Below are 140,753 nucleotides of genomic sequence, written 5' to 3'. Positions count from 1 at the left end.
AAGAGAAAACTGGGAACGTGCACATCTGCATTGGTCATGCTGAGCACACATACACTGAGTCCTTCTTAATAAAGCACAGACATTAGTTTCAAGATGACATCACATTGGCATACAGCATCAGTACCTGAGCATCCACGTGTCATAGTCGATGTCTGTCATGGTGTTTGGAAACTCCAGCTCCTCTGGTCTGATGGCTGTCACTCCTAAACACGGGAAGACGAGGAGAGGAACACTTTTGTTTTTTTGCTGCTCTAGTGTGAAGTGACCTGCTGCTGGACACATGGCAAACATCTCACCGGCTTCTATCGAACCCGACCAGCGGTCCACCATCTTCTGGATCACGATTTCAAACAGTTCTCCGTCCCGAAGGCACCTGCAGCAGTTTAAGACATCACAGAGGAATGTTAGCGGCTCCACAGAGAAATGCTTTACACCTTCACCTAATGAGCAAATCAAACATGGTGACGCCACACATCTCCTGTGAATAAGAGGTGGATAGTCTTTAAGCATAGACTGTATAAGAAGATGGACAGCACCATCACTGGTTTCATCTTGGTGTTTTGAAACCAGATGTGACAAGTGGTGGACAAACCTAGAGACACTGCACACTCATACGGGAGCAACACAGTCAATCATACAGGAGACCCACTCTAAACCAACATGGCTCTACTGTCTGTTTAACTCTTGCTGGGTTGATAATTTACAAAATGTGCACGTTTTGTTGAACAAAACAGAAAACTAGTGATTGAGAGTGTGAAATGTTTTGTTCTGAGGTCACAGATCAAGAGAGGAGCAAAGCGATTTCCTTATAAACTTCTATATAATCAAACGGGTGCTGCCCCCTGCTGGCTGTTAGGAAGATTGCAGGATTAAGATTTATTTTTTTTATATAAAGCACAATCTTCCATGGATGGATTAACCTTTTAAAGCTGGTCGGAGCGGGCACGCTCTGTTTTGTGTAACTATTTTTAAATCCCGGTAGCACTGCAACCACGTAAGCTAGCGCAATAATTTTTTTTGCATATGAAACCGGAGGAGTTGTACTTACATCTTGTGCCATCAGCTTGTCCTCAGTCACAGTTTCCTTCCACATATAGCTTTGCAAAAACTGCATAAAAACCACTTGCAGCAACAAAAACATAATATTCCAGAAACACGCTTTGCTGATCCGATCAGCTGTTCATAACACTTCCTACGTCCATCAGCGCGAACTATCGCATGTCCACCATGACCTGCCCGAAACCGGAAGTGACGTCATTTCGCGGAAATGTAGTTTTTTACCATCAGGACCTTATGGTATAAGGTGTAATATACTGGTGTTTTTAAAAGTTATGTTTGACTTTATGACTTTCTGTGTCGTTTCTGGGATGCTTAGGACTCATATTGCACTGCTGAAAATAGTTTCTTTTGATGCACATGCTGTTTATTTGCAAATAATAAATATAATATTTATTTTCGTTTTTCCTGCAGTATATAAAAATTGGTGTATTTCAAAAATAAAACGATGAAGACACTTAAAATAAATTTCCTGTGGTGGGAAACTATTTTGTGCAACTTTTTTGTATTTACAGTTTTGAGGGATAAGCCTCTTAAATTTCTCTAACTAGAAATATATGTTAAAAAAACTAAAACGATTTTCAATTTTTTTGTAGTTTATTGCACTTTTTTGCAATGTATGTAATTACTATGCACTTAAGGCAGACATATTATTAAAAATTGGGCTATAATGGATGTATTGATTTATATCAACTTGAAATGCTCCCAAAAATGGCTCCACAGGATGTAAAAATATAATATAAGCTCTGGCGGACTTGGTTCTATGGTAGGTCTTAAAGGGTTAAGAGTCACTACAGGTCACTTTGACGTCACGTGTTTCACCTGTTGGAGATGACAATAGCATCGTTGAACTCGCTGCGGCAGTTCTGACGCAGGGCGGTGCGCCCCCCATTGGTGATGACAGCATTGGTGCCATGTAGGTGGTGGAAACGCAAGTCGGAGGTTGTGGTGGCCCCGCCTACTGAGCAAGGACTCCCAGGGGACATGGCTGTGGGTCCCTCGGAGCTGTCCTCTGGAAGAGGAGGGAGGTCTACTGAGAGAGAAAGAAGCAGAGAATAACTCTGATGATAATATTTTCTTTTTAAAGACAGTTCTTAGTTCTCGTGCTCTCCGGTCTTACCCATGTCGTCCATGATGGTGGCCTGTGCAGCCTGGCCGTAGAGATCCACCACGGCATAGACGCTGGGGGGGACATTCCAAGCTGCCGGGCCCTGAGCCACGCCGTTCACAAAGAAATGAAGGCTGCCATCTTCTTTACGCACCACACCGACTGTGTCACCGGCCTAGAACGAGAAAAATGCATTAAAAACAAAACAAACAGTCATGTTTAAAATATTAATTAAAAAAAACATTATTACCACTAACCTTGAGTCGGTCCAGGTTGTGTCCATACTCATCCAGTATAGTCGTTCCGTTGTGCATAACACCGTTCCCCGTCATCATCCACGTCCCTGGAAAACATCCCCAGTGGGATCAGTAACCCCGGCACAGCAAGTTATCCAAACTACAAAAGCTGCTCCATCTCGTCTCACCTGAGCGCAGGTTTGTCATGGTGGAGGGCAGCTGCAGGTAGGCAGGGTTGTGCGTTGTGACGCCTATTTCAATGGAACCCGCCCACTTGTCCACCATTTTGTCTATGCGAACCTGGAACACCTCATTGGAGCGCAGCGGCCGGCTGCTCAGGACCACGCCGTGATTGAAGTCGTCAGTGGCGCTGTAAAAGCGGCACTGTTTACACTCCATCACTGTTCTGTGATTGAAATACTGAAGTACTATATCGATTTTCTTCACAAGTACTTATGAAAAATACAGCAGAGGACAAGCAGGTAATCTGCGTGTTGTTCAGAGGTTTTAGGAGCTTTTGCAGCAAAGATTAGTGTGAAGATGAGTAAACACTAAAAATATTGAGCCGCAAGAACATATTTACACCACGTTCCAAATTATTATGCAAATTGTGTTTAAGTGATTAAATAAGTTGTTTGTCAATTAAACTCATGTATGGAATTGTGTCTCAGGGCTCTTTGGATCACTGAAATCAATCTCGGACACATTGGTTTGAGCACAATTAAAGGAAAAACCACAAAAGAAGGATGTTCCACATTATTAAGCTTACAAGCATTTTCAAGCAATATGGGAAAGAAAAAGGATCTCTCTGCTGCTGAAAAGCGTGAAATAGTTGAATGCCTCGGACACGTAATGAAAACTTTAGATATTTCACGAAAACTTAAGCGTGATCAACATAATGTTAAGAGATTTGTGCCTAAGTCAGAGCACACATGGGTTCGTGTGGATAAAGGGACAATGTGGAAGGTTTCTGCCAGACAAATACATCAGACAGCAGCTGCTAAAAGACCATTACAAAGCAGCAAACAGATATTTGAAGCTGCTGGTGCCTCTGGAGCCCCGTGAACGTCAAGGTGTAGGATCCTCCAGAGACTTGCTGTTGTGCAGAAACCTTCTATTCGGCCACCCCTAACCAATGCTCACAGCAGAAACGGCTGCAGTGGGCCCAGAACTACATGAAGACTAGTTCTTATAGTGTTCACTGATGAGTGCCATTCAACCCTGGATGGTCCAGATGGCTGGAGTGGTGGACGGTTGGTGGACGGCCACCATGTCCCAACAAGGCTGTGACATCAGCAAGGAGGTGGTGGAGTCAAATTTTGAGTCGGAATCACGGGGAGAGAGCTGGTCGGCCCTTTAGGGTCCCTGAAGGTGTGGAAATGGCCACTGCAAAGGATGTGGATTTTCTGACTGACCACTTTCTTCCACGGTAGAAAAAGAAGAACCGTGCTTTCCACAACAAAATCATCTTCATGCAAGACAATGCACCATCTCATGCTGCAAGGAATACCTCTGCATCATTGGCTGCTATCGGCATAAAAGGAGAAAAAGTCATGGTGTGGCCCCCATCCTCCCCTAACCTCAATCCTATTGAGAACCTTTGGAGCATCCTCAAGCAAAAACTATGAGGGTGGGAGGCAGTTCACATCCAAACAGCAGCTCTGGGAGGCTATTCTGACATTCAAGCAGAAACTCTCCAAAAACTCACAAGTTCCATGGATGCAAGAACTGTGAACTGCTATCAAATAAGGGGTCCTATGTTAATATGTAACTTGACCTGTTAAGGTGTTTTTGATAATAATTTGGAACAGTGCATTTTAAGTTTTTTATTTTTGAAAAACATACTGTTTACATTGGTAGGTTTGTTAAATAACATTTGAATTATACTCTAATGCTTGATGACTTGAAAATGATGCTGTCATTTGAATCGACTATTTAGGAAAATCAGAGAAGCATCATTTGCATAATAATTTGGAACGCGGTGTAGTTGTGTGCATTACCCGTAACAAGTATTTAAATGTTTCAGATCACGAGGTTAACGTAAAGTAGCAGAAAGGACAACTCACTGAGGTCGCAGCGCCGTCCTGCCATCGCTGATGATGGCGGCCTTCTGGCCACAGTTAGGGTGAAAGAGCAGACGGTCGGGCAGCTCTGCGTCCGGGGTGACGGAGAGAGTTGTCCGGGGTCGGCCCACGTCGGGGGACAGCGCTCTCATGATGGCGTTGTTGCGTCTGAGCCGGTCGCTGTGATTGTGGTTGTGGACTATCGTGACTTTGACAGCCATGCCGTAGAGGTCGACCACGCCGTAAACCACGTTGGGGGTCTGAGCTGCTGCGACGCCTGGGAGAAACAAAGCAAGAACAGGAGTACTTTAAAAAAAAGTCTTTACACTCATTACTTCATCCAAGTGTGGATTCTACGAGTACATCTTCAGACACATCTTAATACATGTGCAGATACAGAGATGAACAGCTGAGAATAACACAGGAGCTAAAACATATTTACATCGATCAGGCATAACATTATGGCTACTGACAGGTGAAGTAAATAACACTGATTATCTCTTCATCATGGCACCTGTTAGTAGGTGGGATATATGATTGAGCAAGTGGACGTTTTGTCATCAAAGTTGATGTGTTAGAAACAGGAGAAATGTACAAGTGTGAGGAATTGAGGGAGTTTGGCTAAACTTGGTCAGCGCATCTCCAACACCGCAGCTCTTGTGGGCTGTTCCTGGTCTGCAGCGATGCAAGGAAGGAACTGTGGTGAACCAGCGACAGGGTATCGATTGGCTGAGGCTCACTGATGCATGTAGGGAGTCAAGGCCGGCCGGTGTGGTCTGATCAAACAGACGAGCTGCTGTAGTTCAGATTTCCTAAAAAATGGCATTTTGGTTCTGACAGAGAGCTGTCCCTGCCCACCACCGAAAGCACCGACAAAGAGCACGTGAGCATCAGAACGGGACCACGGAGCAATAAAAGAAGGTGGCCTGGACCTTGATGCTTCAGGGCTGTTTTGGCACCAAAGCACGGGCTAACACAATATGAGGCAGGTGGTCAAAATGTTATCCTTGATCGGTGTAAATATCTAAAAGAGATCTCCACCACCAGATGAACTGCTTTGTGGTTACTGGCTACATCTCTCACTCATTCATAACCACCATATTGCGGCTGCAGCTTCAAAGTCCTGGACCGGACTTCTTTCTCCACATCAAAGGCTGTGATCCGTCTCACCTTGATCGATGCCATTGATGTAAAAATGAAGCGCTCCACTGGCTTTGCGCATCAACCCTATGTGATCTCCCTCCTAAAAGTCGATAACGGAGAAAGTAAAGTCAGATTTACTAGAAAAAGACTAAATGAGATGTTTACGCATGTGTTCACGTGCTTCACCTGAAGTTCATCGAGGCTGAATTCGCAGTATTCCCTGCGGGTTCCTTTTCCGTTGGTTAATATCCCACAGCCGCTCATCATGATTGTACCTTAAAGAAGCAGAAACAATCAGCACCTTGTAATTTGCCACAGACAAACAGACTTCCCCGTGTCATTACTCGTGCCTTACCTGAGCGCAGATTGGTCATAGTTGCAGGATAGTCCAGGTTGTTGGGGTTGTGTGTGGTCACACCTATCTCTATTGAGCCTGACCACTTGTCCACCAGCTTATCGATACGAATCTGATAGCAGAGAAGAAACATAAAAGATCAATGCTGGTATTCACAAGTATTTGTCTCAGCTCTAATTATAGTTTAACTAGTCTCCGTGCAGCTATAAAGAGCACGTATTCTGCCCATTTCCAGCTGTCTTTCTTTCTCCTGCAATTACAGATTATAGCAGAGACAAGAATTATGCCCCCCCTTTCTTACCTCTCCTTCCCCTCACCTAAAAGAAAATTCTTCCTCCTCTCTAATATTATAGGAACTAGAACTGAGCCTTTAAGAGTATTATGATTATCTGTCACAATTATTCATTGATTTTAATGTCAAAGAAAGATTTTATTGCACCTTCATAAACCCTTAATGCTGCTCTCACATCCTTGTGCTGCTTCCGGTTAATGTGCAAATCTTTGTATCAAATGATTCGCCTAAACTCAGTGCAGCTCTTAAAGAAAAGGAAACAAGAATTGCACCAAAGCTTAACACAAAATTACAACAACCCTGCGCTGCTTTCACGTTTACACTGTGCTGCATTCCTGTTGGTTAGACCATCTTTGCAGACCATGAGGCGTGCATGAAGTGCACGTCCTACAAGCAAAATATCACGTCTTCCAGTCCCGTCATTCTTTCTGCATCAATAAAACTCAAAGCAAACTACTCGACAGCTGTGCGACCTCCATGTTTTTTCACTGAGATGTTTTGCGTACAGGAAAACATGAGGGTGGCTTCTGGCTCTGCAGCTACCCTTAGAAAAGCCCAAAAACGATTCTAACGGTTGCCAAAGCCAAAGTTGTTATTGATATACTGAACTGTCACAACTCATCATTAAGAGTACAGCAGAGATCATTAAATGTTTTCTTTATGGGGGAAAGACTGAAAGCCTCCTCTCACTTAAGGCCGAACCTTTATTCTGATTGCCTGCCCCTCGGCTGGCTTCCTCAAACAGATCCCAGTAAGCCTGGCCTCTTGCAAGGCACACATGAGGCTCTGGCTCGGTCTAAAACGACCATATAACATACTGCAATAACTTTTCATGTGCAGGTCAACATTCATTTAAACAGTTAGCCTGAACACGTGCACGCACCTCAAACATCTCATTGTGTCGGAGCGGCCGGTTGGTCATCACCACGCCGTTGTTGAACTCGTCCAGCGGTCTCCTCCGCTCCGCCGTCTTGTTGTTGTTGCTCAGTTTGATCAGCGTGCCGCACTTCTCGTGGAACAGCAGCGCGTCGTTGGTGGTCATCGCGCCTGTCAAAGCTCCCGGCGCCACGCCTCCATTACCAGCAGGGCTGCTGTTAGAATTTCCACTGTCCCCGGCACTTCCCGCTCCTCCTCCTGACGTCCCCGTCCCGCTGTCGCTGGTCATTCCTCCGCTGCTGCTCCCTCTGTCATTTCTGGAAGAGGAGTCGCTTCCTGTATTTCCTCCTCCTGCTGCTCCTCCCCCTCCACCACCGCCGCCTCCTCCGCCATCCTCCCCTCCGCCCTCATCTTCGGAGCGGTAAAAGGACACTATTGCGTTGTTGAACACGTCGAAGAGCTGGTGCTCCGTCAGAACTGAAAGACACGGGAAGAGAACAGCTGTGAGCGCCAGTCCAGCTGGAAAGTGTCCGCTGATGGTTCTGGGGGGCATGTTCTTACCAGCATCGGGCTCCAGGTTGTTGAGGAACTTGTCTGGTCTATTGTGACTGCATCTAAGCTCAGGCACTGGCAGAGATAGGAGACAGCAGATCAGTGCAGTCCAACAGACAGAGAAGGAAAAAGAACCATAGCGATAAAGAGCAAAAGCTTCTTACCTTCATCTCCATTCATCATTCCATTCATTGCTGTCACATTCATCAGTGCCGCGATCCCCGCGTCCTCCCGACCCCCACACACTAGCACCTCTTCCTCCTCCTCATCCTCCTCCTCCCGCTCTAATGTCTCGCTCTCTCTTTCCGCGGAGGGCGGTGGCGGCTCGCAGCTCACAACTGTCACTTGCGTGCACTTCCCGTACAGGTCCACCACCGCCCACAGCTTGGGTGGCAGGCCGCTTGCGGCCGCGCCGCAGTCCTGCCCGTTAACCCAGAGGTGGAGCTCTCCGCGGGAGCTGCGCTGGATGCCCACGCGGTCGCCCTCAGCTAGCTGGTCCAGGTCGCGGCCATACTCCTCCAGGACGGAGCGGCCGTCGCGTAGCACCGAGCAGCCCGACACGATCCAGGAGCCGCCCTTAAGGCCTGTGGCGCTGCTGGGGAAGTCCAGAGCGGCGGGGTCCAGGGCCGTCACGCCGATTTCGATGGAACCGCTCCACGAGTTCACCTGAAAGGAGACACAGTGTGACCTTTAACCTTTCTCCTAATTAAAGATCCATTTTTAAAAAAGCAAAAGACAACAAAGTATGGATTTTACACCTTACCATAGACCGAGTCTTTGTCCCACATTTAGCAAAACATTTAAAGACGCTCAAAAATAACGTCAGAGCCATGTAGCTTTGTGAAGTCGACAGCAAATATTGAGAAAAAGCACAAAAGTAGTAAAAAATTATTATTATTTTTTTTTCTCTGACTCCGAGTGGAGCTGTGTTGTGCCGTGGGAGTTACTCTTAAAAAAGTGAAGCTCTGTGCTAAAAACTGCAAGTAGATATCTATGGAAAACAAAGGGCGTGTCGTGTATGATCCGCCGCTGTTATTTTTAGTCGTTCTGCCGGTGACGAGCACAGCTCAGGGAGCGCTCCTTTGAGAATAAAGCGGGACAGTGCGAGCGTAGAAGAATATGAAAATTTGTCAGAGATTAGTTGACAGTAACTCTGTCGCTGCACTGTCATGTTTAACAGCACGAACATGAACTTGGAAGAAAACTCACTGAACCACCAGTGCTGCATTAGATTACTGTTATAATACTGGTGTCTTACTGCCAAGATGGGAAGTTAAATACATTTTGATACTGAAGGGTGAGTTTCACACATCCTGCTCTATATTTAGATCAAACAGAAGAGGAAAAAAAATTAAATAACAACTTTCAACTGACCACGACATCAGAAGGACGTAATCAGCTTTGTCCCTACATATTGTCCAATTTGTCATCTGTCTGATCTCCCATTAGCTTGATGACAAAAAGCACAGTTGAAATGATGCATGTTGCAGTGTGTGTGCAGATTAGGGCTGCTATGATACAGCAGCACTGACAACAATCGGAATATTATTTAGGTAATGAAATATTGCTAGTATGTAAATAATTCAATTCAATTCTATATTCAGTAACAACAACAACAGCAGTCGCCCCAAGGTGCTTTATGGACCCTACAATTAGGGCTGTTCGATATAACGATATATATCGGATGACGATATAAAAACGTCTGTTTCATTTTACGCTATCGTTTGTTTCGTGGTGTCGTAAAATAAACTGTTTACGGTAATATTTTTTCATCGTTTTGATGGTCACTGTAGTGGCTATATTAATTTCTTAAAGTTCTCTCTTTCTCTTATATTTAATATAACCACACTACTGACGGACAAGCGCCTGTTTTTATGCGTTGTCTAGCAACAACGACGGTAACACCATCGCGTGTCCGCTTGTTTATGTTCCACATAAACCTTTCACAATAAAGCTCAAGATCCTGTTGAGACTTTTCAAAATAAACTGAATCACGTGAAAGAGCAGATTATTTACGGATGAGAATTAAAAAAGAGCCGCCAGGTGCTAAAAAATGAACCTTAGACTCAAACGTTAGAACAGGCTTTTCCCCGCAGCACGCCGTGTAATAAATACTCACAAAGAAAACGGCGGCCATTACAACTTATGTCTAAAAATGTATCGTTTCATGCATCTGTTAAAACACTGGACTCCAGCTACATGACGCGCAGCTGGAAATAGTTCCCGCAAGTCGAGCTGCCCGAGAGTCACAGAATTTACAGAAAATGTTACATCTGTGTATATCGTTTATATCGTTATCGGGAAGATAGAATATCGGGATATGAGATTTTGGTCATATCGCACAGCCCTACCTACAATAATCTAGAGAAATGTCAACAATCAGATGACCCTGTATGATCAGACACTTGGCGACTGTAGGAAGGAAAAATTCCCTTTTGACAGGAAGAAACCTCTGGCAGAACCAGGATCAGGGAGGGGCAGCTATCTGCTGTGTTAGGGGTGAGGGGTTTTGTTTATATGTTTTTGTCTTTTTATTACCCATTAAGTGTATACTTGTACACCAACTTGCTGGCAGTTTTTTGGCATTTATAATATAAATATGGCACAGGGGCAGGAAATTTTTTTACAAGCTTTTGAAGGCAGATTATGCAAACTCCACAAGTAAAGGAGCAGAGTTGGATCAGGTACAAGCTCAGGATCTTCTCACTATGAGGTCATAGCTAATGCTTTCCTCCGTTTTATGACTGAAATAATAAAAAGAAGCAGAGCCGCAGAGAGCACAGACAGCTCTGTGGTCCAGGTGTAATGATTAAACCCGTTCGAAGAAAACAAACACCTGAGCTTCAGCTCAGCGATCTCACCTTCCCCTAAACTCATGCCGCAGTTGGTCCCCGTTTCACAGCAAAAATTCCTCGTGCCTTTGCACGACATTGGCCTCATATCGCCTAACGGGCAGCCCGAGGCATCTGTTTCTTCCCGGTAACACGAAGCTCACCATAAGCTGACGACAACGAGATACTTTATTGATCTGCCGAGATGAATTCTATTATTCGTTTTTGTTTAACCTCCACAACGTGGACGAGAGACTGCAGCAGAAAAAGGAAAATGTAAACAGCAGCTGGCGTTGATGTTTAAGTCTTGATTAAAAACACTTGAGTGCAGGAGATGCTTGCCGACACAGAGCCACAAACCCCCGTCGTCTTCAAGAGTCGACGACTCCTGGCTGGCTGCACTCCACCTGCTGCTCAAGGAGAAAGATATCTGACAAAAACCTTAGCGGTGAATAAAAGCCTCAGTTTTATGCTCAGTCATAACCCACCCCCACCCCCATTAGGACTCCAGTGTAAGACATAACCGTGACCATATCACTGAAACCCTTCCAGCTCCTGGGATGTTTTTCTGCAGCTGACTTCTGTGCCAAAGACACTTTCCCCAGGATCGATACCATTTTTTTTTGTTCTTTTTACACTACAGTAAGCCTCCTCCTGCCCACCTCTTCCTCAGCTCCGTGGCAGGTGCTATCTAAGGCAGTGTGCTACTGCAGCCAGGGTATCTGGGTTAACAAATCTGGGAGTAGCTCAGGCTGACCGGGTCTGTGTGTGTGGAGGAGACAGACATCTCCTTCCCTCGCGCTCTCTCTTACGTAACAGCAGCCTGTGGGCGTCTGCCTCCCGGTCATTCACTCGACTCGACTCGAAAAGACTAATAATTCTAGGCTACAAATATACACACTAAGAGGGACAACAGAGCATCTTTTATAGGGAAACAGAGAAGTTCATAGCCTGTCTATTTCAAAAGCACCACCTATGAGGAGCACCGCTAGAGAGAGGAAACGCAGATCTGCTCATCCCATTCAGCACAATTCAAAACTTGATATTGTCACCCGAGATAAAACACAGCTAATCATTTTAGCTTTAAGTAAGTCCCAGTATACAAAATGCATGACATAGTATTCCATATCACAAGTTGGATCTTCCACTGAATCCTATCATATCAGTTCTTTCTTCCTTAAATGCTAAAACACCTGCCGAGTCCTGTTCCAATAAATCACTTCATTCCCCCTCATGTGTTTACGTCCCCCCACCCTGGACGTCAGCACTCAAGAGTCATACCAGCGGGTGCTCCGTGATGACAAACTATTGATTTTCAGACTGGCAATGCATGCAAAGACAGGGCGGGAGCCTTTTTATGAGAGCCTTTATCAGGCTGAGAGCTCCACCAGGGATGCATAATTATCTAGCATGCAGCAGGTGCTATTAAGCCAGATGCTTTACGTGCACACACGCTATGCTTTTAGACAGCTGGACACACTGTCATTTCGTGTGTGGGGGGGGGGCAGTTGGCTTTGGCACTGACTCCAATGCTGCCATGTTTTTGGCAAGCGTCGCTGGGAGGCCAACTGCAGAGACAGAAGCCATTACAACGGAGAAGGTTTTCCACAACTGAAATGTAAACACTGTGCACAGGCACTCTTAATGCAATTCAAATGCTAATTCAAGGAAAGAGAACATTGGGCCACCTATACCTGCAAAAAGTCACAATTAAAAACTGGTTTAAACTTCATCAGTGGATGTGAACTGTAGCTGTAAGCTGTCTTTGCACTTGTGATTGAGGAGAGGCAGGAAAGGAAAGAGATCACCTGTACTTAACTTGATGATTAAAACTGTTAACAGCAACAGGTCTAGTAAAGTTAGACACATGATATCCGTGATTTTGTGTTTAAATGGTTATGAAGTCAGCCGAAACAGTGCATGTAATTAATGAGTAACAGCATGAAGTAGTCAGCTACGTGCTCCACTTTTGGAGCAGCAGTTCTAGCGGTCTGCAGACGCTTTGCATACGCACAGAGGTGAGCGGAGGCTGCAGAGCTGAGGCTTTCAGCACACAGGCTCTGGTTAATATTAATGACAGTGGTGACAGCCTCGGTGTAGTCACTGTGTACTGTTCACACATGGCCTCTGAGTCACTATGATATCCCCGTGTGGCGTGAACACTGCAGTGTTATTAGCCATCGGACAGACAGCCTGACAGGCGACCGATCCTTCAAAACAAGCCCTAAAAGAACCGCACTTACCGGCTTAGGTGGGATCCTTTCACGCGATAAAACGATATCGGGTCCCTGTCAGCGCCAGACAAAGCCCTCGTAGCACCTTCCAGAAAGGCTAGCCCCGGCCAGCCTGCTAGCGGCTCATTAGCACGGCTATCTGACGGCACCAAGGCAACACGGGCGGGCTATCGTTAGCTAAGAGACTCGTTTATCACATCCAGCCCACAGCGGGCTGTTTATCAGCTCCCTGCGGTCCTTCCCAGTCTCTGTCGGTGTATCTAATTAAAGCTTGAGGAGCCGTAAACACTGCGGCTACTGTCAAGCCCTGTGTGTGCCGCCTTAGCAGCAGCAATAGCTTTAGACCGCGGACAGCCACAGACCCCCGGCTCGTCCCTCCAGCTCCACTCCAGTCCCGCTGCCCTCACACACGCTCAGATGAGCTAGAAGCGGGCCTGCAGTTTGTTTACCTTCTTGTCAATGCGGACGGTGAAGACATCCCGGTCCCTCAGTGGCTCCTTGCTAAGCACCAGGCCGTGATTGAACTCCTGGACTGGCTGGTTGCGACGGGCGGTTCGGTTCGAGTTGGACAGGCCGATCAGCTTTCCGCTCCGCGGATGCAGCTCCGCCGCCATCTTCAGTGGGCGGCCAGTATTCACGACAGCGAGGCTTTGCGACAGTAACATTATGGCAGCCGGCAGATGTGCGGAATCGTTAGCAACCGCACCTCAGGCTTTAATGACTGAAAGCGTGGCGTCATTTTAAAGTCTATATAAACGCTTTGGTTCAGAAGCTAACGTTTTTACATTCAACGTAGCCTCGTCGTACACTTGTTTTTAATTATTTCTCACTTTATTGGCTCGAGGGTTAAAAACTTTCTACTTTAACTATAGTTAGAGTCACGTTCGTTATCAGTTTTCATTTTATCGCTTTATGTATGTGTTTTTATTATTATATGATTTTCTAGTTAAATATTAATAGGTGTTATTATATTTTTATTGTATTTATTGCTAGTTTAATGCTGTCCTGGGAAACAAATGTATATAATGTTCTGAATAAAAATAAATCTATTTATCTGTCTGTGTTTCCCGACCTCTCACATCTTCCAGTTCATTTCAAAGCTGCACATAACATTTTGATGACTTCTTGCAGCGATAAGTGGATACAGAAACGAGCGAGCAGACATCATTTTATCTGAAACTGATCTTGAGCGTTTTATTCATATTTGCTCTAATCTTTCTTCTTTTCTGCTTTCATAATTTAAAGTCGATAAGTAATATTTGGACTTTTTCCGTATATCTAATTTTATGGGATAGATGACGTCATACACAAGTCTCTGATGAATTTAACATTATGTTTAATTAACCACTAGAGGGAGCAATTTTCATGTCTAAGATCAGTCACTCGGCGAGAGCGAGTGGGTTCTTGTGATGCATGCGTGAAAAGACTGGCTGAACGTAAGTTGAAAGAATTGAAGAAAATTCAAATTTGGCTTTAAAGGAAATCGACTACACTCAGTGATGGTAGCCTCGTGGCAAAAGATCTAAGAGGTCTAACCGGGTTATAAATGACTGTATTTGAGCTGATAGATAATCAGCCGAGAGTAGAGGATTGGATAAATGATCAATGTGGGTGACCATCATGTTAACATAGAACAGGACAAAAGGTAGCCTTGAATGTCCTTCAGAAAGCCTGGACAACTATTCCTGGAGACTACTTAAATGGTAAATGGCCTGTATTTGTACGGTTTACTAGTCCCTAAGGACCCCAAAGCGCTTTACACATTCAGTCATCCACACATTCACACACTGGTGATGGCAAGCTACCTTGTAGCCACAGCCACCCTGGGGCGCACTGACAGGGACACTGGCACCACCGGGCCCTCTGACCACCACCAGTAGGCAACGGGTGAAGTGTCTTGCCCAAGGACGCAACGACCGGGACTGTCCGAGCCGGGGCTCGAACCGGCAACCTTCCGATTAACAAGACGAACTCCCAACTCTTGAGCCACGATCGCCCCTTTAAAGAAATTACCCCCGCCCCCCGAAAATAAAACTGCCTAAGAGAGTTCCGGCTGTGCTGAAGAATAAAGGTGTTCATAACAAAATAACATTACAGTTTTATTTGTTACACATCTTACTCCTCTATTTTGCCTTAAAATATACCAGAAAAATGAATGTGTATCAGAAACCATTTTAGGGAAAGTCATATTTTATTCAAAAGCTTGCTGTTGCACGTACCAGGGTCACAAAACTGCTCACATTTATCAGATTTATCTGTATGTTGTGTTAAAAGTGGGAAAGTGGAAGAGACATCTCGTAAAATATTAATATTTAGCACTAAATTATTTAGACTTTGGAGATTCACTGGTACAAGTATAAAATTCTGACTTAAAACACTTTAGTGCTCATCACTGCAAACACCATGTCTACTCAGCATACCATAAAGTGTAAGCATGCTTTCGTGGTTTAAGCGGGGCAGCTGTGAGAGGAAACGGACACGTGTTTGACGCGTGCCAAATCCAGATCCAAATCCTTCCCTTGGACCTGGATCTTCTCCAGACAGCCTGTCAAGAACTGGGAGCCGACATCGTCATCATTCTCACCTGAAAAGACAAAATAGATGAAGAAAACAATCGTCTTCACGAGTTACACAGAGCAGATCCTTTTTTTGTGTTGCTGCACAGGATTAGACTGAAATACTTTAAAGCTGCAGTCTCACCCAAAAGGCCTCCAATGGCAAGATGACCATCTCTCCAAGCTGATAAATAACCGGTGCTGTTCCCTGCACTGACTGAAAAATCAGCCGATGATTCTTCCTCATGTTTAACCACCCTCAGCGAATCCTTCAGAAACTTAATTTGGAGCCTCTTGAAAGTGTTTTTCATGGTGAACACCTCTTCTCTAGAGGTGAATGTGAAGTTCTGAATACCAAATGGAAACAGAATCTGTGTGTGTTATTTGCATGAAACAAACATCATTGCTAAGTTAATAATCCCGCTTTGAGGGCACATACATCTGACTTATGGGGATACCTTAGTGTTATTATCAGCTACCACAGAGAACATGAGCTCCTCCCCATCAGCTTTGATGCTCAAAAGGGTCCCGTTCATCTGGCTGAAATCCCCCCACAGTTCAATATGGACCTCGTTATCTCCATCAATTTGGAAATCTGGGAAAAAAAGAAGAAAAAAAGTCATTTGCTGATGTGTTGAGTTAAAACCACTTCCAATAAATACAAATTAACGTGCTGAATCTGATCAGAAGGAGTACCTACTTAGAAGTAGGAGAAATATTGCTACCCGAGATGCGATATCATGCATAAATGCAATATCCGGGCCAGCTGGAAAGCTTGTTATTGAATAAAGGAGTGTAAACACTTGCTCGTATCTGGGATAATTTAGCAGAGTGTTCCCACCTGAGGTGTTGAAAATGGCAAATCCTGTGCCAGGGAAGTAGCTGCCAGGTTGGATGTTTTCATAGCAAGGCTGTAGCTCGTCTGGCTCTGCCACCCATGGGATGGTGAGGTTCAGCCAGTTGCCTTTCCGCACACAGCCATCCATTTTGGGATTGAACTAAAGGAAGAGGAGGGACGGTTCAAACATGTTCAAGAAGCTATTTTCCAGAGGTCTTGTGCAAGGAAAGGAAAACAGCATCTGGTCTATTTGCATCTGAAGTGCAGTTTAAAACAAATGGTGCAAAATACACACAGTACCTGAACAATCATCTTTTCCTTGCTAATCAGCAACCCGCCAAGGGACAGTCGAAGTTTACTGTAAATGACCTCCTCCATCTGCTTGGAATGTATGCCCACCACCAGCCCGCCAGTGCCATCCACCTCCAGATTTACGAATTCGCCCTGGTTGCTCATTTCCATCTTGGTGGCATCAACAGAACAACAAACGGTACAGTTAGCCAGTTTTAAGATGAGCTGTTATGCTCATTTCCAGCTTGTTTTTATTCTCGCGCTCTCAAGGAGCTCTTCATAATTTCTCATACGGAGCCTTGGAGCAGCTCCTGAGTTCTCTTCAGGCCCAAAACCAGCAGTTTTAGCCACTCCCCCTTCAAGTCCACTCCAGCTTTCTTCTGATTGGCTGTCTCTTGCAAACAAACCACGAGGAGCAGATGGGTGGAATTTGTGTGCTCACAGCTGTTTTCCTTATATGACGATGACCATAATAATTTGCATATAAACTGACCTCAATATTTAATATGAACATCCACTACTGTGAGGATATATGTATATGTATATGTATGACAGAAAATAAGGAGAAGCATAAGGGGGCGAGTTTTAAAAAAGCAACATAAAGCAGTTCTTTAACCAGTTGGAGTTCAACAAACTGATTTCCAAGTGATCACTGGAGGCTTACTGTGTGCCATTTCCCGTCATTGAGCCTCGGGGTACCCGCTACGCTGACGAGCACACCTTCTTTGCTGATCTGCATCAGAGGGACGCCGTCTTTCAGCGACAAAATAAACCAGTCATCCCCGTTTTTTGTGTCTCCGTAGAAAACCAGACCTTCTGGGTCAAATGTCCGGAACTGAAAGGAGGATTTGATGCTGCGTGGCAGAATAAAGATACAGTAAATTGGAGTGACGGCTGCTCATTGGTGCATTAATAAGACAACCTGCTTATTTATCTTTGACTGATCTTAGAGAGCTCATGTACGCCTGTTCAGTAAAAACTGAACTTCAAGGTCACGTTTTAATTTGAAATCCCAGAAGAATCGTGTGCACCTTCTTGCCCACAGATGAGCTGCTGTGCAGGCTTGACGGTGCACTGATTTGCCCCGTCGCACACGTACCTGCGGATCTCACTAAGGTTGACCGCTGTGTGGATCAGCGGCCTCCAGTCGTGCGTGTTCTGGCCCAGATTGACGGTAGAACTGCCCGGCACCTCTTTCTGGAAGACACAAGCTTCATCTCGCACTGAACTGACACTTAGGTCGTTACTCACAGCTTTTTATTACACGCAGCTCTAATTTATTGAACTCAGCCTCAGTATTTTACACTCAGAGATCTTCATTGGCTGCTCGTTAAAACCACATTAAACTGAGAGATTAAATTTATTCAGTTATTGATTTGACTTAAAAAAAAAAAAGCTGAACAGAGCAGTGTGCAGAAATTATTAAATGGTGATGAAGTGCCACATCACTGCATTTCATTGACAAGAGCAACCACACGGCACTCACTTGTGGATATGAACCATGTGTATGTAGAACATTTAACAGGAAAAGCAAGTCTTGCTTTTCTTTTTGTGTTAGTAATTTCCCAAAACTGGGACAAAAGTAAATATTTCTTCTCTTATCTTAATTGTGCTGATGCATCCACAAACTGAGCAAACTGAGCAAAGTCTAAGCAAATGTTGGGATCCCCCCCCCCCCCCCCCCCCGACTTTTATTCTTTAAAACACAACCTATGAGCCAACAAAGTAGATTTTTCTAGAAGAAAAAGATGTATCTAAATGATACAGGCAGATATTTCCAATCATCAGGAGCTGTAGCATGTAAGTGTGCAGAAACAATATATACCACTACAGTCATCCATGCTTCTGCAGAGAATCAGGGACTTCATTAAAAGCTGAAAAGGTGCATATAGATGATACTTCCTACGCACACACACCGAGTGCACATTTTAATTCTAGGCATTGTGCATTGCACTAACATACCTTATCACATCCGTTTCCCTGGCCCTCAGCTCCCCACTCCAGCAAAATAAGGCTCAGAGTGAGCAGTAGTGCACCTGCCATTGCTTTCCAAGTCATCCTGCAGCACATTCACTGACCCAGGCCTCGCAGCGTTCAGTCCCCACAGCCCACGGTTGGTTCAGCTACACCGCGGTGCAGATGGAGGTCGAGTTAGGATGAGGAGCAGAGAGATTGTGGAAAAGTGTGCAGTTTGCTGGCATCTGCTGTCACAATTCCTGGGATCCAGAGGGCATATATGCCACGGTCAGGACAATCTATCGATCCCTGAGGCTGGAAGGCCGTGCTAGTTGAGACCAGTGTTTGCAGGAATGCAGATGGCTGTGGGTGGTGAATGTGAAGTACAGCAGGCAAACAGAAGAAAGAAACTGTGGGGGTTGTGGAGATCAGGGAAATATTTTACTGCTACTATTCATAACCATCATCATTACCATTACATTAATTATCATTTCATCAAAGCATTTATTCAATAGATTACACATGTTCTTAGTTATGATTATTACACCTATCACAGAGAGCTTCTGTCTGGTAAAAGGCCAGAAGCGCCAACGGTCGGGGTGAGGCTGAGTGCGTTGGAGGTCGAGACCCACACAAACAGTAGTTAGACTCATGTTTAGGTAAGAGTTCAAATAATAGTTTGCAAAAGCTTGTGACTGCAAAATTGTGTCTGCCTAAGGGTCAGTTTGTTCCAGGAGATAAGCGAGAGTTAGAAGATTAATAGAAAGCACCTGGCCTCGAGACGGAGAAGATGTCCTTTTAAATGTGAAAAGTCAAAAGTCGTCAACAGAACGTTTGTTGTTTTTGAAACTTATGCATGAATTGTATTTGTTTGACGCATGAGGGGGCGTCATAAACAAAACCCTGATGGTATAAAACAACTGCTTGTGTATCATTGGGCGGAGATCGATGCTGTCTTTGTGCAGTGTTCATCTCCCCACGCGTGTGTTCATTAAAATCATTGTTTGACCGAAGCTCTTCTGGACCATTGTTGTTTTTGTGCTCACCCTCAATATCTGAACCCGTAACAGGGTTTTAAAGGGTCTGTTGCAATATTAGAAATTAAAAAGTGTGTTTTTATCAGTCCGTCAATCTTCCGCCCTTGTTTTATTCATGTGAGGACACGACTGCGGTCCAGGTGAGTGACCTTAGCCAACCCACACATGTGTTTACACATTACACAGGAACCTTGATTGACCGCTGCCAGCCATGGCTCGGTGTGTGTGTAAAATGTTGCAGTGAAGGGGGAGAGAGAACTCAAAGCTCTTTGTTCTTCTGCTGCACACAATCAGGCCGTGAAAGGTGGGAAATACAAGATGAACAGCAAACAGGCCACAACTCTTCCCTGTCACACACTCTCATACATACGAGCTGATCACAGAAGGTGTCAGCACTCATCTAAATGAAGGGATTACTGATGGCTGCCGTCCATGCTGCTGCTTTTAGGGTTATGGCATTTTGTGTTCTGACATAATGGGACACTGTGATAGAGCCATTATTATTATTACTATGGTACCATCTATGTCTCCCTGCCTTCAAAAGCTACAACATGTGCTGTAGAAAAAAAAGATCTGTTCTTAGTCAGATTCAGCAGTTTGTTGGGCTTTAACCGAAACAACTATTTGCAGGAGACCACAACCATTTCCCAGACAATGACTGACTCATCCTTTTCATGAAGAGATTAAAGAGACAGTTTGAATCTCACTGAAATATTTCTCCCCCGAGGTTTAGTATTGTTTATCCATCAAGATTTTTCTCATTTGAGTGGCCAGTTTTGGAAATGTCTGCTTTCACTTTAATAAACAAGTAAGTGGCCTTCGTCTTGTGGTGTTTAAAAGACTGAAAATTACATAGCAATCCAAGTGTTTATGAACACTTGGATAGCTTTACACATTTGTAAATCCAAGAAAAAAACAAAGTGGCATTTGAGATTAAAGTCACAAATTTGTGATGAGAAAACACTTGTAAATTTTGAAGAAAAAGGTTTTAGAGACACAAGAATTGGCAAATTTGATTGAAAAGAAATTCATAAATGTAGAAGAAAAAATAGGAAAACTCATGAAAAAGACATGTGAAAAAAATGGTTAACTCAAATTTATAAAGTAAAAAGGGCAAAGCTGCATTGCTTTACTTTTCAAGGTTAAGTTGAAATTTTTCATTTGTCAAAAAAAATGGGTTTAAATTAAAAATATTAAACTAAAAAAACAAGAACAACAAATCTTTAGAAGAACTGGAGGTTATCTAATTTACCAGAAAGAAATGTTCGAGTTAACTGAGAAAAGAAAATGTAAAAGAAAATTCTGAGAGAAAAATACAAATGCAAATTTATCAATTTAATTGACAATTATAATAATAATAATAATAATAATGGATTGGATTCATATAGTGCTTTTCAAGGCACCCAAAGCGCTTTACAATTCCACTATTCATTCACTCTCACATTCACACACTGGTGGCAGAGGTGGCTGCCCCAGGGCAGCTGGGGCAGAAGCGAGGCTGCGAAGCGAGGCTGCGAGGCTGCCATATTGCGCCATCGGCCCCTCTGGCCAACACCAGTAGGCGGTAGGGTAAAGTGTCTTGCCCAAGGACACAACGGCCAGGACAACGACCAGCCACAGCCACAGCCAAATATGCCCTGGGGCAGCTGGGGCAGACGTGAGGCTGCGAGGCTGCCATATTGCGCCATCGGCCCCTCTGGCCAACACCAGTAGGCGGTAGGGTAAAGTGTCTTGCCCAAGGACACAACGACCAGGACAGAGAACCCGGGAATCAAACCAGCGACCTTCCGGTTACAGATACGCTTCCCAACCCCCTGAGCCACGGTCGCCCACGATAATAGCAAAGAATTTGCAAATTTGGGAGAAAAAAGGGAAAAATTCTGAGAAAAAAATGGTAAATGTACAAATTTACGAGGAAAAAAGAAAAAAGGAAAAAAAACTTCATGTTTTTTACGTTTTGTTTTTGACCATTTGATTAAAAAAAAAAAAAATGCAATGCTTGACCAAATACCACTCCGACTAACAGAACTGTTTTTTTATTTTATTTTACAACAACTCAGATTTCTTTGGAACCTCTTTGTGTGCTGCTTCTAGACAGAAATTAGGAATGAATTATTTTCTGCTCTCCTTCTGCATCGTCTTATTATGATGACCAGAGAATAGTTAAAGGCATCTTCTGTAACTTTGCCCCTACTAGTTTGACCAGATCCCAACAAACTAAATGTAGGGCAAACGTTGTGTGTAACTGGGGTGAAGTGGGACATGTCAACATAGTTGAGAGGTCACCTGAAATGTTTGTACAGTACACTAAAATGTACATTTTCCCAGATGTATTTAGCATATAGAGGTCAAATCTAACACACTTCCAACTCTCTTGCTAGGTAAACACAATGAGGATAAAAGGAAGCTAAAGCTTGTTCTTATGGTCTCACGCAACAGTATTTATATGTTCCAATAAAGTATTTTATTTCACTGTTATTTCATTACTCCATTTTCAGCACATACTGCTGCTTCATTTTTCTGCAGTTCTTTCCATCATACTGAACATAATCTGCTAGCGTGTGACATTTTAGTGACGTGTAACTTTCCCTGATGAGTATGGCATTAGACAATCTTTTGCTGAGTATTATAAAAAAAAGTTTTCCTTCATATACACTGGGTAAAAGACAGATTTTGATACAGAGCATGTTCTGCAGAGCCAATCAAAATGTGGGTTATTGTCTCCAGGTGTGGCATAGGGGGACAAGTGCAGTCCCACATAAATAGGGACATGTTGTCACCCAAAACCCTGCACTATGATGATCCTGTGGTTCTGCTCCACTGGATACCTGAGATCATCCATCGAAAGCAACAGACAGTGTGCACGTGAAAGAGAGCACAGGCAGGGCGGAGTGGGTGGAGACAAGTGTCAGCGTGATTTGTGACAGGAGGATAACAACAAGAGTGACAGGGAGGATTACAAGATGGTAGAGAGATCTGCTGTGATGTATAATTTGGAGATGGTGGGACTGATAGAAAGACTGAAAATGTGTACATCAGACGGACAGCTCAGGCTGAGATGGTTTGGACATGTGCAGAGGTGGGACGGTGGATATACTGGACAAAGAATGTTGAAGATGGAGCTGCCAGGCAGAAGGAAAAGAGGAAGTCCACAGAGGAGATTCATGGATGTAGTGTAGGTGGATATGTAGAGGGTTGGTATGACAGAGTAGGATGATGGAGGCAGATGACTTGCATCGGTGACCCCTGGGAAACAAGAAGGAGGCTGATAGAGAGGACAGAAAACTGCTAAGTTACAGATTTATAGCCTTTTTGAGCAACATGTCAAAATAAATACAGCGTTCATTGCAGTCAATACTTTTACGAGATTTTACGAGGAAACACTAAACTAGCGCCAACATACCGCGTCCACAGAGAAAACCAGGAAACATCGCTTAAAGCTCTAAAGATACCATTTTAAACTGTAAATTAACTTAAAACCTAAAATTGCAGAAACTGTGCAGTGTTACCAGCTGCTTCTCCTTTAAATTTCCCGCTACGTTGTTGTCGTTTTGGAGACGTTATTTCCGCCTCGCGGGATGATTGGTCGTCTGCGTTAGATTCTGGACCAATCAGAAGGCAGGACTGTGACTATCACGTGACTGTGGACCAATGAGTCATTGCTGTAGGCAGGCAGCAGGACGTCAGCGAGCAGCTTTCTCGCCTGCTCGCCTCTGCCCTCCACATGATCATGAGACCCTGAACTGTGCAGGTCGGAGGAGACTCGTCCACACACCGTGGTGTTCCAGTTTAACTCGGTTTTAGGTTAACTGGTGATATTTATTTGCGCATTCCCCAGCAGTGTTGCCAATACTAGTACCGATACTTTTAACCTATGAAATCAGCTTATTCAGGGGAAAGCATGATTTATGTACGGAAGCGTAGAGCTGCCACCCAGGCAAAAGAAAAATACAAGTGTATCACGTTATAACGTGAAAGGTTTATTGTTCTAACAAGATACTTTTCACGTTTGAACAACATAATATCACGTTATTACAATATACATAATTATCACGTTTGTACAATATAATATTTATATCGTTCGAACGTGATAATTATATCGTTCGAACGTCATAATTATATCGTACGAACGTGATAATTATATCGTTCGAACGTGATAATTATATCGTACGAACGTGATAATTATATTGTACGAACGTGATAATTATGTATATTGTAATAACGTGATAGTATATTGTACAAACAGGAAAAGTATCTTGTTAGAACAATAAACCTTTCACGTCATAACGTGATACACTTGTATTTTTCTTTTGCCTGGGTGGCAGCTCTACGCTTCGTATTTATGAGATTAATCATCATCAATTTTAATGACCATTGTGATGCTTACTTTCCACAATTATTAGTTAACACAACAAAATACAACTTCCAGATTTTTATGTATTTTGAAACTATTTGTTTTGTCAGCTTCTGTTCTTTAAATGTGGTATAGGTTATAAATAAAACAGTCAACACAAAAAAAGGTTAAGATATTATTCAATATATTATTGTTGTTTTGTAAAAAAATAAGCATATGTGTCCAATTTTGCACCAACTCAAGACAGGTGGAAGCTTGTGTTTACCCTCAGAGTAACTCATTTAATTTAAAACTGATTTAAAAGGAGAAACGTATGAGCACTGGGGAGCGTATCAGTCAGGATGGAAACAGGTCCAAAATTCATAAAGGGACCAGGTCTGTGTGATTTTCTTACAGTGATAAGAAAAAGTGCTGTTTATTTCAGCACGAAACACACATGTCCCAATCAACAGTTAAATGCATCTCAGTGTTAATATCACTTACAGGCAACATTACAAAATAAACGGAGTGAATGAAGTCAGACTCGTACCTGCAGGTCTGTTTTTCCAACAGTCATGAGCTACTGTAATTGCACGTGTGTTAAAATCTAGGGATCACAGCTGATGTACAAAAGTAGAAAACTTTCAGAGTGAAACAACAAAGAGTATTTCAATTCTTTATAATCCAAACAACTTTAAAATCTAGAAATACTTTATTAATGAATTCAAAGCATTTTTATTTCCCACCTTCTGAAGCCGCGCAGTGGGCCAGGGGGACCCTTTGACGGGCCGGGATTTGGCCCCTGGGCTGCATGTTTGATACCCCTGATCTACAAGGATAATTGGAGCTACAGATCAGTGGTCAAAACATGTCATTTTGATGTTGGAGTGATCTGTCCCTTTAATATGTTCAAAGGCAATTCATCTGTCACCTCACGTTTTAGGACTGGCTGTCCCTGGATAATCCACTGAGTGTCACTAGTGCTCATTCGGTGATGGTAATCTGTGATCAGGCTCAGGTTTCTTTCTCAGCAGCCAACTAAGCTGACACGAATGATTAAGCAGAGACGCTACAGGTGAACGGTAAATTCTTACTTTATGATGAATTCTTTGTTTCACCTTTTCCACAAAGGCAGATTTCAGCATTTGCTTTTGTTTTGTCGGGACGTTAGGATCAAACGTTTCTAGAGAGGGGGTTTGGGAGTCGAGGAAAACACCGTCAGCAGGTGTGTTTTTAGGAGTAGAATGTTCTGTTATACAGGCCCCGGATGATATATGAAGCCCTGATTAAAAACAATCAGAATATAGAAAATAAACTGGTTTCTCTCCCTGAGTACCCCCCCCCCCCCAAAAAAAAAAAAAAACCCCAACCTTTTAGAGAAGTGTAATAAAACAAAAGGCTCATTGCTTTGGCTTGCGTTACAGTCCACATGTGTCTTTTTAAAACCGCTGCATTTAATATAAAGTGAGAAATAAAGCTTAAAGCACTTGGTCTGTTCTTAAATCTGATCAGATGCCCATGTTGATCATATTAATCAATCTTTGCCTCTGACCCTCTGAAACCACTATTCACAAGTAAACAATGGTAACTGACACATATTAGAAACACTCCCCAATTGATTACTGAAACTAAGACAAAAATTTCTATATCAAAGATGTTTTAGAAATAGCATATTTGAATACAAAATAAGAATATTTATTCCTTTAGATGAGGGGCAGGTCAAGTTTTTTTCACACTAAGCAAAGGAAAACTTGTTGAATTGTTGCATCTACATAAATACGGCCTCATTTACCATTAGAGTAAAACTGTTATAGATCATTACAAAAAAGTGGAGTGCTTTAAGTTGAAATTGAGCAGTGCAGACTTATAACAGTCCTTCGCCTCAATATCTGTTATCACAGTGCTGCTTTTTATTGGTATTTTTATGGTTGTGTGCTTAGTTTTCCTCTTAGGACGTCAGGGGCCAGCTCTAGATGGTCCACGGGCCCGTTCTGGACCTCGGGCCATATTTTATCCACATGTGACCTAGTTTGCTTTGCTGCGAGTTGTTCAGCTGTTTCAGATATTTTCTTTCTAAGTGAACCACGTCGGCCAGCCGTATCCAGAGATCGTGCTAGTGACAGCGTGACAGGATGCAAATATTACAATGGATCAGCTGAGCTGTCATGTTAGCTGGCTCATCCAGTCAAAGCTCCTGATGAAACTGCTCATAACAAGATTTTTGAGTATTCACTTCATGATTCGTGCCCACATATTTCTCCTCCTATTCAGAAATAGCTGAATGAATTTCTACTTTTCCTTCTTCGCTTTTCCAATGCATCTTTTTCTTTGTTTTTTTTGTTTTTTTTTTGGCACTCTCAGCACGGTAAAGCGAGAGCCATCTGGTTCCATTATATTGAATAGAAGAAGGCAGACGTCTCAGCTTACAGCTGATATCTCCCAAACTGGGCAACTCGCACCAAAACAATCTTGGAGGATAAAAATCTGCACAGGCCAGAAGAAAAATCCATACATTCTGAGATTTTGTAGGGGAGAGGTGACATGTGTCTTTAAAACAAAGCTCCCCCTCCCCGATCTGCTAAATATTAAACGCACATTTCACAAACAATGCAAAAGCAGACATCTGCTGACTTTAAGCACATGGTTCGTATTAAGGACGCTTGATCAACTTGTACAGATTGGACACATCATCAACATGAACAAGAACAACCACAAAACAACACACGCAGCACCAAGCTAGAGCTGATTTCGCTGGGTCATCAGGTTAATACTTTATTTTGTTTGATTGCAGCAAAGAGAAAGAAAGGGAGACGGAAACGGGGTGGGGTTGGGGTGGAGGGGAGGAGGAGAAGTAGAATGTCGGAGAGAGGAAACTACAGACTTTGGGAGAGCTGTGGCTACAAGCCTTTGTATCAAATCTAAAGACAAAGTCATCAGGCAACATTAAAACATCTTTTAAAAATAACAATAACATATTCTGTGGGCTCTATATGGCACAGTATTACCCTAGACATGTACACGATACCAAAACAGTTTAGCCACACTCCTACATCTATGAACAGCTTCGTAGCAAACAAAGCCAAGAACTCTATCTCCAAATCATCATTTCTCAAGGAAAAAAAATGCTAATTCAAATTTCTTATGCCATAACAAGGCACCTTTAACAGTTGAAATCTGGCAGATCCACATCTTACTATAATTATTTAAATATCAAAGCAGAGGCACATTCATTGAAACTAAAACATACAGTAAATAGTTGTTTTGTTTAGTTTGATTTTTTAAACCTCCAGATTCCAGTCCAGTCACTACAATACGTCGATTTGCATGCTTTTGGTCTGTATGATAACCATGAGAGCAAACTATGGCATAAGAAACTATGGTCCAAAAACACCCCCGCGAAACACAAACATGTTCGTCTACAGGAATGGCTTGAGATAGTGTATTGGAGACAGAAAGGCTTTTTTTTTTTACACTGAAACTAACCCACAGAAAAGAAAAGCAAAACAAAACAGGTGGCCCATATACTGCCAAGGGATATGCTGCTTAGGCAGATTTATTTTGGTTTTCTTATTCACGTCACGCAGCCGCTCGCTCTCGTACACAACACGTACCCCAAACATACAAAAAAACAAATTAAAAAAAAAAACATTTAAAAATAAAAAGGCTTGTAACCACACCCAAGGGGGACGCCTGTGCACCCCTGCAGTCGGTCACACAGTGTTTTCAACACTCCCACCTGGACCAAAAAGGTGCCCGAGTACCATCACACACGGAAACGTCGTCACTCAGAACAACAACACCAGTAACAAAAACAAAAGAAGGTGCAGCGAGCGAGTGTATGCTCGAGGGGGAGAGGGGCGAGGGGCGGGGAGGGGGCGGGATTAAAATAGCGCCTACAAAGTGACCGTGAGAAGTAAAAAAAAAGAAAAGTGGCGGCAAATTTTTTGTGGAATTTTTCCAAATAATACATCAAAAAACATAACAGATATGGATGATTTAGAGACCAGAAAAAATATATATAAAAGGAAACAAAACAGAAGCTGTGCGCACAATGCCAGATTTGCCGAGGATATAAACGGTTAGGAAGCGAGTGTTGCTCATGCTTTGTGGATACAGAACCAAAGTTTACTGACATGTTCCTAGGACTACTGTATATATGCATACCAGACGTTATACGGTTCTTTTAACAGGTTATTTGTGTCAAAACAGAAAACAAAACAGGAACTTGGAAAAAACAAAGAAAAAAAAAAACCCAAACAAAAAAACAACTCTACCATTAATGTAGCTGTACTTCATTAACCTCATGACTAAATTTACATTCATATTTTGAAGTTTTTACCCTCCCCTCTTTTCCGCCGAAGCCACTTTCCCCACCTGGTAGGGCTAAACAACATAAACAACAACATCTTTTCAACAGAACAAACATATAGAGAGATAACATTACACTTAACAAAAAGGCCCCACCGCGAGGGCGTCTGGAGAGTGTCGGCCACCGCTTTTTGGCCTTTCCCTACCTCTCGCTAATAACACAAGGCAGGAAGGGAATAGTTCAGACTTTTTTTTTCTTTTTCCAATCTCCTCACAGTTATGGAGCAGGACAACATTTTTCGTCCGCAGCGTCATTTCTACGGAGCACTTCTGTTCAGAGTCCAGCAGTTTTGTGCCCATATATTTCTCTTTCCCCTTCAGAAATAACTCAATACCCTGAATTCATTTCTCTTTCTCCCCCCTCATTCTTTGCTCTCTTCTTCCTGGCTTAGAAAATGGAGCCTTTTCCTCTTCCAGTCAAAGAGGGGAAAAAGCTACGCAACATGAAGGCTGACCTTTTTTTTTTTTTAGTAGTATTTTCAGTTTTTTTTTTCTTTTTAAGTTTTTAAGTGAAGGAAATGAGATGAAAAAACGGAAGTGCAATGGTCTACCAGCCTTTAATTCTTACCCAGTGGCCAGCTACATTTCCAAAGCAGCTACAAGTGTCCCTTTTAAGTGACCACTACTTTTCTAGTTTGTGCACATAAGGTATAAACTATGGTGAATGCTATACAGATCCTACAGTGTCATCTGGCCCCCGGAGTCGCCAGGTTCGCTGACAGACCTCAGAAGCTCAGGTGATCTGTCATTGTCATAGACTCGCGTCCAGCCACAGCTTCCACTTCTTAATGATTTGGATATGAAGAATCGCTTCTAAATGCACTTCTACACATTGACCTACGGTAGCTTTTCCGACTAGAGTAGGAATGCTGTGTGCGTCTCAAACGGAATGATCTTATTCCCACGCACCCAAACTCACACACTTTCGCACATATGCAGTTAATACCTGCTCAACCCCTGCATGCACACATCCCTACCTGCTGTACATGTTCATGTAAAAGCTCACATATATACCTCTCGTGGACACTTTTACACCAGCAGGACACGCCTGCTGTTCTCACTCGCTCACTCGTACAAACGCACGCAAAAGGTTTGAGTCGTTTAATGCTTCACCACCTCCAGCCGTGTTGAATAAGGACTCCTCTGCCTCATCCTTGCCCACACAAGCCTTCCCTGAAGAGCCTTTATCCTCGTTATGCGGTGACTATAAAGGGAAGTAGACTGAACTAATTTTTTTCTTTTTTTTCACAAAACACACACCCTGTTAGCAGTTCTTAATTCTTATATTATAGATAATATAATGAGTCAAAGAGGAAGATTAATCGAGCTCTAGATCTATAACACGCTACAGCTGGGCGGGAGAGATGCGGAGAGAGGCGAGCAGGAGTAAAGGCAGGAGAGTTTCTTTGCTTCTTCTCCTCCCTTCACACTTTTGCTTCCTAACTCCGATCTCTGCTGGATTAAAGAGAGGCAGGGGTGCCGTGCCAGTGTATGCACTCCTCCCGCTCCCAGCCTGAACACATGAGGCTGTCCCCTTTGAATTATATTCCTTTTAATGCGTAGCTGTCCTAGGGTTTGCTGCTGCTGCTGTCCCGTTGCTTTTTGCTGCTGCCGCTGCTGCCGCTGTAGAGGCTTGGGTTTGCCACGAGGGGATGGGGGGCCGCCCCCATGTAAGGCCCGGCAGTTGCTGCGTAGTTGAAGATGGCAGGGAGGAAGGGCAGAGGCTCCACTTTGTCTCCCCCCGGTGCCATCATATTCAGAGCCACGGGCAGCGCTGCCAAGTTGTAGGGATAGGCCAGGAACTGGGGCCCATACAGCAGCTGGTAGGGGTCCGGATAGAATGGCAGCTTGGCCAGGTCCCCGCCATTAGGGACCATCACTTTTCCCAAGGGGCCAAAGGGAAGCGTTCCAGGCGGGTAGGAGGACATGAGCAGGTTTTCCTCCTGCTTCTTACCAGAGCGGTAGCTGTCCGGCACAATGAGGGGTAGTGGATAATCCTGGGAGGGGTAACCCACTGGGGTGGTGTTACCTTGCTGGGAATCTCTAGAAGAAACGGTGTCCTGGTGCTCCGGTTCAGGTGGCTGCGGGGCTCGGGGGAGAAGCAGAGCGTGGGCAGAGGGGCGGTCGCCGGCACCAGCTGCTCCAGTGGGCAGCGTAAGCCTGTCAAGTCCTTGTGAACTGGAGTGAACCTGGTGGTTGGTTTGAGCTATCAGTCCAATGGTTGAAGGTGACCGGCAGGGGGATTTGGGAGTGTGCCTGTGTGATGAGGGTCCATTCATAGTGGTTTGAGTGGGGATATGTTGGGGAGATGGGACGGGGCTCAAGGGCTCCTCTTTGGGGACCAAAAGTGTGATCTGATCCTCTGGGATGTGAGCAGCTCTACTGACTTGCTGGACCCTCTCTAGTTCTTTTTCTCTCTCCCTCACAATTTCTTTCTCCCTCTCCCGCTCTCTCTGTCTCTCCAGCTCCCTCTCTTTCTCCCTTTGCCTCTCTATCTCCCTCTCGCGAGCTAGTATTGAGGACATGGTCAGGTCTTGTGCTTCATTGGGAGAGGGACTGCGGGACAGGGACTGGACTCTGAGATCTTGCACCAGAGGCGGCTCCTCGTAGCCAGCGTGTAGAAATAAACTGCTCCCACCCTGTCTCTCTCTGTCCATAATGACCCCATCCCGTTTCATGAATCCCCCCTCGGAGCTGGAAGATGTTGTCATGGAAACAGGAGGAGCAGCAGTGGTTATTCTGGTCTGTGATGTCATGGGCACATTTGGGGAGGTGTTGGCGGATGCCACAGCGTGCACGGGGCTGGGTATTCTGTGGATCTGAATGTCTAGGTGCTTTTTGCTGGGAGTGCGGTAGTCAAGACATTCAGATCCGTTCATGACGAGCACGGTCTGGAGGGTGGAGGGCGTGGCAGATGTTAACTTGTGGTTGGTGGGTGTAAGGTTTACTGGGGCGTCTAACGGAGGGTCTGCAGCTTTTTGTGGCTCTCTCTCTGGAGCTGGAAGTGTGAGCTCTGTTAGTTCAGGGTTGTCACTGGTTTCTGACACCTGATGATCTCCTGTGAGCTCACAGAGGTGCTCCTCAGGTTGCTGCGACACCAAGCACTCGCCCGTGCTGGGCGGCTCTGGCGTCGAATAGCTGATGACTGAAACAGAAAGAGCACTGGGAAGCTCTGCTTTATCATTCTCTAGGCCTCTGCTAAGAATGTCGGCAACTGTCTCTGCTGTTTTTGGCTCTGTGTCTTTATCTTCTCTCTCTCTCTCTGGAGAGCTGCTGAGCTCGTGGCGTCGGATGTGTCGATTCAGTGCTGAGGATGTCTTGCACACCTTGTGACACTGCGGGCACGTGTGTCGTGATAAGGCCCTTCTGCTTAGACGAGTTGGACTAGAGTGACTCCCTCCCAGGCCACCCTGTCCCCCCTTATCTTCATCATATTTTGAAATCTCTGGCACAGGTTTGACCCCTTCTACTTGTTCGTGAGCAGCTTTGAGAGGTGCACAGGGGGCTTCAGTAGGTTTGGGATGCTGGGCTCTCTGGTGGTCTTCCAGCTTATCCCTTGAGGGGAAAGTGGCTCGACAGAAGAGGCAAACAAACTCCAGCAGGTGGCTCAGCTCATGTTTGTCTCGTTTTCTGGGGCTCGAGAACCAGCGGCCGCACGTACCACACTCAGCTGCGTTCCCGTTAGTCCACGGCCGCCTTTTTATTCCTGTAGGAGCCACTGAGGTAGACTGAGGAGGTTTTGGAGAGTGCACAGGAGAGGTGGAAACCTCATGGCGGGTCTCCTTAACCTCTTCTTCAGCCTCTTTATTTTTATCTTTCTTTTCCCCCTCCCCCTTGTCTCTGTTAGCTTTTGGCAGTTTTTCAGCCTCCTCAGTTGTTGCATCCTCTTCTTCATCTTGTGATTTCTCTGTTTCTTTATTTGAAAGGTTCTTAAGCCTCTCTGCCCTCCTCTTCAGCCGGATGGAGCGCTTGTACTTTAGCTTCCTCTGCCAGCTCTTTACCCTCTGTAGATGTGCATGGGCCTTTCTCTTGGGCTTATAGGAGTAGTAAGGTCGCCATAAATTGTCCTCTGTGTCATGGTCGCTCTCGTGCTCGCGAACCTCCTGACGAAAGTAGTACTCCCTCACTTCACTTGGGGATTTGGGGCTCTTTTTCCTGACCACTTCTTCTTCTTCTTCCTCCTCCTCCTCCTCCTCCTCCTCAGAGTCTCCACCTTCCTTATTGCCTTCTGCTTCCATGCTGGCTCTGCTTTGGAGGCGGTGTCTGTGGTGGTGGTGGTGGTGGGAGTGAGAGTGGCGTGGTTCCTTGGCGTCCCGCACAGATGACGTTTCACTGCGTTTGGTTTTGGGGGGAGAAAGGCTCTTATCTCTCCTGAGGTCTGTCTCAGATATACTGCGCTTCACTATGGCCTCCTCACCAATACGTACAGTAATCTGACACAGTGGCCCTGCCTCTTTGACCTGTGACCCTACAGATGCTGACAGCTGCTTTGAGTTAGAGATGTCACTCTTGCTGTGGGACTTGCGTGATTTGTGAAATAATCTGCCTGTCTCTCTGTCCTGCCTGCCTCTCGAGCCCTCCTCTGCCGTATCTGAACTGTCTCTTGACCTCTTTCTGTGATTATCTACGCTGTCCCTTTGCTTTTTGATGGGCCGAGACGGGCCCTTGACTACAGTCTGACTGTCACTGTTTTCGGGGGATGGGCTGTTCACTGGGCTTTTCTCACTTCCAGACGTGACCTGATTGCTATGCACAATGACAGAGGATGACACAGCTGTCCCGTGAACTATGACGGAGGGCTTTGTATGGCCATATGTTATCACAGAAGGCATGCTCGTCTCTGTGCCTCTACCACTCTTGAGACTTTTGGTTTTACTGCTGTTGGACATTTTGAAGCTGCCACTACCTCTCCCCTGCTCTGACTCAATATCCTCACTCTCATGTTTTCTAACCTGGGACATATCTACCTGGGGGAGGGGTGTTAGTGCAGAGAGGTCCCTGTGCTCAGCAGTCACAGAGACAGGGAATCCATCAGGGAAGGCATCTGGGTCAGGCTTTAGACTCTGAGGGTGGGCCCCACTGATTAGGCTTTGCAGGTCCCCGGGGCCCAGAGCACAGCCCAGGCCTGGCAGGGAGAGGGGAGGTGTTTCGGTTGGTGGCAGGAGCAGGCCGTTATGCAAACTGTCACTGTAAGTCTTGTAGGGTCTCTTCTGGGAGCGCATGGGAAGAAGACGGTACAGTTTGAGGGCGTTAGCTTTCTGCTTATAACCCCCGTTAGCTGTCTTCTCACTGGAGATGAGGCTGGGATTAATCCCATGGATGGTCTTCTGATGGGTTTTGAGATTGTAGTACGTGGCGAAGGCATCCCAGCAGAAGATGCACTGGTAGCGGCGCTCTCCTGTGTGCCACACCTCATGCTTTGTGCGGTACTCGGCCAGGGCAAAGACCTTGTCGCAGAAATGGCACGGATATTTGCGGCGCCAGGAGTGCACATTAGAGTGACGCTTCAGGCTGGAGAGGGTCATGTAGGAGCGCTCGCACACAGAGCAGAAGTAGATGACATTGCCGTCTACCACCTTCACAAAATGGTTCTCATCACCCGCCAGCACCTCTGCGCCTGCTGCATCATCACCTTGGATACGCGCCAGGAGGCTTCGTGCTTTCTTCCCTGGCCGTGCCTTGCTGATGTCTGTCTCTCCCACAATCATTCCCCCCTCCACTCTCACCTCGCCCTCCTCCAGCGGCTCCTCCTTTGGCTGTATAGTGAGAGAAGGAGGGCGAAGGCTATTAGAGGGCAGGCCTGGCACCCTGCAGGAGGCCTCGTGGGATTGCAGTCTCTTGCTGTGGATAAAGACCTTGCCACAGTAACGGCAGCAAAGGGCGCGGCTGCCACGATGCAGCCGCATGTGGACCGTGAGGGAGGAGGCTGAGCTAAACAGCCGATGGCACACGCCACAAATCAGTTCGGGCTTCAGGCTGTCAGTAGGGGAGTAGGAGGATGAGTGTGGGGGTGCGGTGAGGCCCTCGGAGGGAGGAGGAGGTGGTGGTGGTAAAGGGGGAGGGAGATGGAGGGTGGGTGGGTGAAGACTTGGTCCGTGAGGGCTCCCCGCTTTCCCAGATGGCCTTCCTGTTATTTTCTCTCGTCTCTCTGCATCCCCGCCTCTCTGATAGGTCGATGTGCCCAGACTGAAGAGGATCTGAGCAGTCTGTGAGGGGGAGGCTGTACCGTTGGCCGCCCTGTGCCTTTCATCCCATCCATCTCTAGCATAACATCCCCCAAAAGGCCCGGTGGAGGATCTTGGTGGCGACCTGTGAAACTGAGTCTCTGAACTGAGCTTGGAGCACTTTAGAGGAGGTGGCGATTTGATGTCCTTTCTGATGAGTGCATGAACAGTCATGGGAGATGATGAGGAGGAGGGCGAAGAGGACGGAGAGCTGTCGTGTCTTGGGGGTTTAAAAGGTCTGTGCTTTACGTCCATGGTGGCATCCAGTTTCCACAGCGACCCCTTGTCTGAGCTTTTGGACGACGGTCGCCGTCGGTGGGGGGAAGGGGAAGATGAGGAGGAGGAGCCATGACAGTGGTTTGGTGATGTCAGAGAGGTCGGAAGGGGGGCTGCACTGAGCGGGAAGCTTAGGGTGATTTTTGCATTTTTAGGTCCATCACCCATATCCTCTAACCTGTCCTCCATTGTGGTCTCTCCCCGGCCTACAAGCCTTTTACCCTTCATCTCCAAGCGCTCAGCTTCCCCTTCCTCCCCCTCCTCTTCTTTTTCTTCTTCAGACTGGGAGGTCACACCAGGACGGTGTACTGGTTTGTGTAGTCCTTTGACCTTGTTTGAGCCGTACAAACTGATAGGCGGATGCAAGGAGGAAGCTCGAGCTGGGTGAAGGGTGTTTAGAACCACTGGCAGCGGCGGCGGGGAAGACAAAGGGGACAGTCGCTGACTTTGGTGTGAGGTTGGGTCCTTAGCTGCAGTCCGTGCGGGTTTGCAGAGGGAAGCCGGGCGTTGTTCACTCAGACGTGACGGAATATGGCCCACACGGAGGGGGTCCCACACCTCACCGGACACCATGACCACCCCCCGAAATCTGAAAGAAAAAAAAAATCAGAAAGAAGGTATTAGCATTATAAGCATACCGTGGTATATGTACAAAACATACATAAAGTAGAGAATGGACATTACACCCAAAACTTTTGCAGAAGCAATCATGACAAACAGTGGAGAAGACTAAATGCCCAGCTATGCTGAACTCCCGACTGCTCAGGCAGGAATGGTGAGTGCAGGGAGGGAGAGGGCAGAGGGGGAAGGAATGAATCTGCGGCAGTGCTGGTTTAGATTTCAGCGTGCCACAGCCAAGCTTTCAGAAACGCATTCCAGCGATCCATCTCTCTCTCTAGGCTGTGACACAACATTCCCTATGCCTAATTGGAAGGCGTTCAGATTTAATCAAGATTCCCGCGGAATAAATTGCTGACTTAGATTCGTGGCCCCAACACGCATAAAAATAGTCCCGCTCTCTCTTTATATGTGAGCAAGAGCCTTGTTAGCCATTCCTGGCAGTGGCTAGTATTTGCCAGGCATGACTCTAACCATTTATTTGTGAAGGCGGGGGTGGGGGCAGGGGGGGAGATTGCATGCATGTGCACAGAGAAGGGGTGTTTTTCTGCCCTCTGCATCCGGTACAATCTCGGCTAAGCCGGAGAAGATGAGCGACAGGCTATCCTCATTTCCATCCTAATTCGCCTGCTACGGTGGCGGTTGCAGTGCCACTGCAAAAATGTCCCATAAATGAGAAAGCAGCAGAATCGCGTACCGGCAGTCAGCTCGCTGTTATCACTTATTTATTGCGGGTTCATTTGTTTAGGTCTGCAGATTTGGGGTTGGGGGGGTGGGGGGGCAGAGACGGGATTGGGCTGTAATGATGTGACGAGGAGAAAAATCCTCAGTCATGCTTTTCTGCCTTCGTTTCGAGCAGCAAAGCAGCCAGGAAGGCAGGCCGCTGTAAAATTCCACAGGCAGCCCTGAACAGGCAGAAACTAGGTCAGCACTGTTATTGCAGAGGAAAGAGGAGGGAGAGACAGAGAAGGAGAAAAGAGGGTGAGGATGAGGGAGAGTGAAAGGGTGACAGAAAAAAAGGGAGACAGAAAGAGTGTGTGGGTTAGTGAAAAAGAAGGGGGGGGTTAATATAGGAACAGTCAGACACACGGCACCGTCAGACAAACAGGAGCCCAGGCTAATGCTACCACACACACACGCAGAGCACATACGTGCACTCTGCATACACTCTCACCCACAGGCAAGGCAGGCCGGCATAAACAAAGCAGTTCAACATGGAAGGGCCTGCTTGTAAATGATATTCAAAACCAAAGGGTGAATCTGAGTGCACAGCGGCCTAACACTGAGGATGCAGCTGGAGTGACATGTAGCCAACGGAAGGAAAACAGAAGTGTCTTTTAATCACATACTGGGTGCAAGCAGCGGCACATGCTCTTTGTTATGCAAGGGACAATAAAGCGGTTCATGCCGGCTTTCAGATCTAAATCAGAGCAAGGGTGCACGAATCAGTCCTCAGTACTGAAACGGGCCTCCGTTGTCGCTCACATTTGCTGAGCGATAGATGTTGTGCAGGAAATCCCTTATGGCAAGCGCCGGGCTGCTACAAGTGGGCGGACGCGCTGAGAGACAGCGCCAAGGCTAAAAATTTCATCCCCTCATCTGATTCTTGCGTCGCGGACAGGAAAATGCGTACGACGCCCCCTCGCTCTTTCTCTTCATCTCCCTATGACGCACGGAGCCACTGTGCAAGCAGAGCCTGCACAACACGCAGCCTGACTGTGACAGGCTGCCTTTTAAAAGTCCCAACTTTATCTCCACACACACACACACAGATGAGTGGACAAACACCTCGACACTCGGCGCACAGACAAATGTGACCATGACAGTCCCCAGGCAAAAATCAAAATAAACAGCAACCCTGTTCCCACACCTCTCTGCAACAGGATGTTCTGCACAAATAAACACGTCGCCCGGCCTGTGAAGCGTTCGTCTATTTATGCTCGTGGCACTACAAAAACCGCGCATCGAGAGCAGGTGCTCAGCCGGTGCGGGCCAAATTACGGAGTGGGCTCACGTAAACACGACGCGCATTATAGCAAATGCGTCGGCTTTCATGTAAAGACAGAGACGCTGGGCTGACAGGCAGAGGGATCAAAGGCAGACTTTGAGCATGATTCAGTTTGTTTTCCACATCAAATGACAAATCTGAAGAGAAAGTAAACATCAGCGGTTTTGATTAGGAGGATTTTATTCTTCAAAACCTTAAAAATAGCACAAAGTTGAAGATCAGTGCATTTAAAGTGACAATAAAGTTCCTCGTTTTGATTATAATTACAAATTAAACGTTGACTGCACATTGTAACGGCATGGCCAACACGTATGACCAACGCATGACACCATTAGGGGGATACAGATGGGGGCCCAATCGGGTCTCGCATTCACTGCGCAACCCCTGTCTACCACCGAGCAGGAAATCTTCAGGGAAAATTAAGGCTCGTTTTTTTGTTTTTCACTACTGCTATCAGTCACTTTCCCCAGGTAACTGAAATGAGGGACACTGGAAGAAATAGAGCCACAGTGGAAACTGTGATTGGCAAATAAGAGGGAGGAGGCACAGTAGAGCGCAGAGGAAGGATGACACACAGCGTGAGTAAAGCAAGGAGAAACCTCAGACAGAGGAATTCACTTGATGGAGGTGAGAGGGTTTTACGGGAAACGCTGATCCGTAAGTAACAAAGCCTACCTGACTGTACTCCTCTCATTAACCTTTAAACTCCTTAACTTTAGGAAATTAAAAGTGCTATCCAGCACAACAAATAACTTGGACCTGCTTGGACTCCAAGTTTGACTTATTGACTTTGGGGTCTTTTTTCTCTTGGCAGGAGAAAAATGTGGAGAACTTTAACTTTTCCCTTGTAATTGTATGATTTGCAACGGACAATCAGTCACCGGGAACATCGCCGCTAAACTGGCCTTGTATAACAGAAGGCAGGACGGCAGAGGAGTTTGGCTGGTGCACCAGCTCGAGGCCTTGAACCAGACGTTGAGCAATCTGTTTATTCCGCACTGAAACTGGTACTCATGCTGATAGACAAATAACTGGTGGGATTCAGTTACCATGTTTTTTTTTAACCATCTTACAGAAACACTCTCAAAAATCAAACCACCAGTGTTGAGATTTTTTTTTAATCTTCAAAGGGAAAACGACATAAAAAGGAAACCCTTTACAGCTCTTTCACAACAATACTTCTTATAATTGAATATTAAAAGGTCTGATTAAAGCAAATTAGATTTAATGCTGCTTTAGCGCCTCTTAATGTGGCACAGTCAATATAATGCAAACAGCTAACACTTGCACCTATGGCTCCTTTAAATTTTGAACTAATAGTGCTTAAATGATTAACTTCACCTCTGGATATTCACTGCACTCTTTGCCATTCACCCTCCCAAATTAGGCCTTGATTAAAACTTTTTATTTCCACAGTTTAGGCCATCATTGTTACACAACTGCAACACAACAACAGGACATCTTCGATAACTTGCACGCCTGGAAAAAAAAAAATAGAAGCAGCTTGACGATCAAACAGGCCGTGACCGACCGAGTTTAGTTTGAGTTTACTCTGACCCTGAATGCAGCGGATGAGTTTGATGCGTTTCTTATAGAATAGGAAACTGTAACCAGTGGCAGTAACCTGACAGCAACTACAGGTCACAGCTGAACCAGGAAGTCTGTGTGTGTGTGTGTGACTTATGTTTTTCCTTCTTTGCAATCCTTTTTCAGGATATCCCTTTATTTGTGGCGTGATAATAACATTGCACTCAGCAATTAGGCTGCTGACTGCAATGTTATTATTACTGAAAGTAATCATGGTATCAGTGCTCGTGCGTGTATTTGTGTGTGTGTGTGTGAGATAGGTTAAGAGGAGTGCCTGCGAGGGTGAATGTGGGGGGCCAGTGTGTTCCAGCCGGCGAGCCAGCGGCGAGGAGCATGTGGGAAGATGAAGGTGTAGCTGGGCGCCCTCCCCTGTGGAGGGTCAGCCAGAGGGGCCCAGGCATCGAAGCAGCAGTAGGTCTGCAAAGATGAGTGTTTGTGTGTGTGCATAATGTTGTGAGTGTGGGTGGGTTGGTGGGGTGGGGGGCATCGTTAGCAAGAACAGCTACTGAACTCCCGACAACCCCCCGGCCAAGAGGGCGTGGTGGAGCCAGCCAGATGGGATAGAGCAGGAGGGAGGAGGTAAGGGGAAGTTGGCATGGTTCGGGGAGTGGTTATGGTGGTGTGAGTGGGGGCGTGGGGGGGCTGGAGGGGAGACTTCAAACACATCCATCCCGTGTTCACATTTTACGGTTTCCTCGTCTTTCATATCCCCCCCCCTCGTGCAATCCCTCAGTGTGACTGACTGCGTGCCCCCACCCTGTGTGTAAACTGTCGTATCGTGGTGTTTTCGAATGCCACTGCACGCACCGGCAAACCTGCCCGTGTCTAAAACGCACCACTCTCCACGCTCTGTTAGCTCCCAGCCCAGCACGTAATTCCCATAATTCTGCTTGCTGCAACAGAATCATGGGAGGCATTAGGAAGCAGCGAGACCCAAAAAAACATGAAGAAGGGAAAAAAAAAACCCCAGCTCTGGAGAGCGGCGGCAATGCATCGGTGACCTTTGTTGAGGTAATTCCCCCCACCCCCAAATCATTTTCAATTTCATGCGCAGTCCCTGCTGAAGGCGTGAAAACCTCATTTAAGTTCTTAACATGCGAGTATTAGCAAAGCGGTTTGTCACCATAAACAGCAAGTACACCCATGGCAGGGTGAGCAGCAAAGCGCTGCACCAGCTTCCTGAGCTTGTCCACATCCTTTTAAGTTTGCAGCATGTGAGAAAAAAAAAAACAAAAACATTTATGTAAACACAGCTAACCAAGTCAAAGACGGTAACGCTTTTCATCTTAGCACTTTAATGTCCAGCGCAGAAAAACGCCTCAAAGGCACCTAATTCATCTAATGTGTGACTCAGCCACATTTAAAATAGGAAACCGCTGCTATCAACATCATCATCTTCTTTTCTTTCTTTTTTTTTCAACACAACAGAGCTGCAGAGGTACTACACTTCCTATTGTCTGACCTATGACCTCTCACCCCGTGGCAGTATGGGTCATATTTTCCACATGCCGAGCTCGGGGACCTGTCTCGGCATCCAGGAGGGGAACGAGGAATGTTGGGAGTAGCTGGCAGCAGATGCTCTGTTGTTTTGGACAAAAAAAAGAAAAAAGTAAGGCTTATGCTGGGCTGGGGACATCAATTTGCCCTCTACCGCTCTATGTGAGGCAACCTCCAGCACAACACCAGGCTGGTAAAATGGAGGACGAACTGGGCGGCCCAAAAAAACGAAATAAGAGACAGAACCTGTTGATGGGACCGGAGATGTTTACCATCGCCTACATCCGACATTTAAACTCACCAGAACACTTCCTCTAATGTTGTTGGTGAGTTCACATGCAGGAGGTGGGGGACCGGCCCACCATGTTTAAGAGACCCCCTCAAAACAAACCTTGCATCGCGTGTTTGACGCCTTTTCCCGACCGGTGCGGGCTGACCGCCACCGCTCGCTCCCTCTCCCCTCGAGTCCCTGACCTGCAGTGACTCGCGGAGACGCGAGATAAATTAAAAGTTTCATCACAATCTCAGAACGAGTCATCGCTCTTGAAAAAGAACTGCGTGGTGCGCCAGCGACAGAGGATGAGGGAGACGAGGGACGAGGCCTGTTACTGGCACACGCACGCGCACAGATCCACCACACACGCACACACACACACACACACATACACACACACACATATAAATACCCTACCATAAACACACACTGCATAAGCGCACACACCCACCACAGGACTCACGCCCCAGCACGCGCACAGTAAAATAAAAACCTTTTCCTCCTTCTTCACGCGCGGAGCAATCACCGCCACAGCAGCAGAGTGAAGCGGAAAAACAAGCAGGAAAACAACAGATTTCAGCCTCTCTTCCTCTTATTCTCTCTGTCTGTCTCTCAGCAAGGCAAGCATACAAGAGAACGTACCTCGGAAAACCTCCTGCTGCATCTCTGCTGCGATGTGTTCTTTCCCCTCACACTCCCTCTCTCTCTCTCTCTCCCCCTTTGGTCTGTGTATGCGCACGTCGGAGTGTGTGCGAGAGAGGGAGAGAGAGAGAGAGAGAGAGAGAGAGTGAGCGGAGGGAGAGGCGGCGCACACACGCATGCACACACATACAGGCAGCAGTGTGTGAAGACAGAGGGCAGGAGCGATTCTCACACTCGAACTTGCTTGCTCTCACTCGCTCACTCCCCCCTTTTCTTGCTCTCTCTCCTGTCTCACTCCAGTTTTTTTTGCCTCTGACACACGATTCTTAGTGTTTTTGCTCTTTTCTTCTTCTTCTTCTTCTTCTCCGGCAAGTGAATCCCTCTGCACCCCCTCAACTGACCCACCACCACTTCCACCCCAACCCCACTGAATCCAATCTTCTTTTTATTTGGAAGTGTTGTCCCCCCCCCCTTTCCCTCTCTAACACACATGCACAGACACACACGCGCGCACACACACACACACACACTACTTTATATACACAAAGCCCAGTGATAGGGAGAGGGAGGGAGAGAGGCAGAGGGAGACAGAGTGGGAGAGCAAGCAAGCAAGAGGACGCCATTTAAGCAGTTTGTTACGAGCACTGCAAGTCCCCAAAATGGCTGAAAACAAACAGGAACCACGCCAACTCAAAAAACCTGGGCACCAGGACAGACAGACGGAGGGACAGTGAGAGGAGAACGAGGGAGAGAGACAGCGAGAAAGTGAGACCGACAGGGAGAGAGAGAGAGACAGAGAGAGCACAAGGCTGGTGGTAGTCAAATGGCGGATGGGAGCACTCTGTGAAACAAGTGAAGTTCAGGGGGGGAAAACTCAGACATTATAAAGGGTGTTGTGTGTGTGCGCGTGTGTGTGTGTGGGGGGGTACTCCGACCATTCAGCACGCCACTTCGATGAAGTTTTGGGATTCGGAAGAGACACTTTGAAAAAAGAACAGCTAAAATTGATTCAGCAGGTGCCGGACCGTCCCGAACTTTAAGCAAAGCTCAAAACAACCCCCCCCCCCGCCAAAAACAGAAACAAAAATGCCAAACCCTACATTTCCCATGATGCAACTTAAACTCATACTCTCCCTGCCTGGCAGATGCCCACGTCTTTCATGCTTCATGACCTCACTTGCTAACCATGAAGGGTGTTCAGATTTAAAATAGCATGTGTGAAAACAATGCAACAGGCTGCGTAGGTGGAGGCGTGTTCCTCCAAGTACCAAAACAATTCACCGCCAACCAGGAAGGCCGGTCAGACCGACGAGTGCAAGGGCTAAGCGCGCTTTACAGTGGTGTCATAAAGAATTTTACAACTTTGGAAAGACGGCACAGCCACAATAATTCAGTCCTGCGTCCTGACGTTTGCAAAGTAAACAGCTGTTGCTGGAAGGAAGTGAGGGCACCACCGTTCATCTGTGAGAGTATGGAGAGCTGCATGGATGGATGCAAAGCTCAGTGACAGGGATAAGGTGGGAGGAAAGGCCGATCAACCAAACAAAGTCTTTCTAGCAGCAAGTCTTGGTGCTCTGCAGCCCTCTTTGGAGCCCCAACTGAGGACGTACTTGGGCAGTTATTTGAAGCTCCAGTCTAAATTTAATTTCAACAGATGTGTAGAAACAGAACTCAGATGTTTGACTACATCTCATTAACGGCACAGTCCAGAGAACCAACATGAGGGGAGCTGGAGCTTATCCCAGTGGTCATAGGACAAGAGACAGGGTACACCTAGGACAAGTTCCCAGTCTGCTGTAGGGCCAACCATTCTCAATTTTAAATTCACCAATTAACCTAAACCCACTAACTGCGTGTCTTTGGACTGGGAAGAAGCCAGAGTGTCTGGAGAGACACTCCACACAAAAAGGCCCAGCCAGATGGTGGAGTTGAACCCAGGACCTTCTACTGTGAGGGAACAGTGCTAACCACTGCACTGCCAACACCCTTTTTTGTCACACTGAGTAGCAACAAAACTGTTGCGAACCTCTACTGTCCACGTGCAACCCTGCAACGACAAAGACATCTTCCATCTTTGCTGTTTGGGGACTTGTGCAGAGATCCCTTTAGGGCTATTTGTGTGCCGTTGTCTCTCACTATGCCTAAATACTTCTTTTCCATCATAGGCTAATGTATTGGTCTAGTTTATATTTTAAGATTTGAGGGACAAGGAAACTGCACATTTTATGAAACTAGATCAAATCTTTTCTGGTATAAAACCAGAGTGCTGTCCCAGAGTCGCGGCCAATTTTCCAGACTCGTCTTTAAATGAGAACGTGGCCAAAGGCTGAGAGAGCGCCACAAACCCTGGGGCAGGGACACCATTCCATTGTCCGTGCCCTCAGCTAAAACAGTTCAAGTGCTACCGTCGATGGCGCTGCTCCTGTCAATTAAGGGCTTTTAGGTCAGCTGGGGTATCTGGGGATACTCTGAAATCTACTGGGCACAACTCTCAGTTTTGTTTGGCAGCACAACTTTAATCAAGGTCTGCAGCTGCATCTGAGCCCTGATTCGTGCATAGCCATGCAAAATGCCTCACAACAGCAACTGCCTTCGCTCTCGCTGCTCTCGGCCTCGAGCGTCGCGGTCGGTAGAAATTCCTCCGACAGCCATGAGCCACTCTGCGGCCTCAGATCAGGAGGTATTCTCTCAGCTGGAACAAGAAGGAAGAAGAATGCGAGCTGGGGTGGAAGAATGTTCTGGTACTGTTATGCTACAGCACCATCATACTTCCCACTGTCCTTTTGAGTGGAGAGACCCCCCCACCCCCCTCCGGTACCCACCAACTGAACCTTGACGCCAACAACCCACCCTCCTCCTACTCTTCCCCTGCCCTTTCCCTCTTTCCCTCTTTCATCAGTCTCTCTCACCCTCATTGTACGCTGCCACACTTGTCTCCATGGGAACCGCTCTGGGATTGGGTGTTGTTCCTGTGACCTCTCGAGCTCTTGGAGTTGAGCGAACTTTTTTTTTTTCCTCCTGCACCCTCCATCCTCACTCGTGCACGTTTTTAAAGCTAAGTGTGTGTGTGTGTGAGAGAGAACTGGAAAATGAAAAATTATGTCTGTCGTGAAAATGAGCTCATGCGTGCGTGATGCAAAGACAATGTGTGTGAGAGTGAGTGTGTGTTACAGGAGTGCAGCCACTCGGTCCACGCATGTGCACCTGCATTGTCCCGTGGCTGCAGCCGGCCACCAACTCTACATTCAGAGGCACCCCGTTGTCCGTCAATCCCTATTCATGGCTGTTAGGCCAGACGTGATCATATCTTTTCATGCTGTGCTACCAAGCGACACGCACATCTGAATACACAGAGATAGAGAAACTTAGAAAGCCATGTCGGTGGAAAATTTAAACCATTAACTCACCAAGTCTTTCAATATTTAACCAAAGGAAGAAGAAAACAAAAAAGTGTTTATCTGAGTCGCAACGTCAGTCTTGGATTTGGTCTCGGGCGCTCACGAGATGTTGAAGCTCAAATAGATTTCTTTAGAAAATCAAAAGGAATTAATTCTACATGTACGATCGGACTGAACTAAAATGTTTTTGTTGTTTTCACTCAGCACTATACCAGCTGTGCAGTCAAAAGGACCCTACGCAGTCTGGCTGAATTATGGAGGAATCCTTTTGGTAGGTGCGTCCTTGTTTGTTTTTCAGGGTCTGTCAGCTTGTGCATGAGGACACGGATGCACATGCTAAAATAAAGCATAAATCTTAAGACTGTGTAGCAGCACTGTTCTAACCATGATAGGAAGCTGATATAAACTATGTACTCAAAATGCAAGTAGTTTGTGAAGTAGTAAAAATACCTCGACATGCTGTCTTAAACTTTCACTAGCTTAAATTTAGCAAATAGTTATCAAATTAAGCCATCTTAATCACATTAAGCACTCATCTGAAAACATGTTTTGATCCATTGTCGCAAGTTTGCACTCATTTTTTTTCTTTTTTTAGTCTTAGCTAACTCCTGGGGGAAACATGAGAGTCTTTAATCTTTAAATGCTACATTATGTTCATCAGCTAGTCACTAACTCTGCTCACTGAGGCACCAGAAATGGCATCATCTGAGCAGTAAGGCTCAGTGTAGCCTCAACAATGTAGTTTATGTGATTATAAACCCCCCATGAGATTCTTAAAATTAAAAACAAAACATGCTGTTCATACCTGCTTTAAGGAAATACACAGTGCGTTTTATCCAGAAGTCTGATTTTTTTCTTTAAATGGAGACAACTGAGAGCTCGAGTCTATCTCTTAAAGACGTGCTGAACGAGGCTTGTTGTTCCAGTATAAACACTTGAGTGAGCCTAGGATCTTGTATCTGAGAAGAAAGGGAAAGGTCGTCATCTCTGTCAGATCCACGATATGCAGAGTCACACCTGCAGTCAGTTTGAGTTTTAGTGCACCTGAACTCTAAACGTGCTTGCTTACTGCTTACCAGACTTGTCAAGCATCAGATTCCTAGTTCTTGGTGTTTATTCGGTCAGTTGTTTGTAGTTGAAAAGTTATGAGATAGGAATCAGTCACTCTCTTTGCTTGTTTCCTCTTAACATTCACTTTGTGTTTCTGCTAATACAGACACTGGTGTGAATATAACCCGAGGCCCGTTCATGGGTTAGAAAACATCCTCAGTGATCTCACAGAAGGGATGACTAACCTGCTCTCCAGCTGACTTGGACTCTGATCAAAGTGGGAAGTCAAACAACGTTACAGGAGTTCAAATGTCAGTGCCTTCTTAAAGAGGAAGCAGCAGCTTTAAGAGGACGACGCAGCAAGTTTCTGCGTTTCTCAGGAAAGCAGTGAAAGCGCAGCATATACATTTTCTGCAAGCGTGCGGGCTAATAATGAGCTTTACATGTGTTTACATCTGTACACGATTGGGTGTTTAATCCTTCAGCTTTATCTCACAGAGAGAGGGGCGGTGCTGTGAGTAATTTGATGAAACCTCGGTAGACGTAGGGAGAGAGATGAGCGTGCTGCAGCCTGTCCTCTGCAAACACGTCTCCGCTGTTTACAAAAAAACAAAATCAGTGCAGGAAGCCGGTAATGTGGAACAGAAAATCCACGCAACAAACGGCTCCCACATGATGAAGTTAACAGCAGAAACCACCATTTAACTGGTTTAACAGCTCTTCCACAGACTACTCAGACCTACAGATAAACACCATCATAAAGCCCAGTTTACAACACACAGTCAAAAAGAAAGTACACCCTCTTTAACATCTAAGGTTTTATATATCAGAACATAATAAAATTCACTTGCTCCCTATTAGTCTTAAAGCCAGGAAAAAATTATATATCATGTCATTAATTTCTTAACAAAAGCAAAAGTGCAATAGGTGATTAACTAAGTACACCTTTGCTGCTTCCACAGGAAATAGAAGGGAAAGTAACCGCCAGGAGCTGCTGATCTACTACACTTGATTAACCAATCATCAACAAATATGATCACCTTTTTACAAACAGAGGTTTTTACAGTGTGGTGGTAATACAATACCAATGAGGAAATATCTTAGAGAAGCAATCGCTGTTTTCCATTAATATGGGAAGGGTTATAAGGCCATTTCAGAACAATCTGAAGTCCATCACTCTCCGGTAAGAAAGACTATTCACAAGTGAAAGATACTGAAGATGTCTGCCAATCTTCCCAGGAGTCGACATCCCAGCAAATTCACCCCAAGGTCAGACTGTGCTACCAAAAAAGCTTACGTTTGCAGAACTGCATTTAAACCAGTGGTTCCCAAACTTTTTTTGCTGGGCCCCCCTTTGTTTTACAAGAAAATCTTTGTGCCCCCCTGGCACAAACACATCCTCCAACCACACACGCCCATATTTTGCATTTAAACTCCATTGCAGTTTATTTCACACCTCAAACCTTTTGTAAACAATTACAAAAAATGAAAGTAAACTGCAATAAATTAGAGGTTACAATAAAATAAACTACCAACACTTTTAAATAACAGAAAAACAAACCCTCTTTATTATTATACGTGTAGTTTTTTTGTTACTGTGTAAGAATATTCAATATTGCTATCAATACATTTTTCACAAAATGCCTCTCTGTGCAAACATAAACAACTGTGGGATACTGTTTGTCCGGGATTTGGACAGCCCAGCGGGTGCTCCCGATGCAAGGGAAACAAATTCTGATCGGGATACCTACCTTGGCACCACCGTTGTGCAGGTAAAGCCAAAGGCAAAATATGCTTCATCATTTTTTCTAGTCTTTGGTTTGGAAGCATATGTGGCGACAATTCATCTTCTGCTTTGGATTTGTGTGGGAGCCCCGCCAAAAATCTGTCCATCATGCTATCAGTGTCCAAGCATTCGTTTTTTTATTCATACTGCCCCCCCCGCAATGGCTCTGTGCCCCCCCACTTTAGGAACCACTGATTTAAACAAACCTCTTGTAACAATGTCCTTTGGACAGACAAGACCAGCATGAATCAGTTTAGCTAATGTTGGCTTTAACAGGCTATTGCACTGGGAAAGCTTTTCCACATGACTGTAATTCTACAGCTATAATTAGACAAACCTATTTTTTCCTGTTTCATCTTAAAATATTCCCCTGACGTGTCACTGAGTAGAGAAAAAAGGCATCTAATGAAATGCTGTATGAGTTACGCATTGGTGAGAATTTCAACCAACCTGTAAGAATGTAAACATAACTGTGCCAACAGCCTCTCAAAAACGCGTAAAACCACAGGGTTAGAAGACAGAAGAAACTTTAAATAATCAGGTCAGAAGTGCCACAACACATTTATTCTACGTCTATACAGAGGCTACGACTGGATGCTTCAAGGTTAAAAGAGTACAACCACAGAACCGTGTATAGCATAAAGGTAAAACTGCTTTTGTATCATCACAAAAGTCGAGCTATGACAGACTAGGATCGAAATCTGAAAGTATTTTTTTCAAACTTCTGTCTTCGTTTTGTTTCTTCAAGAATTATTGGGTAATTTCACACTTTTACTTGAACTTCTCACAGCTGTCAGACCTATTTAACCAACTGCAGGTAGGCACAAAACAGCGGAAATATTTTAGTTGCTAACGCAACAACAATGATCGTGAAATAATTTGCATGTAATCGCATTAAAAATGGAAGATGGAAGACATATCCCCCTTTTTTCTTGAGCTGAGAATGCTTAAAACTTCTGAAGTCTCGGCAGAGGAGTTAGCAGGTTCAACTCTACACCTCAGCTTGCAACACCATGCTCACAGCCAGAAATACACACACACGCACACACGACAAAGAGCCTGTCCTCAGCAGATGTCCACAACCTGCACGCTGCTAAGCTTAGAGGATGTCCCACAGGCACGATGAAAGCACAGGAAAGGTTTCATCGAGCTACGCTGACAACTTATGTTCGACAGTTATAGTGCATTGCTGGACTTGCCTGATATAACTCAATAGGCGGATCCATCGGAGTATCAAATGACAGAAACGAGCCTTTATCCACCCAAAGTCTAACAGGCCTGTTCTAGGTCCCTGAAGCAGGCACACCGAGCTATAACGAGCATGTTTGTGTGACTCAGCAGCGAGACTGCTGAGTCACACGAACTCTCCCCGGGCACACGGGAGATAAAATGTCGAAAACTGGAATTACATGGGCGCAGGCCGCGCAAGAGAGTTAAAGCTGGCATCTAATTTACAATTTGATATGCAATAAACCGCTGGCAAAATATGGTTGTGTAACACGGGGGAAAAGGAGCAGAAAAAGAAGAGGAGGAGAGGAAGCAAGGATGTTGCTAAAGGAGACTAGAAAGGATAGTTGGAAAATCATCTGGGAGGGGTGCTTGATATGGTGTGGAAGAGAGAGGGAGGGAGGTGGACGGCTGGTTTTTCCACTGCCAGAAAGAGAGAGAGAGCAAGGGAGAGAGAGGGGACGGCTAAATCAAATTAATTAGCTCCTTCATCTCCAGGCAGCTACTCAGGCATGCTGTACTGGCAAAGAGAGGCAGTTGGAAGGGGTGGGGGGCATTAGGCAGAAGAAAACGGGAGAAAGCGAGATAGGACATGGTGGAGGGGGTGAAAAGCCTGCTGTGTATGTGCGCCATTCAGGAGGAGCAGGAGAGGGGAGGGGTGCATAATTCTCTGATAAGCATGAGGGTTGTTTTGCTGGAGCTGCTGCTCAGCCGTGAGGAGGAGGAGGAGGAGGAAGTAGCTGCATGTTGGCTGACGCCGTGTGCTGCTGCGCTTCATGGCGATGGTACTTCCTGTTTCTAGACAGGCTGTATTTTGAGGGCACTGTAAACAACCCCGCTTTCATCCACGCCTCTTTAAATAGCACGCAGGCACTTCAATCAGAGCCTCCCGGAAAGACGGAAAGCCGTCTTGGAAAGACAAAAGAAGAGATAGATACAGGGATTTCTTTTTTTGAGTTAGGAAAATATGAGGTAAGCGTATCCTGTAATCAAAAATAAAATTTAGAAAGGGGGGAAAAAAGAAACCTAACTGTTGCGCTGACATTAAGAATTAAAGGGAAAGAGGGAAAGAAAGGGAAAAAAAGAAAATGAGGCAGATGGTCTGGTCAGTGGCATCCAGCCAGGGGATACACAACAGCAGCACAGGAGAGAAACTTAACACAAAAAAATGGATAAGAAGGGACACCGCAGACAACATGTGGCCATCTCTGAGACTATGAGCGAGGCAGACGAAGCCAATGACGCAAGAAAGCGAAGATGAAAACTTAAGACATAGAGAAATATGTTCAAGTTGTTCAGTTAGTTGGTAGACAGCTCTTTGAGGGGGACCGAAAGCAATCATGCGACCGTATGAAAAGGTAAATAGGCCAAGCTGATTGAGAATGAAAGGCGCACAAAAAGAAGCCCCCCAAAAGCTTAACAATGAGTGAAAAGGACAGTGCCAGGGGTCAAAACCCTGGAAGAAGCGAGCAATGGACAGCTCGTTGCAGCAGCGTCGCCCAGACGAGACTTGGCTGCTCTGAGAACCCGAGATTAACGCTAAGCTGATTGCAACGCAAGGTGGGATCAGGAGCAATTAATTTAGCACCCAGATCATTCCAGGAAAAGGCTGAAAGAGCCTTAACAAAACACAGATCTCCCACAAAAACTCCTCCGAGTCAAATACTAGCTGACTTAACATTCCTGCTTGTGTCTGCAAATGAGCCGCCTGAAAGGAATCCTGGGTAAAAAAAGACGGCAGATGAGGGACCTGGAAGGCTTGAAAGAGTGTTTGGATGATAAAAGGAAGGATGAAAGAAAAGATGAAGACGCTTGGCAGAGGCTGACATCAGCCAAAACAAACAGTCAAAGAACAGGACATTCTGTAGCGGGCAGAAATGGGCTGGCCTGTTCCGATGGGCTCTCGGAGCACGCCTCCGAACGTGCGTCAACCATTTTTTATTAACATCCTGCTCCCTAATGTAAGGGAACGAAAGGTTTTCTTTTTCTTTGTTCCTATAATCACACGAACCTGACATTAAATACCGAGTCTTGCCTGTTTGATCCTGGTGCTCAGCGTGATGACCCCTGCACACTGGGATTTGTAGTTTTTCCAACAACCACCCATTTTCTCAAACTTTACTGAGGCACACAAATTCTCCATTTCATGTTCAGCAGTTTTATCCAGAGAGCAGCAACACAGCCTCCAGGACATGCTGCCTTTCACTTCGTCAAGAAACAGTGATCTTGCGCTGTGCAGTGACTCACTGGCTGATGTCATTCAATAACAATACAATTTTTCTACAGGGACGGAGGCAAACGTTATAGTTTAAGCTGTCCCGCTGTAAATGTGACTGAAAAAATTAAGTTTGTCTCTGCTTTTTTTTTTTGCTATACTGTGCTATAACCCCACCACAAACTCACTGACCCCTGACAACACACATGGGCTCTCAACAGACAAGAGCTCCCCCTGGATACACCAATCTTCAGTCCTTACAGGAACACACGCTGTCCTATACCGACAGCAGCCAAATCAAACAACCATTCCCCTCTAACCGAAGCGAGACGTTGCTCCTGGTTTTAACAGACACATCAACAACCAGGCCACCGTCACCAACTGGCCTTCTCTAAAACATCAAACCTAAGTCAACCATGGGTACTGAAGGAAATATCCAGCTGCCAAAACCACCAGCATTCACCGAGTCCGGATTTTCTTCCAATCTATTTTCTAAAGTGAAACTGAGCGGCAAACATGACTGAGAAACATAAACTGAAGCAACCTTAAAAGTATGAGAAGCTAAGCCGCATTGAGCAGCGTACAGTACCGCAGTCTCTGTCAGACTTCTAAAGCTGAATTCATGACATGTAATGATTAATCATTATCATCAAATATAAATATATGCAATCACATACCTCATTAGAGTAAAGGTACTATTATTAACATTAAAAATTCATTACTAGTAAACTTATGCATTCAAATTTTCATTCATAGTCACTGTCCTCCTTTTAAAGTATTATAGTGTATATTTCTATATATACTTACAATTGCTTGTCAGCATAATCTCATAGCTGTAATTACCCATTTAGAAATTTGATATTACCTATTATCATATTTACAAGGTGTATGTAAAACTAAAAAGTAATAAATAACAGCAAAGAAGTGAATCATATACATAAAGTTACATTAACTGCACAACTTTAGTGTGTTTTTACATTGAAATCTTCTTTAAATAATCCAGTCAAGGGCCGTACACACCAGGCCTACAGGACGTCCCCACTCCTGAACCAGTCTGATCTATACACATTTGATTCTTTCATGCTTAGGAAAGCAGAGGTGACTGCTTTTGATACTATGCTGACACTATGGGGCTATATGTACTAACCTCCTCGGAACAGCAGAGGGAGCACTTTTGACAGCCTTCTGGGACCCGGTTCCGCATTGAAAATGTGGTTGTGCAATGCCTTTGCAAAGCTGATCATTCTCACTACAAGCCAGAGGAGGGAGCCAACTGGTCAACAATGAATCCTTTGTATAGTCATGGTATAGCATGGCACATGGTGAACAAAGTGATCTACTGTCACATTCCTATCTACGTTTCAAAACGTGTCATCACCATCACTCGGAGCATGTTTTGACTCCATGTGGATACAGCAGATCTGACCTCGCTTCTGAGCTTCAGAGATGCTCTCCTCTGATGGATCTGCCAAAAAACAGAACAGATGATGGCAAACAGGCATGTTCACAGTGCTGGCATTTGGTCCCATTCAGCAACATGCATGTGGTATTTTTTTTTAACAAGAAAATGTGGGATGTAAAAATAAAACTTAACAGTCCATACTGTTGTTTCAAAAATGTTTCTTTATTTAGAAAAAAAGGAAAATGGGCAGCAGAAACTGATACAATGCTTCAACAGCATTACATGCAGTAAAATCACTACACCAGATTTAGATTATGCAACCACACAAGGATTTAAACACTGCTTGTGGCGTTTACTCCCACCTTCTTTTGACAAAACGAAGACAAAATGTGTAAAAGGGTCTATACCGAATACTCAGCACCTACTGCCAAACAACCCTCTGTTGCTTTTATGGGACAAATGGGATTGGTGGCTGTCAAAGAGCTTACATTTAAGACATTGTATCATGTTGCTCAGGAAACACTGGTCACTTCGGTCGATTCCTTTGAACATAATCTATTGTTTATGCTGAAGACAATTCTTAGCCACTGAAGACACTTATAATATTTTAGCTCTAACACGCTTACCTCAGTTGGACTCTATTACATGTTGGTTAAGACCCTATTGTTCTAATTACAGTAAATTCAGGGTTATACATCCGCATACAGACTAAACAGAGAGATTTCCTCTTCTATAACAGACTAATATGCACGTTGTTAGCAAAATGGCTTCAACTTTCTCCACCGACGAAGAGTCGACAGTGTTCAAATCGTCACTGGCAAACGTAAACGAGCACTTTCTACCTCTGAAATAACCTAACGATTTAAAAGTAAAGCTAAAATATTCACAGGGCTCATTTTAATACTGTGTTCGGCGGTTTAATATAAAAACAAATACGTGGGTATTTGACTGGTAAAGTTAGCCAACAAGAATATTCCAGACCTCCATCTTTTCTCGTTCACAACAAGAAGCATACAACCGCCATGTTGAGCGCTAACTGTGATAGCCTTAATTATATTCCTCACGGTAGCGTTTGAAAAACAAAAATAAAGATGGTATACTAAATCAACGCGTTTTCAACAACCTCAGCACGTAAACAAGCATGGCACCATTAGCCAGTAATTAACCGGTAAACATCGTTTTGTGCCATTATGGCAAATACAGGGCTAAACCGAAGAAGGCTAAAACACAGGGAGCCTCACGTTAACGGCACTTTTTAACACTACGATATAATAATACCATTATGGGATAAATATAATAAACTGTTGATGGTACGTGAAATAGCAGGGCAAAAAACATCAGGGAACATACCGTCGTTGCTGGTAAATAATCCAACGTTAAGCTAACCAATCGACTGCTTTACCCAAGAAAGCCAAATAATAACTCTAGAAATTTAAAAATGTAATCAGCGGCCTTGTAAATGAGTTGTAATCATTACACTTTAAATAACACTCGCCGTTCGTCGGTAAAATTAGTGGCCAAATAATGCTACTTAACCGCCATTTCAGCCTGCTTTCGAAACGTGGCCTTTGTAGGGTTTCTCGTTTTAACAAAAATACTTTAAAGCGAATCAACAATTTAACATTATGATTCAATACAAAGCGAGCATATTACAGATATAAGTGAAAATAGTCAAAATCCGGTGAGAAGCAGGTGTTAAATAAGCAGTTGAGGCTTCCCCGAGACTTTCCTAAAGGGCGTGCGGGAAAATCCAGTTCAATATGCGGCCATCCCTCGCAGTCGAGTCCGAGGCTTGCATTCAAAGTCCCAGAGATCCAAAAATGCACAAGTCAAAAAGCCAAAACGTCGACGCATTTCTTAAAAGAGATCGAAACATAATCCAATAAACAATGTTTCTGAAGTGAAAATGTAATATTTGTCGACTATTTTCCCTGTTTCACTACAGACATTTACAGGCCTCAGCTCTGAGCCTCTTTTCTTAGAGCCCAGGCTGATCCACAGCGAGACGAACGAGGGAAGAGAGATTTTTTTTATTTTTGCTCAGAGGGAAGAAATTCACATCGGCGACATTCGGCAAACATCGGAAAAGAGGCGGGTTTTGGTGAAATTATTATAAGAAGCTTCATATCTTCGCAGTCATTGGTCAACTCTTTTCAGCTACTAAATATTAACAAGAAAAAGAACGAATCCGAACGCTTTAAATTGAATATTCACATTTTGGATGTAAAATATGCTCAACGCCACCTATTCTTGCTTGATATAGCCAATAGGAATTAGCTTGGATTAAACCAACGCCCGCCTTTAGCTTTCATTCGCTGACAAAAACAAGCGTGCCCTCCAATTGGTTTTACGTGCAATAAAATTGATTATTCATTTAACTGGCTTGAATGGCCAATGAGCGTTTTACTACGGGTATCCACGTCCCACCTTCCGAAGAGTCAGCCCCTGTCTTTGTGAGTGGGCCAACCCGTAGTAAGACTCAATCTATATAAGCAAGCGTTGGACCTCTCAACACTCAGTAGCGCTTAGAGCGCTCCAGAGTGTGGATCAAAAAAAGGGAGGGGAACAGTCGGTAGTCAGCTTATATATGATTAAACAAAATTAACTCGGCTTTAAAGGCAACCGACAGCAGAGGTCCCTGGACTATCGCCTTCGGAGACTTTCCGGTCACCGTTGGCGGCCTGACCAGAGTCGTGGTGACAATTTAAAGGCTGTTCCTTCTCACAAAGCGGCGTGCCGAGGAAGGACGCGTCTCTTTGAATAGACAGGATGCACGGACCGCCCTCCGGCGACAGCGCATGCCCATTGCGCACGATCAAGAGAGTTCAATTCGGCATCATCAGCCCAGATGAACTTGTAGGTTTTATTTATGGAGGGTGGGATTTTCGTATTTTAAATTCTATTACATATCACATAAGTTACATTAGTGTCTTCAGTTATAGTGTAATTTAAAATATGGGGCAACGACATGGTTCCGTTTACAACGGGGAAATCCTATTGTTAGCATAGCCTAGCTAGCTAACAGTAAGTCTAACTAGCTTGAGCTAACTAGCATGTTGCAGGAAGTTTGAGAACTTAAAGCACATTATTATTTAAATAAATCTATGCTATCACATGAATGAAACCCCCTTTTATTAAGGCGTGTTGATAACTGGGCCCAGTGTGGAGATAGTATTTTGGTGTCTCTGAAGCTCTTTGATGTGTTCATTGCGTGTTTGAATTTTAACACTGTATGCACAATAAAGGTATCGTTACTTCAATAAATTCAGAGCATTTTTAAACCTGAACGTCGTTTTTTAAGCGTGACATGACTAATATTTGATCAGTTTCTTGGTTTGCATTTTTGGTGATTTTTTTTTTTTTCATATAGCGAAAATTTCAATATGAAGTTATGTGTGCAGAGTTTCATGTTTTTCAAGCACAGTTGTTAGCGAAACAAGACGTGTTACGTGGTGTGTACAAGTGTTACTTTTTACTTTATTATATTTTACTTTATTATATTATTGAAATAACTTACAAAATGAAAATGTATCGATTTTTGAGACATGATCAGTAATGTGAAAAAAGTAATTTACTTTGTTTTGTTTTCTTCCCAGAAACGGATGTCCGTCACAGAAGGGGGAATCAAGTACCCCGAAACAACAGAAGGAGGACGTCCGAAACTTAGTGGCCTTATGGATCCGAGACAAGGGGTCATAGAGCGAACTGGGAGATGTCAGACATGTGCAGGTATTGTCAATTTAGCATTTATTGTCCCTATATACTCTTTTAAAGGTGGGCCATGATGTCATATTGTTTACATTGCTTCTCTTTCTTCAGGCAACATGACTGAATGTCCAGGCCACTTTGGCCACATAGAACTAGCAAAACCAGTTTTCCACGTTGGCTTCATATCCAAGATTATGAAGGTTCTTCGGTGTGTCTGCTTCTTTTGCTCCAAGCTGCTAGTGGATTCAGTAAGTAGTAATAATACAGTACTGACGTTTCACTAGAAAAAAAAAATTGTGTGTTTCAAGTTTGGATTCTTAAAACACCTTAATCCATTACTGTTAACCTATAGAACAATCCCAAGATCAAAGACATCCTCGCAAAATCCAAAGGACAACCCAGGAAGCGTTTGACCCACGTCTACGAGTTGTGCAAAGGAAAAAACATCTGTGAAGGCGGAGAGGAGATGGACAACAAATTTGGAATGGAGCAGCAGGAGACTGAGGAGGATCTCACCAAGGAGAAGGTATTTGGGTGGGGCCTTTTAGTCACCGTGTACAAACATTCGTGGAATGGCTCAGCTATTTAACCTTATCCTTCCCTTATGGTTTACATAGGGTCATGGGGGCTGTGGACGCTATCAACCACGCATTAAACGCTCCGGCTTGGAGTTGTATGCTGAGTGGAAACACGTTAATGAGGACTCGCAGGAGAAGAAAATCTTGCTGAGTCCTGAGCGTGTGCATGAGATCTTCAAGCGCATCGCGGATGAAGAAGACATCATCTTGGGCATGGACCCCAAGTTCGCCCGACCAGAGTGGATGATTGTAACTGTGCTGCCTGTGCCTCCACTGGCTGTAAGGCCTGCTGTAGTGATGCAGGGCTCAGCTCGCAACCAGGTAAAGGACAACTGAGACTTTTTTTTCCCCCCTCCCATATATGTGAGAACATCCTAAATCATCATGACTTACTTAACTTCTGTTTTAAAGGATGACTTGACCCACAAACTGGCCGACATCGTCAAGATCAACAACCAGCTTAAAAGAAACGAACAGAGTGGTGCAGCTGCTCACGTCATAGCTGAAGATGTGAAGCTGCTTCAGTTTCATGTTGCCACTATGGTGGACAATGAATTGCCAGGCTTGCCAAGAGTATGTGTGTACTTTCTGGCACCATAACAAAACAGATAAACATTCATGTGAGCCCAATATCATCTGCTATAACCAATGTTTTTCTACATCAGGCGATGCAAAAGTCTGGCCGCCCTCTCAAGTCCATAAAACAGCGTCTAAAGGGGAAGGAGGGGCGAGTGCGAGGTAACCTGATGGGGAAGCGTGTGGACTTCTCAGCTCGAACCGTCATCACCCCAGATCCCAACCTGCAAATTGACCAAGTGGGCGTACCACGATCCATTGCTGCCAACATGACCTTCCCAGAAATTGTCACACCTTTCAATATAGACAGGTACATATTTATTTAACGTAATCATTTGTGCCTTCAAGAATTTTTTAATTTGAAGTGAACTTGTGTCAGCTAATTCGCTCGGATTATGTCTATCAGATTGCAAGAACTGGTACGACGAGGAAACAGCCAGTATCCCGGAGCCAAATACATCATCCGCGACAATGGAGACAGAATTGACCTGCGATTTCACCCAAAACCAAGTGATCTTCATCTGCAAATTGGCTACAAAGTAAGAAGGAAAAAATACATAATTAAAGCCTGACTTGATTTGCAGTCCTGTGTATGTGTTCAGACTAAAAAGCACTATTTTCTGTGTAGGTGGAGAGACACATGTGTGACGGGGACATTGTCATTTTCAACCGACAACCTACACTACATAAAATGTCCATGATGGGGCACAGGGTGCGGATTCTGCCGTGGTCCACATTTCGACTCAACCTCAGGTACTCAATGACTCATCTTCTTGTCTTGAAAGTAATCTGAGTATCTTGAATTTGTTATGTTTAGTAAATCTTTTACTATATTTGTTGTTATTAGCCGATCCTAATGCTGTCAGTTGCAAATAGCTGTAATACACGTGTTTTAGTGTTTCTAACATTTCGTCTCCATCCAGTGTCACCACGCCCTACAATGCTGACTTTGACGGCGATGAAATGAACCTCCACCTACCACAGTCCCTGGAGACAAGGGCAGAGATTCAAGAGTTGGCCATGGTGCCTCGTATGATCGTCACACCGCAGTCCAACAGGCCCGTCATGGGTATCGTGCAGGACACTCTGACTGCTGTTCGCAAATTCACCAAAAGGGACGTCTTCTTGGAGAGGGTAAGGCGTTGTTTCATTACCAGCAGTTCTTTCTCTTATAGGATCCTAAATGCACAGTGCCTTTTGCACTCATTAAATTTTTTTTATCTCCGTTACAGGGTGAAGTGATGAATCTCCTCATGTTCCTCTCCACCTGGGATGGGAAAATGCCTCAGCCGGCCATTCTCAAACCTCGTCCTCTGTGGACTGGCAAGCAAATCTTCAGTCTCATCATTCCAGGACACATTAATGTGATCCGCACACACAGCACCCACCCTGACGACGAGGACAGCGGTCCTTATAAGCACATATCACCCGGCGACACTAAGGTACAAATGCCAGACCGTCTATGTATCAGTTACAGACCGGAAACTTATTACACTATAAGTAAACTATTTATGATCTCTTTCATCAGGTTATAGTGGAGAATGGTGAGCTGATCATGGGCATCCTGTGTAAGAAGTCCCTGGGAACATCAGCTGGCTCCCTCGTCCACATCTCCTACCTGGAAATGGGCCATGATATCACCCGACTCTTCTACTCCAACATTCAGACTGTGGTTAACAACTGGCTGCTCATCGAGGGTACGAAATCAGGAATGGAGCTGTATCGCTATATTTCTGAATAGACATTAAATAAATATTACCAAATTGATTGTTTTTATAATAAGCCCTTCTATTTTAACAGGTCATTCCATTGGTATTGGTGACTCCATCGCTGATGCCAAGACGTACCTTGACATCCAGAATACGATCAAGAAAGCCAAACAGGATGTGATAGAAGTAAGAACAATATTTCATAAACTCGAGGCTGATTCTTATTCAACTGGTTCACCAGTTTTTGCAGATAATAGAGTGAAATTTTATACAGGAAAATAATTTTTCTTTGACTCTCTGTCTGCCAGGTCATTGAGAAAGCTCACAACAATGAGCTGGAGCCGACCCCTGGTAACACACTGAGGCAGACCTTTGAGAACCAGGTGAATCGCATCCTTAACGATGCTCGAGACAAAACGGGATCCTCTGCCCAGAAGTCTTTGTCCGAGTACAACAACTTTAAGTCCATGGTGGTGGCTGGATCTAAGGGCTCAAAGATTAACATCTCACAGGTAATGCAAGGTTACCACTTTGCAAGGTTACCACCTTGCATTAGAGTAATTGGATTTGATTGGAGTTCGAGACACTCAACTTGTCTTTCCTCCTTATTCAGGTTATTGCTGTGGTGGGGCAGCAGAACGTGGAGGGTAAGAGAATCCCGTTTGGCTTCAAACATCGCACATTGCCTCACTTCATCAAGGACGACTACGGTCCTGAGAGCAGAGGTTTTGTGGAGAACTCCTACCTGGCCGGCCTGACACCAACAGAATTCTTCTTCCACGCCATGGGAGGCAGAGAGGGTCTGATTGATACAGCTGTCAAGACAGCTGAGACTGGTAAGTCTGTGCAGTCTGACCGAAAAATGCAGAATAAAATTTAAACGCAGGACAAGATGTTTAAATTGCCCCATTTATAGGTTACATCCAGCGTCGTCTGATCAAGTCTATGGAGTCTGTGATGGTGAAGTATGATGGCACAGTGCGGAACTCCATCAATCAGGTGGTGCAGCTGCGATACGGTGAGGACGGCCTGGCAGGAGAGAATGTAGAGTTCCAAAATGTGGCAACACTGAAACCCTCGCACAAAGCCTTCGAAAAGAAGTGAGTCACGCACCTGACACCTGCATGTGTCCAATCACAGATGTGGAGCTTTAAAATGATTTTAAGATCTGTGCTGAGTATTTTATTTACTTATTTTTTTAAAAGTGGTTAACATGCCTTATCTGATATTTTCAGGTTCAAGTTTGATTGCACAAATGAGCGAGCACTGAGGCGAACGCTGCAAGAAGACGTGGTGAAAGACGTAATGACCAATGCTCATGTGCAGGGCACTTTGGAGAGGGAGTTTGATAAGATGAAGGAGGACAGGGAGATCCTGCGAGCAATTTTCCCTACTGGTGACAGTAAGGTGTGTGAGATCACAGTAATAGATGTGTCTGCTCTGTAACTCCACTGCCACCCAAAAAACCCTAAAGGTAGTAAACATGAATGCATCTAAAAACAAAACTATGGACGTTAGACGTCTGGTATAAATCTCATGATGCACAGATGATTCACACATTTTTATTAAACTAATTAATAAAGCTGGACTGTCTGTGGACCTTTGTGCACCCACTTTTCTTTCGGCCATGTTTCTGTCTGCTAATCATTCGTGAGAATAAATACATAGATCAGCATATTTCTTTTTAATGGGCCACAGTTTTCCTCTGAGAGATGTCTTCACTTTTATAAACTGGAGCCAGTCAAAAATGTGGGACGCTGGCTGAATTATCCCACATAAAGTGGGACAACTGGTCAGCTTGACTACTGAGAATGCAGAAATACTCATTCTGCTATGCTGCTTCACCTGCAGGTGGTGCTGCCGTGCAACCTGGCCAGAATGATCTGGAACGCTCAGAAGATCTTCCGAATCAACCCTCGAACTCCGACAGACCTCCATCCTCTCAGAGTGGTCGAGGGTAAGCTTGAAAATAAGAAATCTCGCTGAAGCTGCAGCTCTTTATGTTCAAGGATGAATTGTGCGTGTGGAGGCGTCACTGGCTGGTGGGGCTGAGAGGTCATGACCTGGCCTCAGGTGCTTCTTAAAGCTTTGTAAAGCCACTTGGTGAATTCCTGTCTGTTATATAACAAGCGGAATGATTAGATCAATATAGCTCCAGTGTTCTGACAGGGAGGAAAGGTGTTTATTTTCTCTGTAGCGTACACCACTGTAGACAAAATTTCAGTCTTTGTTCATTTGCATCCTCAGGTGTTCACGACCTGAGTAAGAAGCTGGTGATTGTGAATGGCGACGACCCTCTGAGTAGACAGGCCCAGCAGAACGCCACCTTGCTCTTTAACATCCACCTGCGCTCCACACTGTGCTCCAAGCGCATGACCGAGGAGTTCCGGCTGTCCACCGAGGCTTTCGATTGGCTGCTGGGAGAGATTGAGACCAAGTTCAACCAGTCTATTGTGAGTTTAGCACATTGACGCGAGGGGTTTAAGCGTTTTTAGGCTTCTGAACAGCTGAACATCACGTTTTGTTTTCCTGCGCCTCCTTTTCCAGGCTCACCCCGGTGAGATGGTGGGTGCTCTGGCTGCTCAGTCTCTGGGAGAGCCAGCCACTCAGATGACCCTGAACACTTTCCACTACGCCGGCGTGTCGGCCAAGAACGTAACACTCGGTGTGCCCCGTCTGAAGGAGTTGATCAACATTTCGAAGAGGCCAAAGACGCCTTCACTGACTGTTTTCCTGCTGGGTCAGGCAGCACGTGACGCAGAGAGGGCCAAAGATATCCTCTGTCGGCTGGAGCACACAACACTGAGAAAAGTAAGAGGAAGTCATTGTGTGTACCTTTATTTTGATGGGATCTAGAGGAAGCTATAGGAAGTGTCATTTTTCAGAAAATTGTTCAGTCCTAATGTACAAGCTGGATTCTTTTTCTCTCAGGTGACGGCCAACACCGCCATCTACTACGACCCCAACCCACAGAACACGGTGGTGGCCGAGGACCAGGAGTGGGTGAACGTCTACTACGAGATGCCCGACTTCGATGTGACACGAATTTCGCCGTGGCTCCTGCGCATTGAGCTCGACCGGAAGCACATGACAGATCGCAAACTGACTATGGAGCAGATTGCAGAGAAGATCAATGCAGGTGGGGTGTGGACGCACATTTTCTTTTCTTTCTTTTTCCCTTTTCAGAATGAATTTACCATAATGTAACTGTGGCGTCTCTGTCAGGTTTTGGAGAAGACCTCAACTGCATCTTCAACGACGACAACGCTGAGAAGCTGGTGCTGCGAATCAGAATCATGAACAGTGATGAAAACAAGTTCCAGGAGGTGAGCAGCGGTGATGATTTTAATAACAGTAAATTCACTCTAGTCAGATTTTATATTTATTTATTTTAAATTTTTGTTTCCTGCCTAGGACGAGGAGGTGGTGGACAAGATGGATGACGACGTCTTCCTGAGGTGCATCGAGTCCAACATGCTGACGGACATGACTCTGCAGGGCATCGAGCAGATCAGCAAGGTAATGGATAACGCACATTTTAATGATTGCTGCAGGAAAGTTAATGTTCTCAAACTCATCACTAAAGCCTGATTATAAGTTAAAGGCGCACCTTCTCTCCTTCAGGTGTACATGCACTTGCCCCAGACTGACAATAAGAAGAAGATCATCATCACAGAGGACGGTGAGTTCAAAGCCCTGCAGGAGTGGATCCTTGAGACGGACGGAGTGAGTCTCATGAGAGTGCTCAGCGAGAAAGATGTCGATCCCGTCAGGACCACCTCCAACGACATTGTGGAGATATTCACGGTACAAAAGCATAAAAATGGTTTTATCTCAGTGGAGCAAAATACTGTTGTTTTTTGTTTGTTTTTGTTGTCCTTGTTATTTACTTTTCCCTCTCCTCTCCTGCTTTTTCTCTCTGTTAGGTCTTGGGAATTGAGGCTGTGCGAAAGGCTCTGGAGAGGGAGTTGTACCACGTCATCTCCTTCGACGGTTCCTACGTCAACTACCGCCACTTGGCTCTGCTCTGTGACACCATGACCTGCCGAGGTCACCTGATGGCCATCACCCGTCACGGCATCAACCGCCAAGACACGGGACCGCTCATGAAGTGTTCCTTCGAGGAGACTGTACGAGAACTAACTGCTGAATTATTATAAAATCATGAAGATTTTGTCCTCATAGTTATGTTCTTTTATTTTCTGTTTAGGTGGATGTGTTGATGGAGGCGTCTTCCCATGGAGAGTGCGATCCCATGAAGGGTGTGTCAGAGAATATCATGCTTGGCCAGCTAGCACCAGCGGGGACGGGCTGCTTTGACCTACTGCTGGACGCTGAGAAGTGCAAGTACGGCATGGAGATTCCCACAAACATACCCGGCATCAGCGTGGCTGGACGTAAGTGGGGGAAAGTCTGTTGGGTAGAACCAGGGATCGTTTGTATTGCAGATGGTTGTTTTTTTTTGTTGTTTGTTTGTTTTACTTTTTTCTCTATACGATATTTATGTTCCGTCTCCATCCGATTTGCAGCCACGGGAATGTTCTTCGGCACTGTGCCCAGTCCCATGAGCGGCATGTCCCCTGCTATGACCCCATGGAACACCGGAGCTACCCCAGCCTATGGCGCTTGGTCTCCCAGTGTTGGTAAGTGTGGTTTTTCTTTTTTGTTGTTGTTTTTTTGTTTTTTTTCTTGTTTGTTTTTTTTTTTTATTTTGTTCTTCATTTACTGATGTTTGCTTTTTGATTTACCCTCCAGGCAGCGGCATGACCCCTGGAGGAGCAGGGTTCTCCCCCAGTGCAGCATCAGACGCAAGTGGCTTTTCTCCTGGTTACTCCCCTGCTTGGTCTCCCACTCCTGGCTCTCCAGGATCTCCGGGACCTGCCAGCCCATACATCCCATCTCCAGGTTAGATACTGACTGGGCACATTTGATCTCTTGTTTGGGCAGTTAGCTTAGATCAGGGGTGTCGAACTCCAGGCCTCGAGGGCCGGTGTCCTGCAGGTTTTAGATCTCGCCCTGGGTCAACACACCTGAATCAAATGATTAGTTCATTACCAGGCCTCTGGAGAACTTCAAGACATTTTGAGGAGGTAATTTGGCCTTTAAATCAGCTGTCTTGTATCAAGGTTACATCTAAAACCTGCAGGACACCGGCCCTCGAGGCCTGGAGTTCGACACCTGTGGCTTAGATACACGCTTCATAATGTCTTTAGATCCATTTGTTGTGTTGTGTTAAATCTCCATGCATTAAAATCAAAGACTGAACCTGGATGTTTTCTTACTCATCTCTAAAATGTCTCTTCTTCTTTAGGTGGAGCCATGTCACCAAACTACTCCCCCACTTCCCCTGCCTACGAGCCTCGTTCCCCAGGTGGCTACACCCCACAGAGCCCGGGCTACTCCCCTACCTCTCCATCCTACTCCCCCACATCTCCCTCTTACTCTCCCACCAGCCCCAACTACAGCCCGACATCTCCATCCTACTCGCCCACCTCGCCCAGTTACTCCCCAACTTCTCCTTCCTATTCGCCCACGTCACCTTCCTACTCTCCGACGTCTCCCTCCTACTCCCCCACCTCTCCCTCCTACTCCCCCACCTCCCCCTCCTACTCTCCCACTTCGCCCAGCTATAGCCCGACGTCGCCGAGCTACAGCCCGACGTCGCCCAGTTATTCTCCCACCTCACCTTCTTACTCTCCCACTTCGCCTTCTTACTCCCCCACCTCTCCATCCTATTCGCCCACCTCCCCTTCGTACTCCCCCACGTCTCCTTCCTACTCGCCGACGAGCCCGAGCTACAGCCCCACATCACCAAACTACACCCCCACCTCACCCAGTTACTCCCCTACCTCCCCATCTTACTCCCCGACATCGCCGTCTTACTCCCCGACTTCTCCCAACTACACCCCGACTTCTCCCAACTACTCACCCACTTCTCCCTCGTACTCACCCACCTCTCCGTCATACTCGCCTTCCAGTCCACGCTACACCCCGCAGTCGCCCACTTACACGCCCAGCTCACCATCATACAGCCCCAGCTCGCCCTCTTACTCCCCCACCTCACCCAAATATACTCCGACCTCGCCTTCATACAGCCCCAGCTCCCCAGAGTACACTCCCACCTCCCCCAAATATTCCCCCACGTCACCCAAGTACTCCCCAACATCGCCGAAGTACTCTCCCACTTCTCCTACTTACTCTCCGACGACTCCAAAATACAGCCCCACCTCTCCCACCTACTCCCCCACCTCTCCCACCTATACCCCCACCAGCCCCAAATACTCTCCTACATCCCCCACTTACTCCCCAACTTCACCCAAATACTCACCCACCTCTCCCACATACTCGCCCACTAGTCCCAAAGGCTCGACATACAGCCCCACCTCCCCTGGATACAGCCCCACCTCCCCCACCTACAGCCCGGCCATCAGCCCTGACGACAGCGACGAGGAGAACAACTGATGAGCTGCGCAAGAGAAGGGGAGGCGGCTAAAAGAAATAACAGAACGGGGACGAAGCTCCATCGCCTCGTGGGAGACAACTAAACGGACAGCATCTTTAAACAGCTGGAGGTGACGGAGCTTTTAGCCACTGGAGGGTCCCAACTGTGATCATTTCCTGTGAGGAAAACTCAAGCTTGGGACCATCCAAAGGAGCTGCCTCCCCCTCATCTTTAACCCCCCCCTCTCAAAAAAAGTTCAAAACTATTATGTGAAAGACTTGAACTGCTTTGCCTGAAGGAAAAAAAGGCTGCCTTTTTGAAATAGTTTTTTAATTTTCACTTGGGGTGTTGAAGCAAAACTGAGAATCCCTCAAGAGGATGAAAAGGAGAGGAAGATGTGGTGAATATTTAAACTGTGGAGGGGGAAATGAGTCTCTTTTTAACTTTATAGTGTCCTGCATCCAGTCTCTCTCTCTTGCTCTTATTAATTAAATGGTTGTTTTTTTTTTTTGGTTCCTGGAACGCGTACATATTGCCAAAAGCCTTTTCCGAAAAGCTAAGCGGATTGTATTCATCACCAAAAGCATAAGCTGGAAGGAAAATCGAGGAGGGTTAGCCTGCGCCTTTTTGTTTACTGCACATTTCACCGAGGTGTATCTTGTGAGACCCCCCGCCCATTTTTTTTTCTCCTGCTTTATTAAAAGAACACTTGCTGCCAGTTGTTTTGGGGGGCTCGAGTGCAATTACATTAAAACATGTCGTCTCCATTAACGCATCCATTACAGGAGAGAGAAACTGGCATGCAGTTTATACAAAAAAAGATGCTTCTCATTCAAAGCATCTTCGACTGCATAAGCGTATGTACCCATCGCCCTCGCCCTCTTCCTCCTTCACACCCCAGAGCGCTGAATGATGTCATAAACACCCGCCAGCATCCTATTGTTCTCTGCTATTTTGGAGACTTGTGCATCAAAAGCAAAAAAAAAAGAAGAAAACTTTTCCAAATGATCTTCCCCTGATGTGGGAGAATTTAAAGATTTCTATTAAATAAAATAGAAGGATCGTGTCTTTACTTTTGAGTTCAGGAGGAAATGGGGCAGCCGTGGATGAGGGATACTAGTTTGGCATTGCTGCTTCTGTCACTGTTTGCATGAGTAGCACATGTTGATACATTTTGATCAAGCTTTAGTTTGAGCATTTTTTTTTCCACATCCATCTGGCTTTTCACTAATCATTGTCCCATCTCTGATAGCTGATTTGTACACAGGTTTATTTGGACTATTTAAGAAAGAAAGTTAACTACTATTCTGTGTGAATAGAGACAAAGTAAGACTTCTTTTTGGCTTTTCACTTGTTTGCTTTTGGTGATTTTTGTAAACCTGTTTCCAGGAGGCTCATGTTCACACACTGTGGATGAAGAGGGCAGGGGGTGAAGGAGGAGTGCTTTATTTTATTTTTTTTTACATTTTTCTCCCACTCACGACTTACTTTTCTATTCACTCTCAGCTGTATTGCATTTTGTCCGATGTCACCAGGTTGTGATAGAGGAAAGGTTGAACTTATTTTTATTTTGTCCTCAGTAAGAGTAACGATTTTTTTTTTTTTCTTTGAAAGCAGAGATCGTCCAGAGAAATGGCGCCTTTGGCCTCTCTTTAAAACACTGTTACCCACTACATTAGTGTGAGCTTTCTTTTCAGTGCGGGTGCTTTCTCTCGTGCTTTGATGATGTCAGGGAACAGCCTGTACCCCTGATGGAAAAACTCATCTGAATATTTTGGACTTGCTGGATCCCCTTCCCTTTTCCCTCTTCATCCACGAGTGATCCTCATTTCTGAAAATCAGTGTTTGTTTTTGTTTTTTTTCTTTCTACAAGTGTACCTGTGACGAGGGGAATCATAGGGAGGAGAGCAGGTGTTGGATGTGATTGGGAGTCCCGAGGCATCGGTTGGGTTTTGTTCTGAAAATCTTCAAATGTCTACTTTTGTAAAACACTGCTTCCCCAAATGGGTGTTGAATTTAAAGGACTGCATCCCTCTGGCCTTTGACAGAACCCAGGTTTGGTGACTGCACTCAGTAAATATCTCGGTGGACGCTATGTCTGCATCCAATCCTGTAGTCTTAAATATGTGCTGTTCTCTCAATGCAGGTCATCGGGACTCCCAGTGCGAATGAATGAATGAATGGGAGTGTGTGCGTGAGTGAATGAAGGGTGATGCAGAGTGTAAAGCTGAGGAATGACTTTACATGTGTGGGCAAAGGAAGGTTTAAATTAAAGTTGCCACTGTATAGAAATCAAGTCATGATCTCATTCTGTATCTGTTCTTTGTTTTTGACTTGAAAAAACCGAATAAAAGTTTTACTATAAAATTGTTTTGTCTTTTTTAAATCAGCATCTACGTTTAGTAATTATGGTGATTTTTATTACAGGCACTTATAAATCTGATAGCAGCATTCAGTTTACCTGCTAATAAAATGTAAATTGAATAGAGAAACTTAAAATGCATCTGGAAAGTATTCTCAGCCATTTGTGCCATATTTTGTCATTTCAGTCTTACTCCAAAATGGATTAAATTCACTTTTCATCTCAAAATTCTGCACACAATAAGTCCAGTGAATTGTCTGCTGATCTCTATGACAGGATTGTATCAAGGCGTGGAGGTCCCAGTGAACTCAGCAGCTTCATCTCTAAATAGAAGAAGTTTGTAAACCAGCAGGACTCTTACTAGAGCTCTCCGCCTGACCAGTCAGGGAGGTGAACAAGAACCTGATGGTCACTCTAACAGAGCTCTGACGTTGCTCTGTGGAGAGAGGAGAGCCTTCCAGGAGGACGATCATTTCTGCAGGATTCCACCAATCAAAACTGATCGAATGAGCAGACTGGAGCCACTCAGTATCAGAAGCCTGGAAAAATGGCAGTTTTGTCCAGGATTACTTAGTTTTAAGTTACACGTGAATTAACAACAAGTAAAGCTCTCTCTGCTCTCATATTAAACAGCTTCTGTCAGGAAGGTTCTCCCTCTTTGCAGCCAACCTTTACGTCACTGCCATCTTGTGGCCGCAAGATAGCAGTGACTTATTTGCAGAGTCTTTAAAAGGAAGCCTTTGAGTCAGTGATTTGGAATCATGTTTGACAAACTTTCATTAGGAAAGTCCAGATTTTCACTTGATTCCCATTTTCCTCATGTTGGAGACTCACTCTGAAAGCATGTTTGATTTACATCATCATGTTGGGACTTTTTCTTCATCAACTTATTTAGATAGAACTATAAATCCCTCGGGTGGGTTCCTCTGGAAAATTCATAAATTTATCTCTTATGGATCTACAAATTAGAGAGGCTGATGCTGTCAGAGGTGTAAACTCCCACCAGTTCACTGGATGGGCTTTTTGTAAGGTGACACTGCAGAGAAGCAGCTCTGAACAAACCATTAAAGACGGTCAAAAGCTCATCTTAAAAATGAAGCCGTGACAGATGAATACAGATCTGAGGTATGAGGTCCTTTTAATGTGTTTCTGTTTGAAGCTCATTGATTGCTTTGTGCTTATTCTCCTGTGTATTCGTCACTGTGAGATCCTTTCAGTGTTTGCTCCTGCTTTGAGCTGATTTCAAACATCATGTTGATGTTTGTGTTCACCTCCTGTACATCTATGGTTTCATGTCTGTGGCTGCACTGTTTTTGACTTTCTACCACAGTCACGTCAGCACTGACATGCTTGAAGTCGAGGAACACGGTGTCCAGCAGGAGGCTGAGTGGATCTCAAAGTCTTTGCCCCCCTGCAAAAACCTCCTCTCCCAGTGGGAGCTGGAGTGCTTTGGGTAAGAGTCGTGAACATACGTTCAGTATGCAGCCAGTATTCAGGAAAAGTCAGTGACTTGAAGAGCAACAGAAACATGTACAAGGAGGAAAAAATCTTCTGACTTCCTCATCTTTGTGCTTGTGTTTGAGATTGCCTAACCTGAAGCAGACGTGCTACATGAACCCCACTCTACAAGCATGATTGCTCTTTCCTTTATCCACCAAGTTTGCAAATCATTACCAGGAAATATAAACTAACCTTCTCTCTTCTTCACCGAGTTCCTCCGCTGAGTTCTCCGCTCGAGTGTGAGTCCTCTGAGCTATAGGCAGATGTAGCTGTCGCCAACGAGTCTTACCTCTGCCCTGTTAGACTTCACATTAACCTCAAGATGTTGAGCTGCAAAAAGTAGGAACATGGTAAACTCTGAATGTTTTAACGTTGCTGTTGATATTTCTTAATCACCGTGAGTCTGCAATGTTTGAAATTATGGGATTCTGCAGATGTGGTGTGCAGTTCTTTAGGTGGGAGGACTACCTTCTTACTTTCAGGTATGTGTGCAGGCACTGCTTTTACTTTCGTAGTCAAAAAAAGTCAAACTGCAGATGGTTATTTACTGGACTTTTAGAATTAGTGAGACTGTAAATTATGTCATCACCTGCACTAATTGGCGGTCACTAATCCTGGCATGAGTAAACAAATTAAAGTCCTCAAACTAATTGAGAGAAAAACTGACTGTTTTTCTCTTATTTAGTCCAACAGCTCCTCAAGTACTGAAGCATAGTGTAGCTTTCATCTGGCTGAGCCTTTTCTTCTTACATTTATAACATTTACACACTGTGCCTGAGAGAAAACACACTTGACTGACTGCAATAACATTCAAACGCCACTAGATGTCCCCCTAATGCCTCTTATCATCCAGCCTCTGTGTTGGTCTTCCAGTTCCGCCTGTTTTCAGTGTGGTTGTAGCCCATGGGGCTTGGCCTTTAATATGGAGATGGTACTAGGGCTTGCTCCAAACTGTGCCATAGGCCCTCTTCAGATCAGTCAAACATGGCACAAGCCCATCAGAATTGTAAAACAGGAGCCAGTAGCAAAATAAACTGTTCGGCATTGGCAGAGAAGATTTGGTAAGTTTTTCATGGGCGCAAACATCGCCCTCAACTCTGCCGCTCAACCAACAACTGGGTTGAGCAGCAGCATCATTTTAGTGAAAAGGCAGGACTCTAGAGTGCGACCAATTTCTCAACGGTGCAAAAAATAAATTAATTAATTAAAAAAAAAAAAAAAAAATCGAGGGTCCCCATTCAGCAAAAACAAAAAACAAAAGTCTCCGCAACTCTGATAGTCTCCATGTAATCAACAACAACAAACACACATTATGCCCATATCATGGTCTAAACCAATCAGAGATAGTCAGGGGCGGGACTTCTCTGATTGGCGTGGTCCAGACATTTCTGTAGTTCTTCTTGTCTACATTTGAAAGTGCGGCGGATAGAGGGAGGTGAGTAGCGTGGGTAACGCAATATCGATTCATTAAATCCTGAATCGACTTTTAAGTATAAACGTATTTTTGACAGAAACGCCAGAATCTCAGGTTAAAGCTCACAAAACTATTTCAACAACCACCAAACAGCTAAAACGGCAAATGAGAGCAGGTTAACGGATTCGGCATAAAGACGTCAGAATCAGAATCAGTGAGATGTCGAAACCATGTTTTCTGACGTAACGGCACGGACACGGCGTCGGGGCTGAAAGTCGAAAGTTCACGATCCTGATGCGGGTCCGCTCTTCGTGTTTACGTCACTTTTTTTGCGCTAGATTCTGATGCTGCAGGTTTTTTTTCACTCTCCAACCACAACTGACTGAACCAGCAGCAAAAGAAGATCCAAACTATGCTTCACATTTGATTAACATCGTCATTCCCTCTTACTTTTGCTGTTTTGCTTCCACCACCATAAAATAGCACATCTGGCACAGCTGCTCTCTCTCTCAGTATACTTCAAGAACAGTTTTCTGTCTCAAATCTCTGTTTTCTGCATCATTCATTTGCTTATTACGCACAAGTTATGTACAGTGCTCGAGGCTACTGTTTTTGTTTTTCAAAAATGACCTCCACAAGAAAGTGTAATTTCTGCTGTTTAATAGCGAAGAAATTTAAACTTTTTAAATATTTAAATTTTTTAAAATTAAATTTTTTCTAAATTATGCCAAATCACTGCTAAATGATCAGAATTATAATATTTCTGAGTGTCTGAGGCAAAATTGAATCAAATCGAATCGGGACTTCGTGAATCAGAATCAAATGGATTATAGAAATCAGTGATGATACACAGCCCTAGTGAGTAGCCTAGGCCTGACAGAAGTGGATGTAGCTGTGGGTAATGAGAAAAGATGAAAAGAAGGATTGATAACTTTTTCGTTAAGGCCTGATCTGTCTGAAATTCATAGCCAGTGCTCTGACACAGAGCCATCAATCTCTGAACGCTGAAAAAAGTATCCAGAAAGTACATTATATGCTGCGATAAATGCACTGCCCAAGTTTCCCCTCTCCCCACTGCCTTTAAGCAGCAGTCAGCAGCAAACAGGTCATCAGAGGAGGCCGATGTGATTATTAAGTTTAACATTGTCTACAATATTGCCAAAGAGTGCCAAAGTGCCAAAGCACTTTAAGCACAAGCACTTTTTAAGTAACTTATCCTTCCTATAGAACTGTGCTCCAAATAAAGAACTTTGTTAGTTAATCATTTACAAATCAATAATGTCTGTATGGACAGCAACTTAAAAAAAATTGAACTTGATTAAGCAATGCGGTTGAAAAATTTGGGTGCACCTAGCCTTTGTTTTGTGCTGGTGCACTTAAGAAAAAAAGTTAGGTGCACCAATGCAATCATGGCAAAAAGCAGCATATTGCTCCTCTGGCAGTTCTCATTCACTAACTTGTGCTGTGACTGTTAGTCGAAGTAGTTTGGACTTTCCAGCAGTAACGTTGTGACTTTAAGGATAAAGTCACACGCAGTCATGGTCAGAGTCGTTGCACATACGGGTGTCAGCACTGGTTTTTAAACAATGATATTTGGGTCTCTCAGCAGAACATTCAAAGGTAAACATCTGTAACTTGCTTTATCCAAGTGGGTCTGTAGAACATTTTTTATGAACGAGTGCATTTATATAATACTGTAATAATTCAAAGAAAAAAGTAATGTTATTTCTTCATTTTTTGTGGTTCTCAGTCAAGGCCACACATCTATATTAGAGACTCGGGGGGGAGGAGACACGCAACCATGCGAGACAACATGACAAAGGATAAGAAGAGACTCTGACAAGAGATAAGTTCAAGATAACAAGAGAAGAGGAACCGGGTGGGAACACAGCTTAAACTGAACAGAAGACAGAGAACAACAATCACCAAAATAAAACAAGAAGAGAGACTAACAAGATTAACTTGAGACAAGTAAACAAGAGAACAAGATAGACAACAAAACAAATACAGAGACGAGACTGGAGGAACAGAATGATTAAGGAGAAAAGGAGAGTAACCAAATACTACATCATCAAGACAAAGAACTTAAGCATAACATAATTAAGTCTTGGTCCGCAAAAAAACCAAACAGAGACTGCTGGGTGATAATAAGGACATCAAGGTAAACAGAAATAACATGGTTTATATTACAGAAGTAAAACTCAAATGATCCTCAAACCCCCAGAAAACACAAAACCCCGAGTCCAAGACCCAGGGACCAACGCATGTCTGTATATGAAGCGTGTCACAGAAGAGCCAGAGAGTAGGGGTGAGCTATTGTACAAACTGCTCTATCAGTAAGTTTGGCAGCTGTTAGTGTTGCATTTTGTTTTATGTTGAAAGGATTTGCTGTCACCTTCATCAAAAGGAGCTCAAAGCCACATCTTGGATCCTGACCTGACCAACACTCTCATATCTGTTAGTTGAATCCTTCTGTCGCTCTGCCTTTCAGCCTCAGATAATTTTATTTTGTGTCTCAATAAATCATGTTTAGTTGAAATACAGTGAAATACATATTATTTACATGACAAATATCTTTGTTTGTTTTCATTAAGATCAAGGACTTAAATAGGGGAAACATTTCCTTTGAATCTTTAGAGTCAACAAAAGGAATTGGAACAAAGGGTGTGTTTCTGTTACAGGCTGCTAGTAACAAATTGTGTCTAAAGACAGATTTTTAGAAATCTAAAAATCAAAACCTTAAATTAACACAGGACTAGAAGAAAACCTAAACATTTAAATTACATTAAAAATAAATAAGTGATAAATCACATCAACCCCCAAACTGAGGGTTCTTCCTTTATTCATGTTCCAGTTCTTCAAATGAGTTTTTTTAAATTTAGTTTCAAACGGTGCCAGCGTCTCTCACTGGGTTCAGCAGTCAACCCCTATGTGAAAAGGCTACTGTGGGGTCTTGGGTGCAAGTCTGTACCGGGTGTTCACTACATGTCATTCCCCACATTTTCCTGCCTACTTTACTCACCTATCAAAACTACAGGCTAAAAAGCCAAAACAATAAAAAATGAGAGCAAATGTTAAAGTGAAAGACACTGTAACAGGAAGCTTAGACAACAACACTTTCACACATACCCACAATAAATATTACCAAGTTCTCAGGAAATCATTCTTCTCTTTGCTTCACAGACGGCACACAGACAGGTAGGGCTTCAACAGACTACTTAATGCTATCACATAACACATTTAAGCTTGATTTGTATGTTAAGTAATACTTTCACACACTTCGCATTTTCTGATTTGCCATCCTTCTGACACTCTTATCTTTGATTTACCTGACATATACAGACAACTTGAGAATGTCTCACAGCTTCCTTTGTGTCTCTGTAGGCTTCGCTCGTCATGATGCCAGAGAGTGATAGACCTCAACACACTTGCATACCTCAACCAATAAGTAAGAAAGTGATTTTGAACAGGTGTGCACACATCTGCTGCTGCTGCATGGTGTCATTTGTGAATGAAACCATATCGTATCTGCTGTCCGTCAGATTTGATCTCCATGATGTTCTTCATCATGTTTGTTGTTCAGGGGATAGTTGGTAAGTGAGAGAGGCACTATAATCAGACTGAATTTATTTACATTCATTTAATGTGTTGGAAATAAAATTTGAAAATTGAAATGACATGAAATATTGAACTGTGGAACAGCAACTTGACACTTGTCATTTTCGTGTTTGTAGGATTTGTGCACATTAATGACTGTCCAAGGCGCCACTCATCCCCATCTATATGTTCCTTTGTGGTCTCATAATCGTCTTCTTCTGTACTGAGCTGTTTGAAGAACTGGTGCAATATTTTCTGTTGCTAAATGAACAGACTAAATGAACAAGTAACTGAGAAATAGAAAATAATCCTCTCGATGACAAAGTTAGGATTTAGCTGAAGGAGTGACTGATTGCAGATTCCTCTTAGAAACACTGGTTACAGTGATGTCACATATAGGACTCTATCCACCAGTTTTTGGGGTATTTTACGTGCAATCATAGCAACACCTACAAAAAATAGAAATAAAAATAAACAAATAAATAAATAAATGTGCAGAACAAAAAGAACTCAAATCTGACTTCTAGACAGCATGCACATTTTTCTTCAAGTCCAGCAAAGAACTGACTGCAATAACATTCAAAGACCACTAGATGTCCCCCTAATTCCTCTAATCACACAATCCTTAATGCCTCCCTTTTGATTTCAAGCATTTATTTTATTTTATTTTATTTTATTTTATTTTATTCATCACACCAGCCTTCATCATGGCTGCAGTTACTGTACTTGAAATGTACTGCTACTACTGATAAGAATAAAATTAAACATCATTACTCCTTCCTGATCAGTTTATCCAGCTCCAGTGCTGATCCCCCAGCAGACCACAGTAAAGTATGCTGTGCTCACCACAGCTGACTGATGGAAAATCAACATCACTTTGCTGCACACGTTTAAGGATCGCAGCTCTTACTGCACATCACCAAACCAGCGAGCGCTCTGCCCAGCCTCACATACTGTGTCCAGTCTGTCAGATAATCAGTAATCCATGAGATGGTGCACGTGTTTACTGACACTTCCTGTTGTCCTCCTCTAAGTAGCAGCAGCTGAATCTAGTTAAACGTATTTGAGGAATCAAAGGTGATCAATAACTCTAGTAACAAGCAGATGATTGCATCATCCACTGACAGATTTGTCCTGCAGAGCATCAGAGATGTTTTCACCTGGAGTCTTGGGTGGTGTAGCCACTCCAGCACCTTCACCAGATGTGGTGTGAGGGTAGCTGGTTAATAGCCGTTAAGCTCTGATGGTGCTTACTTCTTTGGGTAGCAGATCCCAATATTTGAAAGTCAAAAAGTCGGCTTAATTTCTTTAGTTTAATACATTAAAAAAACTTTTAGTGATCTCTCAAAGAGCTCACCTGTGGGAAATATCACATCTGCCAATGAAAGATGTTGCTGCGAAGGAATAATAAATTCCTTCACAGCAATTTTGAATAATAAATTCAAACTTGTGTCAAAAATTTCAAATTTTGTTTGGCAAAATGAATAAAAACTTCTCAACAGATGGGCCATGTCACATAAGGTTTATTTACTGTAACATGCCAATAAGAAATCTGAGTGCACCCAGTGTAAAAATGCTCAGTTAGTGCCTGATGACCTGAAGAAGATGAAGCTGCTGATGTCTCGTGTTTCATCATCATCCTCCATTGCTGATGCTAGCTGCAGCTCTGTCAGTGAATTTGGATTTCAGGCTCAACTATTGTACACTCTTCAGGTTTTAGATATATTTTCTGATTGACCAGGTGTTTTAGCAGGTTTGATGTGTTGCCATGGTTATTTTCTGAGAGCGTTGTCAAGTTATGAAAAGTTTAAACATGCATGAGACAACTTGTAGCTCACCGCCGTTGTCTTGCCATCTTTGTTTGTTGGTCTTCAACACATCCGAAGATCGCTGCTCACTTCTCTGACACTGATTTATTAGTACAGACGGTTGGTACCCTAAAAAGTAGAGTTTGGTATACAAACCTACTGTTGGCGTCTCCTTCTTTGTAAGTCAGCCAGTGTGGTTGTGTTAGTCACTCTGGCACAAACAGCACACCAAAGCTGACAGATATTACCATCCAAACTCCACCTCTGTCAGGGCGAACGTTGCCACTGGTTTCAGTCTTGTGTTTCCAGTGATGCACACTATCACAATGACTCCAAACTTTGCCTTAGTCTCTGTCATGGTATCTGTGTATCTTTGCTGATGTCTGCTCGTCACTTATCATTTTTTTTAAATTTCAAAAACAGTAACTGTAATCCAGAAAAAAAAGACAGATTTCATGCAGTTTTCAGTCATACTCACAATAAAATGAAAATGTACCTAAAGTAGGAGGAATTATCCTGGAATTTTGAACTAAAGTAGAGTTCATTATTTTAGTAATGCCTGTTTCTGCCTGTATGTTTGATATCTTTAAATTTATCCATGTCTGTTTGTGTGGTTCCTTCCTGAGTTCAAACAATGAGTAACATTTTGTCTTCATTTATACTCGTCCACTTCAATGGAGTGCCAGTTTAAATCAGTTCCAGCTTAAATCAGAAAGAAAACCATACAGACCATACTTTTACCAAGAGCAAAAAAAGTTTATTTTAATGTCTGCATGTTATCTGGTTCACTTCCCTGTAGTTTCCATGTTTGCTAAAAGTTTACACGATTATTTAAAGCCGGTTCATCAAACCGAAATATATAAACAATAGATAGAAAAGAAATATGAAAGAGATCACCCACAACGATGAAGCCACAAAGAATCATCACTCAGTGCTTTTAGTTGTATTGTTTTTATATTCCAGCCCTCAGTTTTAAAGTTAGTATCTGAATTGGTTGGGGTGGTGAAGACCAAATATAGAGCTCAAAGGACGGTGATGAAACGGTAGGCAATTATCTGCTAACATTTGTCATTGTAAAATCATAATGTGCACATAATTTTTGTGTATTTATGTATGTAATTGTGATTATTTTGGTTTATAGCTTGTTCCAAAAACAATCATAGTAATTAGTTTTAAAGCTGTAAAAAGTAACTTCCCGCTGTAAAATGATTATGAAAGTAATACTCTTTTTCAATAAAATGAAAATGTACCTAAAGTAGGAGGAATTATCCTGGAATTTTGAACTGTTTGACATTTGCTGCACAGAACCAACAATACCAAAAACAGTTTGGGGTGTTGTTCTTTAAGGAATATGGATGAAGGACAAGTATTAAAGTGAAAGTCACTGTAAAAGGAAGTTTAGACAGCAACACTTTCAATTTGACTGCACTATATATTGCCAAGTTCTTGTGAAACCATTCTCTTCAAAGACAAAGACCTGTCAGTCGTGCAAACAGGTAGGCCTTAATCCAATCACTTAATACATTAAAGGTTTATTTGATAACTATTTGATATACATTTATATCCATTTGTTATTCTAGTCAGATTTTTGACATGCTGTATGTTCACTATCATTTCATTTTCACAGACTAACGAATAACTGTTTGTAATTTGTCATACTTATTCTAGACTTATCGTTTCTTTTACCGGACATATAGACAGCTTGAGCATGTCTCACAGCCCTGGTTGTGTCTTTGTAGGTCCATTTATAACTAGTCATAATGCCAGAGAGTGAAAGACCTTATTTCACCTGGATATGTCAAACAATAGGTGAGAGAATGATTTAAAATGTTTTTGCACACGTCTGCGGGTGGGGCTTGGAGTCATTTGTGACTGAAATCACTTTGTGTCTGCCTTCCTTCAGCTTGCACCTTGCTGGTTTATCACATCATGTTTTTTCTTCAGGCGATCACAGGTAAGTGACAGACGCTCCAAATTCAGATCGCTTTCATTTAAATATATTTTATGAAAACAATGTTTAAAAAATGAAATAACCAAAATTATGTAATAACCACTTGACCCTCTTTATTTTCATACTTGTGGTTTGCAGGGTTGGTGCACATTAATGATTGTCGAATCGACCCCTTCATCCCCGTCTATCTGTCTGGTTATGGATTCATAGCCGTGTTCTGGCTGTGGTCTAAGAGGTGGTGTGGTATCATCCTTTGGTCTGCATCCATCGCCATTGTCTTTATGTGGTTCATCATGGGTAAGCGCTTTAAATTATACAGTTTCTTAACAGTGCAGTACTGAGAAATATTACACACAGCCTGCATAGCATAAAAAAGAAACAACACAACAACAAACAAACAAAAAAAAATCCATATTTCTCTAGAAAAACCAGGAGATTTCACAAGAGTCAAATAAGAACCAAAACTAAAGTTAAAGCAGACCTAATATAAGAAGCGGTGAAATGAACAAGTGGACAAATATCCCTATTGCTGCTTTGTGCTTGCTGGAAGTGTAAGGAGTTTCCATCACTCTTATTTCCTTTTACATGATCACAGTTTTAAATAATAAAGTTATTGTAGATGCAAATAATCTTCATGAGATTAATATGACTGAAGGTCAGGCTTCAGGCTGTAATGAATGATAATACAAAAGAAGAGTCATAATTCACAAACTGTGATGTGTTGTTTTCTGCTGCTTTCAAGTGCCTGAAATTCACTGGTGCAGCTTTTAAGAAGAAGAGCTTTGAAACTAAATAGAAATAAATAATTGAATAATTGATTCCATGCTCCCTCTGTTCCATTTCTTCTTTGTCACTCTTGTCTCTGTGCTCCATGGTCTGTTTTTGTGCCTCCCCAAACCTGTCGTGTCCACGTCGCTGTGTCAAATCTGCTTTTCTGCTTCCTGTTTTATTTTGACAGTCTCCCGTCGGGGTGCGTAATGTCCTGTTTTGCCCACCTCAAAAAAGACATGTCAGCTGTGTCTCCCAGCTGTTTCCTCTTGGTCTTGTTCACCACTTGTATTTAGTGTCTGCGTCTATCGTCTATCGTCTTGTCGTACCCTCATATGTCGTACCCCGTGTGTGTGCGCATTTGTGTCTTCTTTTCCTGCCTCCTGCACAAAGACCATGACGGTAGCCAATCATGATCAAGCTTTCTTAACTGATTTCTTTATATTTCTCCAGGTACCATTCGCATCTACTCCGTTTATCAACCTGACTACAACAAGAACACTAAAGACCCCGATCATTACTGCGACAAGACGCTCTACCTGTTTGCATTTTGGACCACCAACCTGGCCTTTGTCCTGTTAGCTGTTCTTGTTTGCTCTTATTCTTTAGCTGTTTATTTTCTGATAGAAAGTGATGATAATGAGACTCAAACGCTGCTTGGGGATAACCAAAATAATGCAATGTTTATAGTTTACTTTTTTCAAAGGCAAATCTCATTGAGACATGAGGTCTCAATTTCAAGAGCAACCTAAACATGACTGAATCGAAATCATAATTCAATTACTTTAACTTATAAACAGCCAATTCACAACAATAGTAAAAACAGCTTAAAGTGCTCTGCATCATAAAGACCCCACAATACTAAAAAGAAACCCCAACAAGACACGACCCCTTATGATCAAACACTTGGCGAGAGTGGGAAGGAAAAACTCCCTTTTTAACTTAATCTCGGGAATCCCGCAAGCATCCTTGGCTTATTGCAGCATAACTAAGGGAAGATAAGGATCACCTGATCCAACTATAAGATTAATCAGAAAAGATAAGCATACAATTGATCAATATTATTGATTAATCATTATTGTTATCTGTGTTTTATGTACATTTGGAGCTTATCGCCCAGTATTTTATCTTGGTTAATATGGCAACATGAAACCTTTGCAGTTACCATGTAAAATTACAATTAATGATTTATGTCTCATCTTTTTATTTAACCCTCTTTCCTTTGAAAAGTGTATATGATGTAATTTTTATGTATGTTAATAAAATCCATCTGTGAGTTGTGTTTTATTTACTTGTAAATAAAAGAAAATAAGAATAACATGCTGTTTTTTTATTAGCCTTATTGTATCTTCTTCAGTTTTCATATTTCATATTTGATGCATACAGATCATACACTCATTAGTGTGAATTTTCCCCCCTGAAAGACCGAAGTAAATTGCTCAATACATTTTTAAACAATTTAAAAAGACAGTGGAATTCAGAACGGCAAAAATGAGTGAGAAGTGCCCTTAACCTCAAAAATATTCAAAATTCAGAACAGTGATTTTATCCTTAAAGTTTGGCCTGTTTGAAATGTACCCGTTTGTTCAGAGATGATACCAAGAAACACCACAAAAATTTAAAGAATAACTATCTAAGACTGTGTAAAAGCTGAATAAACGTGTGTAAAATAGTGTTTCTGTATATAGTTTGATGGGAGCTTATAGAAACTATCTGTTGTGGCACGTAACATGCTGTGCCAGCTTTTCACACCCACACACTTCACCTTTTTACTATCAGTCTGGAAACATTAGCAAGGAAATAAGAACTGACTCGTGAAACTGAAAGCAGATGATGCTGCTGGTTGGTTTGCTCTTTGGTTTTGTCAGTTTTTCTTACAGGGGAAGTAAATAATTTTTCAGAAACAAAAATTAAATGTGAAGGATTTTTTTTAAACTTTACAAAATTAATAAAATGAAGAAAAGCAAAAGAGTCAAATTAAACTATATGCACCAAAAAAACAAAGAAAAAATAAACAATCTGAGAACACAGCGCCAACCACTGTACTGTTCAGTAAAGTCACGCTACATACATTCAGCATCCACTTTATTAGGTACGCCTGTTCTACTGCTCATTGCAGTAATCCAAATAATCGAATCAGCTTTCCGCTGCATTTCAAAGCATTTAACTGAGAAATCTATTAACACAGTAAGCAAATATCTTTAGTAGTGAAGTATGTGGAGAAGCAATGAGAATATGAAAGACTTCATTATAAACAAGGAGCAATCTCTCTCTCAGGAGAATAAACCATTGCCAGGGGACATTATGACAATAGAACAAGACTGGTTACGAATGCCAACTACAGAGCAATCATCAGTCGCCCCCTCTGCATGCATGACATCAAGCTGTATGACAGGACTGAATGAGACGTCCGTTCACTGATCCACATGACAAGGATCTACAGCTGTGACACCGGAATGTCATTCAGACATAGTCGGATGGTAACGAAGAGAGAGAAGAGAGTCAGAAATGAGGGAATCAAACTACCAGAAGGTGAAATTGCAGACATCAATGACAGCTACAAGTCCCACGGTCTAATGGGAACCATGAACCATGCTAGGAAAGCTGCAACCACCAAGTACCTGCAGAGGGTCAGGCAAGTCCTGAGGAGTCAGCTGAACTGGAAGAACAAGGGCTATCAGCTACCCTGCGCCAGTGATCAGATACCCTGCTGGGATAGCACAGTAATAAATATCTTTAGTAGTGAAGCATAGTTACAGTAAAAGTGTGTATAAAAACAATGAGAAAGGCTCATGTAGGTGTGGAAATGCAATACTGGTTTGGGAACACCATTAAGAGTGCTTATTATGACCTTTCTGCTGTGAGAATTGCAATAAGGCAATCGTGACATATGCTTTTATGCTTTTAGTGGTGTGTCATTTTCATCAGTATTCATTTAAAAAAGCCAAACAAATAACTAAAACACAGAGAGCAAATCAAGCAAATCGTTCCCAAATCTTCCACCGTTTTCATGTGTGTGATTAAATTTAGATGGGCAGATTTTGTACTCACGCTTACAAACTGTTGCAATCCAGAAAAGTCTGAATACATATCACCGTAATGAAAAAAGGAACATAAAGCAACTGAGCATTAAACGGAAATAAACACTCAAAAAGGAAGTTGAAACAAGCGCTGTTTGACCACATGCCCACCATGTATATATATATATATATATATCACTCACTATATGCATGTTCTTCAGCAAAAGCCTTTTTCTCTCCCTTCAAGAAAGGAAGTCATTGTGAAAACAAAAACAGGTGAGAATTTGTCTCATAGGGCAGAATATACTATCTAAATGTGATCTCTCACACAGTCACATTTAGTTTCATTGTTTTTACCACAGGTTTAAGTGTTTTTGTGTATTTTTTGTGACCTGGATTGTTAAATTTGCTTTTAAACATCTTTGTTCAGATGCTTCAGTCATTCAATTCAATTCAATTCAATTCAATTTTATTTATATAGCGCCAAATCACAACAAATGTCGCCTCAAGGCGCTTCATAGATACAGAGAAAAGCCCAACAATCATATGACCCCCTATGAGCAAGCACTTTGGCGACAGTGGGAAGGAAAAACTCCCTTTTAACAGGAAGAAACCTCCGGCAGAACCAGGCTCAGGGAGGGGCGGCCATCTGCTGCGACCGGTTGGGGTGAGAGAAGGAAGACAGGATAAAAGACATGCTGTGGAAGAGAGACAGAGATTAATAACAGATACGATTCAATACAGAGAGGTCTGTTAACACATAGTGAGTGAGAAAGGTGACTGGAAAGGAAAAACTCAATGCATCATGGGAATCCCCTGGCAGCCTACATCTATTGCAGCATAACTAAGGGAGGATTCAGGGTCACCTGGTCCAGCCCTAACTATATGCTTTAGCAAAAAGGAAAGTTTTAAGCCTAATCTTAAAAGTAGAGATAGTGTCTGTCTCCCGAATCCAAACTGGAAGCTGGTTCCACAGAAGAGGGGCCTGAAAACTGAAGGCTCTCCCTCCCATTCTACTTTTAAATACTCTAGGAACAACAAGTAGGCCTGCAGAGCGGGAGCGAAGTGCTCTAATAGGGTGATATGGTACTACAAGGTCATTAAGATAAGATGGGGCCTGATTATTTAAGACCTTGTATGTGAGGAGCAGGATTTTGAATTCAATTCTGGATTTAACAGGAAGCCAATGAAGGGAAGCCAAAACAGGAGAAATATGCTCTCTCTTTCTAGTCCCTGTCAGTACTCTTGCTGCAGCATTTTGGATTAACTGAAGGCTTTTCAGTGAGTTTTTTGGACATCCTGATAATAATGAATTGCAGTAGTCCAGCCTGGAAGTAATAAATGCATGAACTAGTTTTTCAGCGTCACTCTGAGACAGGATATTTCTAATTTTAGAGATGTTGCGCAAATGGAAGAACGCAGTCTTACATATTTGTTTAATATGTGCGTTGAAGGACATATCCTGGTCAAAAATGACTCCAAGGTTCCTCACAGTGTTACTGGAGGCCAAGGTAATGCCATCCAGAGTAAGAATCTGGTTAGATACCATATTTCTAAGCTTTTCAGCGCCGAGTACAATGACCTCAGTTTTATCTGAGTTAAGAAGCAGAAAGTTAGTGGCCATCCAAGTCTTTATGTCTTTGAGACATTCCTGCAGTTTAACTAATTGGTGTGTGTTATCTGGCTTCATGGACAGATAGAGCTGGGTGTCATCTGCATAGCAGTGAAAATGTATGCTATGTCTTCTAATGATGCTGCCTAGGGGAAGCATGTATAATGTAAACAGAATTGGTCCTAGCACTGAACCCTGTGGAACTCCATAATTAACCTCAGTGTGTGAAGAGGACTCTCCATTTACATGCACAAATTGGAGTCTATTAGATAGATATGATACAAACCACTGCAGTGCAATATCTGTAATACCTACAGCATGTTCTAATCGCTCTAATAGGATATTATGGTCAACAGTATCGAATGCTGCACTAAGGTCAAGAAGGACAAGCACAGAGATGAGTCCACTGTCAGAGGCCATAAGAAGATCATTTGTAACCTTCACTAAAGCTGTTTCTGTGCTGTGATGAACTCTGAAACCTGACTGAAACTCTTCAAATAAACCATTCCTCTGCAGATGATCTGTTAGCTGTTTGACAACTACTCTTTCAAGGATTTTTGATATGAAAGGAAGGTTGGAGATTGGCCTATAATTAGCTAAGACTGCTGGGTCTAGAGATGGCTTTTTGAGTAAAGGTTTAACTGCAGCCACCTTGAAGGCCTGTGGTACATAGCCGATTATTAGAGATAGGTTGATCATATATAAGATCGAAGAATTAATCAATGGCAGGACTTCTTTGAGCAGTTTTGTAGGAATGGGGTCTAAAAGACACGTTGATGGTTTGGAGGAAGTAATTATTGAAGTTAACTCAGAAAGATTAATTGGAGAAAAAGAGTCTAACTTAACATCAATGGAACTAAGAGTAGCTGTAGATAATATTACATCTGTGGGATGATTATTGGTAATTTTTTCTCTAATGATAAAAATTTTATTTGTGAAGAAGTTCATGAAGTCATCACTAGTTAACGTTAAAGGGATGGTTGGCTCAAAAGAGCTCTGACTTTTTGTCAGCCTGGCTACAGTGCTGAAGAGAAACCTGGGGTTGTTCTTATTTTCTTCAATCAGTGATGAGTAGTAAGCTGTTCTGGCTTTGCGGAGGGCTTTCTTATAAAGCAACAAACTATTTCTCCAGGCTAAATGATGATCCTCTAAATTTGTGACACGCCATTTCCTCTCCAGATTACGAGTCATCTGCTTTAGGAGATCTAGAGTGTGATTAAAGTGGTGGGTGGGTTCTGTTACATTTTGAGAGAAACCAATTGAGTCTAACAACAGATTAAATGCCATGTTGAGGCTGTCATTTTTAGCATCAACATGGATGTTAAAATCACCCACAATAATTATTTTATCTGAGCTCAGAACTAAATCAGATATAAAGTCTGAGAAATCAGACAGAAACTCTGTGTAAGGCCCAGGTGGACGATAGATGATAACAAGTAAGACTGGTTTCTGAGTTTCACAGCTGGGGTGGACAATGCTAAGCATCAGGCTTTCAAATGAATTAACAGTCTGTCTTGGTCTTTCATTAATTAATAGACTGGTGTGAAAAATTGCTGCCACACCGCCCCCTCGACCTGTGCTTCGAGATTTCTGGTAGTTAGAATGACTCGGGGGTGTTGATTCATTTAAACTAACATAATCATCCTGCTGCAACCAGGTTTCTGTAAGGCAGAGTAAATCAATTTGTTGATCAATTATTAAGTCATGTACTAACAGAGACTTGGAGGAGAGAGACCTAATATTTAATAATCCACATTTCACTGTTTTACTCTTTGGTTCAGATGTGGATACTGTATTATTCTTTCTTTGTAAATGTTTAAGTTGTTTGTTGCTGGTTTTTAGTTTGTTTTTTGTCTTTTTGGAAGCAGACACAGTCTCTATGGAGATGGGTTTTTGGGGGGGTAGCAGGAGGAGAGAAGCTGCAGAGAGGCGTGTAAGACTGCAACTCTGCTTCCTGGTCCCAACTCTGGATAGTCATGTTTTGAGTCATCATGCAAGACTACATGGGTGGTTAGCATTTCTCTTTCATAGAGTAATGAACCTTTTTTTGTGATTTGTCTTTTCATTTATCAGACAAATAAATTCAACCAAAGCATCTGCCACTGCTCACTTTGTGTCTGTGCCTGTGAATTTTATATCTACTCATAATGCCAGAGACTGATGAACCTCAAAACTGTGTCTGTGGACGTCAAAAAAAAGCAGCAGGTAAGACACCGCTGTGCAGAATTTTTACATATAAAGTGTCTGCAGCTGGTGAACATTTGAGAGTGAACATCTGTTTTGTTCGTCTTCCCTCAGCGTGCATCTTGGGAATGTTTTTCATCTTAGGCGTGGCTCAATTGACAGTTGGTAAGTGAAAGAAGCAGCTCATTCAGAATAAATTCATCTTTCACTGTTGCATTGACTGTTTGTAGACAGTGTGTCCCACATTATTTCAATAGAAATAATAAAATAGGGAAAATAAGACATAAGAAATAGCAAACATACATGAACGTAAAACCATATGAACAAACGTCCATTTATTATTATTGCATTTATGTAGTGATGATAATGGGGAACTTGCCTTTGTCCATTACAGCATGAATGTAAAGCTAATTAGTTATATAAAATATAAGCATCTAGCATGTCCCGAGCTGTCACACAAACACACAGACTGCTTCACAATTTATTTGTTGGGATCTCATTGGGTATAGCGATAGATGTGCTCAGTGTAAAGTAGACCAAAAAAATTATTGAGAAAAAACAGAGCAGTGGAACAAGTAATCTATCAGGCAGTGTACTCAGTTCTGGTCATACTTTGTCCTTGTGCCCCACAGGTGGGCTCTATGGGCAGGACTGTCCAAGGGAACCTTTCATCCCGACTTATCTATGTGGACCCATGGCTGTCATTGGGATACTTGGAACAATAGGGGTGTGCAACAAGATCTGTTTCTTGTTAACCAGCATTTTCTTCATTGGCTGGTTCATTGCTGGTAAGCATTAATAGCAATACTCGGTTTTGGACAACATAAGAAAAATTATGATTATAAGTATTACAGTTCACAAATATATTACAAACTGTGCATGATATTAAATGTGGACAAAGTTTCAAAAATTGAGGTCAGTGTATTTGAAAGTGATATCTGTGAGCCAGAAGCTCATGCTTCTGACTGCTATCAAATCCAGATAGCTTTTTCAACTCTAGGCTCTGTATGATGCTCCTGAGAGGGGATATCCTTAATATGATCATCTCAGGCTCCACCCACCTACTATTCAAACCTTTATTTGCTAAGGCCAGGATTATATAGAGAGTTACTAAAAATATGGAGCTGCAAATGAGTTTTATAGGTTCTTTCAAAGCAAAGTATCTAAATGCAAAGGAATTTTGTGGAGGGAGGAACAACTTGGATCTGAGAATCACAGATATTGGTTTGAAAATAAAAATTGTCCAGAATTATCACAGAAAATTAGCTTTTCTCAATGCTTAAACATTTTTTCATGTAACTTTAAACAGATACAGAATCTATAAAGACTTGGTCCTGAGCTAAAACATCGCATTTGGAAATTAATGTTCTTATTCACTGACTAAAATGATTTTTGTGACCGAAGTTATGACAATAAATCTTTTTCAGTTTGAAAATGAAAGCATTATTTCACTGTTTTTTAGTCTAACCATACATTACTACATTACTACTTTTCTTTTACTTTATTTCTACAGGTAATGTGGCGATCTTCTCCATTTATGAACCAAACTACAACAAGAACACGACAAAAACGGATTCGTACTGCAACAAAACGCTCTACCTGTTTGCATTTTGGGGCATCATCCTGACCTACGTGCTGTTTGCTGCACTCGTTTACATTTGTTGCTGCTGTAAGGAAAAAAAGGCTGATGATAATGAGGCTCTGCTGCAAAGATAAAAAGAAAAGAATAAAGATGGCTGACATGAAAACATAGGCACACACAGCAGATCACAATCAGCATGTTTGGTGGTATTGTGATTTTTACTGATTACTTTGGTGCAAAATCAAACCAGAAATGTTATTCTCACTACTTTTAATGCACTTCTCAAATTTGTAATACATTTCATTGATATCCTAATGCCTAATATAATTGTTTCAACACGGTTTTTATTCATTCATCACAGAGTTGAAGTGATTGACTGACTCATAGTTTGACATATTTGAAAAAGGTTTTATTTGTTTTAGTGACTGTGTTATAAAACTGAACAGTACATAAAGTGGTGTGAGAATGACTTTCCTTTGTGAAGAAGTGATTGAGAAAAACTGTAGTGAGTGTTTTTCGTGTGTGTCTCATGTACAGCATGTTGGCAAAAGTATTCACTCACCCTTATGTCTTATGTACTTTTAGCAAACATATTACAGCAACATGTGTTTAATCTATTGATCTTTTAGAGAAATATCACAATGAGGTTTAGCAATTAATGTTTTTACATTTAATCTTCTCAAATGATTTCATTAATCTACTCAAATGATATTTTTATTTTTTGTCAGGCTTGGTGTTTGCTGTGTTTTACCACTATTGGTTAAGTTGTTACAAACTTAGAGCTCCTGGAGTTTCCCAAAGGAATAAGAGTGTCAGGTTGGACTGTCAGAAACTAGAAGAGAACATATGGAGAATATTGATTTGATGAAGTCATGCAGACAAAGCAAGAAGCATTCAGTCAAAATGTCCATTAAACGGTTATGTTACATTAAGATGAAACTGTTTTTTTAAGTTTGACTTCTTAGACAATCTTTTTAGTGCGTGCAGAGGATTATTGCAAAAACAGTGCCAGCATTTTGTTGTTGAGAGGTTTGAGGTTTTCTGAATGTAAACAAAAATGTTGTGTGATATAAATCATAGCTTAATGAAATCCATGTGTGAGCTTCTTAATTTAGGAATATCCAAGCTATTCATTTTTTTTATCTGAAAAATAAATTAAAACAAAAAACATAAAAAGCTGTTCTTTCATTTAATCGTTCTATTTTTTATTTTATAGTTTAGTACCCTGTTGTATCTTCTTTATTCTTTGTCAATTTCATAAATTGGCATAATATTTTTTATAATGAACCACAAAATGTGTCAATATGGAAAGTGAAAACAGGGAAAGTATTTTGGAAAAGCAGACAAATCTCGTGCTGCTCCAAAACCAGTGAAAAAACCTCAGACAGGGAAGACTCAGTGGTTTAGACCAAGTAAGGGGAAGTGCTCTTAACTTCAAAAAAGTCATTTTATCCTATTTTATCTGGCCTGTTTGAAATGTCCAATGAGCTTTTAAAGAAAGTGACTGCACTTCTTTAAGTTTGGTGGAACTTAAAGAAACTTTCTGTCCAAGCTTCTCAGACTACCATGATCTTGGATGACTGAAAACCCCCACAGACTGTTTGCTAAGTATCTACCGATTCAGAGCTGATACCAAGAGACCCCACAGAAGTTTACAGAATAAGTATCAAAGACAAGACAACCACAGAAAACAAGACTGAACTGAGTGTCCAGGTCTGGTGGTGAAGCAAGCTTGCTGGGGCCTTAGCGACGCAGATGGAGGAAATCTGGAGGCCAGTGGCTGAGACAGAGGAACTGGAGACCAGCGAAGAGGAGAAGATGTGGCGTTGGGGAAGGATCCTCATCCTCAAACCACTGGCTTCTCAAAAAGGAAGCAGGGCTCGATGAGAAAAAAAAACTCTATGGGAGTACTGAGAGTGAGTTTAGACGTCCGCTACTTGTTATTTCGTAACACTGCTAACCAGACATGGACAGTTACGCGTTACAAGTAATGCGTTACAAGTAATGCGTTACTGTAATCCAATTACTTTTTTCAAGTAACGAGTAAAGTAAGGGATTACTATTGCAAAAAAGGTAATTAGATCACCGTTACTTTCCTGTAAGCACGCTGCGTTACTGCGTTACTAAAACTGTGATTCTTTTGTGAGTGTCTCATGACAGTGACGTAAGCGAGTGCAACGTTCGTGACAACAGCTGTGTGCAGATCAAGAATGGATCATATATCGAGTGCGGGAGAGAGTATGAGCATGCAGCGTTTAAAGCGTGGAAGTACTGACCTTACTTTGAGTTTGCTTCCGTAAAAAGTGACAAAAACATTAGCGTCCGTTGTGCGTGGGAAGAAAACTTATTTTTACAGCAAAAAAACTTAACTTCCAAGCAAGCACTGAGTGCGCTACCACGTAATGGGAAATTCACAGAGAAACTCGCGGATTCTTCCACTGAGCGCTGCGGCACACCTGCACCAGGGCAAACCTCCGCCTACCCTACTCCTGCTTTACAGGTGAAAATAGAGCAACAGGACCGCTAGTCTTTGACTTTATTTATTTTCTGCTGTGTTTTACTTGCATCTATTTGAAAGACTGAGTGTAAACACAAAAACCTATTTTATTTTACGTGCTGGAATGTGCAGAAAATAGGTTTAAATGTTAAACAAATTTCTTCCAGTCAGAGAATGTTGCATTTAATTAAAATTTTGCTTGATGCATAAAGTTAAAAGATTAAAACTAATAAAACACGTTTTAAAAAAAGAGACTTTTCCATTTGATTACATTTTGTATGATGGATTATGCAGAAAAAGTAGAATTGGGCTGAAAGATCTATCACTTTATTACCTATTCAGGTTGTAAATCATGTTTTTAAAAAGTAACTAAGTAACTTATTACTTTTGAAAATAAGTAATCAGTAAAGTAACAGGATTACTTTTTTGGGGAAGTAATCAGTAATTAGTTACTGATTACTTTTTTCAAGTAACTTGACCAACGCTGCTGCTAACACAGCACTGATTCAACTGGTCGACTTCAAACTAAGCATTCTTAATCAAAATATACTTCTAAAAAATAAAGGAAGAGCATAGCATCAAGTCAATAAAACTACTAATCTGATCATTTAAGTAACAGAGGCGATTGTCAGTCAGTTTCAGATGCTTTGAGTTAATGAAAATAACCACATGTGAACTAGCGACTTCCAAAACATGAAGGGTGTTACAGGTGGAGGCCACTGACATTTTTCCATTCTTATCTTTTCTGAATGTTTTTACTAGTTTTTCATTTGGCTAGGGTCAGTATCACTACTGGTAGCATGAGGCGATACCTATGTGGACCCTACAAAGGTTGCACAGGTAGTCAAACTCCCCCAGGTTGGCACATTAGTACAAGCAATTGCCAAAAGGTTTGCTATCTCCTACTACAGTGTCAGGAACATAGAGGAGATTCAAGGAGACCAGCAGTTAGTCTAGGAGAGCTGGACAGCGTCACAGAAGGTTCTTAACTCATCACCTTCTCCTTCCTTGCCTCTGACCACACCTTTCCCCCTCCTATTTCTTGGTCTTTGACCAACAAACTTAGGCTCCAACAGATCCAGCATGGAAATCTCATTTTTTATTATGTTTGATTTGGCCATGATTGTACAACCACTTCCCTTCCTGATGCAACCCTCCCCATTTATGTGGGACTGATCAATGGGCAACAGGAGGACCTTGGCTTGTGGCCTCCATGGGATGTTTACGCCATCTCCACTAATCCTGATCAACCTCTGCAGGAATAATTTGTCATGGTGTGTTTCACACTGAACAATTCATTAAAAACAAATTAACAAAGGGAGAAAACAGATGGAACAAGTCACAGTGGGAAGTGAAAACGGAGAATGTGTTATTGAGAAACTGTCTGAGGTTGTCAGTGGGTGGTTATCTTTTTTTCCCCCTTCTGCTCTGTGAATACCAAAGAGCTGTTTGGAAATCCAAACCCTGAACTCTTCAAGTAATGCTACAAGAAAACTCAGAGATATTGTCTGAAAATGCTGTACCAAGCTTCATATTTCTTACGCAAAAAACTAACAAATGAAAAATAAAACATGTTTTTTTCTTCTTGTTATTTTTTAGCCTTTTAGTTTTTATGTAAAGTTGCTAACATACCCATAAGTAAAAAAACAACAACATAATTATCCCAGTAAATCACTGTACTCTTCAATCAAATAACATTAGTAAAAAGGGAAGATTGAGAGCAAGCGCTAAAGTGAAAGACGCTGTAAAAGGAAGTTGAAACGTGCTCACATGCCCATGTTACATGTGGCCATGTTCTCTATCCTTAAAGAAGTCCAGACAGACACACAAACAGGTAGGTCTGCAACTATCTGCTTAATGCTTTCACATAATACAATTAATTTGGTAACTAGGTTGAAATACACAGAAGGTTAATAGAGTTGTTTTTAACATGCTAATTTCTTGTAGAAACATCTGTTTGTTGAACGGTTTTTGCAAGACTGTACAAACATTCACAATTTTTCCTTTACAGTCTAATGTCTATAATTTGACATTTTCACTTGTACATTTTTTTTCCACAACCTAACTTAATAACAGGAATATAAACATAAGGAGACTATCTTCTTGCTCACTTTGTGTCTTTATAGGTTAGAGTCAAAACTAGTTACAATGCAGGGGAGTCAGAGACCACAATTCATCTGTGGACTGCGATACATAACAATAGGTGAGAGAGTGATGTGTAAAGTTTTTGCAGACATATAAAGTTGGTGGATACTGTTATTTGTGACTGAAAACATGCTGTATTTGCCTCCTTCAGGGCTTACTTTGTTTTTCCTTTACTTTATATTTATTTGTCAAGGGATGGTTGGTAAGCAAGACATCCTCTTATTTCCATTTTAAGATTGAATTTATGTGAATTTATTTTTATGAACCAGACAATGTTTGAAAAATCAAATCTTTATCTTTGCACCCCACAGGTTCAGGTGTCTTTGACTGTCCCAGACAGCCTTTTATCTCCCTCTACATGTCCCTGTATGGGATCATACCGGTCTTCTTGGCACTGAGCTTATGGTGTAACTGGTGCAACAGTGTCTGTTGGTCTGTAACCACCATCTTCTTCTGTTGCTGGTTTATTGCTGGTAAGCTTTTAAAAATATCACAGAGTTGGCTGGAGTGAGAACAAGATGGTTTCTTACTCCAAATCCTCCAAAATCTAACATGTCTTATTGATTTTAGAGATTTTGGATATCCTTAAAAGGGTCATCTCAGGCACACAGATGTGACTGTTAGCACAGATGCCCCCCAAAAAACTCCTTTAAAGCTTTTTTTGTCTTTCTGTCTTTGTTTGTTTGTTTTTTTTTACAGGTAGCATTGTCATCTACTCCATTTATGAACCCAAGTACGACAAGACTACAGCGCAGCCTGATCTCTACTGCAACAAGACGCTCTACCTGTTCGCATTTTGGTTCACCAACATGACATACATACTGTTAGCACTGCTCTTTTTATCCTATTGCTGTTGTAGACGACGAGGTGATGGTGATAATGAGACTCAAACACTTGTGCGGTAATAAATACAGATGAAGCAAACTTAATTAAAAAGATAATCATACACTGTCAGTTAAATGAGGGCAAATTGTGCATTTAAAGGCAGTTTTCCTGTGTTTCTTATGTAGATATAATCAAATGTTCTAATGAGCAATGTACATGTTTGATCTTTTATCAGAGAAGAATGACAATTTATATTTTAAGTAATTAATGTTGGAGGTTTACTCTTTTTAAATACTTTTGCAGCAGTACTCTGTTACGTAATGACATCCTTAGATATGAATAATATCCTTTTTTTCCTTCCCATTGATTCTCTAATAGGTCAGTTTTATGAGCTTGTGTGAGGCTGAATACCGAGGAAACATCAAAATACTTAGAGAATATATCTGTTGATCCAGTAACAAAATCAGAGAAAGCACAGAGTCTTGAGTGAAATGATCATTAATCATAAGTAATACATCCATCCATCTTCATCCGCTTTATCCGGGGCCTGGTCGCGGGGGCAGCAGCCTAAGCAAAGAGGCCCAGACCTCCCTCTCCCCAGCCACCTCCTCCAGCTCATCCGGGGGAACACCAAGGCGTTCCCAGGCCAGCCGAGAGATATAATCTCTCCAGCGTGTCCTGGGTCTGCCCCGGGGCCTCCTCCCGGTGGGACATGCCTGGAACACCTCACCCAGGAGGCGCCCAGGGGGCATCCTTGTCAGATGCCCAAACCACCTCAGCTGGCTCCTTTCGATGTGGAGCAGCAGCGGCTCTACTCTGAGCCCCTCCCGGATAGCCGAACTTCTCACCCTATCTCTAAGGGAGATGCCAGCCACCCTTCGGAGGAAGCTCATTTCCGCCGCTTGTATCCGCGATCTCGTCCTTTCGGTCACTACCCACAGCTCGTGGCCATAGGTGAGGGTAGGGACGTAGATCGACCGGTAAATTGAGAGCTTCGCTTTTACACTCAGCTCCCTCTTCACCACGACGGACCGGTGCAGCGTCTGCATTACTGCAGCCGCAGCCCCAATCCGTCTGTCGATCTCCGGCTCCCTTCTCCCATCACTCGCGAACAAGACCCCGAGATACTTGAACTCCTCCACTTGGGGCAGGACCTCATCCCCGACCCGGAGTGGGCACTCCACCCTTTTCCGGCTGAGAACCATGGCCTCAGATTTGGAGGTGCTGATCCTCATTCCCGCTGCTTCACACTCGGCTGCGAACCGCTCCAGTGCGAGCTGGAGGCCCTCACCCGATGAAGCCAACAGAACCACATCATCCGCAAAGATCAGAGATGAGATCCTGAGGCCACCAAAGCGAAAGCCCTCCGCCACTTGGCTGCGCCTAGAAATCCTGTCCATAAAAATTATGAACAGAACCGGTGACAAAGGGCAGCCCTGGCGGAGCCCATCACCCACCGGGAACGAGTCCGACTTATTGCCGGCAATGCGAACCAAGCTCTTGCAACGGTTGTATAGGGATCGAATGGCCCGTAGCAATGGGCCAGACACCCCATACTCCCGCAACACCTCCCACAGGACACCCCGAGGGACACGGTCGAATGCCTTCTCCAAGTCCACAAAACACATGTAGACTGGTTGGGCAAACTCCCATGCACCCTCAAGTATCCTCGAGAGGATGAAGAGCTGGTCCAGTGTTCCGCGACCAGGACGAAAACCGCATTGTTCCTCCTGCATCAGAGGTTCGACTAGCGGACGAACTCTCCTTTCCAGCACCCTGGCATAGACTTTCCCGGGGAGGCTGAGGAGTGTGATCCCCCTGTAGTTGGAACACACCCTCTGGTCCCCCTTCTTAAAGATGGGGACCACCACCCCGGTCTGCCAATCCACGGGTACTGCCCCTGATCTCCACGCAACATTGCAGAGGCGTGTCAGCCAGGACAGCCCTACAACGTCCAGAGCCTTCAGGAACTCGGGGCGGACCTCATCAACACCAGGGGCTCTGCCACCAAGGAGTTGTTTAACTGCCTCAATGACCTCGCCCCCAGAAATTGGCGGGTCATTCCCCTCATCCCCAGACTCTGCTTCCTCCTCGGAAGACGCGTCAGTGGGATTAAGGAGGTCCTCGAAGTATTCCTTCCACCGCCTGACAATTTTCTCAGTCGACGTCAGCAGCGCTCCACCAGCACTATACACAGTGCAGGTAGAGCACCGCTTTCCCCTCCTGAGACGCCTGACGGTTTGCCAGAACCTCTTCGAGGCAGTCCGAAAGTCTTTTTCCATGGCCTCTCCGAACTCCTCCCACACCCGAGTTTTTGCTTCAGCCACTGCCCGAGCCGCATTCCGCTTGGCCTGTCGATACCTGTCGGCTGCCTCCGGAGTCCCACAGGCTAACCAAGCCCGATAGGACTCCTTCTTCAGCCTGGTGGCTCCCTTCACCTCTGGTGTCCACCATTTGGTTCGGGGATTACCACCACGGCAGGCACCAACCACCTTGCGGCCGCAGCTCAATGCAGCAGCTTCGGCAATGGAGGCGCTGAACATGGTCCATTCGGACTCGATGTCCCCCGCCTCCCTCGGAATGCTGTTGAAGCTCTGCCGGAGGTGTGCGTTGAAGATCTCGCGGACTGGGGCCTCTGCTAGTCGTTCCCAGCACACCCTCACTACGCGTTTAGGTGCACCAGGTCTGTCCAGCGTCCTCCCCCGCCACCTGATCCAACTCACCACCAGGTGGTGATCAGTTGACAGCTCAGCTCCTCTCTTTACCCGAGTGTCCAGAACATATGGTCGCAGGTCTGGTGATACGATTACAAAATCGATCATCGACCTACGGCCTAGAGCGTCCTGGTGCCACGTGCACTTATGGTATATTATGGTATTAGCCCCTGGTATTATAAGTAATACATGTACATAAAAATGTTCAGTTCAGTTCAGTTCAGTTCATTTTTATTTCAAACATTTCAAACATGAGCCTTCACAATCATTACAATATATTATTCCATTATTTGTTTGAAAAGGAGTAGGTAGAAGTATTCACTTATTTGTCCCTACCCCCTCAAGTTTTACCTCTCATTCATAAATTTTCTTAAATTAAAACAAACAACATATGAAACAAAAGCAAAGCAAAACAAAACAAAACATACATAAATCCAAAACAAGAAATTAGCAATCCCCACCAGGGTATAGTTTCTTTCATATGAAAAAAAACAGAAGGTTTATATTTGCAGATGCACAAATTATGGAAAAACAAACAACCAAAACAAAACAAAACAAAACAAAAAAAAACCCAAAAAAGAACCACAACACCATTACCAGCAACATTACCGTCCTGGGTTAACCCCGTTTTCTTCATTGTTATACTTATTTAAAATCAGGTTTTTATATTTTACTTTAAACTGTTTTATGTTTTTACTTTCTTTTATTTCTTCTGTTAGACTGTTCCATAATTTAACTCCTGCAATTGAGATAGACATAGTTCTTAAAGTTGTTCTAGCACTTTGTATTTTTAAATTCCATTTCCCTCTTAAGTTATACCCACCTTCTCTTTCTATGAACAATTTACAGATTTCTTTTGGAAGCAATTTATTTCTTACTTTATACATTATTTGCGCTGTTTTAAGCTTCACCAAGTCTTGGAATTTAATAGCTTGCATTTTGACAAAGAGTGCATTTGTATGGTCCCTGTACCCCACATTATTTATTAATCTAATGGCCCTTTTCTGTATTACAGTTATTGTTTGTGTGTTACTTTTGTATGTATTTCCCCAGACCTCTACACAGTAGCTCATATATGGCAGTAGTAAAGCACAGTATAATATGTGCAGTGCTTTCTGATCCAGCATATGCTTTGCTTTCCCCAGGACGGCAATGCCCCGTGCCAGTTTCCCCCGAACATAAGTAATATGTGGCTTCCAACAGAGCTTGTGGTCAATGATCACCCCAAGAAATTTTATTTCATTTACTCTTTCTAAATATACATTGTCAACACATATTTCTACTTTGATGTTTCTCTTTTGGTTTCCAAACAACATAAATTTGGTTTTATCTAGATTCAATGATAATTTATTTATATCAAACCACTTCTTTAATATAGTTAATTCCTGTGTGATCATCTCCAAAACCTGTGGCAATTCCACACCTGAACACAGTATATTGGTGTCATCTGCAAATATTACAAACTTTAAAATCTCCGATACTCTGCAGATATCATTTAAGTACATAATAAACATTTTTGGACCCAGTACTGAACCTTGAGGTACTCCACAAGCTATATCCATCAAATTAGATTTATATTCATTTATTTGTACATATTGTTGCCTATTCCCAACATAGCTTTTTAACCATTCCAAAACCACTCCCCTAAACCCGTACTTTTCCAGTTTTTTTAATAGAATTTCATGATTAACCGTATCAAATGCCTTCTTTAGGTCTAAGAAAACGCCGAGCGCATACCTCTTATTATCCATACATTCCGTTATCTTTTCCATTAAATCTATTAATGCCAATGTAAAGTGTGCAGTGCCTTTACATAATAGGGCCACGGATTTATTAAAATGTACAAACATACAAGGAAACAGACAGTATCCAAGGCAAGAACGTTTTTATAGTTTTAACAAGCCTGAAGGTCAATATTTGGTATGATAACCTTTATTCCTCAACACGGGCTTTCTTTAAGTAGTCTTCAGGAATAGTTCTCCAGGCTTCTTCAAGGACATTCAAAGCTGCCCTTTGTTCTTTTTTTCTGTCAAGATGATTGTATCGACCTCATTGGTTCAAAAATACATTTACAAAAAATATATTTTGATCAATCTCAACAGTCAGAGAATCTACAGTCTGTAATGATTATTAATCATTGGTTACAGATGTAACTCTTCATTGGTGCAAGGATACCATTTTATGTCTGTCAAATTGTTTTATCTTTGGTATTTTCAATAGATTCAACAGAAAAAATTGAAATAATTTATGTGTTTGTGTGGCTGGCTTTGGTTTTTTTGTTATGCATAGACACAACACAGCCTTTTTCATGCTTGAATGACTCACAGATCGGCGTTAAGTTGCTTAATAAACAACAACAACAACAAAAAAACATCTCTAAATGTAAAAGGAATGAAAATAAATGAAAAAGCAGCCAATATCCAAAGTCTGACTGCTTAGAAATACATCATAAAGAAACAAGGCGTGGCTAAAGACCTTTACACAGTGCTGAATTTGATGTATTTTAATGTTTTATGTCTATGTTAATGTTACAAAATGCATGCTGTCCTAAAATTAACATGAATAAAATATTATTTTTAAAAATGACTGTCCTTATCTGACACTATCTTCTCTAATCCTGGTCAGCTGTTAAAAGAATGATACTGTCATAGTATTTTTCACACTCAACAATGAATTAAAAAAAAAGATTCATGGTGGGAACTAAAACAGGGCATGTATTTTAGAAAAACAGGCAAACCTCGTTCTGTGGAGAAATACGACATAAAAATGTTTATGTAGCGAGGTCTTAGTGGGTTAGGACAAATGAGAGGAAGTGTTCCTCTCCTGAGGTTTTGCTGTGACAGACACGCTGTCAGTGATGTTTTTCTCTGGTCTGTGAATGCAAAAGAGCTCCTTAGAAATAAATGTAAAAAGAATTTTATGTAATGTTGCTCACATACAAACAAATGACTAAAAACATAATTATCTCAGCAAATGGCTGGATGAAAAAGAATACTAAAACAAAAAAAGAAAGTGAAAGATGCTGTAAAAGGAAGTTGAAGCAACATGCTCACATGCCCATGTTATATGTGGCCATGTTACTGCAAGAGTCCCTTTCAAGGAAGTCCTGCCAGACACACAAACAGGTTGGTCTGCAACAGTCTGTATAACGCTTTCAGCTTTCACACTTTAATTTGCTAACTATTTTGACACAGGTACGATGTTTACAAGCTTTCTAAAGTGGATTTCTTATAGAAATATCTGTTTGTTGAACTTTTTTGGGTATCCAATAACTATTTAGATTTTAGAATTAACAATTTTCTCTTTCACAGACTACTATTTGTGATTTGAAATTCTTCTGTACGCTGCAAAAGACAATTAGTAAAAAGTAGGTAACGCTATGCTTTTACATTATCAGGTTTTTCCTTCATTTTAAATCATACATTGTAATGTTATTCATGTGTTATATCATGGTATGTTTCCATTTATCACTTAACAGTATAACAGAAATATAAAGGGGAGAATATCTTGTGGCTTTCTTTGTGTCATTTTAGGTCTGATTAAAAAATAGTTACACGTCCTTCTGGCAGACTTACAACGTAAAAAGGATTTTTTTAAAAAAGTAAAATTCATTGTCTTTCTTCAGTCTACCTGTTTTTATTTGCCAATTTAACAGATGAATGTCTTTTGTGTCTTTTTAGGAGATATAAAACTAGAAATAATGCCAGAGAGTGAAAGACCAAAATGCACCTCCGAACCTCGAACAACAATATTAGGTGAGAGGCTGATGTGGAAATTCTTCCACACATGTGCAGACGGTGCATAGTGTCATGTGGGACTCACTGTATCTGCTTTTCTTCAGGGTGTATCCTGGTGATTTCCTGCATCATGTTCATTGCTCAAGTAATAGCTGGTAAGCGAGAGACACTGTTATTGTAATAATCAGATTAAATTCATTGGAGTTTATTTTGTGTAACCAAAAATAAGAAAATGAAAAATAAATAACCTAAATTGTGTATTAAAACTTTATGAAGCAGATTCAGTGACATTTGTTTCTCTTTCGTCCCCGTACACCACAGCTTTAGCAACTGATGAATGCAAAGGAGAGTTCTACATCCCCATATGCATCTATAATTATGGATTCATATCTGCATTTCTGGCACTGAGCATGTGCACAGCGAAAAGAATGCAGCAGTTTCCAATTACACCAAGAAAGCAGTTGCTGTACCTGCTGCACCGAGGGCGGTGCAAGTGGTGTAACATAGGCTGTTGCTCTGTGCCTCTCCTCGTCGTCTGTTTCTTTTACCTTGGTGGTAAGCTTTAAAAATGTTCTAACAGCAGCACACACTTGTTTTAAGAAATATTGAAAGATGGAATAAGCAACAACTGAGAAAAATCTAATTACATGGTAACCAAAAACAAAACAAAACGCAGAGCTGCTGTTGAAATTGCTTAAATCATGAGTTGTTTTTTTCTGTTTTTCCTGTCATAAACGCTGCTCAAAAAGAAACACTTTTTAATCAGAGTGTAGCATCAAGTCAATTAAGCTTTAAGTAGTGTCCCTACTGGTAGCATGAGGTGATAGCTGGACCCCAGAGGTGTAAAAAGTACAGACATTTTTTATTTATGTAGAAGTACAGATACCTGTGTTTTAAAATGCTTCAGTAAATGTTGAAGTACTTATATAATTTCTTTACTTAAGTAAAAGAGAAAAAGTACAGGCAAGTTATACTCTGAATAGTAATAAAAAAAAAACAAACAGGTTTTTAGTTTGTATTGATCTTCAATGAATGAGTTACTGTTGTTGTTTTTAACAAGAGTCATTGTTTTAAAAGTTCTTTCTTACATTTATGTCATTTTGAAAACAAATGCACTACAGCAGTATTTTAAATATTTTTACAGTCAATGTGTTCATCTACTCGGATATAAAACCCAACTTCAATAAGAGCGTAACCACAGGCATTATCTACTGCAACAAGACATTCTACCTGTTTGCATTTTGGAGCACCAACCTGACCTACGGCCTGTTGGGGCTGCTGTTCATCACTTTTTGGTGTTGTAAACGACAAGAGCCTGAGGGCGATGATGAGGCTCAAATACTCGTCCAGCATTACCAGATTAGGATCCTATGGTTCACTGTATATGAAGTCTAATGTATGTACTTTTTTTGTTTTTAAATTTTTTTTTAACTTCTAACAGGTTATTATATTGCAACAAAACTATTACTATATGTTTGGTTTTGCCTCTTGAAAAATATTTGTTTCGACATTATTATTACCAGTTTCTGTGGCGTTTTTACATACATTTCAATGTAATGTTACTTAGCCATAACCACTGTTGATACCAGGTAATTACTATTGTATTGTATTTGACCAAATTCCTGTGTATTTTGTTTGAACCTTAAGTTTACATATATTTACCTACAAAAACATTAGAAACAGCAGATCAGGGGAAGAATAATTCAAGGCTTTGGATGAAAAAGTAAATATACTGAAAGAAATTTAAGTAGTTGGTAATTTTCAGGTATTTTAGAGGTGGGAAAATCCTTTGAGGGTAGTTAGCCATATGATATAGTGGCTCAATGTTATCTTTTTACATTTTTATTATGAAATATATTGTTGTGCGTCCTGCCTCTCACCCTATGACAGCTGGGATAGGCTCCAGTCCTCCTGTGACCCTGAATGTGCATCATGAGTATTTAACTACTACTAAAACTACAAAACACTGAAATAACATAAACTGAGAAAGACTTCAATGGATTTCTTTTATTTAGATGCAAACCCAAAATTGAACACAGCAGAATTAACAACAATCTCTAGACCTTTCTGACTGAAGCCTGAGAAGCAAAAGGTGTAGAGACTTGTTGGTGTCCCCCTGGAAAGCTCCAGTCAGTTGGTTGCGAGAGGCTGGAGGCAGTTGCTAGGTGAAATTGGTTTCAGGTAGGTATACCGTGCTGGACCAAAAACCTTCTTGTGTTTCCTTTGGATGCAAGCAGATTGCTGCAGTCCCCAACAAGAGCCAACTTGCAACAAAAGGCGTTGGTCGCAGCAGTAAGGAGCAGCTGTTATTTTGAAGGTGTTACACATTTAACATTACACCTCTGAACAAAGGGGAGAAACACAAGTTTTACTGTAGTGAACTTATTTTGACATATACACAATTTACAGATGGCTTCATTAAAAAACATTTACGGTGGCATTTAGAAATGTACATACACTTGTATAAACCTTAAACATGTTGTGGTACTCTGGTGGTATTGATGATTTTTGTTCTTTTTATTTCCTTCATTTAACATGTTTGGTTCTCTGATACAGCCCTGATATTTAAGCAAAGTGCACAAATGTTCACTATGCATGTGGTCAGTGTTTTGGTAAAACTATTCAAGAAACTTATAGCTTAGAGATTCATTATAGAGAAATGCACAAGAAGAATCTTCACGAACAGCAATTTCTCAGTGTTTGTGGTTTTGCTTCCAAGTCCTGGTTTTGGTATTTGGGCCTTTGAACAGAGTAAGAATAAATATTAAGCTAGCTGTGAGTTCAAACATTAAATATGGAATGTAATTATACTCTATATTATACTGGGACTATGTTGCTTTTATACTGAATTGCTTTACTTTTAATAAAATGGAAAACATTTTCTGTTGTATATAAAACCTTCTTTGACCAATTATTTTACTGGATCATTGCAGAAAGAGTCTGTAGTCCCATGTTTCCAGAGGGTGGAGGACATGTTTTCTGTACAGAAACAATTACATGTGAAGGACTGCAGAGTGATCAGCATACTTCTCCAAGATGGCGTGGGCTCTTAAGCTAAAACAAAAGTGAACAGGTACACGATGGATTCGTTGCAGAAATGTGCCCAGCTTCTCACAGTTAGTTTGCAAAATGTGGCATCGACACAGACTGTCCAGATAGTCCAGATCATCAGCAAAGAATTAAACAAATGTTGTATGAGAAGGAACAGCAGGAGGAAATACAACAATACTTGCAGTGTAAACTTCAAAATGTGGAAGCAGTTCACTAAGAGATGAAGTGCAAGCTTCAAGTAGAAGAGAAGAAAAATGAAGGGCTGCAAGTAACGTTGGATGAGTCAGTGAGATGAAATACACAAATGCTGAAAGACAAAGAACAGCAGGAGGCAGCACACCAACTGATGAAGTGCAAAATTCAAGAATTGGAAGCTTTAAATGAAGAGATGCAATGCAAGCTCTGAGACATGGAGAGTAAAAATCAAAGCTTGCACACAATATTTGATGAAGCCCACCAAAGAAATGCACAAATGCTGAAAGAGAAGGATCAGCAAGAGGCCACACAACAACAGCTGGAGACCAAGCTTGAAGACATGGAGAAAAAACATGATTAGCTGAGAATGACGTTTGATGAAGCATTCAGAAAAAACACAGAAGTGTTGAAACAGAAGGAAAAACTGGAGGAGACAGAGAGATGCAGGGTCTTCTCCACGTGTTTTTATAACAAAGCAAATGTAGTGGTGGGAATGAGGGATAACCAATTAAGGTGACTAAGGGATGTTGATAACACCAAATGCAGCTACCCCAATCTGTCTGTCAATCTCCTCTCCCCACTAGTGAACAGCAACAATTGGGCGCATGCGCACGCAGCGACCGGTGTTCCAGATCTACTGGCGTTTAGATCAACTGGATTTGGTGGGACAGATGTATGGCAGTCTTGCGTTTCAGGAGCTGCTACCGACAAACGTGTCACCTGTGACACGTGTGAGGTTATCTCAAACACACTCCGTCAGTCTTGATGCTGTTGAACAACAAAATATTTAAAAATGTCGCGAGTTTACCTGGTGATATTGTCATGCGCGACGCGATCGCGAAAACAGCAAACAATTAACACCACGCCGATGTTGTTCACAGGACAGCAAGAGTAAACGATCGGGAGACTCTTGTCGTCGTTATCGTCCCCCTCGCACGTTTTATTTCTCCGAATTCAGCGTTTTTGCATCACAACTACAGCGAGCACTTTACTTTGTGCACTAACATGGAGTCGAGTCAACCAGCGCCACCTCTGGCCAAGTGCCACAGCCTACAGCCAGATGCAACTTGTGACACACATCTGCACCACGTTTGAATTCGTTTCATGCACAACACATTTGTACTTTCAATTGTGTCTGTTTGTGCGTCATGCAAATAAACCTTTGACATGAATGAAATGACACTAATATTTCACTAGTGTTGTAACATCACATGTCGTTAGCGTAGTCTGTCTGTGTCTTTTCTCTGCGAACAAACATTTTAGAGTTGGTTGTTATATACAATCTGTATAAGTATGGTTAATCTAATAAACATTTGTAAGGAGATGGCAGTTACTGTGAATGTACAGCAGGTGATTAGTAATAAACAGTCAGACAATGACTCTGACAATCTCATTCAATCTTGCAGATTGCACCTTCTGTGGAAAGTGGTACCACACAGTGTGTGTGGACTTCCCCTGTGCAGAAGGCGACTACAAATGTTGTGGGTGCTAAATAAACAGAAAAAAATGATCCCTGTTGCCTTTGCTTACTGATTGTTTTTAGGGTTGACAATCCACATTGCTGGGATTGCATCTTTCAACATGTTTGTGGATAGATTTGGATGTACCAGGGGTAAGTGCAGCCACTCAGCCTCTACTCAATGTGATCATAGCAGCAGGTGCAGATGTGTCACAAGTTAATCTAGTAGTAGGCTATGGTATTTGGCCACAGGTGGCAGCAGTGGACTGACCTCCATTGGAGACTGCTCCTGCTATGTGATTGTCGATCTGCTACAAATTGAAGATCACATGCAAGTTTTGGAAATTAACTCTTGTATAATGTTGAAGAACAAAAAAGTGACATTGATTTTGACCCGTACTGTGTAGATCCACTCAGAATTATCAAAAAACTGCAATAAAACAATAGCAACTTTATTTTCCATGAGATAAACATGTAGAACACAGACATACAAGAGTTAGACTTTCCATAACTATTTTAGGAACAATTTGGTTTTTTGCTCTTACAAACATATTTCTTTTGAACTTGCCCAACGTACTCTGTTTTTCAATGCTCAACATTTTCAATTTTGTCCACATGATGGACAGAATGTAACTGTGTGCTTTCTGCAGATGTACTTCCTGCATTTCTCACAAAGAGTGCTTGTTTTCAAACAGGAATCTTCCTAACTTAGATTTAAAACAAAAGATTTCTACGTCTCCTCCAGTCTCAACAACAGTTGACAAACCAATCGACACACCTGAGTCACTGACTTTCTTAAATCCACTCACTCTCACTGGCTCTGTTTATTACTAATCACTGTGTAACTGCTGTAAATTCACAGTAACTGCCATCTCCTTACAAATGTTCATTTGATTAACCACACTTATACAGACTGTATATAACTACCAACTCTCCAGCCATGTTGATGGATTGCCTATATTGGCTGGAAATATTCATTTCCAGAGAAAAGACACAGGCAGACGATGCTTACAGGATGTGATGTGACAACACTGATGAACTATTGATGTGTCATATTTGTCCAAGACGTATTTCATTGTTATGGAAAAAGAGAATATTAAAATCATGATGGTGATTTCTATGACTTTGTGTATATAATTTGGAATTTTGTACAAATGTAGGCCAATAAGAAATATATGATATCATTTCATTCATTTCAAGGGTTTATTTGCATGGCGCACAAACAGACACAATTGAAAGGTACAAATGTGTTGTGCATGAAACGAATTCAAACGTGCTGCAGATGTGTGTCACAAGTTGATCTGGCTGTAGGCTGTGGCACTTGGCCAGAGGTGGCGCTGGTTGATTCGAGTCCATGTTAGTGCACAAAGTAAAGTGCAAGCTTTAGTTGTGAAGCAAAAACGCTGAAACCGGAGAAATAAAACGTTCGAGTGGAACGACTAGAGTCTCCCGATCGTTTACTCTTGCTGTCCTGTGAACAACATCAGCGTGGTGTTAATTGTTTGCTGTTTTCGCGATCGCGTCGCGCATGAGGATATCACCAGGTAAACTCGCGACATTTTTAAATATTTTGTTGTTCAACAGCATCAAGACTGACGGAGTATGTTTGAGATAACCTCACAAGTGTCATAGGTGACACATTTGGCGTGTTTTTGCTGATTTGTCGGTAGCAGCTCCTGAAACGCAAGACTGCCACACATCTGTCCCACCAAATCCAGTTAATCTAAGCGCCAGTAGATCTGGAACACCGGCAGTCAGTGAGAGCTTGGCATCCTAAGTTTTTAAGTTCTTATCGTTTCTTTTCGTTTCTATCGCTGGCATGTGTTTTGGTTGAAGGAAGTGACAGTTTTCTTACAAAGTGACGCTGGCTTGTTTCCAAAGATGTGGGCGAGGCCGTGAGTCAGCCGAGGATTGTTTACTCCCGCGACGAACTGTTACAACTTAACTTACCGTATGATGGTAAGGACCTCACCTCATGTATGCCGGATTTTATACATAGAGACTCTAACAGAACGAGTGAGAAGAGGAAGAGGAAAAGAGGGAGACGTAGAGGTGTTAAATTGCGTCTGAGGAGACAACAGGTCAGTCGGTTTCCCCTGCCCTGCCCTGTTATCCTTGGAAATGTTCAGTCTCTTAGGAACAAGCTGGATGAACTCCAGGGAAACGTCAGGTTCCAGAAAGACTTCAGGGACAGCTGTGTAATGGCTTTTTGCGAGACATGGCTGACGGAGCTGGACCAGGACGCCGATTTGTCAATTGACGGTTTTGGAGCTCCCTTTCGCCGGGATCGGGATGCACGGATAACAGGGAAATCTCAAGGAGGGGGAGTATGCTTGTATGTGAACAAACGTTACTGTAGCGCTGTGACTGTTAGAGAGTGTATTTGTACACCAGTTGATCTTTTATCCGTGTCACTGCGCCTTTTTTTTTTTTTTTTTTTTATCTCCCTCGTGAGTTTCCACAACTTTTTATTACCGTGGTTTACATTCACCCGAGGGCTCACCCCGCCTCCACTTGCAGCATCATTTCAGACGTAGTGCAGAAGCTGCAGGCGCTCTCTCCTGACGCACCAAACTTTATAATGGGGGATTTTAACCATGTCTCTCTTAAATCAACTTTGGGCAATCTGTATCAATATGTATCCTGTCCTACCAGATGGGATGAAATGTTGGACCTTTGTTACGGATCGGTGAAGAATGCTTATAAATCCCTCCCGCTTCCTCCTCTGGGATCTTCTGACCATAACCGTGTGCATCTTCTGCCCATCTATAAAACTGTCTTAAAACGAGAGAAGACAAAGACTAAGGATGTTGACATATGGTCAGAAGAATCTGTGCTTACCTTGCAGGAATGTTTTAAGTGTACAGATTGGGAAGTTTTTATTCAGTCTTGTGGAGATGATCTCGACGCTCTGGTGGATGTTACTAGCTCTTATGCAGTATTTTGTAAAGATATGATTATACCCCATAAGCACGTTAAGGTCTACGCTAACAATAAGCCATGGGTCACTAAAAGCGTCAAATCCTGTTTAAGGAAAAAGAGACAGGCCTTTAAAGAGGGGGCTGTTACTGATTTTCAGACAGCCACCAAGGAACTGAAAATCGAGATCTTGAAAGCAAAACAGAGCTACAAAAACCTTCTTGAAAGCAAATTTGCTGCAAAAAATTTTAGGTCTGCCTGGACTTGTATGAAAACCATAGCAGGGTTTCAAAATCCCCAGAGCAGCAGTCAGATCATTTTAGATGGTTTTAATTCAGACAATATGTTTTATGCTCGTTTTAGTTCTTCTGATTTTAGCTCGGATATTTTGGAACTGAGACAGAAACTGAGAGATACTCAGCACTTTATCATTGAACTCAGTGATGTCAAAAAGGCCTTTCATACAGTCAATGTGAACAAGAGCCAGGGTCCTGATAATATTAGTGGCCGCCTAATTAAATCTTGTGCTGACGAACTCAGTCCTATATTTCGGGTTATTTTTAATAAATCCTTGCAAACACAACATGTGCCCTCTCTTTGGAAAGAAGCAGTCGTGGTTCCTGTCCCTAAATCTAGTCGTCCAAAAATTCTAAACGACTTCAGGCCTGTTGCCCTCACTTCAATTGTAATGAAAGTCTTTGAAAAAATCATCAGAAATGTGATTATGAAAGAGACTGAATATCAGCTGGATCTAATGCAGTTTGCATATAGGCCCAGCAGAGGAGTGGAGGACGCACTTTTGACTTTACTAAATCTGATTCTTAAACATGTAGAGAGCAAAGGGACTTTTGCAAGACTTCTTTTCGTTGATTTTTCTTCGGCTTTTAATACAATACAGCCCCATATTTTAATTAAAAGACTTTTAGAACAGTTTGAAATCAGGAAAAACCTGGTGGGCTGGATTTTAGATTTTCTAACTGACAGGTCACAAAGAGTGAGAATAAATGGGATTCTGTCTGACCCAGTGTTCTCCTCCACAGGTTCTCCTCAAGGGTGCGTCTTATCGCCCTTATTATTCATTCTCTATACAAATATGTGTCAGAGCAGACATGAAAACAGGGTCATTATTAAATATGCAGATGACTCTGTTATTGTCAGCTTACTGAAAGAGGGTGAAACTAACCACGGTCCAATCACTGATGACTTTGTTCAGTGGTGTGAGGAGTCTTATCTCCAGCTGAACATATCTAAAACAAAAGATTTGGTGATTGATTTTAGGAAACAACAAAATGGGCACGGAGTCACTTTAATTAAAGGTCAGAAAATAGAGCAAGTACAATCATATAAATATCTTGGGACCATAATCAATGAAAAACTGAACTTTGATCAAAATTGCAAATCAGTTTGTAAAAAGGGTCACCAGCACCTTTATTGCCTTAGGAAACTTGCTCATTTCCACATTGACCAAAAAATTTTAACTTTGTTTTATCGTTCTTTTATTTAGTCTGTTTTATCCTTGTGTTTGGTGGCATGGTTTGGTCAGACCTCTGTCACAGAGAAAAACTCTCTAAATCAGATAGTGAGATGGTTCAGTCGTCTGATAGGTGAGCCACAGTCTTGTTTAGCCTCCCTGTACTCTAAGCAGGTACAGAGGATGGCTTTATCAATCCTTAAAAATGGTTCCCATCCTCTAAGGGGTGAATTTCAGCTTCTTCCCTCAGGACGGAGGTTTATAAAAATAGCTTTGTCCCCATTGCTGTCACTGAATTAAATAAGAACTGTTTTTGATTCGAAATATTAAAATTACTATATATGTGCCACAGTGAGGTTTATATCTTTACTAGGTATGTGTGTTTTTAAAGGGATGCCAAATGCTGTCATTTTTTCTGTAAAGCAAATTTACCTTGCCTATGGGTATAAATAAAGTTACCTTGACCTTGACCAGACTTAGCGCTTTGAAGCTTTGATTTTAAATTTCCTCAGGTAAACTTGTTTTGACCTCCAACAGTCTGAATGTTGTATTTAAGCCTTCACATCTGGGTTCAGTCAAATTGTTTTGATTTGATTAATTTTATCCCCTTTTCACTCCTACTGAAAATTATTAAATATATTATAGATAACCTCGGTCAGGGGCAAGTAAACATGTTCATGCATAAGCAGAAGTCAAAATGAAATAGGAAGTCAAATCTATGTTTGCTGAGAAAATACAAATGAGCTCAGGATTAAAAACGAGAAGAGAAATCAGGAAAAAAAAGTCACTGAATTCGGAAGTTAGGACCAGTATTTAAATAACGTGAACTCTTCTTAATCCCCAGATGCTCTTCTAATTTTCATAGACAAGGTTTGAGGAAGAGGGACTCAAGAAGGTACAGCATCACCATTACGACATTTTTACCATTATTTATGACTAACTGATCTCAAAACGTCTTCCCAGTGAAAATGGCTCAGTTTAAAGTTTACTTGGTTATCTGGTCAGATTTACTGCGACTGTTTGTGTAAACATGAACAGTTGTTAAAAAAATAACATGAAATTTACCCCAAATTTTACTACAATGTCTTTGTTTGTGTTGCTATTTCATATATCATGAACAAAGAGTGACACTTGTTTTCAAATATCACCCGCCTGACAGCTTTCTGTGTGCAGTGTTGTGATTGTTGTGAACAGAGCTGGAGCTTCTGTGTCTTTTCCTTTTCAAGTTATCATTGGAGACGATGCCTGACACTGACGCTGACACGTTTCGGCACATCCGCAGACCTCCTAAACTTCCATGTGTGGTTGCAGGTAAGAACTGGTGCCACACTGACCTCACATCAGCAGACGCTCCTGATGACTTTAACCTGTTTTCTGTTTTTGCTTCAGGATGTTTCCAGGTGATTTTGTGCGTCATGCCCATTGCTCAGTTCATCATTGGTAAGCACAGGTGCACTCACTGTTACCAAGATGTACACATTTTTATGAATTTATTTTTATGAATTTATGAAGTGCGGAGTTCAGTAATGTTTCATGTGTCATAAAGGAGCATTGTACCAGTTTGACTGCCCCAGGCAGCGCTACATTCCCATCTACCTGCTGGTGATGGGAGTGGTCTCCATGCTGCTGGCTCTGCTCTCCATCCTTCCGTGTTGCGCAGGCTTCGGCAACCACAGCAGTGCCTGGACCTGCCTCGTCTCACTCTTCTTCTTCTGCTGGTTCATTGCTGGTAAGCTGAAAGATTCAGATGGCTGACTAATCTGTGGACAAACTATCAAACCCAATTTCTACGAGCAGAAAGCAGCTTTTTTTTTTTTTTTTCTTTTTGCTTCCCAGAAAGCAAATGTCAGAGTCAGCACGTAGGTAAAACCTTCAGACGTGTTCACACAGTTACTTCCTGCTATTGTTACTCATATGTTACTTCTATTGGTTTCCTTAGTTATCTCCATCAGACCACACGATGTATGTGTGTTGTTACAGTAAACTGACATTGAATTTTGATTAATTAGGAAGTAAGAGCTTGTTGTCTGAGACTGAAAGTCTGCACTTCAGTCACATCTTGATAGTTTCATTTTAAATTCACTATCAAAAAAATGTGTGATTTTTCAAAAACATATAAAAACCATTGTTTTCATGTATCAAAGTTCCTGATATCGGTGATGAACTCACAGCGACCCATGTTTCAGTTCTCCTGTTTGTTTTTGGTTTCTCACTGACCTAATTTTCTACATACAGTGGGGCAAAAAAGTATTTAGTCAGCCACCGATTGTGCAAGTTCCCCCACTTAAAATGATGACAGAGGTCAGTAATTTGCACCAGAGGTACACTTCAACTGTAAGAGACAGAATGTGAAAAAAAAAAAATCCATGAATTCACATGGTAGGATTTGTAAAGAATTTATTCGTAAATCAGGGTGGAAAATAAGTATTTGGTCAATAACAAAAATACAACTCAATACTTTGTAACATAACCTTTGTTGGCAATAACAGAGGTCAAACGTTTACTATAGGTCTTTACCAGGTTTGCACACACAGTAGCTGGTATTTTGGCCCATTCCTCCATGCAGATCTTCTCAAGAGCAGTGATGTTTTGGGGCCGTCGCCGAGCAACACGGACTTTCAACTCCCGCCACAGATTTTCTATGGGGTTGAGGTCTGGAGACTGGCTAGGCCACTCCAGGACTTTCAAATGCTTCTTACGGAGCCACTCCTTTGTTGCCCGGGCGGTGTGTTTTGGATCATTGTCATGTTGGAAGACCCAGCCTCGTTTCATCTTCAAAGTTCTCACTGATGGAAGGAGGTTTTGGCTCAAAATCTCACGATACTTGGCCCCATTCATTCTGTCCTTAACACGGATCAGTCGTCCTGTCCCCTTGGCAGAAAAACAGCCCCATAGCATGATGTTTCCACCCCCATGCTTCACAGTAGGTATGGTGTTCTTGGGATGCAACTCAGTATTCTTCTTCCTCCAAACACGACGAGTTGAGTTTATACCAAAAAGTTCTACTTTGGTTTCATCTGACCACATGACATTCTCCCAATCCTCTGCTGTATCATCCATGTGCTCTCTGGCAAACTTCAGACGGGCCTGGACATGCACTGGCTTCAGCAGCGGAACACGTCTGGCACTGCGAGATTTGATTCCCTGCCGTTGTAGTGTGTTACTGATGGTGACCTTTGTTACTTTGGTCCCAGCTCTCTGCAGGTCATTCACCAGGTCCCCCCGTGTGGTTCTGGGATCTTTGCTCACCGTTCTCATGATCATTTTGACCCCACGGGATGAGATCTTGCGTGGAGCCCCAGATCGAGGGAGATTATCAGTGGTCTTGTATGTCTTCCATTTTCTGATGATTGCTCCCACAGTTGATTTTTTCACACCAAGCTGCTTGCCTATTGTAGATTCACTCTTCCCAGTCTGGTGCAGGTCTACAATTCTTTTCCTGGTGTCCTTCGAAAGCTCTTTGGTCTTGGCCATGGCGGAGTTTGGAGTCTGACTGGTTGAGGCTGTGGACAGGTGTCTTTTATACAGATGATGAGGTCAAACAGGTGCCATTCATACAGGTAACGAGTGGGGAACAGAAAAGCTTCTTACAGAAGACGTTACAGGTCTGTGAGAGCCAGGGATTTTCCTTGTTTGAGGTGACCAAATACTTATTTTCCACCCTGATTTACGAAAAAATTCTTTACAAATCCTACCATGTGAATTCATGGATTTTTTTTTCACATTCTGTCTCTCACAGTTGAAGTGTACCTCTGGTGCAAATTACTGACCTCTGTCATCATTTTAAGTGGGGGAACTTGCACAATCGGTGGCTGACTAAATACTTTTTTGCCCCACTGTATATAACTATTCAAATAAAGCAACTGCAGAAAACATTTTCCATCACTTTTGAAAAAGACAAATATATTAGGTGTACCATAATTGTATTGGGATATAATTTCCAGAGGTGGGAACTAATGCTTTACTTTACTTGAGTATTTATTTTTCTGACAACCTTTTACTTTTTCTATGATGTGTTTTGATAAATGATGTATTTTTATATTGTGAAATGTCCTGTAACGTAAACTAAGCTATACTAGCTTTGTGTTACTCAAAGAGTTGCATGAAGATACTGAGCAGTTTTGTGTAGGATAAACAGGTTAGCTTGCATTAATGTGGTTCATTCACAGTAGATCAACGTGTTGGACCGCTGCACAGTGGCTGTGGTGGACAGTGTTAGGTTACATTAAGTGTAGCAGAGATTAATTTACATTTAAGCTGACGACACTTAGATTTATTGGTTGAAATCAACCTTTTTACCAACCTTATGTTGTCTAGTATAAAGACAACATACAGTAGGGTGAAACATCTTTACTTTAACTTTACTTTATTGATTTATATAGCACTCTTCACAGGATAAAAGCCACAAAGTGCTTCACAATAATATAAAGCATCTGCTGACATCTTGTTAAATTCAGTTGTGTAAATCTACAAAGAACAGCAGGTCAGCTGATCACAGGCTGCACGCTAAGAAAATCTACTGAAGCTGATCAGAAATTATTGTCAGTTGTGAATATTTGCGTCACCTTGAGCCACGACAGCAGATCTTAGTGCTCCTCCTCTTTTACTGCTTACAGTTTAGATTGAATTAACAACTATACTCTCATTTACTAATATTATTCTATTAATATATTAATATAACAGAAGGTCCTGTTACCTGTGCATATAAATGATTAGTAGAATTGTGATTCAAAGAGCTACTACTTACTTTCCTACTTTCAGAGCCTGGACTTTTTTTACTTATACTTGAGTAAAAAAGTGGGTTCAGTACGAATCAGATGAATGCACACTGGTCATGAAACTCTTCACTTCTATATTAAACATTTTATTTTTGCTCTGTCTTTCAGGAAATGTGTGGATCTACTCCATCTATGAACCCAACTACAATAAGACAGTAAGCAGGGATGTGTACTGCAACAAGACGCTCTACCTGTTTGCCTTCTGGAGCACCAACATGACCTACGTCCTGTTCGGCTTTTTGCTTTTCTGTACCTGTTGTTCGTGGACTCTGTGTGGTGAAAATTAAAATACATACACAAAATATTTTATGGTGCAGACTTGAGATCAGCGACCCACATTTACATACTGCTAGGATGGGCTGGATTTTAACAGTCAGGGGCACAAGCTCAGTAACCTCTTATTGGTTTGACTTATTGGCGTGTGTAGAGCTCTGTTTTTACATTAGTCTTCCCCTGTGCCATGAATTGAGTGCAGAAAATATCAACAGATATTAAAGATATTAATGTCACTGAGCTAGATGCAAAGATAGGAAGTGTGAACTTTCAACAAACTATATCATGGGAACAATAAACTACCACGTTGTAACTGGTTCCCTTCATAAGAGAAAAATAAAAATATTTCAGTCTTTGTTTGCCGTCATCACTTTTTAATTTAATCTCTCCACCTATGTTAGTTTTTAATTCCTATAACTGTCATGTTGTGTCAAATTTGGCTAATTTAAAAGTTTTATGTACCTAATTTGATTAGGCTGACCTAAGATTCCATGACTTTGTCCACAAAGAGGATTTCAACACAAAAATAAATTAGAAAATAAATAATAATAAATTAGATTCGTCTGCATCCAACTTTGTGTGTTTTATTCAACATTTCTACACTCTTGGTTTTCCCGGTCAAAAATAGCCGGTGATTAGAAATGAATGGGAGAGGCAATTAGCGTAAATAACTCAGTACAGGTACATGCCCATTTGTTACATGTACACTCGCAAGCAAGCACCTGTACATGTGCATAAACACACATACAGACACCTTGGGTTACTTGGGAAACACTACGCGAACCTTAGTGCCCAGGAGAGCCTCTCTTCTCCAGGAATAGCTCACAGGTCACTGTGTGGCACCATCACAGCAGGTCAATACACCTAAAGTGAGACTCTACATATTTGATCACTACACTGGTGAGGAGGAGAGAGGCCAGGAAACTGACAGAATATAATCTGACCAAGAAATGACTGATGAGGAAGAATTCAGTGATGAAGAGGAGCTGAGGCTGCTGTCAGATTTAAGTCAAACAAGGGAATTTTTCCCACCTCAGAATCAAGTTTGGCTTTTAGCTTAAAATGTCATCAGGATTAACACAGAATGTGCCGTACCCTGGACTGTTGACATCAAATCCTGCTCAAAACCGTAGTGATAAATTTGACCAACCTGGAGGGGAAACAGTTTTAGTACAGCAATTGGAAGGAGGTAACCCAGAATGACACCAAAGACATGGTTAAATTAGAAATATACTGCAATCAGTATTTTGGATCTTAGTTTTGATCAAAAACAGAGCTGTGGGGGGATTTCCGGCATGTCACGGTCTCTGCTTTCTATTGTTTTGTTGAACAAAAACAAAACTAAAATTTCCAAAACAATTTTTTTAAAAGTGCTTTGTAGTTTTTATTTGTGGTAATATCACTGTTATACAAACGATTATCTGAGTAAATGGCTTGTGAATCCTCATGGCAAGTTCTCCCAGCGCAATGAGACCCTGTAACAGGAAGTTCAGACAACAACACATTCATGTGTGAACACTTTGCCAAGTTCTCGTGCAAACATTCTTTTCTTGTCCTTCAAACAAGACACACAGGCAGGTAGTGCTGCAACAAACTATTTAAACTAACACGCTTTTTATTGCTGTCATATAATACATCTGTTTGGGGTTTTTTTAACTACATGAAACACACATAAAGTTTAAACCTTTCTTTTTTGTCTATTACATGTTGGCTTTGGCACGTATTGGTAAATGGCCTGCATTTGTATAGCGCTTTACTCAGTCCCTAAGGACCCCAAAGTGCTTTACATTCAGTCATTCACCCATTCACACACTGCGGATGGCAAGCTACATTGTAGCCATAGCTGCCCTGGGGCGCACTGACAGAGGCGAGGCTGCTCTGGCGCCACCGAGCCCTCTGACCACCACCAGTAGGCAAACATGGGGTTAGTATCTTGCCCAAGGATATTTGGCATGCAGCCAGGAGGCAGTGTGGGATCGAACCACCGACCTTCTGATTTCTCTTTCACAGACTTGTGAACACTGTTTGTGATCTGCCTTGTTTTTCTGTTCATTTGTCATTTACCTGACAGTTAAAGACAACCTGAGCTTGTCTCACAGCTTCCTTTGTGTCTCTGTAGGTTTCTAACTAGTCACGATGCCAGAGAGCGATAGACCTCAACACACTTGGATACCTCGAGTAATAAGTAAGAAAGTGATTTTGAACAGTTTTGCACACATGTGCAGCTGCTGGTGTCATTTGTAACTGAAACCATATCTGCCTTCCTTCAGGGTGTATCTATGGGATTTTTCTCATCATGTTTATTGTTCAGGGGATAGTTGGTAAGTGAGAGAGGCTCTATATTCAGACTGAATTTATCTACATTCATTTATGTGTTGGAAGGAAAATTTGAAAAATCAAATAACAAGAACTATGCAACAACGACTTGACAGTTGTCTTCATTTTCATGCTTGTGCTCTGTAGGATGTGTGTACTTTAATGACTGTCCAAGGGCGCCCTCCATTCCTGTCATTCTGGTTATTTGTGGATTCATACCTGTCTTCTTGGGATTGAGCTGGTGTAATATATTCTGCGACTGTCTGTTCCTCTACCTCTATTTTGCCTGGTTCATCATCGGTAAGTATCCTGGTTCTGGATCACTTGACCCAGCATTTTGAGGAACTTTGTTTTGAGCAGCCTTATTAAACAGCTCGTTTTCTGTTAAAATCAAGTTTTTTTCCATGCTTCTACTTTTGGGTCCACAAGTATAACTCCACAAAGTGTGTATCGTCAGATTGTGGCAGTAAGCTTGAAGTTAAATTCAGCTTCTTAACAGTGAAGGTTGCTGTTGTAATACATGGCCAGGCACTGCAGAACATACCTGATGTGATGTATGTATGTAGTATGTATGTAAAGCTAGACTAATGACTAATGAACTCGTGACTAAAATTAGACCAAAAACAAAACTTAAAGCTAAATTATTTTTGGAAAAATGATACAAATATTGCCCTGTGGTTGCTGAAAATGCAAGCCTGTCACTTCAGCCTCCAAACTGCTCTAAATGTTCACTTTATGATTTTTTCTACTGTTGGCTCTGTACAGCACAAACTGTCAGTTTATGAGAGGTAGCCAATCAAAAAAAAGTTGGCTGTTTGAAAATTAAACTAGATCATTATATAATAATTTAATCTCTAGAATGAGATTAAATTAAGTCAGCTTTTAAACACAAATAGAGATCAATGATAACCTGGCTATGAGTTCAAACATCTTGTCTGAAAAGTCATTTATATTAAGGTTTACTAAATGAAAGTTTTTTAATGCAAGAATTAATGCATTACGGCAATGTTTGTTGTTGCCAAGCATGATCAGACCTTATTTTCTGAGATCCTATTTACATTTTTCCAGGTAGCATAATCGTCTACTCCATCTATGAACCCGACTACAACAAGAACGCTACAGACACCGAGCACTACTGCAACAAGACGCTCTACCTGTCTGCATTTTGTTGCATCACCCTGACCTACATCCTGACAGGTGTTTATGTTTTCACTTATTTTTTTGCTCTCTGCACCAACCAGATAGTTTACGATGATGAGGATCGGCCACTGCTGTGGAGCTAATCATATGAATGTGTGTACGCTTGTGTGTTCCCCACCTCCTCTTAGACAAGTGGACCAATACTGATGAAACAGATTAGAATGGTGCCACAATAAAATATATCACACTGTATGAACATATACTACTACTACTACTACTACTAATAATAATAATAATGGCACGGACTGAAATAAAATCATAAGCAAACAACAGACCAAATATTATATTAATATTTTAATCTGTTCTTTATTTAGAACATCATACATTTAAGGAAGAAGTGAACATGACTTATTGAGATACAGAATTCAGTTAAGACACTGATGACCCATCATAGCAGAGGAAATGATCATGATTTTCCCTATTTAACAAACGTATATAAGTTTTGTGTTAATGAAATGTGTGATTTTGTTTATTTGCCAACATTCATGCCGTTTCTTTTTTGTTTAATTTTAAGTCAACAAAAATAAATAAATAAATAAATAAATAAATAAAAGGCTGCCCTTTTTATTACCCTGTTACATCTTCTGCAATTTTAAGTAGGAGAAGTATTTTGGAAGAGCAGAGATTTCGTGCTGCACAGAAACACATGTCAAACAGGAAAAGCTCAGTGGGTTTGGACAACAGCACAATGCTCCGGAGTCTGTTGTAGTCAGTATCATCCTCTATGCTGTTGCATGCTGGGACAGCAGGTTGAGGGTTGCAGATGCCAACAGACTGAATAAACTCATCTTCAAGGCCACTAATGTTGTGGGGATGGAGCCAGACTCCCTTAAGGTGATGTGGGAGAGGCAGATGTTGTCCATGATAAGGACAATACTGGACAATACATCGCACCCACTCCGTGACGTTCTGGCCAGTCACAGCAGCAGGTTCGGTGACAGACTGAGATTACCTACATGCAATGTTGCGCTTAAATGCAGATGCTGCTCTCAACCTTGGTGTTTTTCTAAGCATTTGTACTGTGGTGAGTACTTTGTACTGAGCCCAACATAAACATAATAACCAATCAATATAAGTTAAGATTGAAGCAGCCACTGATCCATTTTTTCATCCTGAGACCAATCTTTTAATTTAATCAAAGTAAAGTTAACTTTTACTTCTGAGCCATAGGTGGTTCAAGTTTAATAGCCCAGCTACCCTGGTCTATATTAAAAGGACCTGCTCTCAGATTCAGACCTCAACATCACTCAGTGACAAGAGACAAATCATCCTATATGTTCACTCTTTGTAGTAACTCCAAAATTAACTGATAAAAACATTAGAAAAGGAAAGAAAAGAAATAAAGTTCCACATGATGTGCAGCTGTTTTATTGATAAAGTTAAAGAGAAAACATCAAAGGAATTAATCATCCATGTAACTGAGTCACTATACAGGAACATAAACAGTACCTTTGTTCCGTGTTTCAGAAAGTTGTTAATCTCAGACCTGCAGAGCGTCTGTTTTAAACACTGAATATAGTCAGCTGCATGAAGATGAGATTTTCTCTGAGCATTAAAAAAAGCCTAATGGAAGGTCAAAGGTCATCACTTGATGGCTGAAATAAAAACTTTCATCTGGAATTCTTTCACTTGTGTTTTTCCAATGGTGTGATATTTACCACAAAGTAATTCAGAGTCATTCATATCAGAGCAACCAGAAAGGATAATACATTTTTAGATATACAACTTTCTACAGGACTAAATATATTATCTTTGTGTAACAGTGCTGGGTTTGTCCATCTTTTCCTGTCTTCTCATCCTACAGTGGAGGTCTGAAGAAGACTATGAGTCCTGCTTGGTCCCTGTTACGACCTTTACTCTTCCTGATGTTTCTGAAATGATGTCTCTCTCTCTCAGTGCGTCAACAGAACATCTGGCACAGGACAGCTGTGGTAAAAGAAATTGAAATAAAATGAAAGAAAGGAATTTTCTCCAAACATCTGGACCCAGGAAACCCAGCTTGGGCCTGATGGTCTTCTTCACAAGTTTTCCCCCAGGGTGAATGTAGCTGTTGATAATAATGTGGACTGTTATTAAAGGGTACATGAAACACTCAACACATACAGGCTAATTTACATCACAGAGCTCTGCTCTCAAATACTGACTTTAAGAAATAAGTGCTTAAAGTTAAAGATTTAAAACATACTTAGTGCCATCTTCTGTCAGTATGGTCTGTGATGTCATGTGGTTGGTTGGTTGGTTCGGGCTAACAGAATAACATTAATTTATTTTAGCTAAGTAGTAGCAGAATTGATAACTCAGAGGAACATAAGGACACTAAAGCTAAAAAATCTGTTTAAGGGGATCACTTTTGTGCTGTCAAGGCTTAAGAAACCAAGGTAATACTGTCCACTATCAGTCTCTTTAACAGTAAGTGGCCATTTGCTGTTTGGCTAGCTGCACTCAAACCGGACATCCAGCTGTTAGCTGTAATGTTGGGTTTATTTGTAAAACACTTTATGAATAAAAACGAAGGAGAGCGCCTTTCAGACATCAGGCCTGGTGAAGCCGACAGAACCACATCATATGCAAAAAAGCTAAGATGAGATTCTTATTTTGCCCAAGTGGATATGAACAGAATCGGTGACAATGAGCAGCCCTGGCCGAGTCCAAAACCCAGCGGAAACGAGTCCAACTTGTTGACAGCTATATGGACCAAGCACTCCATATAGTTAAAGCACATCCTCCAGTCCCCCTTCTTGAACATGGGAACAACCATCCTGTCTGCCAATCCAGAGGTGCCGCCCCTGATCTCCACACAACATTGCAGAGGTGTGTCAACCAAGACAGCCCTACAACATCCAGAGCCTTCAAGAACTCAGGGCAAACCTCATCCACCCCAGGGGATGCGAGAGACCCTGCTTATGCAGAGCACAGTTTTTTTGCCTTTGTCATCAGAACGTCAAGACAGTGTGACAACATTTCCTATATTTAAATCTTCCCAAATACAACACAGCATCTGTTCCTTGGAGGATGCAGTGCTAGGGAATATAAAGTTTAAGCTAGCTATAAAACTGAAAATACATTCTTTGCAACAACTTTTAGTGAAGAGAAAATGTGACTCGGGAGCTGTGAGAAAGAAAGTCTCACCTTACAGCAGTTTTGACAACCTAAGGACTAAACTACAGGTTGTAAAGTCTTTCCTTGTTAACGATTTCTTGAAAAAAGAAAACAAAGCTTGTGTTTTACTGGGAGACATAAGCATGGTAGTTTGTATTGTAGAGTTATCAGACACATTGTGGTTTTTCTCTCAATAATGACTTATTGATTTTATGGATGCTACATTTCTCCAGAAGAAAGCTTCATCTGTGGCATGAAATTTTACTGCACTAATGTTAAAGCAAAGCAGAGGCTGTAAATATGTAAATAATATGATTTATTGTGTTTCTCCACCCAGTTTGTGAATGTATATGTATAGAGAAGATAAGGACAGTGAGACACAATATTTTTCACAGTGTAGTTTGTGCAAAGTGGTCTCCATTAGCAGGAGGAAAATTAGCTCATGTCAGCATTCACTGTGTCAAAAAGGAGCCCATCAATCAAACAGGTCATACATATGTGGTTAGTCATAACTCACTGAACTTTCTATGAAAAGTGGAGGGAAGAACTTGGATGACAACAGCAGAAACATCTTGATAGTAAAAATATGTTTGACCGGTAATACTGGTTTATTCAGAGTTTTGGTTTCTGCTGAGTTACTCTCCGTGCAAAAGTTCAGCCACTTGCTTGCTTTCTTGCTCATTTCATGTGTACAAACTGACATAATAACGGTAATAGTAAAGTCTTATGTGCTGGTGTTCATAATATTTTGTTATTTTTGATATGTAACACTTTTCATTTCATTTTGTGTAATTTGTCTAATTCAGAGTCGATCTTTTCTCATGTTCACTAAAAGCTCACATGAATCTGATTACTGAGCCAGTGTGTTATAGTTTTAATCTTTCTATACAACAGAACACTTTACCAGAGATGTGGAAGTGTGTCTTTGTTCTCCCCCTACTGAAAGGTGGTTCTTCAATGGTTAATGATTACAGGTCAATTTCCAAACTCTGTATCTCAGCTAAGGCTCATGACAAACTTTTTAATGATTAATTTCAAGTTTTCAAGTTTCAAATTTCACATTTTATTGTCATGTACAGATAAACAGTGTATCCACATTTATCCATAATGAAATTGTTTGGCTCGTGCTCTTCAGGTTTACAGCTTTACATGAGAATATAGTTTAAAAGTTATCTGGATGACAATAGCTTTTTATCTCCTTTCCAATCTGGTTTTAGGAAACTGCACAGTACTGTAACTGCTTCCCTGTGGCCTCATAGAGATACTTAGGTATTGTGATTGAAGAAAATCCTTCCTTTAAGCCACACATTGACCATGTATTAAAGAAACTAACTTAGAAACCTTTTCAGAAACAGATCCTGTCTCTCTTTCACCACGAGGAAATGTCTTGTTGCTGCCACCTCTTTACCCCTCCTGGATTGCGGTGACATAATTTACATGAATGCCTCTGCTCACTCTCTTCATCTGTTGGATTCTGTCTATCATGGAGCATTAAGATTTACAACAGGCTGTAAACCTTTAACACACCACTGTACTCTATATTTTCTGGTTGACTTGTCCTCAATGGCCTTACGCAGGATGGTTCATTGGTATCACTTTATCTATAAATCTATTACTGGTTTACTGCCTCATTATTTAACAGAGTACATGTTACACAAACTACACAGTTTAGTCACTGACTGTGTCAGGACATCATTACATTCACCCCTCCATCAGTTCGTGCAGATCTTGGGAAGAAGGCGTTCTCATTTTCTGTCCTTGTTCACTGAGTAAATTGCAAAAGGAAACTGTCAGTGGATTTCACTTGCAGACTTCAAAAGACGTACAAAAGTTTTTGTGAAATCATCACTGGGAACATTGAGACACTGAGTCTCAAAGGGACAACCTGTATAAATAAAGGTTGAATTATAACAAAAAATTAACTGAAAGTTATAAAAAGATAAAAATATCGACCAAATCCATCAACACAAACACAGTGGTGATTTATTGTTTTACAGGAATGCTGTAGCACTACATTGCTGTAGATCATCTAAACAAGTTTAACTGTTTAACTGTACAAGATGTGGCAAATGGAAACAGCACACACACGCGCACTAGTTGCTAAATCAGCTGGGGAATGTTGTTTTTCTCTATGTAACTGACAGTTTGATGACAGGATGTCCTGACATGGTAAATGGCCTGCATTTGTAGTTTCTAGTCCTTAAGGACCCCAAAGCGCTTTACACTACATTCAGTCATTCACACACACATTCACACACTGGCGATGGCAAGCTACGTTGTAGCCACAGCTGCCCTGGGGCGCACTGACAGAGGCGAGGCTGCCGGACACAGGCGCCACCGGGCCCTCTGACCACCACCAGTAGGCAAACATGGGGTTAGTGTTTGCCTACTTTGCCCAAGGATATTTGGCATGCAGCCAGGAGGCAGCCTGGGATCGAACCACCGACCTTCTGATTAGTGGCTGACCTGCTTTGCCACCTGAGCTACAGCCACCCCATACATGACAGACATGCTGCTGCAAGTCCTGGTACCAAATTGCAAAAAATCCTGCACTTGATGGTGATGTATGCTATTGGCTTGAAGCCAGGTCCGAGCCAGCTCCAATCAGCCAGAACTCTGTTATCATGGTTCCAAATTGGTAGATGTCGTTCAATGTCCTCCATCGAGAGTGTCACCAAACATACACTACAGCAGACCATCGAGTATCCGATGTATAGCAAACGTCTCCTCAGAACAATCGGGCTCTCCCAAGCCCAGGCTTCTCATCGAGAAGAGGTTGTCAATTTCATTAAAGGGCCAGTTGTGGATTAAAATCGTTTCTAGCTTGAATAACACAATATAGATTCATTAAAATCCTGGATCGATTTTAAAATATTTTGCCCGAAATGTCAGAATCTCAGGTTAAATCTCACAAAAACCACCAAACAGCTAAAACAGTAAATGAGATCAGGTACACGGATTCTGCAAAAAGATGTTAGCTTTCAGCCTCGCCGGCACGGACATGCGGTCGAGGCTGAAAGCCGATTTAAAAGTTTTATCTTTGAAAAATTAAGCTAATTTGATTAGACTGACCTACGATTTTTCCACAAAGAGGATTTCAATGCAAAAAACAAATCTGATTAATCGGCGCACAATTTTGTGTGTTTTATTCAACATTTCTACACTCTTGGTTTTGCTGGACAAAAATATCCAATCATTCGAAACTAATAGGAGAGACAACAAATAGTGTAAATAACTGAGTTTGTCACATGTACATTTGCAAGCAAGCAAGCATACATGTGAATACACACACACACACACACACCTTGGGTTACTTGGGAACCACTATGGGAACCTTGGTGCCCAGTAGAAACTCTCTTCTACTGGATAGCTCAACATTTCTATCATTCAGTGATGAAGAGGAGCTGAGGCTGCCATCAGAGTGAAGTCAAAGAATGGGAACTTTTTTAAAAAGTGCTTTGTAGTTTTTATTTGTGGTAATATCACTGTTATACAAACGATTATCTGAGTAAATGGCTTGTGAATCCTCATGGCAAGTCCTTTCAGCGCAATGAGACCCTGTAACAGGAAGTTCAGACAAGAACACATTCATGTGTGAACACTTTGCCAAGTTCTCATGCAAACATTCTCTCACAGGCAGGTAGTGCTGCAACAAACTATTTAAACGAACACGCTTTTTATTGCTGTCATATAATACATCTGTTTTATTTGTATAGTACATGAAACAAACAAAGTTTAAATCTTTCTTCTTCTTCTTTTTGATATTACATGCTGGGTTTGGCACATATTATTTCTCTTTCACAGACTTGTGAACACTGTTTGTGATCTGCCTTGTTTCTCTGTTCATTTGTCATTTGCCTGACAGTTAAAGACTTTTAAATAAATTTTATTTTATTTTATTTTATTTTATTTTATTTTATTTTATTTTATTTTATTTTATTTTATTTTTTTTGCTTTGCTCTATGCTCTATGAGAAAACACACTTCTACCCTGTGGGGCAAGGAATCGCCTGCAGTAATATTTGAAGGCCACTAGATGTCCCCCTAATGCCTCTACATCATGCAGTAAATAATTGTTATGTCTGAATCTCGAATAACAAATTTTCTCAACATTATTCATTTTCTTTTCATTATTAATATATATCCTTTTTTGCCTTTTGACATGATTTTTTTCTACACTCAACCATCAGTGAAATTAAATTATTAAAAATAAAAGAGAGTGGTGTTGGAACTGAGAACAGGGCGTGTATTTCACAAGTAGCAGAAAGACCTCGTCCGGCACAGGAAGTGCTTTTATACTCTGTCTACAACAATGTTTATGCGAATACGAGGGGAGGCTGATGGAAACTTCTTCGGGGAGTAAAACTGTCAGTTAGAAAAGAAGAACCATGGCCTACTCTCATAAGAGTCTGGGGTTTTTCTTCGACAGAGACATTGTCAGCGGGTGTTTATGTTTTTGCTCTGATCTGTGAACGCAAAAGAGACCTTTGGAAAACTGCAAACTGACACTGGAAAAAAGATACAGTGAATTTTCTGCATACCCTGAGCTTTACCCCACATTTCCTTAAATATACAAAAAACAAACAAGAAAAAAAACGAAAACAGAAAACAGATATTTTTTTATTGTTAATTTGCTTTATGTAGAAGTGATTCAAATGTATAATTACCAAGGAAATGGCTGTACTTACTTGTGATTACATGATATAACTGTAATGGGAAGGGCAGGCAAAAAAAGGCGTTAAAATGAAACAGTGTAAGAGGAAGTTGAAACAATATCACGTGCACATTGCTGTGTATGTGGCCACGTACTTGCAACAGTCCTTTTCTGTATCTTCAAATGTGTCCGGTCAGACACACAAACAGGTCGGTCTGTAACAATCTATTTAATGCTTTCACATAATACACTTTAATTTGCTAATTATTTTAACACAGGAAAGGAAGTTCATGGTTATTTCCTTGAATTGTAAATGATAAAATTCAGTGCCTGGTTTAAAAAGATGGAAAAACATTGACAGACAGGCAAATATTAACAGCTGGAGGTTATCTCGTGGCTATCTTTGTGTCTTTGTAGGTTCGACTAATAGTTATCATGTCAGGGAGTCAGAGACCACAATTTGTGTGTGGACTACGAAACATAATAATAGGTGAGAGAAATCTTTGCACATGTGCAGATGGTGCACACTGCGATTTGTGACTGACAAAGTGCTGTATCTGCCTCCTTCAGGATGTACCTTGGTCATTTTCTCCTTCACATTTGTTGCTCAAGGAATACTTGGTAAGCAAGAGATACTGTTATTGCAATGTTCAGATCAGATTCATGCGAATGTATTTTTATGTGTCACAAAAATCCCAAAAGGTTGATTCTGTTCATCTGGACGTAGTGTTTTCAGTTGGAGAAATGTTTCGTCACTCATCCAAGTGACTTCTTCAGTCTCAGCTGACTGCAGGTTTCCCCAATCTTATAAACAGTACATTTGCATAATGACTGAAACCAGCCCACTGAAGGAACAATGGGCTGGGAGGTCAGTTCCTTGATCATTAACATCATGATCATTGATCAACAACCACTGGTCCACTGGTCAATGGCCATGAGTACCATTCACAGAGAGATGGGGAATGGCTGCAATCACAGCATTGTAAGATGGCGAAAGATGTACCCTTAGGCCCCCTCCTCGATTCAGAGATGGTCTTTCCATTTTCACATAAATGGCCTCCTTGACTCAGCGCTCAAACCAGCGTTCCTCCCTGTCCAGGATGTGTACATCCTCATCATTGAAAGAGTGAGTCCACTGGCCTGTAGGTGTAAATAGACTGCAGAGTCCTGGCCTGACGAGGTAGCTCTTCTGTGCTGTGTCATCCGCTTCGCCAGAGGTTGTTCCCAATGGAGCAAGGAACTGACCTCCCAGCCCATTGTTCATTCAGTGGTGCTAATTTCACTCATTATGCAAATGTACAGGGTGGGCCATTTATATGGATACACCGTAATAGAAAGGGAATGGTTGGTGATATTAAAGTCCTGTTTGTGGCACATTAGTATATGTGAGGGGGAAAACTCCTCACGATGGGTGGTGACCATGGTGGCCATTTAGAAGTCGGCCATCTTGGATACAACTTTTGTTTTTTCAATAGGAAGAGGGCCATGTGACACATCAAACTTATTGGTAATGTCACAAGAAAAACAATGGTGTGCTTGGTTTCAATGTAACTTTATTCTTTCATGACTTATTTACAAGTTTCTGACCACTTATAAAATGTGTTCAATGTGCTGCCCATTGTGTTGGATTGTCAATGCAACCCTCTACTCCCACTCTTCACACACTGATAGCAACACCGCAGGAAAAATGCCAGCACAGGCATCCAGTATCCATAGTTTCAGGTGCTTCACATCTCGTATCTTCACACCATAGACAATTGCCTTCAGATGACCCCAAAGATAAAAGTCTAAGGGGGTCAGATCGGGAGACCTTGGGGGCCATTCAACTGGCCCACGACGACCAATCCACTTTCCAGGAAACTGTTCATCTAGGAATGCTCGGACCTGGCACCCATATTGTGGTGGTGCACCATCTTGCTGGAAAAACCCAGGGAACGTGCCAGCTTCAGTGCATAAAGAGGGAAACACATAATCATGTAGCAATTTCAAATATCCAGTGGCCTTGAGGTTTCCATTGATGAAGAATGGACCCACTATCGTTGTACCCCATATACCACACCAAACTATATACCATCGCTTTTGTTGTTCCAACAGTCTTGGAGGGATCCATCCAATGTGGGTTAGTGTCAGACCAATAGCGGTGGTTTTGTTTGTTAACTTCACCATTCACATAAAAGTTTGCCTCATCACTGAACAAAATCTTCTGCGTGAACTGAGGGTCCTGTTCCAATTTTTTTTTTTTTGCCCATTCTGCAAATTCTGTGCGCCGATCTGGCTCATCCTCGTTGAGATGCTGCAGTAGCTGGAGTTTGTAAGGGTGCCATTTGTGAGTAGCTAATATCCGCCGAAGGGATGTTCGACTAATGCCACTCTCCAGTGACATGCGGCGAGCGCTACGCTGTGGGCTCTTGCTGAATGAAGCTAGGACAGCCACTGATGTTTCTTCATTAGTGACAGTTTTCTTGCGTCCACAATTTGGCAAATCCAACACTGAACCAGTTTCACGAAACTTAGCAAGCAGTTTGCTAACTGTAGCATGTGAGATGGGTGGTCTCGTAGGGTGTCTTGCATTGAAATCTGCTGCAATGACCCGGTTACTGCGTTCACCAGATATCAACACAATTTCGATCCGCTCCTCACGTGTTAACCTCTTCAACATGTCAATGGCTGTGAACAAAGAGAAACTTGTAAATAACTCATGAAAGAATAAAGTTACATTGAAACCAAGCACGCCATTGTTTTTCTTGTGACATTACCAATAAGTTTGATGTGTCACATGGCCCTTTTCCTATTGAAAAAACAAAAGTTGTATCCAAGATGGCCGACTTCTAAATGGCCACCATGGTCACCACCCATCGTGAGGAGTTTGCCCCCTCACATATACTAATGTGTCACAAACAGGACTTTAATATCACCAACCATTCCCATTGTTTTACGGTGTATCCATATAAATGGTCCACCCTGTACTATAAGATTGGGGAAACCTGCAGTCAGCTGAGAATGAAGAAATCACTTGGATGAGTGAGGAAACGTTTCTCCCACTGAAAACACTACGTCCAGATAAACAGAATCAACCTTTTGGGATTTTTTTTACCTGGATGACTGAGCGTGCATCGAGACGTGTCACAAAAATAATTGAAAAATTAAATAATATTTCAGACATTGTGTTTTAGTTTTATTTATTTTTGTGCCCCATAGGTTCAGGACTCTATAACTGTCCCAGACAGACTTTTATCCCTTTCTACATGTCCCTGTATGGGATCATACCAGTGTTCCTGGCACTGAGCTTATGGTACAACTGGTGCAACACTTTCTGTTGGTCCATGACCATCATCTTCCTGTGTGGCTGGTTACTTGCAGGTAAACTTCAAATTTTTCTAACACCAAAGTAAACAGAGCAGGAAAAGTAAATAACAAGATGATTAGTTTGAAAAAATTGAGAATTTCACTACAAGGCCTGGACATTGTCCTTGTGAGTACAGGGAGACAAAAACATGAGCAAACCTTTGAAATAACAAGATCACATATGTAAAATTCCTCAACTTGGTTAGAAGTTTCTGTCATCGTGCACTTTAGTTTCAGGCATTTTGGCATTTTTGATTATTCTACCTAACGATGACCTCCCTCACTTGCACTAAGATTTATCTGCCCTCATATTTAAAATGTGAACAGCTATAACAAAACATAAAAAATATAACAATTTTATGTCTGCTTCATTTGTCATGAAATAACAAAGGGAACAGGTCTTATCAGTAAATCAGTCGATTTATTTGTAAATTAAACTGATCATATACGTCACGCAGTACTAGCTCCTTTTGGATATATAAGGAGAATACACAATGTTAAATGACCAAGAGCTGTTGTAATTTTTTGCTAATAAAACTGAATTGAATTTAACAGAAATAAATATTTCTTGTTTTCCCTGGATTTTTTTTTTTTTTTACAATTTTAAAATAAACTAATTACAGAAGCATTTTGAAAAAAGCTTGAACCCAGTTCTGCATTTATGTAGAGGCCGTGCAGGTCCATCACTCTCATTCTAATTTGAGATCATTTTTTATATTCTTCCAGGTAATATAGTCATCTACTCCATTTATGAACCCAACTACAACAAGAATATGACACAGCCTGATGTCTACTGCAACAAGACGCTCTACCTGTTCGCGTTTTGTTTCACCGTTGTGACCTACATCCTGTTAGCACTGCTCTTTTTATCTTGTTGCTGTTGTAGACAACGACAGCCCGATGGTGACAATGACACTCAAAGACTTGTGCTGTAGTTAAATAGAGATAATTAAAACAAGACAACAATTATGGCAGATGGTGCATTTAAAGACAGTTTTCCTGTGTGTCAGGATGTGTCAGGGTATATACCATGTGCATTCCACAACACTCTTTTAATATGTAAAAATATCCTTTGATAAAGCAAGTTTTAGAGTTGAGCACAACTTTATGTGACAGGAAGATGTGTCTGTGGCTGGACACAAACCACTTACTGTCCTGTTGCAGAAAGAGCAGCATTGTGTTTGCAAATAAGTCATGAAACAGTTTCTCCTCGTGTTCTTTATCATTAACATATCATGCTGTGCAGGAGTCTTGAGCCACCCCTTTTTGTTTGCATTAATATGTTTATTAAGACATGCAAACATACATAGAAATACAGCATATGAGGTAAAAACAGAATCTGTATAAAGTCAATATTTGGTGTGATCATCTTTATTCTTCAATACAGTCTGCAATCTCTCAGTCAAGCTTTCTTATTATTTCTTCAAGTAGTTTTCAGGAATAGTTCTCCAGGCTTCTTGGATTCCAAGCTCTTCTTTGGATGTTGGTTGGATGATTTATAGGTCACTGTTGTTGTCATACTATCATGATCACCATCGTCAAGCATGGTTTTCTGTCAGATACAGGGACTGCACTGAAAATGAGTGAAAAAGCAGCCAATGAAAGACCTTCAGAAAACCTGGAGAACTATTTCTCAAGACCACCTTAAAAATTACAATTAAAATCTGGCTCCTTGGGAAACGTTTTTTAAACATGAGGGTTGGCTCAAGTCTTTTGCACTATATATATTACATGATGTAATTAAATTTTAATAAAATGTATCTACATGTTAATTTATTGTCTTTGAATAAAAATAAATGAAACATTATGTCAATATTTCCTGTCCTTTTATTGGCTGATGCCGTCTTTTCCAGCCTGCTTCCTGAATAATATGAAATGACAATTTTCACAATAAAAGCAGGAGATGCATTTTATAAAAGCAAACTTTGTGCTGCTGAGAAACATGTGGCATTAAATTCTTGAGGTAGAGGTCCGAGAGGGTTAGGGCAATTGAGAGGAAGTGTTGTTATCTTAAAACAAAAGCCTGTCAAAAGTGTGTTTGTATTTACAGAAGCTGTTGTGTCTGCAACGTCTTCTGCTGATAGTAAAACTACGAGAAAAGAAGAACCATGGCCTACTGTTTTTCCTTGACAGAGACATTGTCGGTGGTTGGCCACGTTTTTGCACTGATCTGTGACGCAAACAGTTCTTTAGGAACCTGAAACCTAAACTACGTTCAAAACCTTAAACTAATACTAGGAGAAAACAGCTTACAGTTTCTTAAAAAACTGAAGCAAGGAAAATATATTTGCGATTTTGTACTTTCAAATAAAGAATTATTTAAAAGAGTAAGTGGCTCTACTTATTAATGATGAAATTATATAACTGTAATGGGAAGGCAAGATAAAAAGAGAACAAGTAGTAACGTGAAACACTGTAAGAGGAAGTTGAAACAATATCATGACCACACGGCCACATTCACTGTGCTCATGTTCTTGCGACAGTCCTTTTCTGCATCTTCAAATGTGTCCCGTCAGACACACAATGCTTACTATTTTGACACGTGCACAAAGTCTTCAGGGTTTTTTAAATTGAATTTTTAGGATGCTTATTTCTTTAAGCCGATTCAGTGACACTTTTTTCTTTTGTTCTTGTTCCCGATAGCTTCCAAAACTGATGTATGTCAAAAAGAGCCCTTTACTCCCATGTGCATCCTCAGTTACTGAATCATGTCTGCATTCATGGCACTGAGCGTGTGCACAGCTCCAGGACTGCAGCGCCAAATGGTGCAACATTGTCTGTTGCTCAATCCCGATTGTGTTCTGCTGTTGCTGGTTCCTTGCAAGAAAAAAACAAACAAAACAAAACATATTAACAGCAGTAGATACCTGCTTTAAAAATATTATTTACAGACTGCACTGCCAGAATAACCAACAACATATAGACTGTGTATATATACATTTATTTATTACATTTAGAAAATAAATGCCTTAACCTCCTAAGACCTGAACTCTTCCACAGCATGCATTTTTAATTTCTCTTTGATATTTGGGCATATTGGGGCCCGATGAATGTAAAAACAAAGAATTACCAGATTTTTTTTAACCTTATTTTTGTTATTAAGAAAAATAAGAGCCACATATGAGGATATTCATTGAAAATTTTGATAGAACTGTAGCAGTATAATGTCCTCTAAGTGGATATCAGGCTCTTGCAGAGCAAAATTTTGTATTTTGGTCTAAATAACCCAAAATGTGATGTCCACATATGTGGACGCCAGGTCCTAGGAGGTTAAAGTAGCATCTTAAATTTTTTTACAGGTAATCTGTGGCTCTACTACAATTTTAAACCCAAATGCAACAAGAGCACAACCAAAGCCACTGTCTACTCGAGCGAGACACTCTGTCTGTTTGCATTTTGAAACACCAACTAGACCTGCATCCTGGTTGCACCGCTGTTTTTCTCTTTTTTTGTTCTGATGGCGATAATGAGACTCAAACACTTGAGTTTTGCTATTAACATATCAGGTACCTAGAAATCACTGTGGAATAGACCGTATGTGAATTCTAATGCACACATTTATTTTATTAAGGTGTTAGCTTGAAGGAGATTACTAGTTGGCGTCACACATTTAAAAGTAGGAGAGACCGGGGATAGTTGTAACGTGGGTCAGTTGTAACACTTCCAATTTCTCCAATCAGGGCTAAGTTTCAAATGATGTGACTCATCCTGTGCATGCCCAACTCAGTTCTGCTATCACTTGTGAAAAATCAGCACATTTTGTCAAACACAGACAATTTAACACGAAAAAAAGTAATTTGTATGCCAAAAAGTAGGTTTTTCTACTTTATTTCAATTTCAAATAGCATTATTTGCTTTGCAGTTAATCTAATCAAACTTAAATTATGTTATTTGTATGTCTATGGGGATATATTCTGTGTAGGTCTTTAGTGTTAATGTTTTAGCCGTTGGCTGTAATGTTAGCTAGTTCATGGCTATAGGAGTCTGGGTCAGTTGTAACAGCAACAGTTTGGGTTAGTTGTAACAATAATGCAGATGTTACAACTTACCACACTATTACTTTAACTTATATTAAACAAGTTGGGGCAACGACATCAGCAGAGAGGTTCACTGGTCGCTTTTGTAGATGCGGTTAATGCCATTGGCAACACAATTCCTCCACTGTTTGTGTTCCCACACATACATTATGCAGACCACTGTATCAGAGATGGACCAGTAGGAAGTATTGGTAGTGGAAATAAATCAGGATGGGTGCAAGAAACAGATTTCCTCATCTTTCTGAAGCACTTTGCAAACCACACCAAGGTAAGCCATGATAAAAAGTAATGGAATTGCGATGCTGGTGAACAACTACATTTTTTCAGCTTCATTGTTATGTTCAAAATTGGTGCAAGAGTTGTAGGTTATAATGCCCACTGAGCCAATGAGGCCAAACTCAAGGAAGACCAACCAAAGTTAATGAAATATTCAGTTGCAGAAAATTCCATCATTTGTCTTTTTTGGGGGGTTGACATATGTTCAAAAGCTAGATTTCTGCATTCTGTCACACACACACACACATAGTTACATAAATGGCTCTAAGTGCATTCATGTGTTGAATAAACAAAGATTACATGTTAATGTTTTGTTAGTACCCTTATTTCATTGTGTTACATTTCACCCCAGGATATGTTACAACTAACCCAGACTATGGGGTTAATTGTAACATTCCACTCTTTGTGTTTGAGGCCATACCATGCAATGGGTAATTGTGCTGCAGAGAAAATAGCTGCACTATTTAATAGCTGAGACATGTAAATACTTTGCATTACATTTTGAACCCACTACCTTAAAAGAGCTCCAATTTACAGACAGAAATGTCAAAAATGTTACAACTATCCCCGGTCTCCCCTACTCATAAGGGTGACAAAGTGCTGTTTCTTCACTGAGAACTTTTAGTGAAATGACCTCACTGAAACATATATACAGTTTACAGTACAGACCTTATTAAATACAATTACACGTGCATTTTGGTGAAAAGCTTATATGCATTTTAATGGTTTCTTAAAGTAGGCAAAATTCCTTTAAAGACCGCACTGTCATGAGGCTCCTCACCTGTTTGCGTTCATGCTGTACAATACTGCCACCTTGTGTTTAAAGGCGTCTGTGTCCTGTTAACAGCAAGCTGGTCAGTAACTAGTTTCTGGAGGTTTGCGCATGCACATTTTCGGTAAACCTCTGGTCTTTAATGGTAAACCGAGGGGAGACCAGAGTCAGGCGCACGCTGGTCTGCTTTTACTTCTCTAAGATCAGTCATTAGCCTTCCGTGATTTCGTTTCATAAAAGAGAAATTTCCTCTTGCTAACCAACATGTGTGATGCAGACAGGGGCGGATCTGCACGGGTGGCATGGACCACCCTAAAATAATCTCTTACCACACCTGGTGCCACACTAGTTTTGCATACGACAGTACTAGAGAGAAACGTGGACGGTTCATTCTCTGCCAGATCCTATAGTTTCACATTTCTAAAAGAAGTAAAACATTTCTTATGTTCCACTTTCTCAGTAATTTGACTTTGTACTTTTTATGTGATATAGCTGACATACAAGCAAATGATGTAAAGGTAGATTTGTCATAGAGAAAGGCTCCATTCATGATTTAATCACTGAATCGTGACTGTGACCAAATCTTCTCACCGTTAACAGTTAAAGTCCTGTCAGACACTAAATGATAGCCCTACAAACAAACTGTTTAATTCTCTCACTTAATACATTTCAATTTTATTTAATAATTATTTTGCCAAATGTAGAAAATATTTAAAGCTTCACATTCTGTTTGCGATTGGCATCCACTCAGAAAGCTGGTTTAAAGAAACCGGAAGTAAAAGCACTTCAAGCACTTTGAATCATTTAATCAGTTTAATAATTTCAACTTTCAAATAAAACAGATACAGTACTGTGCAGATGTCTTGACCCACCCCTCATTACTTTATATTCAGGACCAATCATGAGAAAAAGAAAGTAGAAGGAAGCACGTTACAGTGAAGTGCTGAAACTAACTACTAACTAAATCATGAGTTTGTGGATGGAAGTCACCTTGTTTATACTGATGATGGTAGGAACACAAAGATAGATATAAATACTGTCAAAGAATAAGCATAAAGCAGTTTCCTCCAATACTCTAAAGTGTTGTGTGATTGGGAAGTGCATCAAAACAAGCAATGGGTAATGACCATCACCCACTGTACAGTACATTTACTATAACATGAGTATATGAAGAGAAGTATGGAAGGTCTTACTTACGATGTCCTTATCACTGTCATATCACAGTAGTGAATTTGAATAGTTTTTATTTGAACACTGGTTAAACTCAGCTCTGTAGAAGAAAACTATTACAATAACAGCCACAATACTGTGTAAAATAGAAGTATTTTTATGGCCAGACACAAACCTTTCCTCATATACCATTCAGCACATTAATAAGTCAGCAAAAGTAAAAAAAAAATATGGCTTCAGCAGTGACATAAGCCCTTAGCCAACAGCCAAACTTGTTGTACCATATCCACGAATGACTTGTGTGGTGACCACAGTTGCGCTGGCGGGCTGGGTCTCCCTGATCTTCTGCTCACGATGCATCTGGCACCAGGCACAGGGGTAACAGAAAAGTACTGTGCACCAGTCCTCACAGCCAGAACCCTGCAGGGTGGAGAAGAACAAAATAAGCAACAGTGTTGGCATCCAGTCAATTAAGACACACAGATTTTTCATTATTCTGGACCCAAACCAACATGACTAGAAAGAAAATCAAGCAGCAACCTCCAAGGTTTAAAAGTGAAGCCAATGTGGAAGATTCAAAACTTCACTTCCTCTAGTGCCCACCTCCATCTTTAAAATCTTGTCTGTAACATAGCCCCTCCATCCCTAACCCAGCCTTACTTCGATGTTGTGTTGCTCTCTGATGGACTGGCGGAGTAAGCAGGACACCACGCCGCAAATATCCAGGAGTGGTGCGCAGCAGCACCATCCATGTTTACTAACTGTCATGCACTGCATGCAGGGGAAACACCAAAAGCCGCAGCAACCTTCAGACAGAAAAATATACAGATTTAAACTGCACGACAAAAAATGTAAGGAGCACTTTTCAATCAGATTATCACATCCACTCAGTTAAATCGCCTGGATATTGATGTGGTCAGTTAAGTAGCAGAGGTGGTTGGTTATCAGTTTCAGGTACTTTGATGTTAATGAAATTAAGAATAGCTGCACAAGAGAAACAACAATGAGACAACCCCCATAGAAGGCCGCTTATCCATCAGAAGGACACGTATCTGTTCCTTTATGCAAGGAGGAACAGGATGAGCATTGCCAAAGCTATAAATGACCACCAGCTAGTGTAAAAGTCTCTGACTGAACAATCAGAAACAGACTTCACGAGGGTGCCCTGAGGGCAGGTTCACTGTGAGCTTATGTGACAGATGTGAAAGGATCTGGTGAAGCCATGGAGAACGTTATGCTGGTGTAACATCTTTCAGCATGAGTGGTTTGCTGGTCGGTCAGTGATGGCCTGGGGAGGGATATCCATGGAGGGACACACAGACCTGACACCCTGACTGTCATTAGGAAGAAACCATGGACTCACTGTTAGACCTTATGCTGGTGCATTTGGTCCACGGCAATGCTTGGCTTCGTACCGAAAGTATGCAGGATGTTGAAGTTGATACCTGACCTAATCCTGTGAAGTACCTCTGGGACATTATGTTCCATCTGACAGTGCCAGGTTGCACCTCAGACTATCCAGGAGCTCAGAGATGCCCTGGTCCAGATCTGGGAGCATGCCAATGTTGTCAGGCATACATGCACAACAAAACTACCACTTTCATTACAGGTGAGCTGCTGTAAAGAAATTATGAAATTGTATGAAATTATATTTAATGTTTCAAATAGCAGTGTATACTAAAACACATACTTTTGTCATGGCAATAATGAAGCAAAGACTATAAATAATTCAAAACACAAAACACTGGGTCACCGACCCAGGATCATGACAACTTTGCTGTTTTAGTTCAACCTTGTCATATTTTTTGGCAGCTTTGGTAGAAACCAAAAGACAGGAAGAAAAAGAGGAAATGCCAAACCCTGAGAATGTTGCCTTCATGTGAGGTTTCAATTAGTTCTCTGGGTATTTAAACACTTCTCATTCTTGCTTTCAATTTGTGTGTTCCCTGTGCATGTGCTTCCTCTTCACATCTCGAGATCTGCATGTGTTCTGTTTGGTCACCTCATTGAGTGGTTCATTTTAAGTTTTCAGCCACCATTTGTTTTACTTTTTTTGGTGGATGGCATGAGTTTGTTCCAGTTTCCAGTCAGCTAAAATTAAAATAGTCCTTTTAATAACCTGCCTGTAGGTCCAGTGTTTGGCTCCTCATCCTCGCAGCCTTTCTTACTCAACCAATGAAAAGATATTTGCTTCTACCTGCAGAAACACCTTCACCACAGCATTTATGCCTCCACACTGTTGATAATGTCATTACATGTTAAGTCAGTCATGTTATGGCGTTTATTAAATTTCAGAAGGTTAAACTAAACTGCAGCACTCCTCTATGTCCTCACACATGGCGCTGCTGTCACAGTGGCATTATGAAGTTTTCTAAAGCCTCGTGAATGTTTGATTAGACAGTAAATATTACGTCTGACTGTAATACTTCACCAATATAGAGATACAATCATATGTGAGAATAGCACTATCAGAAGCAGCTGTTTGTTTGTAGTAATGCTGAATACGAATGTATTTACATTGTGACACAAAGACCTCCAAATGTTACCATGAAGTCACTGTGATCCAGCAAGTTTGCACTGGTCTACCATTGTAATGTTATTTGGATGCCCCAGTGGATCAAATAAAATGCTGATTTGCAGCTATTTCAGCTTTGAGTCAAACCACAGAGGGCCTGGAATATGAGGTCTACAATTTTAATATACTATTTAATAACAATACAAATAGAGTTTTTATGCAAAGAGACATTAAAGTGTTCAGAGACTAGTTTCCCAGTTCGCTTAGGGAACTCTGACTCCACAATGCTACTAAATGGTTATTGTTATGAGACAGTCTCAGATATTTTATCTTCTTGATTTTTTACTGACTTCAGACTCTCTGCTACCTTACTGCAAACAAAGTCTGAAACAAAGCTGAGGAAATCGCTCATGCTGAAATCCCTGCTGTTTGCAGAGGGTTCACTTACAGGTGTCCATATCAGAGCAGCAGTCACAGAGGTCGGTGCTCCATTGGCTAGAGTTTTGAAAAGCCCTGGTGACTGTCACCACCTCGGTGATCTGCTGGTGGATGGTAGCCATGACTGTAGGAAACAAGACAGAAATGAAGACGCAGACTGAAATGTTTTAGTGGTTATAGCTCTTGTGTATGAAGACATTTAGTGCTAGAATATGAAAATATGACAAAGGAAATCACTATAAATACCTTGGACCAGCTGTAACACTGATTTGTGTACAGTACAGAGGAAAGAGTTTACCATGCAAATTACATCATATTTACATTGATGTATTGCAACTATGTCTTCCTGAGAAAAAATACATCAAATATTACATTCATGAGTTCACAATGATTCACTTTATCAGTTTAAGAAAGAATGTCTTACCTTCTTCTTCTTCTCTCTTTCTCTGAGAAAAAACAAAATGAGACGTTTGGGAAACTCAGCATCTTGCCACAAATCAGAAAGAGGAAGTGAAAGTGGAGGTCAAGTGTGTTAAGGGCTCCGTGCGCGCGCACACACACACACACACACACACACACACACACACACACACACACACACACACACACACACACACACGCTGGAGGACCAGGAGAGTCGCAGACATCAAAATGTAAATGTAATAATTAAGTGTGCAATAAAGTGTGCCTTAATAAATTCATTTATAAATTATTTTTAAAATTTCTTTGTATTATGTAAATATCAATAGAGTTAGTCCTTTTGTTAGACTGGTGGGTGTAGCCTGCCCTGTAGTAGCTGGAATAGGCTCTAGCCCCCCACAACCCTGAGATGAATAAGTGAAGAGAATGGATGGATAGATAGATCAATGAAGTTATCTATTAGTTGGAGGAAATATGAACAAATATTTCTGAATGAACTATTAATTACCTAAACATAAAATAAGGATTTGAACAATGGAGACAATATGAGGATGAGCCAATAGCAGGACCCAAGGAGCAGACTCATACAACAGTGAAAGGATTTTATTTACAGTGAAAATAGCAACTTAAATGAGGTGATGAGTGTAGATTTAGTGTGCTCATCTTAAAGAGGGAGATGGGGAAGGTGTGGATGAGCAGCAGTCATGTGCTCCTGCCGCATCTCAGTGTTAATAGCGCTCTAGTTTTCATACAAACATGGCATGTCAGCAACATTGTGATTCCTTCTGTAGCAAGCTTATCAGAGAATCTTCTCCAAGCACAGCATCCCAGCAAACTTCAAACCCAGAAACACACTCAGACAAAAACTGGTTCACTCCAACTAAACAACGTGGTATTTGCTCTGCAATGCAGCGAGGAGAGCTCAGACTTCTACATTGGAGAAACCAAAGAGCCACATCATAAACCATTGGCACAACATGGAAGAGACGAGACTCAGTCAACGCCTTTTGTCACACCTTGGCACATGTGATGAGGCACGTGATCGACCCTCTTAAGGGACACTCCTGCTAGGATTTAAATACCTGGGACTTATTTGATCATAGAACTGAAGAAGTTTTATGGATAAGATGTTAAATCTTTAAGAAACTTAAAGAAGTCGCTTTTATTCCAACCTCGTTAGATTACCATGACCTGAATGATGGTGTCAGGGGTTTGTGTGTGGATGAGAGGAAGAGAGGACCCAAACAAGGACTCGTGGCTTGATTGAAGACGAGAAGGGCGTTTATTATACAAAATGGATCAACAGAACGTGAACGAACGCTGACTGGCTGAACTGAAAGCACACACGGAAACGACAACATCACATCAACAATAACACGACCCAGAACAGAGAGAAACGGAGGGTTTTAATACAGGGACTGATGAGGATGATAATGAGAGACCGGTGAGTACACAGCTGAACATAACGAAACAGGAAATGGAACATGTGGAAAATAAACAGTGAACATGAACTGAAAACGCTGGGTCAACGACCCAGGAACCCTGACAGGCGGAGAAACTACACAGATGTGTGCGCGTTGTGTGTGTGTGTTGCTATGCCTGGATCTGGGGTTCTCCCTGTGGGACATTGTTATGGAGGGTGGGTTCCCCTCCCTTCTGCTCCCCACTCGTTGTTACAACGACCAATGCTGGACGTGTAGCTCCAGGGCACCTGACAAGGTGTTGTGGCATGATTTCTGGCCTGTGCCCTCAGGGGATGCAGTTGGGGTGTTTTGAACCTCTTTAGCGCACAGCCGCCCCATCTGACTTTTCCTCGGCTCGTGCCATGGCCACTGTCCTCTGCCAGGGTGGACCGCCCATTGCGCCTGGTTGTCTTGCCTCTTGCCTTTTGACTATGGGCATCCATTCCCTCCCCTCTTTCTCTCTCTCTTTCTGTTTCGTTTCTTTTTCTATCCCTCCTCCTTCTTGTCTTTATTATTATCTCTTCTTCTGTCTTTTGCCAACCTGGCCCTCACCCCCTGTCAGCCCTGGCATAATAACCAGTCTGATAATAATGTGAATAATAAAATAAACTGAAATGACTAACAATAGGAGCCTATACAGAGTCTACAGCGCTCCTCTTGGCAAAGCAAATGTGTTTGGCTCAACAAAGCATTCAGACCATGTTTTTACTAAAAGTGCCTGACACGACAGGTTTAAAAAAAAGAAAGAGGGAGAAAAGAGAAGTTAGAGATAAATAATCTGGCTGTAACTAAATAAACAAATTGGAACAAATCAATACTGCTTACTTGTCACACTGTAGTTTAATCCAGGAAGCTTAATATTTGCAGGGTTAAGTTTCTTTGAGAATCCAAATATGGTGGTGTGATCCGGATGAGTGAAAGATCACAGCAAACAAGGTTACAACTTGAAGTACATCAGCAGGGCCAAACATCAGAGAGCCTTAAATGTTTAAATGTTACCACAAATGCTGCAAAAAAAACCTCCCACCCTGGCTTCTTCTTAATACGCCGCCCTCAAACACAGCTGAGTGGAACAACCTCAGCCCATGTAGCTCCGCCCACAGCATACCAAGCATAAACTTAAAACAAAACCAGCCCCAGCCTGCCCAGACCCTCACAGACAAATGGTCAAGAAGACAAAGTCTATAGAAAATGTTGCTTTGTAATATATTACTATTCTGCCATGATGTAGCTGGGCTACTTTTTTATTTTGCGAACTTAGAGGTAGGAGTGAAATCTTAAACCCCTGTGTGTCAGTCTGTTAATACTTCTGCGATCATTCCAAACACACACACTCAAACAAACTAAACTAGTTACATTCATAAACATTTGGCCCCAATATGTCAGTCTTTCACTACATTTACTGACATACAGACAAAAGAATGCTTGGGAGCCATGACTAAATGAGCTGCTAGAGGAGATTAACTGGATAATAATGCACGTGTACATAGATAAATATTTACTTATCCATGTGGAAGTAGTGTTGTAGGTCACAAAAATGCTGTTACATCCCACATAGCAAAATTGGTATGGCCTGGATCTGATCCACACAATGTGCTTACACATGGCCCACATGCCGCAAAGAATGACGGCCCTTTGGTGACCCAGATCTGGTTTGCCAGAGGTGGCCCACACATGGGCCAGCACAAGGCCAGTTGCAGACACACTGCTGGCCCTGTGCTGGCCCAGAACAGTTTCAGCTCTGGCCCAAGATGTCAGCCTAATGTGTACCTTAATCAAGCCATGTAATAACAACATGTACCAGGACATAATAGTGCAAAAGTACCACAACAAAACTCTGTTCAGA

The 140,753-nt window shown here is 42.1% G+C and overlaps 10 protein-coding genes and 1 long non-coding RNA gene across 22 annotated transcripts in view; 7 read left to right on the top strand and 4 right to left on the bottom strand.

Annotated features, from left to right (window-relative positions):
• neurl4 (neuralized E3 ubiquitin protein ligase 4) overlaps positions 1-13,411 on the bottom strand; it is a 21,149-nt gene extending 7,738 nt beyond the window's left edge. Inside the window, exons 1-14 of one of the 5 annotated variants that reach the window (XM_006801733.3) lie at positions 13,196-13,411; positions 7,846-8,347; positions 7,691-7,756; positions 7,137-7,606; positions 5,962-6,073; positions 5,793-5,881; positions 5,634-5,706; positions 4,467-4,740; positions 2,589-2,770; positions 2,422-2,507; positions 2,177-2,339; positions 1,879-2,089; positions 297-373; positions 125-203 (exon numbers count right to left, since the gene is read on the bottom strand). In XM_006801733.3, the coding sequence (XP_006801796.3) occupies positions 125-203; positions 297-373; positions 1,879-2,089; positions 2,177-2,339; positions 2,422-2,507; positions 2,589-2,770; positions 4,467-4,740; positions 5,634-5,706; positions 5,793-5,881; positions 5,962-6,073; positions 7,137-7,606; positions 7,691-7,756; positions 7,846-8,347; positions 13,196-13,411 (2,600 nt within the window). Of the gene's footprint in view, positions 1-124; positions 204-296; positions 374-1,878; positions 2,090-2,176; positions 2,340-2,421; positions 2,508-2,588; positions 2,807-4,466; positions 4,741-5,633; positions 5,707-5,792; positions 5,882-5,961; positions 6,074-7,136; positions 7,607-7,690; positions 7,757-7,845; positions 8,348-13,195 lie in introns of all 5 variants that reach the window. The other 4 variants (XM_006801735.3, XM_006801736.3, XM_006801734.3 and 1 more) reach the window with 4 other exon arrangements.
• Positions 13,412-14,918: 1,507 nt separating this feature from the next.
• On the bottom strand, positions 14,919-18,690 carry shbg (sex hormone-binding globulin). The gene is made up of 8 exons (XM_087837063.1): positions 18,393-18,690; positions 17,530-17,627; positions 17,095-17,284; positions 16,440-16,601; positions 16,143-16,299; positions 15,760-15,896; positions 15,447-15,648; positions 14,919-15,330 (listed from the first exon to the last, which is right to left on the bottom strand). Exons 1-8 carry the CDS (start codon positions 18,498-18,500, stop codon positions 15,194-15,196), a joined length of 1,191 nt encoding a protein of 396 aa, XP_087693189.1. The 5' UTR covers positions 18,501-18,690; the 3' UTR covers positions 14,919-15,193.
• A 7,812-nt stretch (positions 18,691-26,502) lies between these two features.
• Positions 26,503-52,382, bottom strand: zbtb4 (zinc finger and BTB domain containing 4). Of its 5 annotated transcripts, XM_035912478.2 has the most exons (3): positions 52,305-52,382; positions 52,074-52,175; positions 26,503-35,213 (listed from the first exon to the last, which is right to left on the bottom strand). In XM_035912478.2, the coding sequence occupies exon 3, from the start codon at positions 35,195-35,197 to the stop codon at positions 29,693-29,695; it is 5,505 nt and encodes a 1,834-aa protein (XP_035768371.1). In that variant the 5' UTR covers positions 35,198-35,213; positions 52,074-52,175; positions 52,305-52,382; the 3' UTR covers positions 26,503-29,692. The 5 variants fall into 5 exon arrangements, with proteins under 5 accessions (XP_035768371.1, XP_006801794.2, XP_035768372.1 ...); XM_006801731.3 differs by lacking the exon at positions 52,305-52,382 and having other exon boundaries at positions 52,074-52,240; XM_035912479.2 differs by lacking the exons at positions 52,074-52,175; positions 52,305-52,382 and adding an exon at positions 48,684-48,776.
• Positions 52,383-54,862: 2,480 nt separating this feature from the next.
• Positions 54,863-66,477, top strand: polr2a (RNA polymerase II subunit A). Its single transcript, XM_006801730.2, has 29 exons — positions 54,863-55,184; positions 55,925-56,057; positions 56,148-56,284; positions 56,389-56,562; positions 56,654-56,935; positions 57,026-57,187; positions 57,280-57,500; positions 57,597-57,729; positions 57,819-57,943; positions 58,114-58,324; positions 58,423-58,632; positions 58,719-58,887; positions 58,991-59,085; positions 59,208-59,411; positions 59,513-59,735; positions 59,816-59,999; positions 60,135-60,306; positions 60,751-60,856; positions 61,147-61,352; positions 61,447-61,710; positions 61,831-62,038; positions 62,125-62,225; positions 62,314-62,418; positions 62,524-62,706; positions 62,826-63,029; positions 63,110-63,296; positions 63,429-63,542; positions 63,655-63,804; positions 64,211-66,477. Exons 1-29 carry the CDS (start codon positions 55,098-55,100, stop codon positions 65,359-65,361), a joined length of 5,901 nt encoding a protein of 1,966 aa, XP_006801793.1. The 5' UTR covers positions 54,863-55,097; the 3' UTR covers positions 65,362-66,477.
• Positions 66,478-77,492: 11,015 nt separating this feature from the next.
• LOC148104265 (transmembrane protein 272-like) lies at positions 77,493-79,726 on the top strand. The gene is made up of 5 exons (XM_087839335.1): positions 77,493-77,518; positions 77,762-77,831; positions 77,926-77,976; positions 78,112-78,270; positions 79,195-79,726. The coding sequence occupies exons 2-5, from the start codon at positions 77,783-77,785 to the stop codon at positions 79,491-79,493; spliced, it is 558 nt and encodes a 185-aa protein (XP_087695461.1). The 5' UTR covers positions 77,493-77,518; positions 77,762-77,782; the 3' UTR covers positions 79,494-79,726.
• Positions 79,727-81,984: 2,258 nt separating this feature from the next.
• LOC118454987 (transmembrane protein 272-like) lies at positions 81,985-87,779 on the top strand. Its single transcript, XM_035912483.2, has 5 exons — positions 81,985-82,037; positions 85,447-85,578; positions 85,672-85,722; positions 86,190-86,345; positions 87,071-87,779. The coding sequence occupies exons 2-5, from the start codon at positions 85,521-85,523 to the stop codon at positions 87,271-87,273; spliced, it is 468 nt and encodes a 155-aa protein (XP_035768376.2). The 5' UTR covers positions 81,985-82,037; positions 85,447-85,520; the 3' UTR covers positions 87,274-87,779.
• Positions 87,780-91,461: 3,682 nt separating this feature from the next.
• Positions 91,462-93,087, top strand: LOC118454990 (uncharacterized). The gene is made up of 5 exons (XM_087839334.1): positions 91,462-91,470; positions 91,763-91,839; positions 91,933-91,983; positions 92,093-92,254; positions 92,481-93,087. The coding sequence occupies exons 2-5, from the start codon at positions 91,785-91,787 to the stop codon at positions 92,684-92,686; spliced, it is 474 nt and encodes a 157-aa protein (XP_087695460.1). The 5' UTR covers positions 91,462-91,470; positions 91,763-91,784; the 3' UTR covers positions 92,687-93,087.
• Positions 93,088-99,001: 5,914 nt separating this feature from the next.
• Positions 99,002-100,410, top strand: LOC148104264 (uncharacterized). Its single transcript, XR_015718653.1, has 4 exons — positions 99,002-99,075; positions 99,162-99,212; positions 99,379-99,612; positions 100,202-100,410. It is a non-coding gene; the product is annotated as an uncharacterized LOC148104264 (long non-coding RNA).
• A 4,727-nt stretch (positions 100,411-105,137) lies between these two features.
• Positions 105,138-113,764, top strand: LOC148104263 (transmembrane protein 272-like). 3 transcript variants are annotated; one of them, XM_087839332.1, is made up of 6 exons: positions 105,138-105,306; positions 108,997-109,047; positions 109,379-109,463; positions 109,542-109,592; positions 109,699-109,881; positions 113,039-113,764. In XM_087839332.1, exons 3-6 carry the CDS (start codon positions 109,394-109,396, stop codon positions 113,215-113,217), a joined length of 483 nt encoding a protein of 160 aa, XP_087695458.1. In that variant the 5' UTR covers positions 105,138-105,306; positions 108,997-109,047; positions 109,379-109,393; the 3' UTR covers positions 113,218-113,764. The 3 variants fall into 3 exon arrangements, with proteins under 3 accessions (XP_087695458.1, XP_087695459.1, XP_087695457.1); XM_087839333.1 differs by lacking the exon at positions 108,997-109,047; XM_087839331.1 differs by lacking the exons at positions 105,138-105,306; positions 108,997-109,047 and adding an exon at positions 105,604-105,843.
• A 10,849-nt stretch (positions 113,765-124,613) lies between these two features.
• Positions 124,614-129,623, top strand: LOC102790313 (uncharacterized). Its single transcript, XM_035912482.2, has 5 exons — positions 124,614-124,680; positions 124,889-124,961; positions 125,042-125,092; positions 127,670-127,831; positions 128,543-129,623. The coding sequence occupies exons 2-5, from the start codon at positions 124,907-124,909 to the stop codon at positions 128,749-128,751; spliced, it is 477 nt and encodes a 158-aa protein (XP_035768375.2). The 5' UTR covers positions 124,614-124,680; positions 124,889-124,906; the 3' UTR covers positions 128,752-129,623.
• Positions 129,624-130,371: 748 nt separating this feature from the next.
• LOC102790017 (cornifelin homolog B-like) lies at positions 130,372-139,899 on the bottom strand. Of its 2 annotated transcripts, XM_087837055.1 has the most exons (5): positions 137,271-137,325; positions 137,035-137,148; positions 134,732-134,877; positions 134,355-134,491; positions 130,372-130,639 (listed from the first exon to the last, which is right to left on the bottom strand). In XM_087837055.1, exons 1-5 carry the CDS (start codon positions 137,323-137,325, stop codon positions 130,372-130,374), a joined length of 720 nt encoding a protein of 239 aa, XP_087693181.1. The 2 variants fall into 2 exon arrangements, with proteins under 2 accessions (XP_087693181.1, XP_006801792.1); XM_006801729.3 differs by lacking the exons at positions 130,372-130,639; positions 137,271-137,325 and adding an exon at positions 139,733-139,899 and having other exon boundaries at positions 133,719-134,491.
• Positions 139,900-140,753: the final 854 nt, after the last annotated feature.

This window comes from Neolamprologus brichardi, chromosome 3 (genome assembly GCF_056152115.1).
Source record: "Neolamprologus brichardi isolate AB-2024 chromosome 3, ASM5615211v1, whole genome shotgun sequence".
In the NCBI taxonomy this organism is placed as follows: domain Eukaryota; kingdom Metazoa; phylum Chordata; class Actinopteri; order Cichliformes; family Cichlidae; genus Neolamprologus; species Neolamprologus brichardi.
This window is presented reverse-complemented; position numbering and strand designations above follow the sequence as displayed.

Excerpts from the sequence above, each read along its gene's own strand:
- shbg (XM_087837063.1), bottom strand. The coding sequence starts at position 18,500 with ATGTGCTGCAGGATGACTTGGAAAGCAATGGCAGGTGCACTACTGCTC. Across the intron at positions 17,628-18,392 it reads AGGGAAACGGATGTGATAAG|AAAGAGGTGCCGGGCAGTTC; the intron begins GTATGTTAGTGC and ends TGTGTCTTCCAG. Across the intron at positions 16,602-17,094 it reads ATGACGGGAAATGGCACACA|ATGGAAATGAGCAACCAGGG; the intron begins GTAAGCCTCCAG and ends GATGCCACCAAG.
- zbtb4 (XM_006801731.3), bottom strand. The coding sequence starts at position 52,240 with ATGCTATACCATGACTATACAAAGGATTCATTGTTGACCAGTTGGCTC. Across the intron at positions 35,214-52,073 it reads CCCTCTGCTGTTCCGAGGAG|ATTTCGGGGGGTGGTCATGG; the intron begins GTTAGTACATAT and ends TTTTTCTTTCAG.
- polr2a (XM_006801730.2), top strand. The coding sequence starts at position 55,098 with ATGCACGGACCGCCCTCCGGCGACAGCGCATGCCCATTGCGCACGATC. Across the intron at positions 58,633-58,718 it reads TATCACCCGGCGACACTAAG|GTTATAGTGGAGAATGGTGA; the intron begins GTACAAATGCCA and ends CTCTTTCATCAG. Across the intron at positions 62,039-62,124 it reads TGCAGAGAAGATCAATGCAG|GTTTTGGAGAAGACCTCAAC; the intron begins GTGGGGTGTGGA and ends CGTCTCTGTCAG.
- LOC148104265 (XM_087839335.1), top strand. The coding sequence starts at position 77,783 with ATGCCAGAGAGTGAAAGACCTTATTTCACCTGGATATGTCAAACAATA. Across the intron at positions 77,977-78,111 it reads TTTTCTTCAGGCGATCACAG|GGTTGGTGCACATTAATGAT; the intron begins GTAAGTGACAGA and ends TGTGGTTTGCAG. Across the intron at positions 78,271-79,194 it reads CTTTATGTGGTTCATCATGG|GTACCATTCGCATCTACTCC; the intron begins GTAAGCGCTTTA and ends ATATTTCTCCAG.
- LOC118454987 (XM_035912483.2), top strand. The coding sequence starts at position 85,521 with ATGCCAGAGACTGATGAACCTCAAAACTGTGTCTGTGGACGTCAAAAA. Across the intron at positions 85,723-86,189 it reads CGTGGCTCAATTGACAGTTG|GTGGGCTCTATGGGCAGGAC; the intron begins GTAAGTGAAAGA and ends TGTGCCCCACAG. Across the intron at positions 86,346-87,070 it reads CATTGGCTGGTTCATTGCTG|GTAATGTGGCGATCTTCTCC; the intron begins GTAAGCATTAAT and ends TTATTTCTACAG.
- LOC118454990 (XM_087839334.1), top strand. The coding sequence starts at position 91,785 with ATGCAGGGGAGTCAGAGACCACAATTCATCTGTGGACTGCGATACATA. Across the intron at positions 91,840-91,932 it reads ACTGCGATACATAACAATAG|GGCTTACTTTGTTTTTCCTT; the intron begins GTGAGAGAGTGA and ends TGCCTCCTTCAG. Across the intron at positions 91,984-92,092 it reads TATTTGTCAAGGGATGGTTG|GTTCAGGTGTCTTTGACTGT; the intron begins GTAAGCAAGACA and ends TGCACCCCACAG.
- LOC148104263 (XM_087839331.1), top strand. The coding sequence starts at position 105,742 with ATGCCGGATTTTATACATAGAGACTCTAACAGAACGAGTGAGAAGAGG. Across the intron at positions 109,464-109,541 it reads ACTTCCATGTGTGGTTGCAG|GATGTTTCCAGGTGATTTTG; the intron begins GTAAGAACTGGT and ends TTTTTGCTTCAG. Across the intron at positions 109,882-113,038 it reads CTTCTGCTGGTTCATTGCTG|GAAATGTGTGGATCTACTCC; the intron begins GTAAGCTGAAAG and ends TCTGTCTTTCAG.
- LOC102790313 (XM_035912482.2), top strand. The coding sequence starts at position 124,907 with ATGTCAGGGAGTCAGAGACCACAATTTGTGTGTGGACTACGAAACATA. Across the intron at positions 125,093-127,669 it reads TGTTGCTCAAGGAATACTTG|GTTCAGGACTCTATAACTGT; the intron begins GTAAGCAAGAGA and ends TGTGCCCCATAG. Across the intron at positions 127,832-128,542 it reads GTGTGGCTGGTTACTTGCAG|GTAATATAGTCATCTACTCC; the intron begins GTAAACTTCAAA and ends ATATTCTTCCAG.
- LOC102790017 (XM_087837055.1), bottom strand. The coding sequence starts at position 137,325 with ATGGTAAACTCTTTCCTCTGTACTGTACACAAATCAGTGTTACAGCTG. Across the intron at positions 134,878-137,034 it reads CTGCTCTGATATGGACACCT|GTTGCTGCGGCTTTTGGTGT; the intron begins GTAAGTGAACCC and ends TTCTGTCTGAAG. Across the intron at positions 130,640-134,354 it reads ACACAAGTCATTCGTGGATA|TGCAAGGAACCAGCAACAGC; the intron begins TGGTACAACAAG and ends TTGTTTTTTTCT.